General features: G+C 47.2%; 4 protein-coding genes and 1 long non-coding RNA gene across 14 annotated transcripts; 3 read left to right on the top strand and 2 right to left on the bottom strand.

The window, feature by feature from the left end:
• The first annotated feature begins 10,315 nt into the window (after positions 1 to 10,315).
• On the top strand, positions 10,316 to 44,314 carry rbpjb (recombination signal binding protein for immunoglobulin kappa J region b). The gene is made up of 11 exons (XM_029168293.3): positions 10,316 to 10,497; positions 29,132 to 29,170; positions 33,946 to 34,041; positions 37,085 to 37,250; positions 37,824 to 37,998; positions 38,653 to 38,790; positions 39,050 to 39,162; positions 39,248 to 39,388; positions 39,508 to 39,663; positions 39,855 to 39,958; positions 40,060 to 44,314. Exons 1-11 carry the CDS (start codon positions 10,478 to 10,480, stop codon positions 40,382 to 40,384), a joined length of 1,473 nt encoding a protein of 490 aa, XP_029024126.1. The 5' UTR covers positions 10,316 to 10,477; the 3' UTR covers positions 40,385 to 44,314.
• Positions 44,315 to 45,354: 1,040 nt separating this feature from the next.
• Positions 45,355 to 58,898, bottom strand: cckar (cholecystokinin A receptor). 6 transcript variants are annotated; one of them, XM_029168325.3, is made up of 5 exons: positions 49,946 to 50,521; positions 49,135 to 49,386; positions 46,574 to 46,835; positions 46,376 to 46,509; positions 45,355 to 46,281 (listed from the first exon to the last, which is right to left on the bottom strand). In XM_029168325.3, exons 1-5 carry the CDS (start codon positions 50,070 to 50,072, stop codon positions 45,695 to 45,697), a joined length of 1,362 nt encoding a protein of 453 aa, XP_029024158.1. In that variant the 5' UTR covers positions 50,073 to 50,521; the 3' UTR covers positions 45,355 to 45,694. The 6 variants fall into 6 exon arrangements, with proteins under 6 accessions (XP_029024158.1, XP_029024168.1, XP_029024148.1 ...); XM_029168335.3 differs by having other exon boundaries at positions 46,382 to 46,509; positions 49,946 to 50,508; XM_029168315.3 differs by lacking the exon at positions 49,946 to 50,521 and adding an exon at positions 58,784 to 58,898 and having other exon boundaries at positions 45,355 to 46,509.
• Positions 51,400 to 63,593, top strand: tbc1d19 (TBC1 domain family, member 19). Of its 4 annotated transcripts, none has more exons than XR_008696680.1 (22): positions 51,400 to 51,664; positions 51,772 to 51,844; positions 51,919 to 51,964; positions 53,474 to 53,549; positions 53,692 to 53,766; positions 54,109 to 54,172; positions 54,954 to 55,000; positions 55,074 to 55,184; positions 55,422 to 55,494; positions 55,923 to 55,961; positions 57,324 to 57,436; positions 58,504 to 58,578; positions 58,688 to 58,750; positions 59,628 to 59,712; positions 59,853 to 59,897; positions 60,062 to 60,094; positions 60,177 to 60,286; positions 60,364 to 60,455; positions 61,286 to 61,401; positions 61,609 to 61,679; positions 62,683 to 62,985; positions 63,103 to 63,593. XR_008696680.1 is itself a non-coding variant. In XM_029168270.3 (21 exons), exons 1-21 carry the CDS (start codon positions 51,569 to 51,571, stop codon positions 62,755 to 62,757), a joined length of 1,578 nt encoding a protein of 525 aa, XP_029024103.1. In that variant the 5' UTR covers positions 51,400 to 51,568; the 3' UTR covers positions 62,758 to 63,593. The 4 variants fall into 4 exon arrangements, 2 of the variants coding, with proteins under 2 accessions (XP_029024103.1, XP_055370644.1); XR_008696681.1 differs by having other exon boundaries at positions 62,683 to 62,881; XM_029168270.3 differs by having other exon boundaries at positions 62,683 to 63,593.
• Positions 63,594 to 65,642: 2,049 nt separating this feature from the next.
• stim2b (stromal interaction molecule 2b) lies at positions 65,643 to 89,438 on the top strand. 2 transcript variants are annotated; one of them, XM_029132647.3, is made up of 12 exons: positions 65,643 to 67,202; positions 78,588 to 78,718; positions 83,148 to 83,259; positions 83,734 to 83,845; positions 84,661 to 84,776; positions 84,861 to 85,038; positions 85,128 to 85,305; positions 85,396 to 85,557; positions 85,692 to 85,792; positions 86,409 to 86,647; positions 86,727 to 86,970; positions 87,311 to 89,438. In XM_029132647.3, the coding sequence occupies exons 1-12, from the start codon at positions 67,070 to 67,072 to the stop codon at positions 87,927 to 87,929; spliced, it is 2,325 nt and encodes a 774-aa protein (XP_028988480.1). In that variant the 5' UTR covers positions 65,643 to 67,069; the 3' UTR covers positions 87,930 to 89,438. The 2 variants fall into 2 exon arrangements, with proteins under 2 accessions (XP_028988480.1, XP_028988489.1); XM_029132656.3 differs by having other exon boundaries at positions 65,644 to 67,202; positions 86,727 to 86,916.
• Positions 89,439 to 115,295: 25,857 nt separating this feature from the next.
• On the bottom strand, positions 115,296 to 129,890 carry LOC129603539 (uncharacterized). The gene is made up of 3 exons (XR_008693482.1): positions 129,797 to 129,890; positions 129,562 to 129,625; positions 115,296 to 115,413 (listed from the first exon to the last, which is right to left on the bottom strand). It is a non-coding gene; the product is annotated as an uncharacterized LOC129603539 (long non-coding RNA).
• Positions 129,891 to 142,426: the final 12,536 nt, after the last annotated feature.

Genomic DNA, 142,426 nt, shown 5'->3' on the forward strand with positions numbered 1-142,426 from the left:
TGGATCGACTACAAGAAAGCCTATGACTCAATGCCACACACGTGGATCACTGAATGCTTGGAGCTGTACAACATCAACAGAACTCTAAGGGCCTTCATTGCAAACTCGATGAGGTTGTGGAGAACCACCCTTGAAGCCAATGGGAAGCCACTTGCCCAAGTATCCATCAAATGTGGCATATACCAAGGAGATGCACTGTCCCCACTGCTGTTCTGCATAGGTCTGAACCCCCTCAGCCAAATAATAAACAAGACTGGCTATGGATACCGACTCCGGAACGGGGCCACCATAAGTCACCTCCTCTACATGGATGACATCAAGCTGTACGCCAAGAGTGAGCGAGACATCGACTCGCTGATCCACACCACCAGGATCTACAGCTCAGACATCGGGATGTCATTCGGGCTCGAGAAATGTGGGAGGATGGTGACAAAGAGAGGCAAGGTAATCCACACAGAAGGGGTCTCACTCCCAGAAGGAACAATAGCAGACATTGAGGACAGTTACAAGTACCTTGGAATACCACAGGCGAACAGCAACCTTGAACAGGCAACAAGGAATGCGGCAACAGCCAAATACCTCCAACGAGTAAGGCAAGTCCTAAGAAGCCAGCTCAATGGCAAGAACAAATCCCGGGCAATAAACAGCTACGCTCTGCCAGTGATCAGATACCCTGCGGGAATAATAAGGTGGCCAAAGGAAGAGATACAGACCACTGATGTTAAGACACGAAAGCTCCTCACCATGCATGGAGGGTTCCACCCCAAATCCAGCACCCTGAGACTATACGCTAGCCGCAAGGAAGGAGGCCGAGGACTAGTGAGCGTGAGAGCCACTATCCAGGATGAAACATCCAAGATCCATAAGTACATCAAGGATAAGGCCCCGACAGATGACGTGCTGAGTGAATGTCTCAGGCAGTGGAGAACAGAGGATGAGATGCTGGAAGAGGGACCATCATGGGAGGACAAGCCCTTGCACGGGATGTACCACCGGAACATAACTGAAGTGGCTGATCTCAACAAATCCTACCAATGGCTTGAAAGGGCTGGGCTGAAGGACAGCACAGAGGCACTCATCCTGGCTGCACAGGAGCAGGCCCTGAGCACCAGAGCCATAGAGGCCCAGATCTACCACACCAGACAAGACCCAAGACACAGACAAGGTGTAGACTGTGCAAAGAGGCCCCAGAGACGGTCCAGCACATAACTGCAGGGTGTAAGATGCTGGCAGGCAAAGCATACATGGAACGCCATAACCAAGTGGCTGGCATAGTATACAGGAACATCTGCGCGGAGTATGGAATGGAAACCCCAAGGTCAAAGTGGGAAACACCTCCCAAGGTGGTAGAGAACGAGCGAGCCAAGATCCTGTGGGACCTCCAGATCCAGACAGAAAGAAAGGTAATGGCGAACCAACCAGACATTGTGGTGGTGGATAAAGAGCAGAGGAAAGCCGTAGTGGTGGATGTGGCAATACCAAGCGATGGCAACATCAGGAAAAAGGAACATGAGAAACTAGAGAAATACCAAGGGCTCAGAGAAGAACTGGAGAAGGCTTGGAAGGTGAAGGCCACAGTGGTGCCTGTGGTGATCGGAGCACTAGGGGCTGTGACCCCCAAACTGGAGGAGTGGCTAGGACAGATCCCTGGAAAAACATCCGAAATCTCAGTCCAGAAAAGTGCAGTCCTAGGAACAGCAAGGATACTGCGCAGAACCCTCAAGCTCCCTGGCCTCTGGTAGAGGACCCGAGCTTGGAAAGTGGATGAGACCACCCGTGGAGGGTGAGAATAGAGTGTGTATATATATATATTCCTTCCATGCCCCCAATATATGATATATTCGTTCCTATTTCTATTTCCGATAAATCATAAAACAAGGACCACAAGACGTCTGTCCATCACTGTTTTCTTGGCTTCTTTTAATGATGAGCACCTCCAGCTACACCAGCCGACCACACGCTCTTGTGTGCATGTAATTTTGTTGGGGAATAAGGGGAATGAGGTTTGGGCTTTGGGGGGGAGTGGCGGCGGCGGTGGGGGGGGATACAGCACTGCACACAAACGAACGCCGAACGCCAAGCTCAAATTCAATCGCAGTCCGTGGAGGCAGCGCCGCGGCCTACTGTGGTGTGGCTCTTTTGTAATGTATATCAAGTTCACCAAGAGCCTTTTCATCTGACTATTGTCTGGCTATTGTTGGGGGGGGGGGGCTAGCCGGCGTTGCTCTCCTCTCTTAACCCCACCCGCCCGACACGGGAGCAGGTTGGCTCGCGATTGTTTTATGGAAATGCACGCGGGCCTGGCCGGGTGTCTGCCAGGCGAGGACCAGTGTGTGTGTATGTGTATGCGGGAGGGGGGGAGGTTATGGTTGAGAGCGAAGGGGTGGGGAGGTGTGGGGGGGACGTGACGCCGACCCCAGCGAACGCCCCTGACCCTGAGCAGATGGCGAGGCAGGGTCTCTCCGCTGAGCCAGAATTAATAACGTGTGCCATGTCACATTGTCTGAGACCGGCCTGCCTCACCCCCTCCCTCCCCACTTCTGTCCTGATTTTTGCACCCCCCCACCCATCCTTCCTCCTTCTAATGCTCCTTCTCTCCTTCTTCCTCTTTCATGGTGCCCCCCCCTCCCTCTTATTCTGGGCCTTTATACTTCACATGCATCACATCAGTCTTCCTACTCCCCTCAGTAAACCCACACAGTCCCCCGGCCTCCCCGCAGAGGGCTTACTCTTCCAGGCACTCGTTTGCTCATTCATTCACTCGTTCACCCGTTCATTCATTCACGTGCGCCTCATTCATCCCTCTTTTTAATAGACACTCATTCACAGGTTTGCCCACTTGCCGAGGCTTTATTGGAGGACAATTAAGGCACCTGCATTTCTAAAGCCCCCCCGCGGCTGAATGCCTGCCGCCCCGTTTCCTCACCCGTCTGTTCACACCACCACTACTGTTCACTCACTCACTCGTCCTGATGTACAGATATGCTGGCTCAGCCCGATTCCAACGTCGCAGATAAATCCGAACTGTCCTTTTGTTCCTCGGTTCCCATTAACCAGACACTTTCACCACCGAAAAACTGAGCTGCTTCAGAAATGCTGCACGAAGCAGACGGATGAGCAAAGCCCCCGACGCTCGCTGCAGCGCCAATGGGGAGTTTTTTGTAATTGGTGATTTATGATTGTCATGTGATCGAGAGCCTTGTCTTTCTGGAGCACACGCTTGCGAAGCATTTCCTGAAAACTGATGAAAAGTCACTTGGCAGAAATGCTGAAAAAGTGCAGGTGCGGACTCAAGAGAGCAGCATGTGGTCAGAGATGGGAGTCACGGTTTTGATGTGAGCTGCAATCACTGACAGCAATAAGAACAAATGGCTACTTGGATGAAAAAACAATCAGGGACATTAACTTTAACTGCACTCCTAGTTTTAAGCTACGTTTATATGTGAATTGTTCATTGCTGACTGTCAAACCTGACTGAACGCTGAGGCATCAGCATCCCACCTTAACCCTTTAATTCCTTTTGTATCAAATGCACCAAATATCTCACACATACTCCATATTTGAAATGTTTGTGACCTTAATAACATATGCTAACATTAGCAGCATAATGTGATGAACACTGAGGCTGATGGGACGTCAGACATCAAATGTGTATCAACACGCTGTCTCTGCGTCTGTGTTGGCTCAGGACTACAGACTCTATATATACTCCCGCTTCGTCTGCCCAAGGCCGACCCTGGTGCTACACGACCGTCTGATGCTCGCTTCCACATCTGGGCCGATTCTGGCTCTCACGCACGCAGCGTTGTTGGCTGCGAGCCAACGCTGGAGGACAGCATCCAGGCGAGAGCAGCTATCGGTGCAAGTTACAGACATAAACCAAGGTGTGAGGGGACTGTTCTAAAGTTATTACGTCAAAGCCCCACGGGGAAGATGAAGGGCTGCCTCGCGTTCGATAGGGCTGCCTTTAACCCGACCAGTGGAGCTTCTGACCAACCTTTCTGCCTCGGAGCCGTGCTGCCGGCGAGACTCTAGCAGCTCGTGTGTTTGCTGCCTCGCTCCTATCTAGTCGAGCTGCAGGACGGCTGCCAGGAATGGGACAGAGGGTCAGGGGTAGACGCTCCCCCCTTCGTGTCCCCCATCCTAATCACCAGTCCTCTTCCTGCTCCTACGTCCCTCGCTGACCCCTGCCTCCTCTGCCTCTATCAGCCCCCAGACAGACGACCTGGGAGGCGGAGGAGGAAGCAGCGGAGGAGGGCACGGGGGTCACGGCGCTGGCGGTGCAGCCATTTGGCCAGAGAGCATGTGTGTGTGTGTGTGTGTGTGTGTGTGTGTGTGTGTGTGTGTGTGTGTGTGTGTGCGCGTGTGTGTGTGTGTGTTTGCATGCTTTGTGCTTTGGGCGCGTGTGCGTATCACCTCATGCCCTCCTGTGCGTGTTTATGTGTGCGCGTGAAGAGAGAGAGTGAGAGCGTGGGCGTTCGAGGGGCAAAGGTCAAGGTTTAGAGAGGTTCACTTGGCCGAGGCCCGTTCCCTCCAAACCTGCGCCGGCCCCATAGGCTGCAGTCAACAAAGCGAGGCTGCCTGACACTGACACCATCTCCTAAACAACTGCTTTGATTTGAGAAAATAAAAATGTAAACGTGCCCTATATCATGTGCGGGTTCACGAGAGAGAATTTACATGAATATTAGTTTAAGATTCACATAAGTGACTGCTCTCTTCCATTTTACTGAAACAATCCATTGAGGACGTCCTCAACCAACAGAAATGTAATTCTTCTGGTTTAAGCCTCACCAAAGCACTTTGTACCCACTAATTACTGTCCATCAATCTAGTCGTGATATAACGCCGCCTGACACTCGGGCTAAAAATGCGTGAGCATTCCGTGCTGCAACATTATGGGGCTGTTTCTGCGAGGAGCCTTCACCGAGCGCCGACCGGAGTCCTAACTGACGAGGGCGCCGGGCCAAGCTAAACGACTTATGCTCTTAGTTTACTGGACGTGAATTTGCCGGTGGGGCTTTCACAAAGTGCAGGGTTTTTCCTTTTGTTGGACGGTTTTGTTGTTATGACATTTCTGACCCTGTTTCTGATTAATTTCTTAGGGGTTTGAATTCTGAAGGAGGTTTTGCTCCTGATACAAAACCTCTCTCAAAACACTGGCTCCCGGCCTACGTGACCGCGATACCGAGTCTTCGGGCTCAGAAGATGATGTTTCAACCACATCCTGACAACAAACAAAATGACTTGTGTTGAGGTTGGAGGATTCTTGCAGCCTTTGCTCCTGCTCCTTATATCGTCCATAAATCCTACTTCGAACGTGTGCACGTGCCGAATGGGTCGGGAGAACACTTCACTTTGGGGCTGCACGCGTGGACTCAGAGTTTCCGAGCTGGAACGTAGATGTCGCTCAGAGGAACGTGCATCCAGTGAAACACTCCAGCAGTGAAAGTGACGTGATGAATCACAGCTGAGTCACACAGGAAAACACCGATGGAGGCATGAATACTGAGACTAATCAACTCAGATTCCGGCTTTCCTAATTTATCTCGTTAAATAATATTAATTAACATTTGATTGTTGACTCAGTGGGTGTGTGTTTGTATTGCGACGCTTCAGTTCCTACATCTGTGCTCTTCTTACTTAACTTGAGAAACGGATTTGTGCTCATCAGAGACTCACTGGTGGTTGTGGAGGGACTGGAGAGCTTTTGCTTCCTCACTTGCATCCTCCCATCTGGACTGAGAATTGGAACCAGCGAATGGTTGTTCTTGCAGGTTTCTAAAGCTCCTGTTAGATTTAACAGTGTTTTATTAAAGGGAATGACCGACTTGTTTGCTTTCTCCCAGTCATTCTCTGTGTTTTCTACAGAGCCAGTGTGCAGCTTTGCATAAAGACAGGAACCAGGAGCAGGTTTTAAAAAATAAGCACAATAAAAACTCTCTGAGCTTGAGTCAGACGGATATTCCTGGCAAACATCAGCCATTACAGTCACACGAGTCAGAAGAGGATTTGCTGTCATAGACTTCACTGAGCTGAGTGGTAACGTCATGACGGCGGTGGGCGGGCGATGACTGAGGCTTGTTTGTAGACTTAGGCCACCTTGTGATCACTGAGTCTACCATGAATGGTTTCTACACCAGAAAAGGAGGCAGATCTATGGCCATGTGTCTATAACCAAAGCTTGGTCCAGATTAGGTCACGCAACAGTAACACAATACAATGCACAAGAATGAATCTGCTTCAGAATGGCCCAGACTGCAACTCAATGGAAATGTTACAACTTGAGGAAGTAATAGGGGAATTTCAAAATGTGTCTCTGTTCTCCAGATCAGAGCTGGAGCTCTGACAGAGGAGATGAACAAAACTACAAGCTCTGTAGTAAGAGCTTCTAGATGATGATGTGAAGTAAAAACCGTCCAGACATCACCTGAAGGACCCTCTCAGATAACAGCACAGCTATTTTAGAATTGTAAACATACAGAGCTGTTTAATAATAGTTCCCAAAATAGGAAGCACGGTTAAAATCAACATAGTAGTTCCCTGCATCATGTGGTACAGTAGTACTAGTAAAGTACGGGTGAGTTAAATACACATTACTACACCATGATAGTGCTGTAGTAACATAATGACTACATGTATAATGGCAAACAGCAGAATCTTAATAGGTACAATGCGAAGAAATGAGTTACTACAAACCAGAACCCAAGAGAAGCGCTGTCTTTTAGAGGATGTGCTTCAAATACATCCTCATTATGTAGATCTGAATCTAAAAGCATTCTATTCTTTTCCAGTTTAATCTAATTATTTATGTGCCTGAAAATCACAGTGTAATGTATTCTTGGATGCCCACAACAGCGGAATCCTGCGTCATTTCGGGCGAGTGACATATTTCATTTCCAGAAATTCCCCTCCGACCCTGGTGCACGTCTTTATGGGGCTGAGAATTCAAGCACACATAGGAATTCAGCTGCTTTTATGCTTTCCATAATATAATGCGTTTGACATATTTTCAGATTTCACAATCAACTCTGCTTTGTGAATCAACGTGCAAAACCCTGAGGCGAACGTTGATTGAAAAAGATGGTGACAAGAAAGCGGGCCAGGTCCTCGCAGACCGGCCCTCGTATAACTTTTTATGAAAAGGCTTCCCTCTGGTGAAAAAGAGATTGAAATCGTCTGCGTGCAGTCCTCAGATGGACCATTCGAAAAGGGCCGTCGCTCCTCAGCTGACGTTGCTCCTCCCGTAACAGTGGAAACGCTCTCCTTCTCTTTTCTGGTATTTATCTGCACTTATTAGTTCTGCTGATACCGTCACATAATGGATTTATGGGTCATGCTTATGAAAGTCTATAATGTAAATGTGTTACAACACAGTAAGAGGCTAAAACATACACTCTGTGGACTGATTGCTCTTCATTACTATAAGATCACCAGTTATCAGGCAAACTGAACGGATAACAAAGTATTCCATCAAAGCCATAATCCTATCGCCTCTTTTTCCACTGTCTTATACAGGATATGACACAGCTGCCAAAAAGCGAGTCTGCACAGTCCAGCCTCCATTTACGCTTGGCAGGTTGGACTCGCTGTGAACTGCACAGGTCCAAAAAAAGGCAAATGTCTCTTTCCTCATGCCTCAGATTCGTCCATATTTCAAAAGCCTCCGCTTGCAAAACCGACGCTTCAGCTCCCTTGACGGTCTGCAAACTTATCACCCTGCCCAAGCAGCCCGCCTCTGTGACGTCTTCCTGACTTAATTGTAATGTCAGTCGTGTGATAAAGGGGGGGGGGGCCCTCCGGGACTGCTTGCCCTCGTCCACCCTGGGCTTATCCCATGTGGCCTCACAGAAGGACAGATGGACCCAACGGACGGACGGACAGTGAGGCCTCTCCCTCGGCTGCGGAGCCGGACTCACGCCAGGAGGAGCTGCTTTATCTGTGGCTTTTAGTCTCGCGACGTTCACCGGCGGCTCTAATTGGTGCTCGGCCTTGAAAGCGTTGGCTTTTTCATTGCAGTGACTTGATGATGTGCCAAGCTTTGACTTCCTGCCTCCGTCTAGCACTCATCGGCCCGTCTGACTGCTCACCAGCCTAACGTGTGACCCAGTGCCTCTCGACCCACCTTTCTCTGCCCGTCGCAGCCTCTCGCTCTGACTGCGCTTCCGTGCGTTTGCTCATTTCAGGAAGTTTCGCCATCCTTTGGCTGCATCAAATGACTCCGAGTCTGAGGGAACTCAAACTGAACTTGCTTAATTGGCTCGCTTTCGCCCTTTTTCTGTTTTCACTCCTCAAATCTACAGATAAAAATAATCCCCCTCATGCCCTTTATTTTTATAATGAGTGCTTTATCTTAGCAGGGTGAGATGAATGTAGCCGCAGAACAAAACCTCTTAATTTCACAATTTTTGTCTCCGTGCTTATAAGAAAGTACTTATTAGACTTCAAGTAAGAAGTTTAAAATGGAAAATCTGCAAAACCTTTTAACAAATAAGTACCGGTGACCATCGACGAATCGTCCAATGCACACACGTATTTTTAGCTGGTTGTAAAAGGGCCAAATCTATTCAGAGATAACACAGTTGGGGTGATCTCTGTCTCCCTCTTTCATTGCTTCTCAGCCATGAGCTTAAGCAGTCAAGCCGGCGGATTTATGGGCTTGAGACTTATGGCTTAGTCACGATCGCTCTATTGCTATCAAAACAAACTGTTTTTTACTGCAAATGGGAGAATGGGACAGAGGGGACGACTTACAATTTAAAAACATAGGAAAAAATCAAACGGAATGAGCATAAAAATGACAAGAAGAGCTGGAAGTAAAAGTGTAGCCCCCCCCCCTCTTTTTCTTACTGTGTTCAGCTGTAAAACATTTGAGGAAACTTTATGCTTCCCCATTCAGCTCGGAGTGTAACTGGAGGTTTTTCGCCGACTATAAAAACGAGAGGGAAAGGAAAAATGGTTGAGGGCAGGATGAGGTCCTCGTCTCTGTGTCTTCACAGCGCGGGCCTGGGGCCAGGCACACTCACATGCAAAACCTCAGCCCTGCAACTCGTTTCTTTCCCTTATTCTGGCAGAACAGGGCAGCTCCATAAAAATGAATCATGCATCAGAGTATGAAATGTGTAGATTTCATTACAGTACACTGACGGAGTCGGCATTTGCTACTTTATATAGAAACAGTTCAGGGTATTTCTGCAGTGACATGAATATGTTGTCTTTACACATTATTTCAATTGTATTTCACGTGTATCGTCCAGTCTGGCCGATACACTCAGGAAATAAAAGTTCAGCCCTTTAAACTTGGAGGCTCCCTGCTACTATATTTTTTCTTTTCCACAGCCGATTCTTTTCAAACAAAACAGCCACAAGCGGATCACACGCACAACAAACAAATGAGTGCATTGACTTGCCATCGGTGTGGTCTCGGATTCCGCTGCTTTTCCTTTGAAGCCGGAAGAACTCCCACCAGAAGTCGCTTGTAAGGTGAACAAAGATGCCAAACAGATTTAAATGAAGGCTGTGGGAGACAACAACACACATGGAGGTTTATGGCATTCTGGCTCCTCCCAGGTAAACAAGCGTGACCTGGCACATTTGCAGTGGATATGATACAACATACACATGGTTTGGAGCTGCGCTGTGGCCTAGGGGTGGGGGTGGAAAGGCCAATAAAGGCTATGCCACATTTCCAAGCGTGATCATGCTAAATAATAGCCTCCCTTGTACTTTGGCTGAGGTTTGGGCTCTGAGTAGGGTGGTCATGGGACTCCCCAATGTGATGGCAATGCACTAATCTGCCTTGTATGGTCCATTCACATGTGTTCACTCCATTGTTTCCAGAGAAACTCCAAAGTTACCCCAGGGAATTGTACACTTAGTGTTCAGAAACCCTCTAATAATCCCTCCTCTAATTTAAAGTCAGCATCCTTTATGTTGTCTGTACACTACTGAAGCAGGGTATAAACATTCTTTTGGCTGCAAATGTTCACTGCAGAGAGGCCATGACGAGACAGAACGCATACAATCGACAAGGAAGGGACAGCTTCTTCACTACTAACGTTTTTTATGGCCGTGCTGTAATTTGTTACTCGGTAAACACGTGGGAATACTATATCAGCGCCACAAGATAAACAACTACTCCGCTGCGCGCACATCTCGCGATAGGGGACGCTCCCTCTGTGCTCGCCTATTGTGAGAGTTTTCCAAACCTCGCGCGATCTCCGAAGTTTCCCACGCCTGTTGTTGTGGCGTCTGCCCTTTTCGCTCTCTCTCTCTCTCTCTCTCCCCCCTCCCTCTCTCACTCTGTTGATGCTACCCGCCGCCTCCCCTTTTTCTCCGTCTTCCTCACCCACCCCCTTTCTCTCCGTCTCCCTCGTCCCTACACCTCCAGTCTGCTTCTGTTGTCTCGGCGGATTGTTGGGCTGTGGGAGAGAAAGGATATCGCGAGTATTGGAGTTTTGGTGAGAGTTTGTGGAAGATGGCGCCTGTTGTGACAGGGTGAGTCTGAGATTCGGGGTTGACGTTGGGGAGCGGAGTTAAACACAAGACAAGTTATAGCCGTGAAATTCCTTACATTTCGCCTATGTGCCGTGGCCTGGATACGCTGCTTATTTTGACCACTAGAGTAGCCCGAAAAAGTCGTTTCTTTGTCTGAGTGGCTTTTTCGTGTCCCTTTGCCCAGTCAACGTTACTTGCCCGAGCTGACTGTTGCTGCAGTGTTTGGTGAGCTAGCACCAGCTAGGCGAGACTTCACCCACGGTGGTCTTTTTCCCAGACAACGGCGAGCTGGTAGCTAGCAAGCTAGCCAGCGGGCTAAAACAGTCACTGGAGCGTATTCCTCAAGCTCGTTTTAATATTCCCATGGTGTCTGTTCACCCCCGGAGTGGCTTAGCCCCGCTGTACCCGTATTATTTCGTGCCCTGCGTTTGTTTCAGAAGCGTGCTCGGCAGTTAGCCGGGCACCACGCTCACGTAGTGGATTCACGACTTAATGCAGCTAGCTGTCCGATAATGGACGCCAGCTAACGCTATCTGTCTGAAACACGTTGCGGCTTTGTGGGCAAAACATCCTTTTGCCCAGTGTTTTTATAAGCGTTGACTACGTTTGATGACGCCGTAGGATAGTTTTTGCTTCATGCAGCGTGTTTACTGTAAATACTCGACTCGCAACTCCAAAACATTGCACGAATAGCGAGTAGTTAATTTAGTACAACTCATTAAGTAAGGCTGGAGGGCAGTGTTACTAAAAGGCTGTTTACTAGCGTTCAGTCGCTAGACTCTGTAAACAGATTGCTAATGAAAGTCCTGTACTAACATCGACTATCCTTAGATGTGGAGTGCATGTAAGGACAAAATCCATAACAAACATCAATGTGTGCTTAACCCTATCACCACTAAAATATTGTTCAAATCGTGTATACAGCCCGAACCATCGATTTTCCCATTTTCTGTCAGCATGTAATGACTTGGACGATTGTTGCTGTAAAGAACTTATAAAGGGATTTCCTGATGGATGATCTGAAGATCAGTGTCTGCAGGAAACATGTCATTGTCAGTTTCAATGAGTTAATTGTTCTTTGTGCACATTCAGTAATTGCCACTATATAATACGTTTGAAATAGCTCTGTAAACCAGTGCTTTTATTGAGAAAACAATAACAATTTTAAATAGAGCAGAACTGGTTGTCAGTGATATATTGTTCCCCTTAACCAGAAGTGTGCTGCATATAATTGTGTTAATATTTTTAAACCTATTATTACCTATAACAAGAGCTATGTTCAAGTCAGCTAAAAGGCTTTTCTGCTTTGGTCAATCTGTTAAACAAAACCGTTATTTAAATTATTTGCCTGCACACCAGCTAGATGCAAACCTGTTTTTTTTTTTTTTTTTGCACGGTAAAGGCAGTAATCCCCACAGACAGCCCAGTGGGTGACAGACATTTGCTGTGCTTTTGGGATGTGTGTGCTTGTGGTGGAGAAGGATGAGGGGGGGGGTCTTTGCTGTGCATGTTCATTTGGGGCTTTCCAGCAGACCTGAACTGATTTCAGTTGAGGGGTGATGTAGGGGCGGAGGTGGGTAGGGAGGGAGCAAGCGAGAGGGCAGGCAGGTCAGGTCTGGGTGGCTGGCCACCTGTCCAGATGATATCTCCACATTCATGCGTGCTTGTTTGTATGTTATTTCTGTGTGCAGGGGGTCAGTGAGCGTGAGGAGGATGGGGTGGGTGTGCGTTTCTGGGCGACGGAGGTTTAACAAAAAATTAAAGTGCCATAAGGAGTGTCCTTTATCTGATAGGAGGCCATGTTCACAGTAACGGCTGGAGAGGCTGACCACAGCCCCATGTGCCCATGTACTGTTTAAATGGTTCTGGCTTTACACAGGGAGGGGTTCCACAACCACAGGCTTGTTAATGGTATAATGACTCTCTTATAATAGTATTACTGCAAGACTGTAGTTCAGTATTCTGTCTTCAAATTAAAACCTTGTACTGACTTCACTGAACAGACTTTAAAGTTGTGGGTTGATGTTGAGGGTTTGTCACTGCCCTTATTTTTGTGTATTGTATTGTGTTTCTGAAATAATTGACATGATATCAACATTATTCTCACCACTTACCAGGAATCTATGTGGAGGTTATTAATCAGAATGACAAGTAAGACTCTGTTTAGACCCCAGCATTTTTCCATCCTTAAAAAGGCTTCTCACCATAATATCTGGATGGCATTGCAGTAACTATTTTGGTGAGGTGAGACTTTAAAATTTGTCAGCAAATCGTCTTGTGCCTGTAAATCGTTCGCTGTCTGCGTTTTCCGATTGTGGGAGAGCAGCAGCCAGAATGAAACATGAATGAGCCAAAGTGAGAAGTCATATCCCTCTTCTTTGTGCCTGTAAACTATTTGCTCTTTCTGGCATTTCAGTTATTATTGAGGTAAATTTCTATGCTACATGAACAAACCAACTTCTTGGAGTATTTGCATTAAAAACACATTAAATCTATCAGAAACGATGCAGAATAATTTGCTGACAGTGATCTCATTAATTTAGTCATTTGACACCATTTAGTGTTTTTGGCTGCTGTCTCTGCATGTGCAGGTGAATCCCCTTGTTATTTGCCCCAGCACAAAAATGTCCCTCCCCCAGTAGCGTGTAGCTGTAATAAGAACATTGCAGGATTGTTGATACAAAAACACAATTTGGCAGCAACATCCAGATCACAGTCCTTTGCGTACATGATGGGGACAAAACAGTGTTGTTTTCATTATTTTCCCTCCCCTCTGCCAGAGACACTGAGTGTGATAGCTGAAAGAGAAGCACTGTTCACCTGGGATGATAAAAGCATGAATCACTTATTTCAACACGGGTCTGCCTTTGCAGCGCCCCTGGGGGACGAGCTTCCATTTACTTACCCCCCCCCCCACCCCCCCCCCCCCCCCCCCCCCCCCCCCCCCCCCCCCACTCTGCCCCAAAAAAAGGGAAGGAATGATGGAGTCTTTCAGGCCAAAAGCCAAGCCTCTATGTGCTGGTGTAATGATACTACTGAGCCCCTCTTTGAGACACAACCCTTGTGTTCCTCTGTTTGTTAGCATGTGCGTGTGGCTTGAGCTCTGCGGCTGTATTGATGCCGATCGAGTGAGCGTGCACGGAGAAGCCCGGGAGTGTACCGCTGCATAAAAGTTTATGTGTGTGTTTATGTGTGTGCTCGTGCATTTGTTCCCCAGGGTTTTCTCCTCTTCCCTGCTTCCCTTTTATGAAAGGAGAAGTTCAGAGAGAGCAGCAGATGTCGAAGCACTGACCTTTATAGTGGCAAAGGCTCAAGCTAGAGTTAAAAGAAATGCCGAGCTGCCGCTCTCCCCCGCCCCTCAAAGCGGCCACTCCATGTCCTCCCACACACGCACACACTTTGTTACCTCCGTTGCAGCACTGATGGATAGCTTAACAATCGCGATGATACAGGTTACCTGATAGGTGTGTCACCCCGGGATCCGGCGGTCTCCAAAGCTGCCCCGCGTCCACGCTGGGTTGTGAAAGTCTTCAAAGTGTTTGGTATGTGGGGGTACAAGCCAGGGGGGAGCTATACAGAAGTCACAGGCAAAGCACCAAACCAAATGTCCCTCTGCCAGACATGTTTAAGGGGATTTACTGTCATGGGTACAGTAGCCTATTGTTTTGGAAGTTCATGCATATCCATTACTTCACATGATTGAAATATCCCCCGAAGCCTGTAGTTTCAATCCGGGTTCAGATTTTGCTTGTTTGGTGGAGTGATGGACTTTTAAAGCACCACACGCCCCTGTGTCTTCACACTCCTGTTCCTCTATTCAGCCTGTTTGTGTTTGTCTCAGGGGAACAAGCACAGGAGACACCCAAGGGTATAGAAATGCACATTTTTGCATAATTTGTCTTGGATTGCTGCCATCTTGGCACTACTTGCTCAACCACGTGCTGAAGTGCGCATAAACCAGATAAACCAATATGGTACTTCAACTTCCCCTATGCATTGTTCATAGAAAGTGGTTCTTTATACCCATCATGAATTTAAGTGGGGCTTTCATGTAGGTGTGAGACATGCAAATGAGGTGGACTTTTTAAATTGCCTCTGATAGGGTTTAAATTTGGCGTCCAAAAGCCACAACAGTGGGCACCCGTTCACTTGTGCAATGCTTGGAAAGCATTGGTGTGAGCTAATATATTTTTAAATGTCTAGCTCTTTTGGAACTATTGATGCTGTTTTCCTCAAAGAAGATGGGACAGAACATTCTAAAGCCATTGCGGTTTTCAAAACAGCCCTGGCGTCATGTTTGATAGAGGCCCAAGTGCTCTTGGTGTTGTTGTTGGCGTCCGATTGCTGCTTAGCTAAGACATGAGCAGACAAGGATAGACCGTAAGCTAACGCTAGACAGAGGAGACCGGCGCATGTCCACCACTGGCTCTTGTTTTTGAGGATCTCACCGCCTCTCTCACCTTCACACGCCTCCTCCATCCGTATTTCCTCAGACCCAACATTGACCTTTCCCCGCTCTTGTTCCTTTGCTGCTTGTAGTGATTACAGCTCTGCCAAGGGAACGGTGGTTTCTACTGTGTCAGCAGTTTTTGCCTCCGCCGTCCCTCTGCAGTCAGGATGTTTCATTCAGAAAACACGAACCGATTCCCCCTGTCTGACTCCTGTTTGCACACTGAAGTTGAATGAAGCAGAGCCTTGTCTACTTCCTATTATGGAGCAGCTAAAATTGTAAAAACTGAGCATTGTTGACACTCGTGCGTTTTCCACTCCCCCCGTTGCCCCCTTCTTTTATGTATCAAAGGAATCGGTCATGTTTTATTACTCCGCATGACAGTGAGAGAGTTTTGAAGTTGTCTTTTAAAGTGAGTCTCACGCTGGGCCTCTGATAGCCGACATAAATCTTAAAGCTGCAGCTCTGAGCTTCCAGTAAAATTCACCCGAACCCACATACAATCGCTTCGTTTATTGTCAGTCCTGGTGGCGAGGGCGCAGAAGCACCGTTCGAGGTGGCATGTTCCCGGCTCTCCCGCGATCGTGCTTGGCCGGTTCAACCATTTAGAGGAAGGTTCCAAATGTACACATATGTCTCCAGTGTTGGGAAAGCCCCTACTGATGCCACCTCCCACAGCTGTAGGCAGCTGCCACTATTACAGCCTTAGATAAGGAGTGGCAGGCAGTCAGCTCGTCTGTGGTAAGCCTTCCTAAAAGAAACCTTGCGGTAGCCTTCGAACACTTAGTTGCATAATATAAAGGGCTAAGTTTTTGTTATTGGTGTGTCAGTTATTTATTTATCCAATTGCCGTATTTTCTATCTCGGTTTGATCTTTGGATGATGCTGCACAGTCCGTGAACTTTAGCACGCATCTCGTGTAAAAGCCCAAATCCCCTCTATCGCCTCACGATTCCTGCGAGCCAGGAATCCAGGGACACTGCGCTGCCCTGGGTCCAGGCGAGCGACGGCGGCCCGCCTCCCCCCTCCGAGAGAGAGAGCCAGAAGGAAGCGAGCAGGAGTTATCAAGTGTCATGAAAATATTCAAGCAAAATAACATAGGCAGAGACGTGGTGGTATTCCAGGAAAGGCAAGCTGTTATCTCCAAATGTTTTCTTGCATCGTCTGGTTGTTTAACTAAAGCTGCTGGAGAGTTTGAGTGAAGAATCCGCCTGGTGGCATTCCTGCGGCTGTTGATGTTAGGAGATTTTGGCCTCTGCTTGGAATCACAATGAAGTAATAGACGTGTCTTTTTGTGGAGCAGGCTATTGATTGTGGTTAAGCAAACAATGCTTTTTTTTTTTCTTAGCGAGAGGGTTGTTCATGTTGTGGTCAATCATTTTGCACTTGTGGTTGCAGTGTGATGTTCTTCTCTGCTGCCATCATTCTGGAAGTGCTGCTGAGGAATGTACATGAGGTTTCCCATGAGCTCATGGAAGGAAACTAACTTGTTTTTTTATGTTCTAAACAGTCACCAGTGAAGTTTCCCTATTTATCACTGTACTAGGTTTATTAGGATCGGACCTCAAGTATTCTAACCTCAACCCCAACTCGCCTAAATGTCTGGTAGACAAATGAAGCAGGCTTTACTGCATTATATTCTGAAACATTCTACTTTCAGTGCCTTTCAACACAGATCAGCGTGTGTGCGGTTGACATGAAATAATGTCTTGTCTCGCATCTTGGCACGAACATAGGGGATGTTCTGAAGAGGCTCAAGCATCAGGAACAACAACCTGATTCTCCATCACAACAACCGCTCTGAAACCAGACAGCAGCCTCGAGCTGACGAAGTCATCTCTGAACTGTACACGCACGCACACACACCGTGGTCTCTGCGTTTGCTTTGCTGAGGAATCGTCTCGCAGCATGTGGGCTAAAGGTCACGTCTCTCTGTTAATGCAAAGAATTCTGTTGTTCTTGCTCTTGTTACAGTGCTGTCGGCCCTTTGGGTGGTTTTTGAGGCAAGCGCAGGGGAGACAGTGGTTAGACCTGATAGATATCCAAACTGTGTAACAATTAATCAGTGCAGCCCTTTAAGTAAGTGATTAGTTAATATAATCAAAGCTAATCATTTTAATATGGTGATTTTCCAAACAGTTGATATGCTTCTTGAAGATAGGGTTTCACTCATCTTGTTCATCAACGTTGTTAGTTTGTTTTATTGGTGATGCAATAATTGATATGGAGGTGTAGTAAAATCTTGTGGTTTCCTAAATACATGATTGTTGAACTGTTCAAGCCTGTGAACTTTCATTTCGTTGGTTTTAGGGACAAATTCTTACGTTGTTCTCTAAATTAGGCTGCTAGTGGGTTAGGAGGAATGTCAAGTAAGCTCATCCGATGTTTGATCTTTGCCCCGGTGAAGATAAAGAAGAATGAAACTCTATGTGATGGCGGCAGCATAGTGTAGCTGGTAATGGGGTTTTCCCCACTTTCCTTGGCTGGCCTGCCTTCATGGTGCCATGTCAAGTTCATGCTGACTTCCTCTCTGTAGCTCTGTAGAATAGAGACAGTGCTCTGTGTGTTGGTTTGTTTTGCTTGTACCAGCTTTAGGTCCAACCTCAACCTCAGCCATATCTTTATCAAATTAAACAAACTGACCTTTACTGTCGTGGTTGTTTCACACAAAGAGCTACCTGACAATTTATACATGCGTGATGATTGTATGAATTATCCTTTCAATTGCCGTGTATGTAAAATCGGAACCCACTGCATGTTTCCTCGGGCTGTATGTTCAGTGCGGTCCTTCTAAATGGGCTGTGGCCTGAATGGGCACAATCAGTCTCCCTCATTTGACCTGTGGCCAGTGTCTCACGTCTATCGCAGTATCACACACATACAAAATGAAGTGTCACACCAACCAGTGTGGTTTGACCAGAGCCGCTATCTGCTACCCCACTGACGACCGCCTCAGTGGTGCTACTGCAGTCGATCTGCGCTCCTCACGATCCTTTACCCCTGGCTTCCCTCTCAATCCAGCAGTGAGTCATCAGCTCAGCAGAGTGAGAAGGGGGAGCGGGAAAGGCTGGTTCATTCAGGGTTCAAGGCTACCTCTCCTCGTCCCCCTCTCCTCTATTTCTTGACAGTTTCCCCTGAGCACATGACCTGCCTCAACCCCTGCTGTTCCGTGTGGCTCTTTGGCTACAGTCACACTTGTCACTTCACTGCAGCTTTTCGATAAGGAATGTCTGATTTTATAAGCTCGCGTTGGTTCTTGTCTTTGCACTTGGCTGCAAAATGTTTGTACTGGGGCTGTATTTACCGGACTTTGGCCTTTCCTTCTGCCTTTTTGCATTGTTAATGTGAGTGTGGGGACATTATTTGAACAGCTCTGAAGAGAACGTCTGTTTGTTTGAGTTGCCCTAAAGCTAAGGTTTGTTGTGGTTAGACAGTGATTCAATCCATCTCCATCTGTACATATTGCAGAAAGGCTTGAAGTCAGGGCCATTTAGGTGACATAAATGTAAAATAAGCTGCACTCATATGAAGAACTGGGCTTGAACAGAAAGATGATCTGATTTGTTTTCAGTTAATTGAGATGGATGTGTCATCAGCGAGGATGCTATTTCACAGACACATGATTCAGACGTTTGAGTTGTTTTGCCTATATTTGGTATGTGAGCGTTTGAGAGGAGGATTTGTTGCTGTGTCTCTAACCTGCCCGAGGTGAGACGGTGCAGTGCTGTGCAGCTTCTGTTTCCTCTATCATCTGTCTGCCTGAACAAAGAACCACACAACAAGCCCACTCATGAATTTCAGCCTCATAACGCACCTCTTGCTCTTTCTTTGCTACACTCGTTTCATTCATGAGCCAGCGCTTTAGCTCTTTTCTGGTTCGTGCAGGTAACTTAACCCACTTCGTCCTATGCTACATTTTTTGTAATTGAAGCTGGCTGGTTTAGATCCACTACGACTGGTCGCAAGCGTCTCACGGGGGGGGACACCTGAGGAGTAAATGGGGCCAGGTGGCAAGCAGAGTCGGTGCTCTGGGAATCACAAAGGAAACTTCATTAAAGATGGAACAAGCATCACAAGAGTCCACGCTCACCAAGCACACACTGGAAATTTCATTGCTTTGTGTCCAGGACATATTGTGTGTGTAAGTAATGGAGTATGTTCTTGCTCGGTATATTCCAGCCTCGGAGCCAAATTACACTCGTTAATGTGTACAGTGGGCGAGCAAGCGAGGATGTCTAGATGTCCTATTGATTTTGTGCCAGGCCGAGGCGAGTTTTAAAAAGTCTGTCTGGAGAGCTCCATATGGAGCGCTGATGGTTGGAGAGTGCGGTCGAGAGAGATGGAGGATAGGAAAGAAGGGAGGGAAGCACGGAGAGGGACACGGAGCGAGGAGGCCTTTTCTTTGGCTTTTCTGCCTCTGTCATTAAGCTCTCCCATGTCAAAGACAGATGGAGCTGGTGCCCTGTGTGTCTGTGTGTGTCTGTGTGTGTGTGTGCGCGCAGGCACTTGCAAGTGCAGCCGACGTGACCCACCCAGCTCTACACACACGCATTATTGAGCCCTGCCCTTGATTCCGCCCCCAGCGGGGCATCTCAGGGCAGTTACCAGACCCCTGCCATCTGTAGCCCGCTGGCCCCGAGGGATGGACAGCTCATCGGCAGCCAGTTAACTTGGTCGGCTGACGTCCCTCTGGTTCTTCTTAGATCTCCTAATACGGGAAAAATGTAATCTCTTTTTCTCAAACCAAAATTCCCCCCCCTCGTTTAACGCTTCTTAGCTCTCATTTGTTTTATTTGAATGTGTGGTGAAACTATAATTTGACACCTTTCGGTGCAGCAGCGTAAGCATGAATGTTTAGGAGTATTCAGTTTCCAAAAGCCAGTTTTTACAGCGAGGTTGCGAACCCAGCAGTAATAATAATACGGTATTGCTTTGCTTTAATCCTACTTGAGAATCCAATCAATAATACTAAATGCAGGTTTCAAGGCCAGCGCTGGATAACTAGTGCATCATGAATGTCCTAATTAGGGTTGGACTCAGTGTTTGTGGGCCGTGCTGTGCTTATCTAGCTGGTCCGGCTGCTGCTGCTGCTGCTGTTGGCATGCACGGTGGCACATGCCGGGCCAGCGGTACCAAGCACAGCGATACTCCGGCTTCACCAGTGCCTCTCTGTTGTCTCGGTTGTTCTCTAAGAGACTTTCTGTCGGCTCATCTTCCCCTATTTGTGTCTCTTGCTGTCCTTCTCGCTTCCGCTACCTCTTTGAAACACTTGACTTAAGTTACGAGCTTCGTGCCCGGCGTTGGTCAGCGTCGCCGTGGGACTATTTTTTTTTTTTTCCTCTCGGTGGTTAAATAGGTGCTTGAAAGATGTGTGGCACTGGAGATGCGGGGCCACACACAGCATGGCACAGTGCTGCTGTGGAAGTGTGTCAGGAAAAGGCTTGTGTGTGTGTACGTGTGTGTACGTGTGTGTGTACCGCATCGCAGGGTGTGACATCAGCATGCAGGTATTTTTCGATTGGCTGCCAGGGTTGATGTAGCCAGCGGGCTCAAATTTCCAAATTTCTCTCACTTTGCCTGAAGTCCTGTCCACAAAACACATTCACTTACTTGGTGAGACATGTTATTTCCACTGATTTTTTTTTTTCTTTTCTGTCCAGTCTTGAAGGTTTTAAAACATGTCAAACCCAGACAGCTAGTATAAGGAGTGCAGTGTGTTCGTCTCCTGCCTGTTCTTACATATCGTACTGATTTTTGGCAGGGATCCACTTGGCTTGGCCTTCGTCTTTTATAATCCTTTAAATGGGTTAGCCTGGCAACAACAGCTCATATTTCTGCCTTATTTATTGTGTCTGGGAAATATCAATAAGCTTGCTGACAGGTCCCTGTCCCTATAGATGTGTCTTGCACCTGACTGAAGAATTCACCACTTGCTAGGCCCCTCAGTCTTTGTTTGTGAAAATCTGGGCTGTAACTAATGATAATTTACAATAATGTGCCAATTATTTTGTGATTAATGAGTTCATTGTTCGGTGTTCAGAATAAAAAAGGTTTCCAGGCTCCAAGACCGATCCAGTTTTCCCCGTCCAGCATTCCAAAGCTCAGAGATATTTCATTTACTGTAGCCTAAACCAGAGAAAAGCAGACAAGTCTCACATGTGGCAGTGAACCCTTAGTTCGTTCTAAGCAATTTTCCTGCAGTTAACTCATCATCTACTAATCACTGTATGAGAGAATGTGTCCCATGCAGCTGCAGACTGACCATTCAGGTTTACATTTTAACAAACTAATTACTTACTTTAATTAATTTCTGATCAACATGTCAGCCATAATCTGTGCTGATACACAATACCAGGATGAAATCTGAAAAGTGAACTGTATTCCATGAGTTCATGGTATTTATGTGCAGAAGTATCTAGGAGTGAAATGAGTCAAAACAGAATTGAAAAGTGAAGCCACAGAGCAGATATTTATAAACTGTTATTGATTCTGTTCTACTTCTCTTTTTTGTGTCAGTTTTTCCACTGCAGACGAGGGGGTGGGGGTTAAATAATCATGTGCCATGTTTCTTACTAAATCCCTTGACTCACAGCCTGTGCTTATATTGTATTTAGAACAGTTTATGGTGCATTAGCAGTTTTAAAGTGACGCTGTATGGATGCGTCATTTACAGCTGTGCTTAGACCAGGGACTACAGGGTTAGTAATGAGGTGTGCAGTCACTCTGAGGAGTTGTAATGTCTGCTATGTGTGTAAATGTAAATCCACATGCATGGTCAAATATGGGGTCTTCTACTGTTAGTACTGCTGTTAATTAGGTGCTGGAGGTTATGATGAGGAAATATTTAGTAAATTTGATTTGTGCTTTATATATTTAGGTCACCAACATAGGATTTAGGGGATCAACACGGTTAACCTCATTTTAAGTATCTGAACAACAATTGTTTTTACGCCAGAGTCATCTTCATTTTTAGACCAGAGGCACATGAACGCTTGTAGATGAACACACTGCCTGCCCGTTGACGCCTGAGGTCACCTCCTGACCCTTGACCTTAAGCGCATGAATGAAGGCGTCTGGTGTCTGAGTGTTGTTTCAGTTCCCTGGGAATCACCGCTTCCACAAAAGAGAGATGTGTTTGTATGCCCATGTATGGCTGTCTATCTAGGATCCAGACAAAACATGAAAGTGCTCAGCTAAAGCTGATATATATTGTTCAGCATTGGAGCTGAAGTTTGAATTGTGTTGCCAAATCCTTTTGTAAGGATGCAATATTTATATAGCACTTTACACTGAAACCGAATCACAAAGTGCCTTACAGAGAGAGCTTGAGGAGTAACAGTTTTTGAATTCACATCGATCACAAGCAGTTTTTCATAATCTTCATCTGTCTCTGACAAGCATTCTTTTGATTGCTTACATATTGTTTGAGGAGCAGAGCCGTAATTCATAGACAGGACCCAGAAGAGAAACGCTCAGTTGCTGTGCATTATTATAGAAAGGGTCAATCAACATTTTCATTTATTTCTAATATTCATAAAACGTAGTGCACATCAACACATTGGTGATGGTGGAGAGGCTTCAGTGGGGTTTTGTCAGCTCTGGCTCTATAATTGGCAACATGGGATGAAGTTTCTATGCTCACATTGTCAGTGATGTTACTGGCCCTGAATTCCTTTGAGGGGAGAATCGCTTCCTGCCGTGCGCCTCTTGGTTCCCGTGGAAAGGAGGGGTTTCTGTAATGTGTTCTGTAGCGTCTATGGGGAAATGAGTGGAGGGGTTCATACTCTGATCCGGCTGCTTTACTACTGATGTTATGACTTTGCCTTTTTCTATTTTTATTTTATGTAAATAAGACAGTAGAGTTGAGTTACAATATACTAGGGAATCGCTGCAATTTACTTACTTTACTTTTTTTTTTTTTTTAGCAAAGGACTATTCTAATTTAATTTAAATGCATGGCTGTAAAATGTTAAGCAGCTTCAATTAGCGGTGCAGAACCTTGCCAGTCTCCAGCGGCAGTGATGTTTCTTAACATGGCTGTTGAACTGCCCAGTGATCAAACATACCTGCTGGATTCCAAAGGTCTATATTGTTATATTGTCTGTAATATGAACCAATAGTAAGTGTGGGAGAAACGGAAACAACGCAGCCTCACTTCTGTTCGATCTGTTGTGGACGTGTCTGAGCTGTGAAGGGCGTATGCATGTGTGGTGCGTGCTGCAGACGACCTGTCACGGTGTTTTGACCTCCTCTGAGCCGTCTGCTGGCGATGCGTGTTTTTTTTTTTCTCCACACTGTTGCGACTGTCAGTCACAGCTGTCAAAGCCGTCATCATGGGAACAGCAGGCCAGGTTGAGGCTCTCCCAGTCGAGCCCCCGTTTTGCTTTGCATGTGTTGATGTGTCCTACATGGATTTGTATGTTAGCATGTAATGGCGGGTGGTCGGTGCCCTATTCATAGCGTGCGCCATCGCAGCCTGTCAACAATACCTCATATTTCATTTCACCTTGCAAAGAACGATGAGAGAGCCCTTTATTCTCAATAAAAATATATTTGACTGGAAGTGAAGACTCCAGCATATAAAATGTTTGCTGGGTTAGATAAATGGAAATAAAAATGGAAACTTGAGTGACAGCCATCTACGTTATAACCCTACTGACACAGACATCGTCTAAAAAAATATAAACAAAGGCCAGAACTGTGTAGAAACAATCTTGAAAAATAGAATTCTCTTTAATCTAGAGAAACCTAAGCTTAGATTCTCTTCCCCATCACACTACAAGGGACCTTTAGTGATTTCTGGATGACTAGATATCTGCACCGTGCTGTCAGCCAGATGTGGTCCAGATTTGACTTTTCTTTACAAAGTGGTGCTCGCTGTTACTCCAGAGTTTGCGGTCTGTGTGTGTATTCTTTGAAATGGGCCTGGGGGAGGTGAGGTGTGGAGTTTCACTCTGCGTCTTTGTGTTGTATCCGTCATTGGTTAGAGGTGCTAGGTTTTAATAAGCTACTACAGGAGTATGGTCTGTCACCCTCTGGCTGAGTGTGTGTATGTTCAGCCTCTGAGAAATTAAAGTGTCAGTCATGTTAGTGGACGATTGTGTTTACTCTAAAGAAGACAAAATGAAAGTTGTTATTACAACGGCCAAATTTATGAGCTGAATAAATATTGAAAACATCGATCATATGTTTGCAGTTTAAGACCATATCTGCATGTGTGAAGTCAAATTTTAATGCTCTCAGATGCCTAATAACATTTACATGTTGGCAGAAGGGTGAAGCCTCTTTATCAATTTTCCCCAGAGCTCCTTGGCTTTAGTTATGAGCATTGAGAACAAAACTGTTGTAATCCCCACCGTCAAAGGGAAGCTGACAACATGGGCTTACAAGGTTGCATCAGACGGGGAACCTCAGCCTGTATACTGTGCACTTTGCTGTCTCACACCAAAGTTGACGTTCAGGTGAACAAACATGAGCATGCACTACTTCTACATGTAACCAGAGCACAGTCCTATCATCTGAACCTGCAGTCAGTGGAGAAAATGTTGTTTTTTCTTATTATTAGGAATGCAAACTGCTTTATTTGTACGTCTTGATGGTAATAATGAAATTAAATATTGGCTTTGGAGACGTGCGCATTTGTTTAAATTGAGGCATTGATACCTTCTTTAATGCAGCTGTAAAATTCACACCAGTGCGTGCAGGTTTTTTTTTGTCTCTCGTCACTCATGCACTCGGAGCCGTGACCCTTGTACCTTGTGTGCATATGCAAGCGTGCCGCCGTCTAACACCCAGTTTCTCACAAGCAGCAGCTGCTTCTGCTTAAACCCTGGCGTTGGTGTGACCCTCCCTTAGGTTTAACTGCTCAAACTAGTCAACTGCGAGAAACGCGTTTCCGCTCTGATTATCCACGCGGGCCGGCTGTGAGCGGGGAGCTTGGTTTCATGTCAGTGACGTGTGTCTGTGTAAACCTTGGTTATTCAACAAACGTCTAGCACATTAAATATGAAGAGGCTACTTGCTACCAGGTACTGCGACAGAATACAGCTACACTCCATCCCTATTTTCATGAGTTCATGTAAACGTGAGCCAGGCATTTTGATCGTCACAAATTCAGTGATTATATTATCTGTAATTAATTGTTGCAGATTTTGTTAAAACTATGACTGTGTCTAAGTAATCTAGCGTTTTATTGGTAATGTCAATGCCTCAGCTTCCTCCGTTTAATCTGATTTGCATTTTGTAAAGTGTCCTCATGATGGATTGCCTTGTCAAATTAAAGCCCAAGTAAGCGAACTGTATTTTACAATAACCGACAGAAACGACCCTAATGGCAGCGCCTGTGCCAACGGTGACATCATGCTCATGTCTCAGTGGAAGCACACGGACCAGGACCATCCTCTTCTCCCATGTAAATGGAATGGCTGTTTATTCCATCCCATATCAGTTCACTGCCCTTTGCACCTCTACCCATTAGTCACTGTGCCAGGGTAAGCCAACAGGTTGGCTCAGAGGTTTAACAGGCCTATCAGGTTCCTGAGAGGACAAGAAATCTGGGGTTGTAAACAGACCTGGAAGCCATGAGATCAATAAGGAAAAATATGTTCATAGCACTGGACGGCGTCTTGGAGTAGTAAATAACAAGACAATTGTTTGTTTTCATGTCCTCCCTAACTGAGAATTACAGTTAAACTGACGAATGATGATGTTTACATCTGCTTAAATGCTTTGCCCTTATGCTTTTTGGAGACAGTCATGCTGCCATAGAAATATTCTCTGCTAAAACTGCATTCCACAACCTTTAGGGATATATGATTGGACGGAAGTGTCTCAGTGGCTTGAACTCTCACTACCGTCTGGATGCAGACACTCACGTGCACTGTGTCCAGCAGAATCGGTGAAGAGGAGGAGGAGGAGGAGGAAGGAAGCAGGGAAGGGAGAGTAGTCATAGCGGAAAGAGAGCGAGTCAGACAACAGTCCATTTCCTCTATTGACCCCTGGCCCAGCACAGAGCCTGTCTGTGTCACCTACTGCCGCACGCATCGCGCTCCGTCGTCTGCAGAGAAAAAAAATATGAGATCAGTGTTTTTGTGGCCACGTACCGATAATAACTGCTAGTTCTGCAGAGGCAGAGCCCTCACTGTTTTATGCAAAGTGATATAAGATAAAAAAGGTGCCTGGTGGAGTAGTACTAAATATGAAAAGCATAAACCCACATCTGTTAATGAAGAGTTTCTTTTTGCAGCCCAACATGTGGACTCTGTTTTTTTAACAGTTTTTGCTGGTCTGGCAAAACTCTGAACTTGAACTTTCGTGAACTTCGCCACGATCATCGAGCCAACCTAAAAAAAAGTGCAGATGCAACCATCAGCTTGCCTTTCTTTTGCCTTTGCAACTCTACCTTTTGTGGTTTCCTGTGTTTGGTCCTGTTTTTGTGTTTGTGTTTGTGTGTTGAGTGACTGCGTTAAAATGAGCTTATGGACGGTGGTTTTTCGCAGAACTTGCAGATCCATCTCCGACACTAACCGCCTACATCTCTCTCTACACATGCTGCCTCACAGCAGAGCTGGTCTCACTGGCCACAGCATTTTTATGTAACCTTTTTTTTAAGAGCACGTGAAGATGGTGACGAGATTAGGGACAGAGATTTTAGCGTGTGCATGCTATAACTAGTACCCAAAGGAGCCCTGCCCTGCTCCACCTTCTTTTTATTTCCCTATAATTCCCTCTCTAACGTTGCCCTTCGTTTCAGATCTTATTCTCCATCTTTACTCACTCTTTGCTACCTCTCGTCTTCCTTTTATTCTTAATTTGCACTTTTCTACAGTATCCTGTCCTCCATCTTTTGCTGTTCACCGTGGAGGAGGCGAACAGAGCTGCCTGGAATCCATTAGGCAGCGGAGGCATCAGTGTTTCACTGTGGGAACCGTATTGATTGCCCTCCTTTATAATTATTCCACTTCCACTCCCTCCTTCTGGATCTTGAACCAATCACGCTTGCAGTTTTCTCGTGTTCTCCTGCGCTTTGGCTCTTTTCTCTCTCGCTTGCTTCTATTTTCATCCCTCGGTTGGTAAACTGCAGTAGTCTGCACTTACATGGCGCTCTTCACACAGCGACGGCAGTCAAGTGGAGCCAGTAATCAAAGCACCGATCCTACGATCGGTGTGACTGCTCTGCCTCCTGAGCAGCCGCTGCCCGTTCGCTGTTTTTTTTTCTTTTTTACCCACCAATGTTCCAAAAGCCCCTCACCAACTGGGTCAAACACCACCTGTGTTAATTGATGACATGAAATGTATTGACACATTTATCAGCATGCAAGGATACCACATCCTATGCAAAAAAAAAATCATTTGACTCACACTTTGTCTCTGTTGTAGCCACAAGTGCACGCAACTGTCCTTTAGTGATGCTTCCATGTGCCGAAAAACAGCATAATCTGCTGTAATTAAATAATCACAGTGTCTGCTGAAGAAACGAAACGGTGCTTGGGAGTGTGTCCTAAATCCATATGTCCAATAATCTTTGACAGTTCAGAACATCCCCAGATGTAGCGAACCCCAGTTGCCCCAGATGAAGTTTGCAGAAGTTAAAGGGAGATTTGTTATCCTACACACATTTAAAAGCTTTATGGAGCTATAGTTTATTTGAAAATGCAGATTAAAGGAACCTTGTGTTCCTATTTGCAGTATTGATCCTAAAAAGCATCCAGTTGTTCATCTCCCACATTCAGCCCCAGTGCTTTCTCTTTTGCAGTCCATTTCTGGAGATGAAGTTTCTCTCTTACCTCTGAGGGGAATGACGTGACGTACACATCAGTGAGCGCGGCCTTCTCTGTACAGGGATGTCTTTGCAATGAAAGTGTATGACTAAGATTTCTCAGGTGTGACTCAGCGTTTGGTTCAGCGGGGTTTCTCATTTGCACTGCACCGCCTTTCCGTCCGTCCGTCCGTCCGTGTGTGTGTGTGTGTGTGAGTGTGAGTGTGTGAGTGTGAGAGAGAGAGAGAGAGAGAGAGCGAGAGAGAGAGAGAGAGAGAGAGAGAGAGAGAGAGAGAGAGAGAGAGAGAGAGAGAGAGAGAGAGAGAGAGAGAGAGCGAGAGAGAGAGAGAGCGAGAGAGAGAGAGAGAGAGAGAGAGAGAGAGAGAGAGAGAGAGAGAGAGAGAGAAGTTGTCCGAGCAGCAGAGTCGGCGCGAGGCTAAAATGGCAGCGACCTTGAAAACGAGCGAACGAAACATCTTGAACGCATCGTAACGCTGGAAAAGTAACACGAGCGTGTGTCATCCTCCCGGCGCGGCCTCTGTAAATCACCCACAGCCTTTCCTGGGCTCCCGAAGCGAGTGGGGCCTCGGAGCAGCTTCGCAGCCCGCTGCACAGCAGACACCGTGACTGTCAAGCAGGGTGATTTAAATACTTGGCAGATGCTTGAACTGCATTTCCTGTGTGTCCAGCATGGTATGGGCCCGGTGGACATGGCGTTAGCTCATTGACAGAGCAGCTGCGCTCCTACTAACGCCTCGTTAATCACCTGTTACATGTATTGATCCGTTACACCGCCGCTCGTCTGTCATCTCTTTAAATATCTTTTTAAAGATAACGCGTCGCTGTAACATCCCTGCTGCTGCAGGTTTTACCCTCCACTGTTACGCACCATGAGGGAAATTCTACGACAAGTTATGACGCTTGAAGCCTGACGTTTCATATTGTTGTGCACGTACGAGTGTAGTGCTGTGTAGTCACACAATGTGGTCTGTGTCACCGTCAGCTTGCAGCGCGTTAGAGCTGTGGCTTGTAAAGACCTGACACTGTTGGGTCACCTCACTGTTGGGTTTTGGTTCATGTGTTTGATGTCTGAGCTGCAGGTTATTCTTCTGTGTTACAGCAGAGTGACTGCTGGATGGAAGGGAGGACTTCCTGCTTTCCCTCTGCGCTGTACAACTTGTTTTGACACGCCGCCGACGGCAATTACAAAACGCCCGCTCCTGCTTTAACATGTCGGCTCCCGTGAAAACTGTCACCTGCCGCAGTCTGAGCGCGGCGTCGCCACACACAGCCAAGGCCACGCGCGCTGTATGTGTGTGTGCGCGCGTGCGGGCGCAGCATTGTGTAACGCAGTGTTTGCTCTTGTGTGTATTTGTGTTTGATAAACCGTCCCACTCATGTTTTTTTCTCACTCTGTGTCTCTGCAGGAAGTTCGGGGAGCGCCCTCAGCCACAGCGCCTGACGAGGTGAGTGTGTGCAAACACAAGTGCAGGCGACACACTTTTCACCTTGAGTGCATTTATTGTCATAGTTGTGTGTGAGAAGTAAACATCTTTTAAGCTTTTAAAGTTTAAAACCACAAATGTTCATATCTCTTCATGTCTCCATGAAGCTAATCAGATATTCATTGTGAATCAGGATGCTTAAAAATGCATATCGCTAATTGATTGTCCGTTTTGTGGTATCAACAACAACTCAGCATCAAAACAATATCACGGGTAATTTCACAATATAACCCTGGCCTGGTTCTCCATTGGACAGCTGTTATCTGTTGACACAGGGGATGTTGCATCATACCTGATCTGCTATTAATTGTTTATTAGTTATTAGATCTCCTTAGCGGTTGACTCCCGGGTCCTGGGAGGCTTGCTTTAATACGTTTGTGTTGAAATGAGCCCTGCTTATGGGGAAACGGAGCAGAAAGGCAGCGATCCACCCTGGCTCAGGCTACTCCATTTGATTACTGTCTTCCTCTAATGTGTCTTCCAAGTCATTTGGAGCATTTGGGTGAACACAGTGTTGATAGATGTCACAGCCTGTGTGTGTTAGTGAAATGGTTATTGGGTTTTCTGTTGTGTGCGTGCGTGTGTATGTGTGTGTGCGCCCTCGTCCTCTGCGCGTGGCGCACAGCGGGAGAAATGAGGGGTTGCATATTGCCTGGAACAGCCGAGCATGGTTTTGGGAAACGGGGCCCCAGCACCTTTTGATGTGTCCCCCTCTTTATTCATGTGCTGCCAGTCCGCTGACTTGTTCTGGCCTCTCCATTTGTCTGATGGTTTCATGGCCTGAAATATGACGGACAGACTCTTTACCCAGCAGCTCAATGGCCCGACTCCTTCAGTGTGTCTGTCTTTGTGCTCGTGTGTGTCGTGGTGTTTGAGTTTTTTTGTGCTAGCATTTATAAATCTGCCTCAGTGTCCTCGTGTGTGCGTTTTCACTCACACCCACTTGTCCCCCTTTCCTGGACCACCACTGGCCCCATGATTCTCAACACAGGCAGCTAAAATAGTGCAGTGTCCTGCAGGGGCTTTTTAGGGCAGCCAGAGCTCCAGGTCCTTCAGGGTCCGCCCTGTCAGAAAGGCTACTCAACTGGAAATACAATACATGACACGCACGCACACACACACGCACACACACACAGACGTATACACTCAAGGATAAGCTGCTGCCCCTCTGAGGGTTTATTCTGTGAAACAACAGAGGGGAGGCCTGCTCTGCAGAATGTGTCCCCTCAGATGGAAACTGCCTTTTGGTTGTTTGGCTCTCAGATTGAGGCTAAAATAAAAGCATCATTCTGACTGGCTTTAGCCTAAATTTGCATCCAAGATTGTCTGCGATAAGTGTTTGGTTGTTTTGATGGTTTCATCCCACATAAAATCTGCATAATGAGCAATTGCGTATCCAAAACCTACACAATTAGGATTCTTCTGTCATTGGCTGGGTTGTACCACAATAGCATGTACAGATTAGTTCAGCCAGCTCCCTGCCAGCGTTTCAAAGGCTCCCAAGGACCTTGTGGAGGTCATACATCAAGCCAGGAGGTGTAGGTCACCTTAAAAATGGATGATGTGTTGTTTTTGAAGGAGGCTGAGGAAGCTCGAGTCGAGTGCGAATGCCTTAACCTGAGCCTGGCACCGTAGATGTGTGTAATGTAGCCTTTGTGGTGCACTAGGGCGCACGCTAATTGCAGTCTGATCATGTTAATTGAGCTACTTCACAGTGCACGTGTGTGCTAGTGCCCCCCCCCCCCCCACCACTCCGCTCTGTGTGTGTTCACGGGGGGTCTCGTGGCAGCCCCACTCTGCTGTAGACGTTGTGGCAGATGTACGGGACAGATGCCTGTCTGCTCTGCGGCATCTGTAGCCTGGCTCAACCCCCCACCCATCACCACCTCCACCCGCTCCCGCTACTTCTATCTCTGTCTATCATGGACGCACACGCATGCTGGCAAACAGGCTCTGCAGGGGTCCGTGTAGTAACCGTTATTGAATTCCCGTGTTCTCATTCATTTACTGTTTTATTTCTTACTCTCTTCTCTCTGTTGGTTCTGGTGCCTGTTTAATTTTAACGCTTAATGTTTCTCGAGCCAAAGTTCGGCTGTCTTGTCTGTCCCTTGTCAAATGAGCACAGCAGACGGGTGAGCAGCCACCGCCTGCGTGTGAAGCTGCGTGCGTTGCAGTGTCTGCGAGCTTTGCAGATGGCGTTTTTTTTGTAGCGCACACACGTTGCTTCTCGTTGTGCCGCTCGCTGTGTGTGTGTGTGTGTGGTTCAGTTGAGAATAAAATGCCCCTCACCCTGACTTCCTGTCGCTGATGAAATGTTACCAGATAGAGCACTGCTTTGTTTTCAGTTTCTCTCTTCTCCTCCAGATATATTTACTGTTGATTTGACCACTTTTAATTTTTCTGTGCTTGTCTGAGATCAGCCTGACACGCATTCATAGGAAGTTGAGCCGTGCACTGGTCACCGTCTCTCTCACTTCTCCTTCCTGTCTTCAGCTCTCACTGGAGACCTAGTCTCCAGTGAGCGCGTTGGCCTATGTTTCGGTTCGTGTAGGAGACGGCCGATTACTCAGACCCACTGCTGTGCCCTTCAGTTTCACCGGTCTCCCTGCGGTTCCCCTCAAATTTATGGGTGTGTCATCGCAATTAATTCCTGTTTAGTAATTGTTTCCCCCTCTTTTGCATACTCCTTTAATCCTTTTCAAGTGCTGCCTTCAGCCTGAACCTCCCCACTGCCTCTTAAAACTAAAAAAAAAAATCCCCACTGTCACATAGCTCATCTAGGATTTTATTGTGGTTGCAGATATTGAAACCTAAAATGCCACGTGTCTTTGACTGCAACATTACATCAGATGGAATTTTTTTTATCCTTTGTGATTAATTCTGGTCATTCATGTTTCTTAGATGTTGGGATGGTATGATATGAGTATGTTCTTACATCATGGAAGCCTCGCCAGAATTTCATGTTTTGTGGGTTTGAACAGTGTTTGAGTTTGTAAAGCTGCAACCACGAGTGGCTTTGTGTTTATATGCAGGTTATACAGTAGAATTAGATTGTTGCCACATGTGGGGCATTTTATCTTCTCAGAGGTTGAAACAGGGCGAAGCCAGAATGTGTGAGGGAAACGTCTGGGGTACTGTCTCTCCGGCTCAGCTCGTCTGGAATGGTCTGCTGAGCAGCGAGACTGATAACCACAAGCCAAGGTTGTCGCACGTAATCTCCCCGACACCAGTGTGAGGCTGTGGCGTTGAAGTGGGTTTGAAGAAAAAGTGGCCATGTTTTGAGAGCGTTTCCATGCATATTTCTAATCTGTAGGATTATGTCACGTCAGCTTCTGTGGTGTGAGACACTGGATAACGTCACTCAAACTGTGAACAAAATGAACAGTAGGAAAAAAGGGTTTTAGACCATTTCTATTCAATATTGGGGTCTATCCAACAACAGGAATGCTGAAGATCTCTTTTTAGTGAAGGAAGGCAAAGGTCTGTGTTGTTGTGTCCAACAAAACAAGGATCACAGTCAATTTACTGTCCTGTAAGTAGACGAAAAGCAGCAAGAATCTGCAACTGCGTGCAGTGTCTGGTAGAAAACTGTCTGAGGGAGCCTGTTGGTTAAGATGTGCTCCATGCCACCAGTGTCCTCAGCCTGGTGACCCAGGACGTGTGGTACCTCACATCCTCTTGTGTGACCAGCACTCATGTACTAACGTAAACAGTCAGTTAAGAACATCCTCGTTAGAGGTCAAAGATGTTTTAATCGGAACAGAACCAACGTGGCTGAGGTTGTTTTTGAGCTGGCCTCTTTCCTGGCCTTAATATAATTTGATCCATGTGGTACTTAAATGGTATCAGATTGCATTGGATCATTTAAATGTCCTCAAAAGTTTGGAATTCTAGGATCGCACCTCCGTCTGTTTCAGCTGTAATTTGCTGGCAATTTAGAAAAACACTGAATCAATAGCACAGTATAATTTTAAGCTGCAGTGAGACTCAACATTTCAGAAAGGCAATCATCTCATCGCACAGTCCAGCGAGAAATAAAAGCTTCCCCCCCGTGCGTCATGAAATGGATGAACCACGCTCGCTGTCAGCCGCCTGCTTCTCTGCGCCCCCTCCCACTCCCACTGTGAGGGGCCCCTGGCTTTTAATAACAAAGGCTGTGTCTAAGGCGAGCGTGCGGCCCAGCATTGCGTGGCTGAGTGGGAAGCCCTCTGAGCACCCTGCCGTGTCAGGTGTCACTGACATCTGTGCATGTGTGCGGCCGGGCCGGGGCGGGGCGGGGCGAGGCGGGGCGAGGCGGGGCGGCGCACAGCTCCCTGCATCGGATGCATGTTAAGTGCGCATCGAAGCCTGAACTTTGACCCTCGCGCTTCAGCGGAACCTCTACTGGTCTCCCTAATAATAAAATAACTTTTGGTCAGATTGTGTAAAACACTGACTCAGATTCTTTTCCCCTGCCTCTTCGTTCCCATTGGGGTCATTATTAATGTTTCAGCCCACTCCTTCCTCAAACGGACCCAGCTGGAGGACACCATTGCTTCCTGTCAAGCAGACAGCACAGGTCGAGGGTTTCCAAAGGTCACTGTAAGCAACTTTGGAACTCCTCACCCCCCCCAGGCTGTGCTTCAGCTTTAGCAGCGTTAAGCTCACCCAGTATCACTTCCCTAATCTGCCACATCATAAATGACCTGCCACTGAACCTTGTCTTCTGTCTTCCTCTCCCCCGTTTTATCTTGCAGAGAAGCGATGAGGAATTACCTGAAAGAGAGAGGTGACCAGACCGTCATGATCCTACACGCAAAAGTTGCACAGAAATCCTACGGCAATGAAAAAAGGTGAGGTGGACATAAGCAGTTGCTCCTTCGCTGTAACCCTCAGGCCTATAAAAAAGCCTAAAAATGAAGTTCTACTGTTTATTTTCCAGCACATTTGCTGTCTTTAGGATATGTGTTTGATAGATTAACATTTTTTCCATTCACTTACCACAGTGTCAAATGAGTGTTTTTAACTGTTGACTATAAATTGAGCCTCCAGTCTTGCCGAGCTAGGCTAATGGGTTGCCGAGTGTAGCCTCGTACACAGGGTCTTTTGTTGGCGGTTGTTTCACTGCTTTGTACATATTTTATTACCTTCCCGTGTACAGCCAATACATTGGCTTGAAGCTAAGTCTCGAGGTGGGTTGATTTGGAATGGATTGGAATCATTATTTAAGTGACTACAACCTGAGTGAAGCTGATCCATGTTTGGTTCGGTCCTCACTGAACGGTTTAGTTCATCTCAACTCACTGGTTTGCAGCAGTGATGCTCTCCCTCACAGCAGGTAAATAATGGAAGGAAAATGTGAATGTCTATCCTTTATATCCAGTGCAACAGCTACAATTCTCTGGTTAAAATTAGTAAAATCCTGGGAGATTGCTTAACACGTTCATGCACCATCGTCTGTCTGAAAGACTTAATCAGTTAGCATTCATTGTGATGCTTGTCTACCTTTTTAAGAAGTGGAAGCTTTCAGTGCATGGATTTATGGACAGGTCACCAGGATAAGCCCAGGATAAGTACTGAAGGAAAAATACACATTCTTGTTTCCCTCTGTGCAACGTAGGCATCTTGACCCCTCTGGCTTTCTGTATCAACCGAGGTCAGAGCAGGAAATAAGTGGCAGCCTCCAGTCTGAGGCCGCGTTCAGACGAGTGCTGCAGAGAGGCCGAGGGAAAGCGCGTGGGGAGCGATGGTGAAAGGCTCCGAGGGAAAGGTCCCAGCATTTACATACAACGTGCAGCTCTCTGGAGTTCACAGGTTACCCTGACATGCTGCTCACCTGCTTTGAACTGCACCACGTGTTGCCCTCGAGCTGCAGATGTGTCGCCCACCTCGTATTTAGCATATGTCGGTGTTGGTTAACAGATCGTGCAGGGTGATAGCTCTCTGTCAAAACTACTACCACTACGTTTCAATCTCACTTCTGTTCACTTGAACCCTTTTTCCCCTCAAAGCCTTCCTGTAGCTCAGCTCTCACCTTTCTACCTCTCGCTCTTTTTATAGCCTCTTCCTCCCCCTCCCACCAGCGCCGCTTGTTCATTTTGCAACTCCCTGTCCTCTGTTAGTTTTCTTGGCCCGAGCTGCAGCGCTGCTTGCGATCTCATCGGGCCACATCTCTTGGTAAATCGGCTGTCGCGAGCCAACTCAGGACACCTCAGAGAGTTGCAGCACAGCAGGAGAGAGGGATGGAAGCAGAGAGGTTGAGGCCCGGATGAATTCCACTCATAATTTTTCAGCCGTCTTGTCCAGTTAGTGACACAGAGGGAAATTGCAGGCAGAGGAGTCACTCAGACACTCCTCTTGTACAGGATCAGCTACTGTACCAGTGTGGCTAGTTTTTCTTCGTTGCTCAATGACATGCCAGTGCTGGGCTCGCATTCGAGCATTCACGTATAAAGCCACAATATCTGTAACCAATATATCTTCCAGCTGCACCACAAGTGTCAGAACGAGACTTCTAAGCAAGTCCTGGAGGGAGTTTTGCTGCGTTGTAGTCACACTTGCCAGTCAGGTTTCCACCAGTGTGCATCTGCGTGTTTTGACATCAGTGACCTGCGAAATCCTGCGGCGTTCGCGTCGAGAGTGTGCTGCGCCTCTAAAACTCCCTCTGTATCATAACGAGGGAGCCCAAGAAAGTGGGCGCATGGAGAATGCAAATGCGCTGTCTCCCCTTTTCAAGCTGCCTGAGCTTTTTTTAGGAGGTGAAAGTAGACAAACACCCACAGAGACAGACACTGGTGTTGCGAAATAGGTCGCCTCACAGTTCCACACTGACGCACATGGATTTATGTGAAGCGTTGCTGCTTCTCCGATAAGCCTGTTTCATTTTTTCAGCAAATCTAAAGTAGCTTTTTTGTCTTTTTTTTTGTTTTTCTCAAAGGTGTACAAGGATAAAACATGTCATTATGAAACAGGTTGCTTTTTTCCTGTTTAAATTGCTTGTTTCTTGTCAGTTTCTTACTGGACTCATCATTCTGTTTTTTGCTAAATTGGACTGAACAGCAGCAGGGAAGCGTTGTGTTCTGTATATAAGTGCATCCAGCAGTGAGTTCCTCCTTGCTTTGTCGGGCCTGGTACAGGTCTGACATCTGCTGGCCACAGGAGCTTATTGTCCAGTGTTTACTAGTTCCAGCAGCTGTGGCCAAATATAAATTCTTTTAATTGCTGCCATGCTTTCCTCATGTTCCCTTTCGCCGTTGTGGTCCCTCCCGCTGAAGACGCAGAGTGGAAATAGATTTTTGGAGACATGAAACAATGGTTCTTTTGAAATACAAAGTTTGGTCCCTGAGATCTACAGATCCATGGTTGATGATGCAGAACGTGAACAAGACCGATCTCTTACGATTCGCTGCAGCATCAAACCGCTCCAACCACCAAGAGGTTTCCACATATGTACAAAGAGCACCTCAAAGCACCGCTGCTTATTTCTCGTCAAGCGTCGCTCCTCAGGGCGAAATAAAGACTATGGGGTGTCCTTCAAGACAGAAAAGTGATTCAGCTTCCAAAGAAATCAAGGATTGGGGGAATTATCAGAGAAGGGAAGTGGGATTCCTGCTGAGCCTGTGAACTAAACCTAAACACAAGCTTAGGATTGATTATTTTACGAGCATCTTTTATGTGGCTATATTGTTTGTGATACTGTGTTACTTAATACAGTAAATGGCCAAAATAATAGTTGCAGGAGCAAAACTAATACAGTTGATGGATGATTCTACATGGTTCACGTCTCCTTTACGCAACCATCTGCTAACGTTCAACTGCAAGAAAAGAACAAGGTGCCCTTCAAAGTCTCCGTGCCGCTTGAACCCACGGAAACCTAATGTTTGCCCCTGTGTGCAGGTTCTTCTGTCCTCCCCCCTGTGTTTACCTGATGGGCAGTGGCTGGAAGAAAAAAAAGGAGCAGATGGAGCGAGACGGCTGCTCCGAGCAGGAGTCGCAGCCTTGTGCCTTCATCGGCATCGGCAACAGCGACCAAGAGATGCAGCAGCTCAACTTAGAGGGAAAGGTAGCGCACGCGCACACACACACACACACACACACACACACACACACACACACACACACACACACACAGAGTTCTCCTGTTGACGGGGTAGACAAACATCATTCCTACACATGTTAGAAGTCCTCAGTTAGGCCAGAAATCTAAGCTGTGTTTATGTAAATACAGCAGGCGTTTATTTTTCGACTCCCGACTGCAGGGCTGTAAAACACAATCACCATTCACTTCACTTAGGCCTGATTCACTAATTAGTTTCTTGAGCAGTATGCTTTTCTCTGTTTGTCATAAATTTGCACCGATTGCCATCAAGCTACAAAGGAAAAACAAACAATAGGATCGTTGCTGAAATGGTGCTTGGTGCCAAACCTGAACTTGAACTTTTGGTCTGCTCTTCATTAAAACACTTCAAACAAGTGATTTATGACGTGCGCCTGTGAATGAGCAGAGTCGCTTCTGCTGAGAAATGTCGATCACTCATTGAAGTTGGAAGTCAGTATCTGCGTCTCCTCACGCTGAAAGGTCATTCAAAGTAAACTTTAATGAAACACTCATTGTCGTATTCAACTCTCTCCCCAGAATTATTGCACAGCCAAAACATTGTACATATCGGACTCCGACAAGAGAAAGCACTTCATGCTGTCTGTCAAAATGTTCTACGGCAACAGCGCAGACATCGGCGTCTTCCTCAGCAAGAGGATCAAAGTCATCTCCAAGCCATCCAAAAAGAAGCAGTCCCTCAAAAATGCAGACCGTGAGTGCTCATGTGCCTTCGTGATTGTTTTGCTTTTCAGTATTTTTGTGACTAATCCACATATGTTATTGTATCTCAGGTATGGTTTTAGTCTTACCATACCCCACAGCTAATTCAGATCCAGACTAGTACAGTCTGGCAGCAGTGCAGACACATTCCCGTCTAAATGTTTAAAGCAGGGCTGGGCCTTCTAACCAGTCACAGACTTTCTTTCTGCATGGATGATCAGTGTTTTGTTTGTTTTTTAACAACTTAACGTTGAAATTCTGGGCAGAATGTGGTGGCGCAAGTCTTATTTCACTGCTAGTAAAAGCTATAGAGACTCTAAAAATGGCTTCACCAACCATCGTTGATGAAACGAACTAGTTTTATAGAAAATACTTGATACGTTTGAGTCAATAAATGTCTTATTTGTTTTACAGTACTAATTATTTCATTATTATTTATAAGTTATTTCATTATTGGCTCTTTTGTGTATTTATTGTTACTCTTGTTTGCCTTGTTTTCTAATGATTCTGAGCCACTAGATGGCAGTCTACTTTCATGTGTTCGTTAACCCAGTTGTGGCCCACCCGTGTGAAGGCTGACCTGAGAGCAGCAGGTGTGTGCCGGCTCGCTGCATAACCTGCCATCGTCTGCCTGTGTTGTTCACAGTATGCATTGCGTCGGGGACCAAGGTGGCACTGTTCAACCGGCTGCGCTCCCAAACCGTCAGCACGCGCTATTTGCATGTGGAAGGCGGCAACTTTCACGCCAGCTCCCAGCAGTGGGGCGCGTTTTACATCCACCTGTGTAAGTCTCATTCAGCCGTAGCCGTCACCATAACAACACTAGAACGCTTCGGAGCACGAGTGCAGTGGGGACGTGTTGTCGTTCGGCAGCCTGTCACTTTGTCTCTGCTGCCAACCACATTGTGTATTATAGTAATTACACAGATGATGCATCACAGACAAAGGAAGTGAGTGATGGTTTGAATGTGTGTTTGGATGTATGGAAATCAGCTGTACATCATTATTGCTAACTTCTCCTGTCCCGCGCCGCTTGTTTGCAGTGGATGATGAGGAGTCTGAAGGCGAAGAGTTCACTGTGAGAGACGGTTACATCCACTACGGCCAAACTGTCAAGCTGGTGTGCTCCGTCACTGGCATGGCCCTGCCCCGGCTGGTAATGAAACACAGAATAAGGTTAAACACAGAAAATGTCTCTCCTCCTAGGTACTGGTGACTAATCTGTCCGTGTCTGTCCTCAGATCATCCGAAAGGTGGACAAACAAACAGCGCTGCTGGACGCCGACGACCCCGTCTCCCAGCTCCACAAGTGTGCCTTCTACCTGAAGGACACAGAACGCATGTACCTGTGCCTTTCCCAAGAAAGGATCATCCAGTTTCAAGTCAGTGCCTTATGCTTGTTAAGTCTCTGAGTGACGTCAGATTGATTTCACTGTAGAGAGGTCACCTTTGGAGGAAGTTGGTGGTGCTCTCATCTCTCCCCATCTTCGTCCTATGCTAGGCCACTCCATGCCCAAAGGAACCAAACAAGGAGATGATCAATGACGGCGCCTCCTGGACAATCATCAGCACAGACAAGGCCGAATACACATTCTACGAGGGCATGGGCCCTGTCCACTCGCCTGTCACCCCCGTGCCTGTGGTAGAGAGCTTACAGGTACTCAGACAGAACCCAGTTTGTTTCCTGCCATCCCTGAGAGTTATTGTAAAATTATTAAGAATCAAATTGTGAAATATCTGATTTCCACACATATTCAGACCTTCATACCTTCAAACTCAGCACTGTGTAAAAGCCCCTTTCACAGTAATAACAACTGCAGGTCTCAACGGTTCCCTCTCTGTCTGCAGCTGAACGGTGGCGGGGACGTCGCCATGTTGGAGCTGACGGGACAGAACTTCACTCCCAATCTGCGGGTGTGGTTCGGTGATGTGGAGGCTGAGACCATGTACAGGTGTGTCTGTGATCTCATTTTGATGGAGGGTGTCTAAGAACCAGGTTCGTTATTGATGATGATTGTGACCATTATTATTCTCTGTACTAATCACACTCCAGGTGTGCGGAAAGCATGCTGTGCGTGGTGCCCGACATCTCTGCCTTTCGCGAAGGCTGGCGCTGGGTGCGGCAGCCCGTCCAGGTGCCAGTCACGCTGGTGAGGAACGATGGCATCATCTACTCCACCACACTGACCTTCACCTACACGCCGGAGCCCGGGCCGCGGCCACACTGCAGCGCCGCCGGCGCCATTCTGCGGTCCGGGAACTCCAGCCTGCTGAGCAACAACAGCCAGGAGCCGGGCCCCGGAGTCTACGGACCCAACAGCACCTCCAACGCCGGAGTCACATCCTCATCCTCCACCGCTGCAGCTGTGGTCTCCTAACGCACACAGGGGGCCACTCAATACAATATGCCTTGAGAGCAAATATACCAGAAGGTATATAAAGACAATGGGAAATGATAAACAAGACCTGACTCACTCTGAAGTGCTGCGTATTAATTTTGGATACAAAGAAGCTGAAACTGAAAAAATGAAAATCTGATGGGGGGGAAAAAAGGAGCGAACGCAGGGGGAATCTGAAGGAGTCGCTTCACAAGCGAAAGCGCTCCTCCACCCCCCCACCCCACCCCCCCAACCCTCCTGTGCTTACTGGACCTGCCGATCCAGTTCTGGTGTTCGGGATGAATGAACTTCCTGCAGGCTCAGAGCACCAGCCATGAAAACGGAAACCACAACAACAGTACATCCGTGTACAAAAAGTAATTTGTACAAAAAAAATCTATTTTTGCGCTGGCCCTCTCCACTTTAACCCCGCCACCACTTGTTTTATAATTATTCTTTTTGTTTTTATGTTGTTTTGCATTAATTTGTGTTTTCCTAAAGGGGGGGATGGATGTATTGTTGTTGGAGGAAGTGCGTGGAAGCCGAGGGACACGCATAAAACGTGACGATAACATAGTTTTTATGGACCAAGGATCTTGTATAAGCTTTAGTAAAGGTACATTTTTCTCCATACCTTTTTGTATTAAACATATAGTCCACTTTTGTTACCAAATAGTTTCTATTCTTCCTCTGAGCTTGGGCTTTGTTTCCCCCCTTTGAGGTCCAAAATCCAGCCTGTATGTTATTGCAACCTTACTGCAAACTCCTGGTTTTCAGCCTTTTGTTGTGATACTGTTGGGGAAAAATCTGAAGTCTGGGTTTTTTATTTACACGAGAGAAGGTTGCTTTTTTATTACTATTAATTGGGGAATAACCTCAGAGGGTCTATTTTTTATCATTGGTTTTTATGAAGTCTTTAAAAGGAAAAGCTTTAAGCAATGCCTCTGCCTTGCCTGCAATACTCTATGTGCGCTATGTCTCCTTTGGAAAGTATACACATCAGTACATCTCATACGGAGCCATAGCAACAATTGCAGAATACATCAAAAACTCGACTTCCATGGTTACGAAAAAGAGTCGTTTGTCATCTTCAAACTAATGTGATACACATATTCATGGACTTAAACAGCCTTAGAACTGTATGTTCTATCTATGACGTGTACCTGTCGCTCTATCGGTCACTGCTAACGTATCAGATAACGTAGTGAAGCTCGTCTCAAACTGCACCTAGCTAGGTGTCTTCCAGTGTGTGTGTGTGTGTGTGTGTGTGTGTGTGTGTGTGTGTGTGTGTGTGTGTGTGTGTGTGTGTGTGTGTGTGTGTGTGTGTGTGTGTGTGTGTGTGTGTGTGTGTGTGTGTGTGTGTGTGTGTGCGTGTGTGTGTCTGCGCCTGCATCGCTCTGGTGGCATTTAACTCCAGTGAAACATGGACACTTTTCAATTTAATGTGGCCTTACTGATAACTTAAATTATGAGGGAAACAAACCAGTTCTCCATTCTCTTATCTGCTGTTTACTCACCTGTGCATAGCACAGAAACAAGCGGACGCCCGGCTCCAAGGTGGAGCCGCTCTGCCTTGTCATGCAGAGCAGAGCAGCCTTGTGAAGGATCTGTCAGCCTTCAGTACAATAATCCCCTGTTGTTCCTTATTATTGTCATTGGGTGCCTGGCACCTTTTCGCTTTTTGGTACAATGCCTCACAAGCGCTGTAAACTCATTTCATCTCTCACACAAAAGCAAACTAATTACCTGTGGTCCCTTCTGTTTTCAGAAACGAGTATGTGCACATTGTAAACTCACTGTTCAAGTATTCAAGTAGTTGCACTCGTCTGTGTTCATGGCAACCGCGTAAAGGCCTTCTACATACGTGTTATTGAAGATGTGCATTTCCAAACATAACAGCAATATTGTACAGGTCATTGTTGTTAGCCTGAGCACTAGTTCACCAGCCAGCAAGTAACTGTGTGTGCGTGTGTGTGTGTGTGTGTGCGTGCGTGCGTGAAATGTTGTCGTCGCCATTGGGATAAATGAGTTGGAGTCTCTCCGTTTCAAATCTGCTCTCAAAAACTAAAACAACTTCAAATCAATGGGGTTTTTTGTCTTCCACCTGAATCCAAAATGTCTGATGATTGTGGGTGAACATTCAAACGCAATACGCTTCCTAGAAAAGAGAACAACTGCTACTTTACCTTGAATGTCTGCTTTATAAAGCATTTTGAAATTTTCTTACCAACCAAACACCGGAACAGGAACAAACAAGGATTTGACCACAGCCCATTAACTTATGCTCCTGTCTTGCCACCGTGCCCACCTGTCCGTCATTAATGTTAAATGTTTTATATTGTAATATTGATATTTTTTAAATTATTGGCACAAAGTCTCCCCTTGTCTTATGTCAAAAAGAAAGAAAAGTGCATTATGTCCCGTGCTGCCTAGGTCGGCCTGGGAGTGTTTTGTTTGTTCTTAGTTTTTCTAGAGGCCACTTTCTGTCTGGAGTCGTTGATTAGTCGGTGCTGCAGCAGTTAGTGTAGCATCCAAAGCGAGTATCTGCGCTTCTTCACACTTAAACGCCCATCTGAACCCTTTACTGCGCAGGATGGAGGTCACAGCATCTTAACTGTAGATTTTGAACTCGAGTGTTTTTCTATGTGTACTAGCTCTAAATTCAGTGATTTGTTCTTTTTGTTTTTTTTGAACATAGCCTCTGCATTAGCATCACACCCCCTTCCCCTCCGCCCTCCTCCCACCCCTCCCGCCTTGAGCTTGGATATTTTTGGGTTTGTGTTTACATGTTGAGTTGCCTCTCTTTAGGCGAAACACCCCTGGCCCCCGCTTCATCTCCTCAGAGCAGCTTTGTCACATTTACTCAAACTAATAAAGGGGGTGATGCATGTTTGTGAAAAAACTAAAAAATTAATGTGTCGCCTTGACAATCCGAGCTGGGTTACACTTTATTTTTCCCTTTGAGGAGACTGGACGGATGCGGGGTAACCCGGTAACGCTCGCAGAGGGGATGAAGGGTCAAAAGGGGTGAAAAGAAAATGTTACATGCCTTCTTACGCTCTTAACCCGGCGACAACGCTGTCAGAGAGGAAAAAAACAACAGAGCAGTCTCATTAGCATCTGCAACGGTTTTACAAGATATCGTAACCGCTTGGTCTCTCTCCTGTCTGGTTGCATTCGTTTTACTCTTCCAAAAGCAGCTGTTCTTGTGTTTGTTTTTATATACGGAGCTCTGAACAATGTATGTATCCTCTAATATGCCAAATGTCTTTTATAATGTAGGTTTCAAGCACTGCTAAACGAAACAGGGCAGAGTGAGAGGCAGCTTTAAACAGATCTATAACGGAGTGTGGAGCCCTTCCTCTGTCGCACTCAGCCTTACTTCTACAGACTCTTTGGCTGTTTGCACTACAGAGTGCTAACCTTTGTTTTTCTCTCACACATTTCATCCTCACTCATGTTTATATATGTACATTTGGAGTCTTCTCACCTCTCCCCTCTTGTTTTGTTTTAACAACCTTACGCTTAGCTTTGCTACAATCCGATCACCCTTCTCTCTCTCGCTCTCTCTTTCTCTCTCTCTCTCTCTCTCTCTCCCAACTCCTCCTCTTGTCCGTGTCCTTTCCTATCTTTCACTCTCTGTATCTGTGTTTTATTCTAGTCAGTGGTAAGCAGAGGTGTCATTGTGGTAGTAAACTCAGTGCTCAAAGGGTTGCTGATGGTAGAAACCTGTGCCGTTTGTAACATTTAGCAATAACGTCAAAACAAAGGGGACGGTTTTTTGATAACATGCGTTAGTTTGTTTTTGTACATATTGCAGCTCCAGATCATGCTCAAAATCTGTATGTCGTTTAAAAGAAGGAAAAAAACAGAAAAAAAACTTGCAATATTGGCATAAAAATGACAAATAAAAAAGTGATATAAAATCTTGCTTTGTGTAAGTTTTTACTCATCATCAGAACAATTTGACTCCTATTCTTTTCATTCTGGTTATAGCAGAAAAGGTACAAATGAATAACAGAGTTGCCATAAACATTTTTGTTAAATATTTCCCCCCCCTCACTTTGTCTACTGACGGTTAAACATCTTGTGGGGCATCGGGCATTTATGAAGCCCAGCTCCAGTTCTTAAGCCCAGGACAGCGTCCCACCATGTGTCTGGGCCCAAACTCCCTCTGCCCTTAAGAGCCCCTTTTATTAAATACGGAAAAAGCTCCACGTTGCTGTGCTGAACTCTTTACCTACGCTGCTGCCGCTGGCTCTTTTTATGTCTAACCAGATGTTTGAGGACACGGGGCCGCTGTCGGACAAGCAAAACAACACATTAAAGTCAATAGATGATGTTTTTACATTCAGTTACGTGCCGTCAGGTTAAAGAGGCTACATAAAGATAAAATCAAACGCCTGGAAATCCAAATGTCAGACCAGTACTGAAGCCATGCAACTAAACCTGCAACCTAGTCATTGAAGGACACAACACAGGCGGGTGATTCCAGGAATATGTGGTGACAGGTGTTTAAATTCCCACAAAATGATAAAATCTCTTCAGTTTCCATAGTACATGCTGTGGGTCAAGGACGAGTGCAGAACTATGTGTACTGGAAGATTGTTTTGAAGCCGTAAGACCACTATAAAACTGTCTCACAGTCACTGATAACAGGCCTGTGTGGAGACCAGTTCTGTCCTCTTACTCTTTAAAACAGCAAATAATGCAACGTGTGACATGATGAGAACATTAGAGGAATAGGATCCGTGTTCATCGTTTAAAAGGGTTGAATTAGGAGGCAAAGCGCTGAGAGGCTGTTACATGTAACAGGGTTGAGAAGCCTCAGAAAGCAGAAGCTGATGACTCACCGTTACCTTAAGGTCCATTTAGTGGCTATTTAATCGCTTTTATTCCCAACACGTGGACTATGAGAGACTACTTTCGCCTAATTGCACCAGTTGGATGAGGTTTATTGAGTCAGACCGTGGTGGGATTTCTTTTTATTAAAGATCATTTCAAAATAAAAGCATACTGGCGTTTAAAGCGAATATATAGAAAGGAAAACTACATTAATGAGGGTTTGCTCCATGAAGCTGTGTGTGGTTTCATACGATCAGGCATCCGTCAACCACCCTGGGCACTGCAAGCTTCAGGGAAACATCTGCTTGTGTTGAGCACTTCATTGCGTACTGTACCCGTGTTACATCACATGCCAAGCTAAAGCAACGTGGCTGCTGGAGAGGCTCCTATAATCACTGCGGGGGCTTTACATTAAAACACACACATTCTCTCACGCACAGCTGCATCAGTCCAGGACAGGTCAGGTCAGGTCAGCTCGCTCCAGGCCGACGCGCGGATGCCGGTGTAGCGGGTGATGGATCCACCGGGTGCAGCGTGACCATTCTGCTCGTTGGTCGCGGGCCCCGACCTCGACTTGCCCGCTTCCCCTTTGGTGGCTCCACTTCCGGACGACCTCCGCAGCGCGCCGCCCGCTGCCTCGCTCCTCCCGAAGCACCTGCAGCAGGTGAAGGTGGCCAGCATGCCCTGGCGGAAGCGCTTGTTCATGAAGCAGTAGATAATGGGGTTGACGCAGGCGGAGGTGTAGGACAGCAGGTGGATGAAGGAGATGGGGGCGCCCGTCAGGCGGTAGGCGGAGCGGCGGTCGAAGGCCTGCCACGCGTTGACCACGAAGACGGGGGTCCAGCACAGGAAGAAGAGGAAGACGATGACCAGGAGCATGCGGATCACGCGCTTCTTGGCCATCAGGTTGGCCGTGGAGTTGCTGCTGCACACGCGGCCCAGCATCGGCTTGCTGCCCGAGTGGCTCGCTGTGATGCTCTTCTTTTTGGACGGCTGCAGGTAGCAGCCGTCGCTGTCGCCTGGCTTGATGCTGCCCGTGCTGGACTGTCTGTCTGTTACGCGAGAGCACAGGAGAGCCAAACACAGCAGCATAATAGGTAGCAAATAGAACGGCGAACAAACAAATGTAGGTTTGTTTTATTGTACCTGTACCTCTGCCAGATTTCCTGTTGTTCAGCTCACACTTGATGCCCCGGTACAGCTCCAGGGAGATGAGTCCGTAGGCCGTCATCATGACGATCCCCGGGATCAGGAAGAGCAGCAGCAGCAGGGACACGTACCTGCCAGAGATGCGGGTCAGCCTGAGTCTGCGCTGCGCTCCACGCCCACTAATGTTCAGCTCACCAGGACTGCTGGATGGTGTCGTTGGGCCACACCAGGCGGCACATGTGCCCGGTGCTGTTGTTGAGGCGCGTGAAGGGCTTGAGGGCGCTGGAGATGGGGTACGGCAGCATCAGGATGAAGGACGCTGCCCACGTGGCCGTGATGACCTTGGCGGCGTGAGACTTGGTCTGCCACGTCCTGGAGGTCAGCGGGTTGCAGATGGCGCTGTAGCGCTCCAGGGAGATGGCCACCAGGTTGAAGGTGGACACGCTCACCGAGACTCCTGCACGGGTTGGAAAAGCCCGGACGGAGGTGTCAGAGGTGAGTTCTGATAGCATCCTCCACTTTAATATGGGCAGAAGGAGAATGAATGTTTACGTTTATGTTTCAGCTGAGCTAAAAAGCAGCAAGCTTCATAGTTAGCGCTACACAAAATTAGCTAATGTTTATTAAAGTGATCATATTTCAAAAGAATGACTTTGTCTGCCCTCCATGGCTAAAGGTGGATAAGAGAACGAGCCCGCTGTCATAGAACTGATTAATATCAAGCTAGCATGGCTAGCTAGCTTAGCTAAACCAGCAATTTACATCCACAACATGCCATTTTTATAGCTGGGTTTTTGCACATATCGTATTCCAACAAAAGGTGTATATGTAAAGTAACTAACATGTATCAGTTATACCTTAAAACAACTAGTTGTTGACAGCAGTCTTTATGCTAAGCTAAGCTAACAGCCTCTTGGCTATACCTTCGTATTTGATGGGAAGACAAACTCTTAAAGTCTAAGCAAAACATCAAAATAATATTTAAATGTCTGAAGTGCTCCTTTAATGAGCCACCGCTGCCCTTTATCTTGGGGTTTCTTCCTGTGCCAGGGGCCTTTTAACACCCAGCGCAATTGTCGCGCTCACAAAATGCCGCCGCGTTCGCTGAAATGTTTGTGATGCAATGAGACACTGTTTTGTCCCATTAAATTGAACCGCTGAGCTGAGACAGTGCATCCTGCTCTGCTGCCACATCACCGTTAACACACTTACAAACAAGACGCCCCAGAAATACATCCACATTACTGCTGTGTACAGTCTGAGCCGAGCGACACACAAACAGATAAACACGGATGACAAATGGGCGACTGTGAACTCATCCAACAGCTAAACAGAGCAACAGGAAGTAAGGAGAGTCTTGAAAATAACATTTCCAAGCGGACTTTTAATTAGACGATGATAAAATATTAGCAAAGGTGCACGATTTTTAACAAGTGTACCGAGACGCCCCTCAGCAGAAATCTAGACAAAGAAGAATGAAGCCGGGTGAGTCACACCCCTGACGCAATGATTCGTCTCCTTTGAGGCTGTCAGGCTACGGGAGATTTAGTCTGTACTAAAAAATTAAATAAGAATAATAAACCTAGAATCATTTCTCTTCATCTTCATAGCTCCTTATGCTCCCAGCAGAACGCTTCGTTCTCAGAGCGCTGGGCTGCTACTACAGGTATCACTGGACTCAGAGCTGTGTCTGTGATGGGCAGCTGCAGATCCAACCATCCTGTCTGTGTCCAGTCTCTGGTCCAACCACCCTGCCCGTGTCCAGTCCCTGGTCCCTGGTCCACCATCCTGTGTCTAGTCTCTGGTCCAACCATCCTGCCTGTGCTCTGTTGTTGCTTGTTGTTGCTGTGCTTTTCTCTCTCTCCCCTCACCCCAACCGGTCGAGGCAGATGGCCGCCCACGTCCAGCCTGGTTCTGCTGGAGCTTTGTTCCTTGTTAGAGAGGGAGTTTTTACTCTCCACTATTGCTGTCAAATTGTAATTGAAGGCTTGCTACATGTACTGTATATGTGGGCTCTGTTGGGTTTAGTTGTAGTCTTAAACCTTACCTTGTAAAGTGCCTTGAGATAACTTTGTTGTGAATTGGCGCTATATAAATAAAATAAAATTGAATTGAATTGAATTGATTAGATCATAAAGCCTTTGTTTATGTCCTCTGCATTTCACAGGTTGGGAAACAAGTCAAAATAATTCAATGCCAGCCTATAATATATACAGCCCCAAATCTTGTCAGCTTGTTAAACTTTTACAGTTTATCGTACCTCACCCTCACTTCAGCCACTGCGGTGAAGGTTGTTGTATAAACTTAAAGGAGAGGTTTTGGCTTGTCGCAGGTAAATACAACATGATGACCACAGAACCGGAATGACCTCATTGCGTGTCACCGATCATTTGGGGCTCTGTGGATCTGTACAATCAGTGAGATATATACATATTTTGAATGACGTCCAGCGTCCAACACTGCACAAACATCCTGCAAAGTCACATTTATGCAGTTCAAATAAAGTTATTACTACTTTGATTCCAATGGTGAGGACAGTATTTCTTTTTTCAGTCTCTCCCGAACAGAATCAAAACAATCATAAAGATTTTAATCTTATTACAGTGCATATGGCAGACATATTAGAAGTTTAAAGAAATCCATATTGGATTTGCAGAAATTTGATAAATTGCAGTACTAAACTCTTCTTGGGTGAAAGAATTCTGACTCAGTGCCACATTAAGATGTGAAAAACATTTGACCATTTCTGCACTCACCCATGAAGTACATGACCAGTTTGCATATCCCAGTGCCGAAGATGAAATCCCTCATGAGGTTGGGAATGAGGGTGAAGGGGATGCACACCAGGGACACCATCAGGTCGCTGACGGCCAGAGACAATAGAAAGAGGTTGGTGACGGTCCTCATGCGCCGGTTCCTCACCAGGACCGCGATGATGAGGCTGTTGCCCAGGACACTGAGGAGGAAGATGAGGCTGTAAAGAACAATCCGCACCGTCTGGTCGATGTCTGAGACGAGACACACAAACAAACTCATGTCAGTTCTAATATGTGTTATGAATATTATCTGACTCATTCTCTCCCACACATCATGTTCAGGTCTGCCTAGAAGCAAATGTCTCCAATATTTAGGTTGGTTGTTCCCATATATCTGCACACACATAGGCGACATCCATTAGTCAGTGTGTGCATATCACAAACATAAGGGAAAAAAGCTATTTGACACTTTTGCATAGACTCTTAATATTTGTATTGAGGGAAATGCACAGACTTTGAGCCACTGGTGTCTTTGTGAGGCTGTGAAATGCTGGATGCCGGTTCTGTTCACTTGAGACTGTCTGAACTACTGTACAGTGACAACAGATGTGTCACACTAACACAGAGCAGAATACATTAGCTTCACGGAGGACTTGAGCCATATGCGTAATGCGCACGGACGCGAGCGCCTCGAGCAGTTGCTCAAATAGCCGCCTTTAATTTATAGGAAACAGCAGAACTCTCTGTTAAATGGGTCTGGGCGTAAATGTGGATAACGTTTGTTACAATATAACACGTGAAGTGACGGTACCTTTAGGTTCGGGTGAGGTGTCCTGCTCGCTCTCGCATTCTGAAATATTCCTGATCCCAAAACTGCACAAAATCTTGTTGAGGTCAGTAGAATTCAGGAGCATGTCGTGGATCGTGAACGTCTCCATTTCGCCTTGTTTTCTATGGCTCTGTGAGGTGCGTAAAAGACGCACACTTCGTCATGGTTTTGCAAGCGAAAATGTCCCAGACGACATGACTGGCGAAATCCTACACAACCGCCGGGTCAAGTAAGAAAGCGGATAACGCGTCGCCGTGGCTCCAAGTTTCCGTGCGCGCTCGCTGTGCTGCGCCGCGCTCCACTAACGCTCAGCGGTTCCAGCCACTGACGACATGTGGACAGATTCTTGAGGGGCTCAGCCCTCCTTCGGGCTCCGTGCGAGTCAGCGCCTGCCTTTCTTTCTGTTTTTTTTGATGAAGCATCCAGTCATCAATCACGGTGGCACAGGAGATGCTGCGCCTTTTGAACCCTGCGGTGTGATTCGTGTAATTCCCGGTGCCAAGTCTGATGTCCACGTGTCATCGTCTGTCGTTCCCTGCTGTGGCATTTCATGTACAGTACACGCCAGCAACGATATGGGAAACCACTGAGCCAGGCTGTAATTGTTCTGATGGATGGAAAGAGAGATGTGACTGAACAACACTCTATGTAACGAAGCAGCGGGTGACTTTAAAACTGTTGTAAAGTCTTAGTAATGTACAGTGCACACCACACAACTGGCCTAATGTAACATTATGAATAATAGACAAATTAGGCCAACTGCATATGTCTTTACAACTAAGAAATAAGTTTGTTTCAGCGAGGGTGATAATATTTAAATAAAAGGATTATGAAGCTACAACAAATTACAAACATAGGCCTGCATCAGTGACGTTAGTCTAATGTCCTGGTATATTTATGTAGAGCAGAAACCAGGCCTTTATACAGATGCAGTCGCACAAACCAGTCATAGTTGAGTCAGTAATATCTCATTCACAGCTTCTGTAGAATGTGAATGGTCTGACTTTATTATAGTAAAATGTGCTTATTTCAGTAAAGGTTTATTACTACACTGTCTTTTCAAAAAGTACATTAAGGTACATCTACATTAAGTGCTTTTAAATTATACAACAACCCCATGTAAGAGAAAAATTACATTTTAGATTATTTTGTAAAGGTGTAAAGTTCCAGAACTATCAGGGTACGTTGGTATGGTTCAGTAGTTAAAGCTGAGTATCCTCCCAGTAAGGTTAGCATGTGATTTCAAGGGGACTTGTACCGTGTTCAGTCTGTTAAATCACAATAAAGTCGCATATGCATATTTGTAAGCCTCGCGTTCATTATCTTGGATTTAAATAATAACAATGAATATACATTTAATTAACTAAAAGGTCTGAATTCTGTATTTTTTCAGGGCGGAACCAAAGTCCAGCGTTCTTGTTTCCGGCGCGCGTGAGCCGATGCTCCTCAGTTGCTAGGTAACCTCCGCAGGGGGCGGCGAGCGCTGCTGCGTTGCCGGTGCGCGGTGCATCAGCAGGTCGCTGGCTGCCCGTGTTACCGTCCACTCGGCTGCTGCAGCGTGTGCTCGCGGGCGTCCGTCGAAGCTAACGCGCTGTGAGACGGAGCATGGACGAAGGCGCGGAGCTGTCACTGACCATCGCTCACGTCGTCCAGCGGCTGAGGGGGAGCCATCTACACTCCCAGATAGAGAGGCAAGCCAAGGTGAGCGGCTAGCTTAGCATGTGGCTAACGGTGCGCCTGCCAGCGTCCTTAGCGGCGTGTACTTAACATTCACCCGTGTTTTCCGTCGTGTTCTAACCGCTTTGAAGGAGTGTTTACACCAACCTGAGATTAAACTGGAGTCTCTTAAAGAGGACGTGCGCTGTTTCCTCAAAACATCAGGTGAGTCGTTAATACTGATGTGAGAGCATTTATCTGTACGTGAGGTGATATTAACCCATCGTATGGTCTTACAGGCTGGGAGAAGAAGCTACAGAATGCTGTGTACAGAGAACTGCACGTGTAAGTGACATTTGATACGTGACAGGTCAAGCTGGAGATGTGACCCATGTGACATATACAATATTTCTGATTGCATTCTGTGTTGCTGCTTTAATTGCCCTCCACCCATTATCCTGATTGCTGTTCCTGTTAAGGGTTGCAGAGGTGCTGCAGCCAAACCTAGCTGTCACTGGGTGAGAGGTGTGGTACGACCTGGACTCTCACCAACACACGGGCACAGGCAGCCATTCACATTTACATTCAGACCCATGTGCTACAAAGGTTCACCGGTTACTTGCATGTCTTTGTACAGTGGAGGAAGCAGGACTATCTAGAAAACCCACACAAATGCAAACCCCACTCCCAACCTTCCAACCTTGTCTCTCCATGGACTCCAACCCCTGCAGCTCTCCTTGGGAGATGCCAAGATGTTCCCAGAGCAGCCAGGAGACATTTCCCTTTAAGCGTGTCCTGCGTCTTCTTGGGGGCTTGTCTGTTCAAACCCAGGCACTTCTACAAGTGCATTATAGGCTTTTAACATGGTATAGACTTATATATTATCTAACTAAATCATAAACATGTGCTCTAGTGGTAATTTTGAATAGATACTTCTGATATTCAACATGTGGACAATCGTTCCAATCCAGTTGTCATCTGAGCTGGCTTTGCTGTTAGGCAACAGTCCCAGTTGTCACTGGATGCGAGCCCTGTTCAAGGACAGCTCACCTGTCACAGGGCTCCTTTTAATAGACAGCATTCATTCATCCATTATCTTAACAGCTTTTCCTATTAGGCTCATGGGGGTGCTGGAGCCAGTCTAACATACAGTATTTAGGCCAACATTTTTCCATAAAGGTATAACAAAAAAAGACATGTGCTGCTGTGATTTCACAGATTTCTCAGTGTACAGTACATTAGAAATAGCTTCAAAACCAATTTGTATCTGAGGGCAAATACACTATTACATTAAGTACTTTTAAGTAAAATGTATATGTAAACTCCTTTTTTATCAATACCATATTTACAATATAACAGCGTAGGTGAAAACCAAAACAGATTTGACTTTGGGAGTAACATCACTTCTCTCTTGAGGCTGAGCGCCAGTAGCTTTGCTTTAAAAGGTCAACTTAAAACACTGACTAATACCACTTTTCTGATCATTACTCAGACCTCTATGCTCTCATAGGTGTTTACATTAGGTTGAGCCCAGTTTAATGAACTGAGACGTTGACTCATTCCGTATGCCCAGAGCATAGCTACTGTTCAAATGATATGTAATAATGTGTCGTGACTCTTAAGTTTCCGAATGCAGGGAGCTAATGGTGAGAGTCTTGGGAGCAATCTTAACATTTTATTTTTCCTTTTGTTTGACAGCATACTTCTTTTAAGCACTTTCTAATATGACATGTTCGTGTCCTTTTTGGCTTCAGTTTGTCAAAGCTGCTTTCAGTAAATGAACAGTGGCATAATTATAGATTTGCTAATCAGCGTTAAACCCTGGATCCCTGCTCTTCTGTTTGCTTATTCCAGGCAGCTGCCCCCGAGCCATCCCTCGGCCCCTCCAGAGCATCTCAAAGAGCCGCTGGCCTACATGCGGAAGGCACAAGTCAGTCTGTCTTCTTTTAGCTCCTCACTCCTCTTTTTCTGACTCTGTGTTTTTTTTTCGTTTTTTTTTTTTGGCGATCAAATCATGAATTTGTAAAGCCGTATCTGAAGCCAAATGCGGGTGTGTGTGCTCTTCTACACAGGCCAACTGGGAGAAACGCGTCCTCAAAAGCCTGAACAGCATGAGCACTGAACTGGAAGTGCCCCTGGCTCGTAAAGTAAGTAAAACATTGTCTGTCATCGTGCTTCTAAGCTCTTGATTAGATTTTTACATTCTAGATAAATGAACCAGTCTAAAGAAATGAAACTACATTTACAGCAGTCAAGCTATTTAAGCCCTGCTCAGAGAGGCTAAACATGGATTCTGTACCTTTCCACTGATTAGAAGCAGGCAGCGCTGTTTGAAATCTATTCATCGCTAGCGTTGTTTGGCTGTGTGCGCACGCGATTGTTTTCATGACCAAAGAAGTACATCTCCATTGTGACAGGCTCACGATTGGTTCTGGTCCGGCTGCATGGCATTTGTTTGTTGATACCCTCTATTTCCGTCCACTCCGCAGAGGCCTGCAGTGGAGCAGAAGGAGCTCACCAATAAATGGAACGAGATGGGCACAGATGAATCAGGTCTGCAGACACTACCCAGGGGTTTGGCCCAGAGAGCAATCTGCCTTTTGTGAAAGATTAGTGTTGATGTGCCTGTGCACTGGTGCATCAGTCATCATAAGTTATTAGCTGCTGTGTACTTGTACTTGTACATCAGTGTAACCATCTCTGAACCACATCTACTTCCATGTTTGTATTTACTGTACGTCTCGACCTGCGGCATGTCTTAGTTATCGTCTCTGCTTTATGGTGAAGGGGAAAATATGCAGTACAACCATATTTTTCTCGGTGAATCAAACTTTTTCTGGTCGAGATAGTAGTACATGTACAGAGCCCACGGTACCTTAGTGTCCTAACAATGCTATCACAACTTAACAGTGTATAATAACATTTAAGACTCGGTCCTGTCCCTGGCTATAAACACTTCAGACTGTGAATATAGAAGCTGTCCAGACTCCTTGGATGGCGCTACACCCCTCCTTCCGCCCAGAACCTTAATGTTCCCTCGTTTTGGGATGACACCGGTCATAATTTACTGCTGCGCTGCTCAGACATTAGATGGAAGTTCCTCTTCATGTTGGCTGAGCGTGCCTGAGCCGTCCTGTACTGATCCTTCGGCTTCTGTGAAAGCCGCCAGCCACTACCGTGCAGAATGAAGTCAACATGGTTCAAGTTGATGATATGAATGTCATGACTGGACATATTTGTGTAGTCTAGCTTTTACCAAAACATGCTCTGAAGCTACATATGTAACATGTACATTTGACCTCCTCTCTACTCATGTATGTTTATGTCTCTGCAGATTTAAGTCGCTTCAGGCCTGTTTACGCCCCCAAAGACTTTTTGGAGGTAAGAAAGTTTGTTGTTGCTAAGACAGAAAATGCACTAATTTGTACTACATTAATGCTTTTTTTTCAAATAGGTGTTAATCAGTTTGCGGAATCCCAATCATGATAATAGCGAGGACGTCGGGCCCAGGAGCCACTGGGGTCTCATACAAGTTCCACTCAACGTCAGAGACATCCCACAGTTGGTAGGGACACACCATTTGTGTATTTTCATTACTATGATGTTTAAAAGGTAACAGAAATGACGCTTGTTCTAGTCACACATCAAAAAATTCTTAAAATGCTTAAATACAGTAAAGACTGTACAGTAAAACAAAATTTTAGAGTTTTTTCTTTTAACCACTTTGTGAGTTCTCTACGCTAATTCGCTGATTTTGAAGTGCACAGTGGAGACTAAACCTGTTCTTCTTTTACCCTCTCAGCGACGAGCGTACTCAGAGCTGAACCTGACAACTGGGCAGTTGGGGATTGATGACCACGCACACATTCACCCAGGTATTCAGAAAAAAGGGCTGCTTCAATTAGATAGTGTGGCATTTTATGAGATTTGCCAATGGCATGTTGATAAGACAATTGGCATGATGATAGTAATGAAGAAACAAGTCCCTGCGTACACTAAATCGCTACGGTAATGTTGTTTTCTAAATGAGTTTAGCGAATGAACGCCACGTTAGAAAGATGAAGTGTATCAACCATACTGCTCTCATATCAGCCTGTGTTCTTTCCTGTGCTGCATGGAAGTCTGGAATTTCTCAGACAATATCTCTTAAGTCCTGATATTGACATTGTTACAATCTAGTGTTTAGGTCTGGAAATAGAAACGTATCTCCTGTCTCTGTATTTGTAAATCAAAGCGATAAAATTAGATTCATAGTGTTGTCCGCTCCACATTGACTCATTTCATTTTGTTCCTGTCTTTGTAGACTTGTTTGAAAATGAATATGTTCAAATCGGGAAAAAAGGTTAGTGCTCTTTCTCTTTGTTTATACTCACTGTGAGCAAGAATTTAAAATAACTACTATTAACTAGTAAATTATTATCAGTAACTTGGAGGTCAGACACTGACCACCAGGTGTGAACAGAAAAGTGCATGAATCCTTCTCTTCCCCCTCCCAGGTGCTGCTCTCAGTAACCTTAGGTCATTGCTGTGCTATGGCCACAGTGTAAACACCATAAACACTAAACATTTTATGGACACCAATCAGACATCAGTCAACCCCAGCCTTGAAAACGCAGGCTGTACTTTATACACACAGCCACGAGGACCCCGTCCTCTTCCAGTCGGTGTTGACTGCATCGGCTCCCGGCTGCCAGCTGGGTTCAAGGCCAAGAGTTAAGTGCACTCAAATAGGAAATTTAAGAGACAAGGAGTGTGTTGGTTTATGTTATGACTGGCCTGCACCTTAAGTCAAGTGCTGTGTGTTTTGGGCTACTGTCACAGCAGAGATTTAGGGTAGAATGAGAGGTTGTTTCCAACATTTGAGAATTCTTTTGGGAAGTTAGTGTATGTAATAATTATTTTTAAGGGAAATGTTAGGATTTTGGTGTTAGTACAGTATTAGAGGGCTGGAATGAAAGTGTTAACCTGTGAAATCCACACACAGGGAAGGTATCTGACGTGTGTTAGACTGACATTAATGCCAGATAACTGATGATCAGGTTTACTGATGTGATGGTTACTGTAAACTGAAAATCTGTAGTGGCCGCGTTTTTGGTGCTTGTAGAATCAAATCTACACCAATATGCTGTTTGTACATAGTGTTTCATTTCACTGGCGTGTCATAAAACCTTCTGTTTATTCCTGCTGGTTGGACACATTCATAAATGGGTTTCCTAAGTTTGCTTTAGCTTTGTCACAGATTTAAATTAGATTAGTTAGTGTAACTTTTACTTGACATTAATCAGAAGTGACTGTTACCTACATGCGTTCATTAGTTTTTTTTTAGATACTAATATGAATTATTTAATTACTTATTATTACTAATTATTTATTTGCCTTGGCTAAAGTGCTGTAACATTGCCTTACCACAACATCCCACTTCAAGTTCAGTGCCCTGTTTTACCCAAAAGCCCAAAATCCTATTGTCCTTGTGAGCTTCACCAGGCAACCAACGGAGACTCCAGGAAGTCTCCAAAGAATTCGTCTGGCAGGCTCTCAGACAGGCAAGGTGTGAGCCTCTGCTCCGAGTCATTACTTCCGTGCGAGGATAGCCCAAGTATCTCCAGCTACTGCCCATTAAATTGAGGGGAAACATGGATTTCCTTTCGGTTCCATGTTCACGCCTGTGTCTTGCGTGTCTCATTTGTTTTGTCCTCCTGTCTAGTGATTGTGGAGCAGGACAGTGCAGCGGCGCAGCAGTACAGCAGGCAGGGCTGCCCCACTGGTCTCCGGGCAGACCTGTGGGCCCTCATCCTTAACTCCACTAACCAGCCACAGGTACCACACACACACACAACAACATGCTGGTGGCAGCTGTCAGCTGTCGGCGCTTTTTTAGAAGACAGCTGTAGTGATTCCCAAACTGTGTTTACTGAAGCTGCTGCTCTCAGCTGCAGCGAAGTGCAGTTAATTGTCCCTTTTCCACATATTTCCAGAGAATCCTGACATTCACGTTGTATCTGGGGATTTACACAGCCCAGCGAAAACCAACATGTGAAATACCAGCTGACCTACAAGTGCTGTAATCTGTGTTAGCCCCTGCGCTGTTTATCTTAGCTGGCCGTGGCTTGTCCCATGTGTACAAATGCTAAGATAATCAAATGCCAGCGATTTAGCGCAGTTATCCCAAACAGAGCAGCTGTCTGCCTGTGTGGCAGAGTGCTGTGTAAACGCTGGAGTCCAGAGTCTCCCACTGAGGCCAAGTCGATAAAACAATGCCTGTGATGGGAAGATTGAATTCTGAGGGAGCGTTAAGGGACAGACGGAGCTCTGGAGAGCGTCAGCGGGGATCTGGATGGCACGAGGGCAAACACATTAAGCAGTCAGACTCGGTGAATGTCAAAATGTTAATTCTCTCACTTGAGCTGTGCAGAATTACTACAATTGCTTCATGCGTAGAAGAAACACCCCCCGTTGAGCTCATATAAACACTGAATTACTCTGCCGTACTACATCACGGGAACCCTAATATTTACGTATCAATTAATAAACCTTTTTCTTTCAGATTTATTTTATTATCCAGTTATATATTTAAAGTGCTCAGTCACACTTTGACTTCTGCTAAAGCTGTGTTAGAAACACATATTTCAGCCTCCTTTGACTGATTCTGCCCGTGCTGACTGCCATGATTTCAGTCTCCCACCTCAGCTGTCAAATGACCACCTCCGTCTTCTCCTCACATCCGCAGCACCGGTCGTTGCCAAGGTGCTTCACAGCTGCTGCAGCACATTTCTGTCTCTGTGTGTCCTGTTCTTCTCTTCACTTATGATCACCTGTCTCGAACCGGGGACGTTTGTCAAAACGCAGTGCCTGGTTTAAAACATGCCGGCCCTTTGCTCTTTCAGGATGTGATGCATTATGAACAGCTGAAGGCTGGCGTTATACAACACGACTTGCTGATAGACAACCTCATCTATAAAGTAGGTTCCTACATGCATTCATGAAGGCCCTTGTTGCTGTAAAAGCTGTTAGTTAATGCTGTGATTTCCTGGGTTATTGAATCAAGTTTGATTTCATTTCATCCATCAGGATGTGAAGCTTACTGCCAGTAACGATGACTACTACTTTGTCTTTGAAGATTTCCTCTATCAGGTAATCTTCTTTGTTCACCATCATCTCACATACCTTTCACTGCCATGGTCACATCAGCCACATGAGGACAGTTACTGGACAACATGACGAGCATTCTTCTCTGTGTAGTTAATAATAGTACAACCTGCTGCTAATTGGTCCTGTGGTTGCCTCTGCTCTCAGCTGATAAAGACATATACTGCATGTCCTTGGCAGCTGGTTTATTCAGCCGCTAATAACATGCCGTGCTCCCTGGCGGCCAGCCGAGTACACAGGTGTTACAACAGTACTGTTGTCAATATTGACCAATGGCAAATTCACTAGGCAGTGAAAGAATCCATTTACCGCCTAGTGAGGATCTGCTATGTTCTCATGAAACGGGGGAGACTTAGTTTAAGTCAAACATTCAGTGTCAGAGGAATGTTTGAAACGATTTTTATGGTAAAGCAGAGGACATCCTGAACGCATGCGACAGTCATCCGCAGTCATTTTAGGCTTTATAAATTGCTGCCTGGTTCACTTTTGTCTGGACAGATGATTTCCTGCCTCCACGTAACCTATTGTAAGTGGTTGATGGAAATGAAATCCGTTCTGAAAAAGACAGAAATGGAACTGTAATGGAAAAAGCAGCCACTTACGGAGTAATTTCATGAAAGAGCAGCCACTTGAGGCAAGGTTATTGTCTGCATGGTACATCCTGAGACGTTGACTCAAGGTGTACCGCTCTAATAGCATTTTTACCCAGGAGCAGCCAAGTTTTACCTCCTGCTGCAGCTGTGCGTTACGTAAGGCCAGGATATGATATGATGCGCTGTACATTCAATCCAGGTCGCATGAGCATGCGTTTGATCCACTATTTGCCTGATGTAAATGAATGTGCGTGTGGGTTCTTCCTCAGGTGTTGCTGTGCTTCTCCCGGGACACCGCCGTCCTGGAGCACTTCAAATACAACAGCGCCACCCCTCCCAAATCCTACATTCAGGGTGAGGCATCCCATGACCTCACAGGAAGGGCCGTTCACTCAGATGACCCCTCACAAAGTTAATTCTAGATACAAGGGATGAGTAATTGGGAAAGCCAGGCATGGTCCATGCTTATTGATGTCCTTGTGTTTGTCTCACAGGAAAAGTAGGAAATGAGGAGTGTGCTGTTGTTTATCCTCCCAACGGTGAGCCTGCATCCTGACATCAGCATCGTATAATTTTATATGTACTGATGATGTATGATTTGCTTGAATGGTGCTGTTCGCAAAGCTTGCAAGGTCAAATTATTCATCACATCTCTGTTATTAGCTGTTTAAGGAGCACTGACCTAAACATGTGATTCAAACAGGTGTAATCCCTTTCCATGGATTTTCAATGTATGGTGAGTATAGGTGCACCTGTTAATGCGCAGCCTTCGCTCATCGTCAGCAGCACATTACAGATGCTGTGTCTTCATCCCACAGTGGCACCTTTGTGTTTCTTGTACAACGAACCATCAAAGCTCTACAGCGTGTTCAGAGAACTGTACATCCGGCATTTCTTCCGACTCCACTCCATCTCCTCTTCTCCCTCGGTAAGCTCTTTGCTTGCGTGACTGTTAAATGTTGACAGTGTGCCTTTCGCTTAGCGTGACATGCGTTTCTCCTGCAGGGTATAGTGTCTTTGTGCTTGCAGTTTGAGCAGCTCCTCCAAACCCACCTGCCTCAACTCTTCTACCACCTCCGACAGATCGGTGCACAGCCGTGAGTGTCCTTTGTGAATCATGTTGATTGACACATATGTACTTATACTGTATAGAAATACACACATGTATAATAATGCCTCACTCCACTGTGTGGGCACCTACTGCATTCAGTCTTGGGTCCTGTTCCTTGTTGTTCCTAGCATGATCTTGGATGTTGTGCCTGGAATCTGCTGGCCAGCTTAGGGTCTCAGTGTTCCAGTTCCCAAAGGGGCCACAGCTGCCTTCAATTTCTGCATCTTTCCTAGCTCTTCCTCAGCCCTTAGCATTTCTCAGCATGTAATTGCTGGAATTTTTACATCTGTCACGATGTCCTTTTTCTTCCACGACTCTGCAGTTTGTCACTCTGGGGACTCAGGGAGTGTGTGTTGGTCATGCAGGGTTTTCACTGGTTTTCATTCAGCCCAGATATTCTAGTACACTAAGCAGCAGGTTATGGTTCTTCTGTGCTGCCTTTGAATCTACATTTGTTCAAACACTTCTTTAATCTGCTGGTGGTACATACTGTGCAAGGCTTTGTCTTTCCATGACAGTTATCTGTTTGTCTGTGCTCAGCTGTTTTAATGGTGCAGGAGTCATGTAGTCAGCAGTTATTCTGTTTGGGCTACTGCCATCTTGTGGTAAATTAAAGCAATCACAATTCCCTCATAAATCAGAGCACATTAATTGAGCACATTTCCCGAGCCCCGTTTCACAAATCAATACAAAGCATGTTGTATTTTTTTTTGTATTGTATTATAGCTTTCAGCTTATGCAATGTTTTCATATAGGTGTCTAGCTCTGAAATTGCCCTGTACAAGGTGCAAATGCATGTGATGAATGTGTCACCAGGTTGCGTATTGCCTTTAAGTGGATGGTCCGAGCTTTCTCTGGCTACCTGTCTACTGACCAGCTGCTTCTTCTCTGGGACAGAATCCTTGGATATGATTCACTAGAGGTGGTTGCAGGTATCACACTTCACCCTCAGCTACATACTGTACTGTACGGACATCTGTACAGACAATCCACATACTGTCCAGAATCCCCCTATCTTCTAAGTTGCTTGTCTGCTACCTCTCCTTTTTCTCTTATGTCTAATTTAATTTTCTTTCACCATCTACCTCTCTTGTCCTTTGTGTTTCCTCTTTCCTTTCTTTTTGAATATCTCTGTTCAGTCCTAGCAGCTGCCGTGTTCGCCTTCCGAGCCGAGAACCTGATGGAAGTAACGTCACTGGCTTCAGCTGAGGTACAGCCATTTCATACTTCACCTCTCTGTGTGTGTGAGTGTATTTGAAACTCTGGTTCCAGTCCTCTCCCTGTCCCCCCCACATACCCCTGGAAAGCTCTAAATAGCAGTTGATGACCAGCCAGTACCAGTAACACAGTCTTCAGCATGCACATGTCTGAAGAAACGGCCACTTAAGAACCCTTAGCCTCTGTCCCTGTGTGCCAGCCTACCAGCACGCCCCATTTCTCGTCTTTCAACGTGTCCCAGCACCTCTAAACCAACACGAGTGCATCCTCTGGTAGCTTCTGCACTTTCACTGTTGTTGCATTATTACAGTAGCAGGTAATGTAATTCTTATGTGCGCCTACACGGTTTACTGCACCTGCTGCCGTCGTGGGGTCCAACTATGTGTCAGAAACCAAGACTCACCCTCCTCTTCGTCTAAAGTTGAGTGAGTTAAACTACATTGTGACTCACAGGGGTGGGCGACAGGTTGAGCTGCTAGTCTAAGATGCTGGCTCATTTAGCACCTGCCCCAGCAGGCAGAAGAGATCATAACATACTGCTCCTTATCTTATATTTAGAACGTCAGACCCAGTGCTGAAACATTAAACCCTCTTGCTTAACATGAGATGGTCCCTAAATTTAATCTCTCACCTATCCCAAAAGGACAGGGGCGGGGAGCAGTGTACTCTTAAACATGGCTTGTCACTTGTTTCACAGTGATCCGCCATCATCATCATTATCATCATCATCATCATCATAATATTATTATTATTATTATTATTATTATTATTATTATTATTATTATTATTATTATTATTATTATTATTATTATTATTATTATTATTATTATTATCATTATGCATGTGATTCTGTGTGTCTCTAAAACCTTTAAAAATGTCACTTATGGAAGGGTGGCGATGTTTTTTTACTGCCCCCTCACAGAACTGAGATTTTAGGCACCGTGTGCACTTAGATGGCAGTTCTTACTTGTGTTTTCTTTGCATGCACACGGCAGGCTGTCCTCGCTGACCTTTCAACTCTGAAGGTCATGCCACTCATCCAGGTCTTTCTGTTCGCCACCGCCATCTGACGAGTGTGATACTGCAGCACGGGTGGTGGAGCCTACTGAACACGGCACTCACAAGATGTCGAGACAACACAAATGCCAGGCATAAACACATCGGTGTCACTGGTCATCTGTCAAGAAACATCAGGTCAAAGTGTGGGATGTCACAGACTAATGAAGGAAAACCTAGACAGCAATTACACACTACTTCTTGCATTGGCTGAAGCCAAAGGCCAAACCCGTCCTTAGCATGTATGCACCATAAATAGTGACTATGTTGTACTGTGTTAACAGACATTGGACAATGTGTAAGAGCAGCTCACAGGGCAGTGAGGTTAAACTAACTGCCTTCAGCCATATGTTTTACAGGAAAGATGATCCATGCAGCAGATATGCTCATCAGAGAGGAGTTGCATGAAGCAGTCATTGTATTACGATGGCGGCGTGTGGGAGAAGACAACGGTAGCATCTCCAAGCTTGGCTAATGAAGTGTTAATTAGGTCATGCAATTTATTCTGCTCTGCGGCCCCTGCTTGTTTTAACACTGTTAGATACTGCTGTTACTGATGAATGAGGAGATTAGAGGCACCATTGTGTTGGGAGAAACAGGAGCAGCAAACTGAATCAAACTGTAATTTATTTATTAAGGAACTGCACTAATGGAGACATTAGGCACCTGTAGTGCTATTTATTTTATTTAAATCAGAACATTTAATGGCTTTTTGTCCATTTTAAATATGCCTATAATTACTGAATGGATTCCTTGTATAATAATAATAATAATGTATAATGTTTAATGTATTGTTCAAACTGCTGTCCTTCATCTAAAGCATTTTACATTAAAACATCATTTTGCTGAATCACTTCTTTCAGCTAAGTTTATGAAACCCTAAGGAGCCACATAGCGACAGTTCTGCAGTCTGATCAGTGCTTAATGAAATGTCTCTCCTGGTTTGTGTGACAGGGCACATGCTGCGCTCTGGAAGCTCTCGGTCGCCGTTCGCTAGGTGACAGGTAGCAGCACCGACGGACCTCGCAGCCTCCTACGTGCAGCATCTGCTCCATTTCTCCGTTGTAGTTGGCTGCCTTCCTCGCTGCTGCCCCCTCTGTGGGCTCAGATCAAATTATGCTGCTCCTCTCTTTCGTCTCGCTCGCTCGCTCGCCTGGTGCCTGCTGCATCTGCCACCTGTTTACTGGGGCTCTTTCACCAGTCATGCTCCTCCTTTGATCCTCCAGATACCACGTTTACCTGCTGTGTAGTTTGCTCATACAGTGAATCCTCCTGGTGGCTGATGCGTTGCACCGCAGGGCGAAGTGGGTTTCTTACTTGGAGACATTACCATCACATACAATAGAAAGTATAACATTTCCCATTTTGGAGTTAATGATAGATACTGAATAAAAAGTAAAACTTCATAACATATACCAATATACTTTTTAAACACTAAAGCTGAAATGTGACTGAAATGTTTTCTGATGTTCACTGAAATATCTTTTTGATGTTCAGAGCCCTGTTCCATACCAGCAGTCATCGCTCCAAAGCGAGTCATTCAGTGTGCAGTATCATGCTAACAGGGACCTGCTCTAGTGTAGGTTTCCTGACAGCATTATATGAAGGGATCCCAGACCAGGACAGCTGAGCACGCAGCTGACATACTGTATATGTGTCACATACAGCTGGAAACTGGAGCAAACGTTTTACTGCCAGCCAATTTAGGCCGGTTTAAAATGGAAGAGATTTTCATATTTCACACAGATACATGACGAGAGAACGTGTCCAAGACAGTATTTGATTATTTTTGAAGAATTTACACTTCACCAAATTATTGTTACTAGTTGTGTGTAGTTGTTTGGAGAAGGGCGTTATCATGCTCAGTCAGCAACTTGCCAGGTCTGAACCCCACGGAGCTGGTGTGAGAGAAGCTGAACATCACCCAACCAGCACAGCAGACGTTAAAGGGTTAATGAAGTGCCGCACAAGACCTGAGAGAAGCTGATCAGGACGAAGCCACAGATCCGTCACATACTGTAGGTATTACTGCCAGAGTAAAAGGGATTATTTTTAGTTTAAATATGCTTAAAAATAAATGTTTTGTGATCCATATACAACCATTTGATTGAATTAGGCCAGTTTCCTTCACAGATTTTTGTGAAAAAATCAGTAACAATTTACAGTATACTAAATTTAACAATGCTAATGTTTATCCTACAAACATCCTGGCGTCTGTGGATGAATGTGGCAGTACTTGACGTGAAAACATAAAAGGAAAGAAGAAGAAATCCTTTATTCGTCATAGGTCACACGTACAATGACAATAAACCCGTCCCCTGGGGGAGCAGTGGGCGCTAAGGGAGCTGGTGCAAAGTGTCTTGCTCAAGGACACACCCGATGCCGAGGCAGGGATCGAACCGCGGACCTTTGACTTCCAACTCAGCCTCCAGGCAACTGAAGCACACAGCCAGATATTAAAATCAACATAAACATCATTTGCATGGGACAATCCTGACAGTCCCCATTCAACATGGGAAACCCTGTCTGTAAACAAAACCTGCTCGGCGTCTGAGTAGATAGACGGGAAAAGAAAGATTTTGCTTATTGTACGTGAGTTTGTAAAATACAAATCATCAACTAATTATAGCCAAGTCGGTAAAATAATATTGTTGATAAAAAACCATTTGTGACGTTATTATTATTATTATGACTACTTTTAATTATCATCAATTTAAATGAAAAGCTGATTGTACTGAAGCTGATTTAAAAAAACACCGGCATTGTCCTTTAAATATCATTTATTTCCCGCGCTAATCATCTTCAACGAGACGTGGCCGATGCCTGGCTCGACCAATCAGACTCTGCCATGTTGGGACGGAGCAGCCAATCAGAGCGCTCCGCCAGGAGGAAAACTTGCATGACCCAGAGTGGGACCGTGGAGAACAATGAGGCGGCTTTTCTCCTGACGCGTCCCCGGGGGCGGAATAAGACTGGAAGTTTCTGGGGAAGACGCCTCCGCTCGGGCCTCGGCTCGCGGACGCACCGTAGCCGCAGTGTGGTGGAAAGACGCCGGCGCTGCGCGGGCCTCCGGCGGCGGCGGCGGCAGCTGTGCTGGGGGGGGAAGTGATGCTTCGCTGACTTTGTGTGAAAACAAAAACAAATGAGTCCGGTGGCGTCCTGCGCGCGGCGGCAGCGGCGGCGGCGGCGGGGGCCACCGTGAAGTCCCGTCCCCCTTTTTCCTCCCGATGCCAAAAGCGTTTTGCGTAGTGACTTCCGCCCCGCTCGGCTTCCCTTCCCCACTGGTCCGCATCAGCCGGCGAGCAGCTGGCGTGACAGGAGGATACGGTATCACGGCGAGCCGCCGAGGGCTGACTTAAAAAGTTCATTTAGAACGTGGCTCCGCGTCGAGAGCGCCTGACGCGGGTCGAAGAAGGATTAGGAGACTCGGACGAAGACCGCTGCTCACGCGCTGGGATTTGCTACTTTCTTGTGAAGAGGCGGATCTAATGAGACACGGCGACTTCAGCATGTTGAAGCTGTCTGCGGACTGTACGTGGAAGTACACGGAGTGTTTTCCTCCAACTCGCAGGCCTGCGTGACGGTCCGGGACATTTGATATTATCCGCGGCTCCCGCACATCACGTCCACGCAACCATTTTTTGCGGGTGTTTTTGTTTTGGACAGGCGGGGAGGGGGGATTCCTCCTCACGGGCTGCACGGGCTTTGCTCCCCAGGCGTCTGTCCCCACTACGCGGTCGTTTTCTTATATTTTAGTGGGTAGTTTACATTTTTAAATGTGTAACATTAGCCATGGGGGGCTGCGTGGCCGTGGCGCGCGCCGCTCACCCCTCTCCAACAGGCAGTAAAGCCATTAGAGCCTATTTGGGTTTTCTGGAAAGGGGTCTTCTTTCCACATAGTTGGTCGTGTCGCTGAGCCACCATGGTGTATTATTATTCCGTGGGCATTTTTCACGCTCCTGTGAGGTTCCGTGACAGCTTCTGTTTTAGCCGTTAGCCGGCGGGTTTGCAAACAGCAAACAAGTCTACTGCGGCTTTTCTTTTGCTGAACTTGGTGCATTTTCCAGGTGTCTCCTTTACGCGTGACGTGTCCGTCACGGCTCCCGAAGAAGACTGATCATATTGTATTGATCCTAAATTAATTTGGCTGCTGTTTTGGCCGAGTGTTGCCGTGTTTTCCAGGCTGACGCTGACATATTGCCTGTCGGGGTTGCCCTGTGCTTTTAAATCTCCATCTTCACCCCCGGTGCTACGGAGCAGCTCGTTTTTTTTTTTTTTAAATTTATTTATTATTATTTCTTTTGAATCCCCGACCTCATTTCCACCATGAGTAACATCCACAAGGTGGTGAATGTGTTGCTACGTGGACTCGTCATCTATGCGGTACTGGGCTTGGAGTGCACTTACCAGAATGATCTACCCAGCCACTCGTCTGAGGCTGCGAGCGTGGCCACCGCAGGTAAGCACGCGCCATGTCTGCGAGCGTTACAAGTGTCCGCTATTATTTACGCATGTACCGTGATCCCCAGCTCCCCGCTTCCCTCCTTCCCGCGGTCCCCCGTGGCTTTCTCGGGGAAAGCCGAGGAATGCCCGCTGCTGGCGGCTTCGCGGACAGTGATGCATTTTAATGTCACCTTTGTTTACCGCCCCCTCTCTCGCCCTGTGCGCGTTGCCGGGGAATGCGTGACATGACGGGAATGCGGGATGCGTCCGCGCCGACGGTGAGAGGACCCGCCGTGGCGCTGTCACTGGCGCAAAGATGCACACGCCGTGCTTTAGCGCATTTGCGGGCCTGCGCGCGGACACACACACACACACACACACACACACACACACACACACACACACACACACACACACACACACACACACACACACACAGTGCGCATCCGGCGTTGTACGTGAACGTCACACGTAGGAGAGTGGCCCACCTTGGCGCTTTGAGTCATGCTCATGGCTCCAGCTGGAGAGGAGGATTTCCATCTATTTGCATCTGTTGCTAACCAGCCTGTGTTGCTGCGTTGGGACCGGGTTGGAGGAGTTTGTTAAAGGCCCACACATGAGGAGGCAGTTGTGTAATAACGGCGTCACGTCTTAGTCCATCACTGTTTTGGGGCCTGCGCTCCTACTCCTCTTCGAGGGAGTGTTCCTGTGCACACGTCGTCCTTCTAGTCCAGTGGGTCCTTTTCTGGTGCACTATTGTTTTAGGCAAGGACTGGGTTTGTGTATTTCTACTTAATGCGCAGTAATAGTACACACACACACAGACCATGTGACCAGTGGATCCATTCAAAACCTCTTTGTGTTCATCTCTTTGTTATGGTCTGAGCCTTGTGTTTAGAGTGAGGCCACTTTAACTATATTAACTGTATTAGACATAATCACAGGTCACTTAAAGACTTCCTCCTCACATTTTCTATCAGGACGTTAATATAAACAATGTCATTAGTAAAAAAAGTCTATATATCCGTCTGTCAACGTGTCAACATTTTATACTCTAATGTATTGATAACAGATGGTTTCCATGGCAACTGTGCAAGCTTAATGGATGCCACAAGACGTGGCTGAAAGCTCCATGAAATCTCCGGATTTGAAATGAAACAGGATTTCGGGCTCTAACTGCAGACTTGTATTTCCTTAAACTCGCGCGTCACTCACCTTAACAGGCAGATAATGACGGGCGACGCTGATGAAAACCAATACCCTCACCTGGCGCCGCACCGGACGCGTAATGCTCCGGGTTCCACGCTGCTGTTGCGCGTCCGCCGCACCGTTTACAACCTTTAAGCAGCCCCTGAAAATGAACCGCGCTTCGATTAATACGGCAAACGCACACGTGCCCTTTTCCACAGCGGCAACGCGACAGATTAAAACAGGCCAGTGGGGTGCGTGCGCCCCTGAGCAACGACCTGCCACGCATGCAGTGATAAACGCCGCCGCACCGTTACCTGCGTGTCGCTGCAAAGGCCGCCTCCTCCTGCCTCACAGAGGACGGCGTGCGTGTGAGGCAGCGCTCAGTCGTATGAAAGGCTGCGTGCGGCTAATGACGGCTAGCTTCGTGAAGTGAAGAGTGGCAGCTGTGCCGCCCGTGGTTGATAAGGTGGAGGCATAATTAATTACTTGTATGACTAGCAACACCCGCTGAGGAATCTGGTCTCATCAGCCGTCCATGCCTGATGCAGGCGCACAACAACACTCTGAGTAATAGTGGAGGAATTCTGAGCCCTGGCAATCGAGATTAGCGTCGAGGCCGCCTTTGTTGAAACCGTTTAGGCTTCAAAGCTGCCATTTAGCACGCTGAGAGCGGTTAGGGGTGTTAGCGGAGGGGGTTAGCGTTAGCATCCGGCCGGTCAGGTGCTTTACGGCCTTCAAAGGCGAGGTCGGAGCGCGAGAGAAGGTGGAATTTAGCTTTGGGTCGAGATGGTAATCGGGTAAGATGTGTGGGCATTTTGCAGCTTGGACAAAAGTTGTGTAACGGATTTGAAAGGTTTCGTGTGAGATGTTAAGCAGGGCGGGAGATTTTCTTGAGCCCTACATGTGCTTAGTTTATCCTGGGTTGTATTGGATTGATCTGACAGAAATTGTGAAACTGTCATCGCCGTGATTTCACGGTGCTCACTGATGTGTAGAGAAATGATCCTAAAATAGAAAATGACTGATCAACTGGCTGCTTCGCGTCTTCTGGGATCTTCCTTTATCTGTGAAGAACGACAAAGATGAATCGGGCGCTGAAGCCGTCGTCGCTGCGCATGATTTGAACAGAAGGTCACGACGGTGACTTGTTTTTGTGCCGCGTGACACGTCTCAGTTGTCTCTCCTTCCTGAGCCGTCTTCGGCTTCTTTGGGGTTTCGGCAACCAAAGCCGGGAACGTATGAAGTTCAGAGACACTTTTCTGATGATGGTTGCTTGATTTGGTGATTATCAGAGAGTCACTGCATTTCCTGACGGCACACAAGAAGAACCAACCCCAGAACCTTATGCCACATCAACAGAATAAGTGAAAGCAGAGGATTTCAGAGTCATGCAAGCTAATTAAATGGGCGAACTGGAGCAGACCCCGCTCCTCCTGGTCAGTGCAGCATGGAGTAGGTCCATGTACGGCAGCAGTTGCACATCTGGACGCTGCCGTTTTCCCACAGCGTGTTGTCGGTCTGCGTGGACGTTGTGAGTAAACAGTTCTTTTCGTGTCCTTCTACGGAGCTTCATGGATGGAGGCCTGGGCTCATACGCGACCTTTAACATTGTTGTTTGAAGCTTGAGGTTATTGTGTGGCTGTATCAGGTTTTCCTCCAGGAGTTTCCTGTGCCTGATTTTACCCTTGACCTTCACAAACCACCAAGTGGCCTCTCATTAAAGTTGCTTTCTATTCCTAATACCTTCAGACCACTGGATTAGTGGACAGATGTTTTAATGGGGGGGTGTTAATGGTTTCCATTCTTAACATGACAGAAGCTGCACTTATTTTCCTTCATCTGAATGAAGATTAAGCCGTTTGTCCTGAAAGCTGACGTTTTGGTTTCGGGACCTTTAGCTCGTGAAAGGCCTCTTCACTGGTTTTCAACTTTCTTCTGATGGTTGTACTTTGAGGAGACGCATGAATGCTGTTAAAGTTCCTTTTACTTCCTCCAGATGATGCTTTGTTGTGGATTGGGATATCAACCAAGACCAATACTTATCTAGTAGTGACATCATCTTTGTGTGCAACTAGCAGCTAGTTAGCAGTTAGCAGGTGAAGTTCAACAGTGACACTGTAATAAGATAAAATAACATAAAATGGCAAACAGGACTTCCTGTTTTTGAAGCCATAAATATAATTTCAGATTATATATAAATTTCTCAGTGGCTAAAAATGTTCTGATGTTGCTTTAATGGAGAATCCATCTGTGAAAACATCATCATCATCATCATCATCACGGTCGGCCTCAGATGAAATGCCGTTGTTGCTGCTCTGACGCCGCTCAGCTGCTCAGACGTGAACAGCTGCCGCTCATCTCCATCAGGGGCTTTAGGCCCGCGGGCCAACTTAATGAGGCCCCTCATCAAACGGGCCGAGCCCTCTCCTGTGTATTTATAAAGCCACTGGTGAAATTTTCCATGTGCACTTTCTGTCATTGGCGATTACGCTTGACGCGGCGCTGAGAGCACCGGGCGCTTTGACTTTCAGCTGGGCTCAATCACTGACATAATGGGGCCTTATCTAATGGTTTACTCCATCGTGGCCACAGTCACCGGTGACGGCAGAGTGCAGACACTAACCAACGCTCAGACTGTAAGTGTATTGTTGAGCTGCTAATGGCCACTGAGGAGCCATTGTGGCCTGTTTCTATTTCATTGTGTCTATTTCATTAAGAGTAATGTGTCATCATCTTTATTTTTTAACACAAATTTACATTTTCTAGATTGAAACAGGAAGGTCAATGGTTCCTTCCTCAAACCGTGTGTCCTGGTGAGGTGAGAGGCCAGTGCATGCGGGTCCAACCACAGTCAGGGAAGCTGACTGGCTCCTGCACAAAACGCCTCCACGAGGGATGTAGGTCAGCGTGCTCGGCTGTGCAGCCTTTCCTGCAGCGCGTGGCCTACAGTGCTGAACTGTCTGCCCTCGCCCAGGCCGGGGGGGAGGCGGGGGGTGGGGGGGGGGCTATTGTTGTCCCGCCACGCCACTCTTTAAAGGTGTTGATCCCGCAGCTGGCAGCGCACGGGCTCCGTGGAAATAGGGCCCGCGCTAATGGGCCCAAAGCGACAGGAGACGAGCGCTGGTGGTGGAGACAACCCGACGTTTCACCTGCAGACGTAGGAACATGTGTCTTTTTACACTAGTTTTTAGGTGCAGACGCCACCTGTAGTTTATTCCTGAAGACAGGAGGAAAGCCATTGTTTCAGCTCTACACTACTCCATAAATACACTGTGGTCAGGTCACAGCTCGGCCGTAGTACAAGACTGTGATAATACTTGCCACCTTAACACAGGAAGAAGCCTGTGTGTGTCCCTTCAAAGGAGCATGATGTGGCTACTGTGGCTTTGTGACTGTGAATGTCACCTCCTGACTCATTATCAGCATTGACTCGTGCATTCGTGTCTCCAGTCACTCGAGCCAAATGATACGTGCCCTAAATTGAGGAGATTAGTGGAGTTTGTTTGGAGGTTGTGGCGGCCGGTGCCTTCCTGGGTGCAGATGTTTGTCTTTATTCTAACATATAAATGTATATTTGAGTGAAATGGAAGCTGAGCGTTGGGACGTGACGAGCGGCCCCCTCTGGTTTCAGGGACTTTCCCGTGACAGGGCACGTGATGCCACGGCCTGGGCAAGAGTTTGCGAAGAGCGGTGTAGATTTCCTTGGCATGTTGTCCCGTCTCCAGTCGTCCGCCCCAACCTGCGCTCAAAACAAATCCATTTACAAGCAGACTGGGACGTGGATGCAGGAAAGTTTAATGATACGCGTCAGTGTTTTGTAGTATAAATAGACATTTAACCTCAACTCTGTGCTGTGACTTTGTCCTTTAGCTCATTGTTTTGGTTTTCCTGCCACAAACTATGGTTTTGTTTCTTGAAGTGTCAGATTAAGTGGTGGAAACCAAAATGACGAGTGGAATGAACAGCTTAATACTAATAATGAAAGTAAAACAAGGACCTTGAGGATGACAGGATTTATTGCCCCCCCCACATTTTTCTCAGGAATTGTGTGCACTAGTGTTTCTGCATAGTACAGTTGTGTCACGTGTACACGAACACAGTATGGTGATGATGATAGGAACTTTTATTGGCTGGTACTGAGTTCGTCCCGTTGCGTCACGGATCCTGTTGCTGGGCTGGTGTTGTTGGTTCCGGTCCTGACGGTGCACACCGGACCGGGTCGACGCCAACAGGTGGCTCCCCGAGGCCCTGGTTCCACTTTGCCTTTCACATCAGAGTCCTCGCTGCTTCTCCTGCCTGTCCAGTAGAACCTGAGTGTTTCCTCACGCCTCGCATCGCTAAGCACGTTAACGCGTTCCTGCCACCGCTGCAGGTTCCTCGTGTCAAACCCGTGGGCATTTTTTCACATTGGCAGTTGCCTTTCATGACTTTGCTGCCGTTGTCACCTATTCTTAGCCGCCGTACTTCCGTCCATATTTAGAAGAGACAAATAAACAACGAACCTATAATCCTGTCAAGCAGGAAGGAAGCCAGGAGGAGTCCACAGGAAGCTGGCAGAGGGCCAGACGAGTGCAGATGGAGGGAGGTGAAGGAGGTGCACGGGACCTGCACTCGTACGTGGAGCAGTGACGGTTTGCATCGTCTGTCCTTCACATAAAACCTCCCCTTGATTAAATAACCATACACTCTAAACTCTTAACCCTCCACGTCAGCAATGAGGAACCTCCAGCATGTGAGTGTGTTTGGCTTCTAATCACTAATCACACCGACTCGAGCTTCCGGTTTGACGACGCTGACGCTCATTGAGTGTCAAAGCCAGCCGTGCTCCGGCTCCGTCCCTCTGTCTCGCTCTGCAGGCGGACGGGCCCTTGACCTCCTCTCCAGAGGAGCATGTCGGACGCGGAGCCGGCTAATTAAACGGGCCCTCTTGGTTCTGCCGTCTCCCCCCGCTTCTCCCCCTCCGGCCGGCCGCATACATCACACGCCTCGTGTTCCCGGCTGTTATTGAAACATTCCAGCGACGCTCTGGCTCAAGGAGCGTCTCCTTTTCTGGAAGTTTTCACTTCAGGCTCCTTGAGCCTCCACATGTTTCTCCTCCTTTTTATTTTTCTCAGTTTTTGTAAATCCATGGATTGCTATTGTCCGCGGTTACATTTGAAGCGACGTGGTTCAATAGGACAAAAGCAAAGAACCTTCCTTCTGGCAAGTCAAAGCAGGGAAATCGAAGACATGGGACTGAACTTCCTTCCTAGAAGCTAAAATGTGAACCATCAGCTTTTCAGTGCTCTACAAACACACAGTGAAAACACCTGCCGGGTTCCTTCCTGAGCAGATCCTGCTCCACCTCCACCTGCACGGCGTTACATAACCTTTTGTTCCTGTTACCTATTCATTCACTTACTGGAAAGGTGATCCAGTTAGCAGATATGTTGCTCGGCTGGAAATGTCACTGTCTGTGACGGCGGCTTTGAGATGGGGATCATGATCATGGATGTAGGAGGGTAGAGAGGCACTGGGTTCTATGGTACCTACAGTAGGAACCGGGCATTCTGCATCTGTAACTGAGAAACAGCTGCTCAGCTGGACCGGAACCAGGGACATGCTGTAATCCTTGCGCTTGCACATTCCTCACGTCTCTGTTATGTCACTGCCTTTTTTCTGAATTATTGGCCTGCGATTGTTGAGTCTCATCCATTTTAAGAGCTTGTGCAAACTGAGTAAATATACAAACACTTTGTGGATCTTGTTTCCTTCTGTCTGTCGCTGGGACTCTTGGCATTTGTAGCTAACGATATTTGTGTCTTATTAATGGCTGCTGATGAGCTGAAATGGTAGACTCTGCAGTAGCTTTATTTACTTGCCTTTAATACTGAGCCGTCAGCTTGACTTATGACACTGCCATATGTCCAGTGGTTACAGGGGGCAGGTCTGGTGCACTGTGACACTTCCACATGGTTTGGAGCATCTGATCCGTGTGTTGAATGCTGTGCAATTAAGATTTTATTTGCACTTCCCACGCTTCAAGCATGTGAGCCCCCCCCTCCTCCTCCCTGGACCAGAGGTGGTCTTCAGGCACGTCTGGCTCCTCGCAGCATCAATAAAGTGCTGGTATTTAAAGGGGATCGCTTACGTCTCGCTGTCTTCCATAAGGCGAGTGCATGTATGTGTGTGTGAAAGGTGAGAGGCGCTGGACGTGGGGTGGGAGGATCCCGTGACCCGCCGGTACGACCGGCGTCCCGCGGCACCTGGCCGTTCGGGGGCGGTTGTGGATCGGAGCCACCTTCAAGCAGAACTTGGTCTGCAGCCACTTGTGCTGCAGCAGGTTCAAGTAGGAAATAGTCTTTGGGCGCTTTGAGGCCAGTTGAGTGTGTGCAAGGCCAGACTCTGGCCATGAGGCAGGGACAGTCATAACTATCAGAGGGAGATAACGTGGCGTTAGCGTACTTCCTGCAGTTGTGTAAGCATGAAATTGATTGTTCAAGGCCAATCCCAGAGGATCCAATCTGGGCGCTGTCTCGTGAAGCTGCTTTTCATAGCGTGGTATGTCATGTTCCCTAATCCCAGCCTCCTCCTCGTACCTGCTGTGACCTGCACGGTCGGCCACTGTACGTACAGTAGCAGACGAGGCGCGGCTCCATGTTTGTGTCGGCGGCGTTTGCTGTGTGTGTGTGTGTGTGTGTGTGTGTGTGTGTGTGTGTGTGTGTGTGTGTGTGTGTGTGTGTGCGCGTGTGCGCGCGCGCAGGACATGACGTAAGACACAGTTTGGGGGTATCGGGACGCGTCACCCCTCTTGGCTCCTCAGAGTCGCATGTCAGGCCCATCATCTCCCGCTGTCTTAATTCCTCCCGCTCCTCTCCTGAGGCCTGGATACAGTTACACTGAATCCAGAGCCTCATCCAGGAGGTTGGGTTTGCAGTGAGATGGGGTGGACAAGCTTCAGCTTCCTTTACAAAGCTCCTTGTCCTGCAACCAGGAGAGGAAGCGTTGTCTCAGTCTAAATAATTTAGTTTGTGTCTTTTGTAGAATAGGTTTAACTGTGTCCTCCAGAGATGTGATTTGCATTTTCTAGTTATGTCCATTGATCATCTCGATCAGTTCCTCAAAGTTTCAGTACTTTTCTGTTGTAGATGCACTTTTTCAAGGTGTTTTTTTCATCCCCCCCTGAGATCGTGTACGCTAAAAACACAGAACATCACCAACCTTGGAGGATTATTCTGTGGAGATTTGTGCCGCCACTCGCTGATGAGCGAGTTAAAGGCAAATAAGAGGATCAGAACCTAGAATTGCTAATTTCCTCGCCGCCGTTGGATTAGCACATCAAACCTTTGCGATGGAAAGAAGGAAAACATTCGCGTGACACTTGGTGCCATTTTCAAACAGATCGTGATGCCGTTAACAGGCCGCTCTCCCATCATGCACCGGGAGCTGGCGAGCCAAGTTGTATAAACACCACTGCTGAATGTCACAAAGGATCAGATTGAAGGAAGTCCCCAAAAAAGACACCAGGCATCAGACACGCTCCCTCCTGTCTCCTTCTCCTGTCACCCACTTAACAGCTTCAGGAATAAATGAAGATAAAATCGTCTTAAGGACGCGTGTATACGGTATGAAAAACATTTCCAAGTGCCGGCCGGGATTTGCTTTCAAGGAAGCAGCTGACAGCTGAACGCTTTTGTTATCAGGCTCTTTTTGAAGCGAACCTGACGGCCTCGGTGACAGCTCGTGCGCACATTCCTGAGTTATGGCGCAGCGCGAGCGACTTTCCTGCTCGTGTTCGCGCGAGCGACGTTTGCGCGTGTGCGCGAGGGAGACCTCTGCCATTGTTGAGCGTTTACATCCTGACAACCGGGAGCCTGTAAGGTTAAAAATAGCCCAGTGCTTTCCAGTTCTGTCGCGTTCGGGGACGGCTTCGCCTGGATGTTTTGATTTGGTTCGCGTCCCCCCGGAACGCTCGAGGTCACCGGCGGCCACTTCCTGTCACACGGCTGCTCATTGTAGCTCGCGCAACTGTCCCGACACATATTCAACGTACGCAAAAAAAAAAAAAATGGGTCACCTGGGAGGAAAGGCGCGTGCTGTCACGCATCCGAATCGCGCGCCAGGTGGGCCGACCTACACGCTGTCAGAGGATGACAGTATTCCTTTCCCTTGTTTGTTTACTTGTTCGTTTCATGTCAGAATTATCTTTTTCCTGTATGACTTCAGAAGATGAGGCGGTTCATGAAGGGTTCTGAACAGAAATAGGCCACTAGTATGGAAGGAGATTACAATGAGAAAAACACGGGCTTCATGCGACGCTGTTATTAATTGTGACGTCTCTGCAAAACAGAGAATTCAAGTCAAACTGGGAGTTGTGGTGTGCATGTAAAACACTGTTTAAATAACCAAAGAGCCAGATAGATATTCATGCTATGCAAACAGACTGCTATGTAAACGGCCTTGGCGGCCTAAGCAAATGCATTATGTAATTTGTTCTCAAGCATCAGATGCTTTTTGACAGGACGCAGATGGACACTGCTGGAACGAGGCTTATCTGGAATGAGCTGCGCGATGGCGCTATCGCTTCCTGTTCGCGGGCGGCGCCAATTGAGCTTTCCTCAGCGGGACGCCGGTGTTGCATGGCGCTTAAACGGCTGGATGGACCAGAGCTCGTCAGACAAGAGCGTGTGTTTGGTGGTTTGTTGACTCCCGTTTTGACCTTTTGTTAAGAGCTTTGGTCTCATACACTAGGCAGACCGGAGGAGGTCCAACGGGCCAGGAAGTAGCCGGTGGCCACCAAAACAAACATGCTAAACACGCTGATCAGTGCCAACGTAGCATCGCGTTACCAGCGGGGGACTTTAAAGCCCCCGCGGTTCCCTCCTGTATCTGTTTACCCCAAGAACAAAAGGCCTGCCGCGGGTTCCGCATCGTTTATCGCTGCCGTTCAATAGCCATAGGACCCGGTGGAGAGCGGGCTTCTGCATCTGATACGGACATCCTCCCCAGTGTCCTCTCATCCAAACTTGGCCTGGGCACATGTCCAGTCAAATCGCCCTGTTTGCTGCTTTTGCTGATAGCCCAAAGGCGACTCTGGCAAAGGTTCCAGTCTTGTTTCAGGCAGGAGACCCGTGTGAAGTGTGGTTGCTAAACATGCTATAAGGTGCATGAATAGGACCTTCAGGCAAGTTCAGAGTAGTAAATATGGAGCTGGTTTGTCTTTTAAGGTTTGATTATGGTGGGAACACCTGGAGCCAAACAGTGGAAGTAGTTGTCTGCCTGTGTAAACTTAGAACACTATAAAAGCTGCCGTTTGTCAGGTTCACGATCAGGGAGCGTCACCTTCCTCCCGGGGCCTTGGACCCCAGCTTCCTGCGTCGCCGAGCGCCTGGTTCATGGAGGAGATTCACTGGGATGCGTTTAATCGTGGTCGTCTGTATGTGAGCAGCTGTTGGCGCTTGGTTGGGTTTCTTTAGTCGGTTTGGCACCGGTCCAGATCAGACTGTCCGTTAGCGAGCCTCATTTCCCCTGTGGGACTGGAGGGGATAGAAGCAGTGGGAGGGCGCCCGGGGGACGCTGCAGGACGGACAGCAGCACACGACGGAGCGCAGCAGGCACTCGACTGGAAGACCCCGTGTGTTCATGCACATCATTTATCAATGGGACACATGTACATGACAATATGATAAAAAGCTGTGCTTGCTTACACCCTGCACCTGATCGCTCGGCGCTGCTTAGTTGGTTTAATGGGACCTATCGACTATCACTGACCAAGGCCCACGTGACAGATGTGACCCAACCGTCAAGGTGCCTCAGCTGACGACCCTGCAGACAACATGTCTACGAGCCACTGGCTCATAATTAGTTTGAACCAGCTGATTTTCTCCCAGTAATTGAACCAGCACCTCTGGAGATGGCATCAAATGAAGTCTTTGTGCCTCAGTCAGGGGTGATTGTGCTCAGAGCTGCTAATGTGTAATAATAAATGAGAGGAAGGCAAGTGTGGCCATGCTGTAGACAGACAGCCATGTTATCATTAATTGCTTTTAAGGGTACAGGGACTTGTCTGTTTTCATGTCCCTGGTTCAAGCAGAAGTTTGCTTGAACCAGGATTTGAACACATTCACAACAATAATAAGTGTTTATTTGTGAGTCCACGTCTGCTTCCTCCAGCTGCTGCTTGACGTTCTCCGGCTCTTTGACGTGACCTGCGTGGTCTTGTCCCCCGTAGATGCCTGCCTGATAGTGATGCCCCCGTGCGTGGGCGAAGGAGACCGCTTCAGCCTGGAGGCGCTGCGGCACATCCACAAGCAGCTGGACGACGACAACGACGGGGGGATCGAGGTGAACGAGAGCGTGGAGGTGAGTTCTGTGCACGCGAGCGCTGTGAAGGTGCCACAGTCTGATCTGTTGTCTGGACGCGTAGACGACACATAAGCAACATGTCAAGTAGCAAATGTTCCCAATCAGGACCTCGATGTTCTGATCTGATGTCTTTCTGTTTGTCTGTTTACGTCTTGGTGCTTTTACTTTTTCAAGCCTCCAGCAGGAATTAAAATGACAATTATTGAGAGACACCTGTGATCAGGTTTAACCAGGTTACTCTCTGTATAATAACTGTTAAATGGGAAAACGTATCTACTGTTACTTCAAGCAGGACTTTGTGACCTTCAGTTAGATTTCTCTGGGAGAACTCAGATTTTCCTGCTTAATAAACATGTAACATGCACGTGACTCACCTGCTGCACGCTGTTCTCCTTTATTGTGAACTGCAGGGACAAACGTCCCTTCAGGCCTCTTTGCTTTTTTCGAACCTGAGAAAATATTAGAAAGCTTTGCTCTCTTCAGACAAGGTGTGAACGGGAGCGGGTTCCCTCCCTCCCCTTGTTGAATAAAAGCGACTCGCAGTCATGTTTATTGCTCATCTATAATGAGACCAAATTGCTTGACGCAGGAATGCGTGTCACCAAAAACAATTAAATATTTAGTGTCAGAATGAGCCGCTCCTCATGGCAGCGGTTCAGGTGTGCGGAAGCCAACCAACTTTTATTATGAGCTAAGTTATTGTTGGCATTCCTGACATAGAGGCACATTCTTTTTTCTGTATTGTGTGTGTGAACCATGGAATCAAAAGCAAACTTTAAACCTTTTGCTGTGTCTACACAAGTACACGCTTCATTTCCTTTGACCAAATATGTTTGTTTTACCTTTTGTTGACTAAAATTGATATTTCAACATGATCAGGAAACCTTAGATGTTGGAGGGCATGAGTAGCAGCGCTGATAGTAGGTCTGCGTGAACAAGGGCGGAGGTTCTGGACCGAGAGGGGACCGGGCTCCGTGCGCCACCAGAGGCATCTGACATCTGAGAGCTCTGACCTGCCGTGGCCTGTGCGTCTCATGGTGATCAACCGCCACTGGGTGTGAGGCGTGAAGGAGTCATGTTCGACTGTCAGAAGCTGTTACACCCGGTGGCCCCAGTGAAGAGCTGCACACAGCTCCGTCTGTGGTCCATTATCACACGCGCCTTTTATTGTATCTGCCCATGAGTCGCAACTGTTGCTTTCCAGCAGGAGGCTTGGGTTGAGCTTTGGCCGCTGGAAGAGTGATTTAGACGAGAAGCTGGAAGTGTTTATGACGGTGCTGTTTTTAGAAAGATTTTAGTTGCTTATCGTTATGTTTGGCTTTTGCGTGATGAACGGCTGCAACTGAACCTCATCGTCCTCCGGCGCTGACTGGATCTGGTGTTGTGATGTTTCATGACACCCACCGCGGTTCTTCTGTCTTTCTACTGTCTCCCGTTTTGACTGGAGCAGGAAAGCAATCGACAACATCATTCAGACTTGAGCAGAGTCGCGGAGCGGCATGCTAACGACAGCGGTGATGTTCACATTCTTATCAGACATTATTAGTGGTTACATTTCATCCCTCGCTGTGAAAAGGCCACAGGGGCTGTGTTTTGCTGGCTTTTTAGAGTTTCATGTAAATGTCAAAGGTCCGTCTGAGACGGCCTTTCGCTTCCTGCTAACGGCTTCGCGCACACACTTTTTTTTTTTTGCTTTTGTGCCCAAACGCACTGACAGCCAACCAGGAAGTGACGTGAGCAGTTATCAGTAATCGGGCTCCGGCCCCTCTGCTGTGGAAGGTGATCGGAGCGGAGAGTCACGGCGGAACGCGAACGGATAAATCTGTCAGAACCTGTCAGCACAATGACAGGATCGTGCAGCGTGTACAGGCTGTACTCGCTAAAAGTGAATCACCGTCTTCTGCACTCATCTGTAACTCCATCGCTGTGGATGAATTTTATTAGAAACCAAATCCGCTCATAATCTTGTCAAACATAATCCCGTCTCTGGTTGCTCTGCGTTGAGGGAGGGTCAGGGTGTTGCTGAGCAGTCACTGGGGACGGCAGGTGCACATCCTCGCCTCCGGGTTCTGGGTCGCTCGGCTGGAACGTATCACATCGCCTCGGCCCCAAGACGTCACAACAGGCACGTGGGCAAAGGCGCCGCTTGCACTGTCTGACAGGACAGGTAACGTCAATATGAGTAACACGTCAATCATGCAGTCTCCAGGGTGTTTAGCCTGGTATGAATAGAGGAAACGTGATACTGGAGCAACGGCTCAGACGTGTTTGTTGACTTGGAATATTCTAGAGGGAAACGGAAAGAAGGAAATCGACTTACCTCCTACACTGTAAGGGGAGATGCCATGTTAGGTTAACCAAAGCAGACGACGGGGTGTAGACATGGTTAATGAATACTGTAATAGATCAGAATCATGACGTGGGTGCACTCGGGATGAAAAGAAAGGACTTTTGTTATTGCAGCAGCTACAGTAGCTGATTTAATGGACAGATGTCAGAGCTCAGGTGATCTGGGCGGCCTCTCATCCGTCCGTCCAGCGTTTCCCAGGTGTCACTGGGAGCGAGGCGGGGGTCACATACAGGCACAACCACGCACACACACCCATGGGTGATGAAGCAGGCGGCTTTGCTTCGTCTCCAGTGAAGCCGCCTGCATGTGTTTGGACCGTGGGAGGAAGTCGCAGTGAGGCCTTTAGGACGATTTATCATACCAGTGAGTTTGAGAAACCCCTGCTGTCACGTGACATGTATCATTGCTACTACAGGAACTTCATATACCACATAGAAGGACCACATACTTTTTCCTTTACTTTTATGACATACTAATAACAGTTAATGAAACTAATTAAACTGCAGACAGGAGTATAATTAATGTGGGGGAAAAAACTTGATTCAGCTTTTGATGACAGATAAGTGATGGACGTAATAACCTTTAGCACATTAGATGGTTATATGATGACAGAGTTACCAGCGGTGGAGAGTAGAGCAGAGGCTGATGGAAACGCTCAGCTACACAATGCTGGAATCTGAAGTGTACAAACATGCCTTTATCTACTGTATCTGACTGGTTAGGAGCTGGTTCGTCCTGTACTTTATCGAATTTTTGTTTCGGGCAGCGTTTACTTTGTCGACTTGATTTGTTTCTCATGTGATTTCTTTCTTCTCCAGTTGTAATTAACCACAAAAGCCACAAGGCAACCACACACAAACCTATCACCACTTATTTGATATGACTCTATAAAGCCCCATAAACCCATATTTGACCACATGCAAAGCAGTTTGGACAGACATGTTGTGACACTGCAATCAGTCCATTGCTCATCCTCACATTATCTGTAATACCCACTAATACCAGGCTCCCAGAATTCATTCATCAGGTTTCTTCAGTTCTTAATATTCAGAAGCCCTTGAGGCGTGTGTCCTGGCCAGAAGGACTTCCTGTCTTGTGAAGTACAGAGGGCATTAAGGGCTTTGCAGGACATTTGTTTGGACTGGTGGCACAAACAGTGGTGACTCAGCAGACTGTTGCTTCTATTAGTCGTTCTCTGGCTCTACGTCAGAGACACAGTCATTTGCATTGTTAAAGATGGCGAAGCAAAGAAAACACTAAGCAAAGCCTCGGGCCTCTCTTAAGCCCAGATGGAAAAACTAAGAAGTAGCTAAAATAGCTAAATAATTTTTTCAGGTTTAAAATGAATCTTGCATACTTTTTACAGTGTTTGTTACTGCTGTGTCTTGATGCCACTAACCCCAATTAATCTAATGTTCTCCCTGACAACTTAAGTATCATCTCCTGCAATCTGCTAAATGTGGGCCGAAGGGTCCCCACATTCAGCTCATGCTGACTATAGAGATGTTTTAAAATCTGAGCACACCTTCCACTATAAGTTATGTTTCGTCAAGTCTGATGCCAACAGCTCACCTGTGCTGCTACACCAGTGCTTTGCCCGACCGCCGTCGTGTCTGAGGCTAATTAATGATCAATAGCAGGTAGGATGAATCAGACAGGGGAGATTTAGTTGATGCCGAGGCCACACACATAAACGCGGTGCTGCAGGATGAAGGCTGTGAGGTGCTTGCTAGTCTGCTACAGTCCTTGTTGATGCTGCCGCTGTTCTGCTGCTTTTGTTTGCTCTGCCTTTCCCTGCAGGGGCATTTTTGTTCTGCGTTACCAAAGGAGGACAGGCGGAAATGTGAACGCACACACATGCACACACAGGTGGAAGTGGTGCCTCCACCACGGGTCTCTTTTCTCTTTTCAAAGTCCCTAAAAGGAAAAAGGGAGCATGAAAAGAAAGATCCTAAGCCAGACTTGTAGGCAAAGCCAGCTCTCTAAGGCCACACATGGACATACACAGGGCAGCACTGGAAAACCCTTTTTAACACACTGTAGTGCAGCATGTAAATGATTCCTCTCTCTTCCTAGTTCATAATAGAAGACATGAAGCAGCAGCAAACCAATAAACACAGCAACCTGCACCGTGAGGATCAGCACATCACTGTGGAGGAACTGTGGAAGGCCTGGAAGATCTCTGAAGGTAAAGCGAAGCAGGGCCGTGCCGCGTGTTGTAGACGGAGGGCATGAAAAGGCAAACATCAAGTCACTCAACGTAGGTGTGGTTAAAGATGCAGCAGGTGAACCACCGTGATGTGTCCTCACTCACCTTCCCACTGGAGGAATGTCTGAACCACAAGAGACTCTGTCAGTCATCATTTCATCAATTGACAGTGAAGTCTGTCCATTTACTGCAGCTGTTACAGCATTTATTCCACCACACAGACTGATGCTTGCAGAAAACAAATGTCCAAGCTTTTGCTTAGTGTATCATGACATGGCTATAAATACATATGCTTTCTAATCAGGGTTGTTTCTCTAACTTTTAATTGCTTCCCTGCTTTTTGGACTGAGACTAATGGCGGTTGAACAAAAAGTGTTGCATCATAAAAGCAGCAGCTAATTGCTTATAAAGTACTGAGGCCTCTCTCACTCGTTTGCTCTGTCCCGTCGTCAGTCCACAACTGGACAGTGGAGGACACGGTGCGGTGGCTCAAGGAGTCGGTGGAGCTGCCGCAGTACGAGAGGAACTTCCGGGACTTCGGGGTGACGGGGAACACCTTACCTCGGTGAGTGCCCCGCCGCTCGGCCACAGTCACACTTAACGGCGAATGCTACACGCGCTAAATGTTATTTATTGGCCCCTAATTAAGTAGCTGTTGTTCTTCTGCGCCCAGTGAAGTGTGTTTATGAGCATTAGCACTGTTATGTGTGTTACAATACCCAAAGGCACCTCTGGGTTTCATTACGCTGTTAAATGCTGCCCACTGCTGGTCATAAAACATAACACATGGAGAAGAACCAATGCATTATTTGCTTCAGTGCCTGTTAAATGTTATTTTTTTAAATGCTGCATAATTCCATAATATCAGAACGTAGCACCGTGAAGACCAACGTGCACGTAAAACCTGAGCACTGACATTAGAGGTTGGTGGGACCCATGTGGAATATGACTCTCTGCATACTGCATGTTCGGCATGAGTAAACTGGAGAGCCGGGGGGGGGGGCTTATTCAGGGGGCTTATCTTACGCCGTGGGGCCGATGGTTGCTGACTCATAATGTGATGTCACGGGGAGGAGAGGTAGAGTTTCCACCGGCTGCCATGTTGTCTGAGCATTTTAAGATGGTGGTGGGTCGTGAATGTGGATGCTGGCGTGACCAGGCCAGTGTAGGCAGAGGATGCAGTGCTGGAGGGAACTCATTTACGATCACATGCCCAAACTGCCTAGCTTTAGCTCTATAATATCCATTATGCACTATTAAAGCAAAGAACTGGTAATTAATAGAGACACACGCTGAGCACCATCATATAGTCTGAGTATGAGGGTAATGTTCACTAAATGAAGTCGACGTTCATAATTGTTGATTCTCATCATGTTCCAGATTAGCGGCAAATGAACCGTCCTTTATGTCGATGCAGCTGAAGATATTAGACCAGCGGCATAAACAAAAGCTGAACCTCAAGGCGCTCGACGCCGTGCTGTTTGGCCCTCCGCTCCGTAAGTAGCAGCGAGCGTCAAAGTCAAACGCTCCCGAGCACCAGCTCACTCCATCCTGATGAGGCGCCGTTGCTCTCTCCGCAGGTCCACAGCATAACTGGATGAAAGACTTCGTCCTGATGGTCTCCATAGTGATTGGCGTGGGGGGCTGCTGGTTTGCTTATGTGCAAAACAAGTCCAGCAAGGTGCACATCTCTCAGATGATGAAGGATCTGGAGAGCCTGCAACACGCTGAGCAAAGCCTCCTGGACCTGCAGAGTCGGTACGAGGCGGTCGGAGCTACAGGAGTCAGTGTGATGCGAATGTAATCATTTACAGCCTCAACACGTCTGGGTTCTATCAACACTGCAGGCTGGAAAAAGCCCAGGAGGAGAACCGGACCGTGGCGGTGGAGAAACAAAACCTGGAGCAGAAGATGCGGGACGAGATCACCGGGGCTAAAAAGGAGGCTCACAGGCTGCGGGAGCTGCGAGAGGGCGCCGAGTGTGAGCTGAGCCGGCTGAAATACGCCGAGGAGGAGCTCGTACAGGTAGAACCTACAGAACACAGCTCGTGCACAGCAAAATGCAAACGTTCTCCCATCTGACCCAACGGAATGCGGCTCCGCGCGGGTTCTCAGGTGCGGAAGGCTCTGAAGCGGGCGGAGAAGGAGATGGCGTCGGAGCGCTCGGTGCCCGACGCGCTCCAGAAGTGGCTCCAGCTCACGCACGAGGTGGAGGTCCAGTACTACAACATCAAGAAGCAGAACGCCGAGTTCCAGCTGTGCGTCGCCAAAGACGAGGTAGCTGCACCTGAAGCCCGTGCTGCTGGTGTGAAGGGATCTCACTCCCAGTAAAGCACTGGTCTGGATGGGTTCTGCTTGAAGGCAGGTTCTCCACACGCCTGTCATTATTGAGAATCTCCTTTTCGTTACAGGCAGAGAAAATAAAGAAGAAGCGAGGTTCTGTGTTTGGGACTCTTCACGTCGCCCACAGTTCGTCCCTGGACGAGGTGGACCACAAGATACTAGAGGCAAAGTAAGCGATTTTACCTTCTTGTTTTCATTAGCCGGAGCTACCGCTGCGAAGTCCTGCACCGGTCCGGAACATTTGTGTTCCTGTGACTGTGTCTTAATGTAATTTGGACCCAACTTTTTTTTGTATGCTGAAAGCCCCACAATCCATCAGTAGGAAGCACACAGTCAGAAGCGTCCACGCTGCAGTTACACAGAGCCTCTGCAGGTTTTTACTGGTGATGATAAATCGAGGGCTGAGAGGTTTGTGTCACATGTATTAGTTATTATGCTGCATTTAGAAGAGCCAGGCTTTTATTTTTATTGAGCATTTGTTTTGTTTTCAGGTCTAACTTTGTACCTGTGACACAAACTGTGACGTATCTGACTGTAAATACTAAGTACTGATTTGCGGTTACTCAGGTGGAACATTCCACCCAACAAAACTAAGAACTGTGTTTAAAAGTCAATATGTGGCAAAAAGAAACATGAAGGAGAACAAAGCAAAACCTTCTGTGACCATTTTCCATCCACCATTCAGCCCGCGTGACTTTGAATCGCTGTCAGAAGCACAATCGCCCCAGCGTTTGCCAAGTGCACTCATTTAACACCAGCGCCTGTGGTTAACGTGTGTTTGCCAGGAAAGCCCTGTCCGAGGTGACGGCGTGCCTCAGGGAGCGGCTGCACCGCTGGCAGCAGATCGAGAAGCTGTGCGGCTTCCCGGTGGTCAACAACTCGGGGCTGCCCAGCCTGACGGCCAGCCTCTACTCCGACCACAGCTGGGTGGTGATGCCGCGCGTGTCGGTGCCCCCCTACCCCATCGCGGGGGGCGTGGACGACCTGGACGAGGACACGCCTCCCATCATCTCACAGTTCTCCAGTACGTCGCCCGCCAGCGGGTGCTGACCTGTGCTGTGCGTCGTAGCCGTGTAGTAACTCTGCCCTCCCTCCCCCCACAGCGACCACCATGATCCGGCCCACGCTGACGCGCAACAGCAGCATGTGCCGTTCCCGCCGCAGCCTCCTGAGCTCCCCGCAGTCCTCGCTGATCTCCGCCGACCCGGACCTGCTGTCTATGGCCAGCTCACCCCCCTCCTATCGCCCCGAGGCAGATGACGAACATATCATGTTCAGCTCGGATAGGAGGGGGTACGTAGCTGTGGCCGGAACGCCGCGGAATGGTTTTACAGTTTGGACTCACAGGTGTTTTATCCAGACACTCTCGCTAATGCTTTGAGCTTGGCATTAAATAGAGACATTCCTCACTGGCTGTCATCTAGTCTGGGGAGGATGCATGAAGTACCTCTGCTGGAAGCTGCACATGATGCACAATAATTAGTTAACGTCTGATGTAATTAATTGGCTGGAATAAACACTAAACCACAGGAAAACTGTGAAAGTGGTCACATAAATGTAGAATGCACGATGCGATCAACTAAAGTTATAGGTTTTAGTAATGAAGCACCTGACAAGAGCGTTTTCAAAATTCAGGTTAAATAAAAAAAGGCAGCAAATTAATGTGTGAATTTCTCTCCTCTCTCAGAGAACCAGCTCAGGAGGGCAGCTCCGACACCGACTCCCTCAACTCCTCCCTGGGCCGCAAGCAGCTGCACAACCCCTGCACGCCGGGCTCGGAGACCCCGTACCGCCGGATCTCCCGGGAGGAGCTGCTGCTGTTCAGCCAGGACCTCCCCGAGTCCATCTCCACCACCTCCATCGCTCACACCAGCAGCAGCAGCAGCAGCAGTCTCAGGGACTCCACGCCTCCTCCTCAGACCTCCACCCCGTCCGGACCCCCCTCCACGTCCCCCTCCCCGGCCTTGGAGCACCACCCATTTGCACAGAGTGGCTCGCCGGACCTCACCTGCACCGTACCCGAGTCTCAGAGCGCAACGTTCTCGCGGGGGAACGCCGCCTCCCCCACGGGAAAGGGCGTGTACAACGGCATCCTGGAGAAGTCCTACAGCTTCAGCCAGCTGCCTGCAGGCATGCTGCCCAACGTGGGGCGCCACCCGTCCATTACCTCCCTGGACTCAGAGGGCCGCAGTGTGGGAAGGGATTACAAGCTCCAGAGCACCTCCTCCCAGGACTCCAGCGACAATGGAGAGAAAATCAAGCGCTCCTCCTCTAAAATTAAAAACCTATTTAAAAAGAAAAAATAAAACCTTCAAGATGAGATAGTGATACAAACATAGAGTTGTTTTACCCCTAATGCTAAAAAACTGACATCTCTGCAAGCTGAACACTCCTGTTTTCATTTTTGTCATCTAACATGGAATGTAGCTGGTCTGGACGCAGTAAATGCCCCAGGCTCATAGCCTTATATCTCAAAAATGCCTTTCGTTTTTTAGTTCACTCATAGCATCACAGGAAAAGCTGGATAAGTCTGTGAAGGGTCAAAGGTCATCCAGACAGCCAAGACGCACGACCTGCTCACTGTCTTTAGCCAAACGAAGTTCAAGAGCGTGAAGGTGCATCATACATTTATTTACAAGCACATGAGGTTTAGTGTTTCACCGCGGTCGTCGTTCAGAACAACGTTCTACGGAAGTATTTAGTACACAGCACTTGAATATCATCCAGAACTTGTACTTTGTTTTATTTCCTTTTGAGAAAAAAAATCCTGCTAAAAGTTTGTTGCACTAATGCTTTCCTGGTTTTCTGGGAAGGAGCCGCTGATGAGAGGACGACGTGGGCAGCGGCAGTGAAGACGCAGCGCCAGCTTCCGGAGCCGGTACCTGCTAATCTGACGTCTTCGGTGCCGCCGCTCCCGCATCGTTAGTTCTTAGAGATGTTTTTACATAGATTTTTATTGGTGGGGGGGTCCAAAGAAATGATCCTAGCGAAGGAGGTTTCGTGAATATGCAGAATTAACCCGCACCAGTCATTTCCCCTGTAATCTAGCTCTGCCGTATTACTTGATCAACTGCGTTCTGTAGCCATGCCAACATAATATGTCCAGTTTTCGTCTTAAATCCTTCTGCCTCCCTTTGAAAAGCTGGTGTGATTCTCAGATAATTCTTTGGTGGGAGTGGTGCCGTACCCACGTGGTATTTAAGGATACTTGATGGAGAGCAGGAGGAGAGAAGAGTTTCTCTAATTGACTGCTGACTCCACCGTCTCTACTGTACTGTGCTCGAACACTGAGGATTAACTGTTTAATCCAGATCTGAGTGATAACACAGAGACCTGCCCCCCCCCCCCCCCCCCCCCCCCCCCCCCAGCCCCACACACTAAGCTCGAAGCCGACCCATGCAATACAACCGTGCTCCCCACCTCTGGGCCTGCACCGAGCGCACTGATGTCAAGAGCTCCTGCTTCACACTGTGATTTCTGCCTTCTTCCCCCTCTTCATCCCGGACCCGGCTGCGACTCGGCGCCGCGGGCCCGCCCGCGCGGCCACGTAGGCTGAGGCTCGATGGCGCGACCCCCCTCGCGAGGTCTGTCTGGGCGACGGAACGGCGACGTGACACGAGGATCCAGTGGCATCTGTTTCTAAAGAAGAAATATATATTTGGAAAGTTGCGAACGATACAGCACATAATGAAGGAAATATACCTGAGAGACATGGATTCAATGAATGTTTACAAGACTATAGGGTTTTTTGAGAACATTTTGTGTGTGAATATTTGTATACTGTAGAGGAATTAATAAAAAATGGAGGCATCGGGGACGTTTGCGTCGTGTTTACGGCCTTGCTTCACACTCATTCTGGGTCGATTGTGCATATTTGGAGTTATTATTTATTATCTAACGGTGTCTGAGCTCATTATTCAGCAAGTGGATTAATGGGCAGTTAAATTCAAACGTGTCACCTTCAAAGGGAAACCCGTTTTAGTTGGCTTGTGATGAGGAGGCGACGGCTCTGCAGCGACAGAATGCAGAAGTGACGTCACCGATTTTTAACCGAACACACCTTTTATTAAGTGGCATCGAAGAAGAGTGAGAGTGGGTGATTCGGGGTCAGCGCCACAGTAAGGATTAAAAGTCGGAACGTGGCAGCCGCAGGCGCTGCGGGGAAGCGTGCACGATGGCTTTATCAATACAAAGTGAACGTGATGAAGCTGGGCTCGGCCGGCGGTGATGAATGCGCTGTTCAGGCTGCGCTCGCTGCAGCCGCCGCCGGCGCCACATGGTGTCAGCAGAGCACCGGGGAAGGAGCGGCGGCGGCGGCCACTCCCTGGCTGAGAACCACAGCAGGCTGGATCCACGGGACGACGCGCGTCTCAGCATCACGTCCCCGCACGCTTTAAACCTCAGGACGTGAGGAGGTTTCTCTCAGTTCTTTACATAGAGAACACAAGTTCAGGCTGTTACATATAAGCTTTAAACTGCACTAATACCTGACGACATAAGGAGCATAAGGAGATTGGATGTGGTGACGTCCGTGTCCTCATTTGTGCAGTGAAGCTGATTTTTGTGCTCACGCATCAAAGCGAAGCTGTTGCAGCAGCAGATGAATGGCTGACGCTTCTGCCTGTACAGGACGTGACATTTGAACATGTCGTACGTTTGAACGATGGCATTCTGAAATCTGGTGTCCCATTCCCTCCTTCAGGTTCTGTCAGGCCCGGTGATGCCCCGCTGCCGACTCTGGCCACGCCCCCCTCATACCCTCGTACCCGTTAATCTCATTTCTCACCTATTGCAACAACTCCCCACTCTCCGACAAACGCTGTACATTTCAACCTGCATTCAGCGGCTCTGTCCCACATTCGTTTCCTGCCTCCCCGTCCGCTTCCTCGCTTTTCCTCTCGCAGGAGCTTTTGCAGGATGGGGACACGTTGTGGATATTTATGGCCCCGAACGGTACTGCAGTGCTTGTAATTGGCCCCACAACGACGCTAATGCTCAGAAAGAGGAGCCGTGTAGGAGCGGAAAGTGATGCAACGCCCTGGCAGAAGATGGCAGTTTCTTCCCTAATGAATGCTGGTAAAAAAGGTGATGAATAGACAGAAGGCTTAAAGGCACACGTATCAGGGAGGCTTTTACCCAACCTGCTTTCGCTTGGATCCCATTCCTCTGCAGTGGAATGGGTTTATTAGTGTGGTTAATGCACTGTGACCTACTGGGGCCTGCCGTCTACCTTATTCATGCGCCAGAAAAAAAGAAAGGAGCCCACACACGCAAGAGGATGAACGTTCTTAAGAGGGAAGCAGTGCAGGAACGAGGATGGAAAAAGTACAACCCTTTCAGAAGTTGAATTAGAAAAGATTTCCTTTGCCAAAAGTGGCAAGAGGGAAAGAGAAGTTGCAGATGTGTCCGTTCGCAGCCGTTCTAATGAACAGCAGCAGTTGTCCTGAACTATCCGGGTCAGGCCCTGGTGATAGTTGCCATGTTTACCCACACTGGGAAGGACAGAGTCAGCTTTGGCACCAGCCGAGCTCAGTGCAAATGATTGTTTCTGCCCCAAAACTCTGCCAGGGAGACCTGCAGCCAGTTAGAGAAATAATGAAGCCATTTCAGCCGGGACTGTCGTGTTCCTGCCTCTGCGAGAGCTGAGCCAACACTGAACCACGCCGAGGCTTCACCTGAGAGAGCGCTCGGCTTAAACAGTTAACGAGTTCCCGTCTAATGGCTGCCTGCGTGTTTGGAGCCAGGGAACATTAGTTTAATTTGAGCTCAAATAGGTCAAATAAGGTCTGAACAAATGATAAAAATGTTTGTCAGGACCGACTGATTTGTAATCAAACAAGCCTCCTGCTCCTCCTCGCTCCTGCTTCCGAGGTGGTAAAAGGTCAGAGAGTTTTATCCACACACAGAGTCCTCTGCTTATCGAAGTATACGAGACTGGTTAGATGCTGGGAAATCCCACACTAATTAGCAGAGAGCAGTGAATCCCCCAGTGCATCTGCAACAAGATAAAACATGCCTCAAATAAATCACTGCATTTGGATTAAAACACAATTTTAATGTTTTAAGTTTAATTGAATGAATGGGTTGAGCAAATTATTTAAATATTATTATAAATCTTCACTTCAATTAGGTCTTTTCAAACAGAATTACTTGAAAGTTAATTTATCTCAGATCCAGTAATTGGGATATTTGTTGACTGAAAGTCGATCAAGAAGACATTTTCCTTTAACATGGTGCAACTTCTCCTTCCTATTGTTAATGTAGCAGCAAATCAGGTAGAAATTGAGAAGTGAAGTGTTTTAAATTGGTTCTGAATCCACTTTGTCTCGTAAGAATTAGAAGAATATTCAACAGTTTAAAATCTTAAAACAGTCCTTGTGGTTTATGGAGGATGAATATTCTCGCCTGTCAAGGACATGAGGATGTCCTCGTTCATTTTACGGTTCCAAAATGTGACTAAACCATCATCAACCACAATAAGCTGCACAATAATCATTCCATTAATCGTTTCACAATAAAAATTGTCTCTGAATATGTAGATGTACTGCCTTTTTGATTTTCTGTCTGATTTCAGGCTTCAGCTATTTTTCTGCTATTGTAATACGACTAGAAATATAAAAATATAAAAAATGTTCAGACAAGCAGACTTTGGGAATTTCGCCTGTGATGTTCATGTGGAGCTGCAGCTCAGCTCTGCATCTTCCTCCTCGCAGTGCGAAGCGCAGGAGACGTGCACTCGACACCGGAGACGCAGGAGTCGGCTTTAAAACGCGCCGGTGCCGCGGCTGCAGTGGCCTGGATCCCATCACGCGAGTCTGGGGGTTTAGTTTAATTTGCGTTAGTTGATGAAACACAGTGAAACACGGCAGAAGATAAAATGGGAACAAAAGAATGTGCAAGAAAATAAAAAGAAAACTTGAGCGGATGAGATAAAAGCCCAAATGCGCTTAACACAAACTCACGCCTCATCATTCCACGTTCCTACGGGGCTCGGCTCAGGTTTATTGAGCACTTATCGCGAGGCCAGACCTTTCTGTCAATTACGCCGTTGTCCAATCTGAGAGTAAAACAAATCCTACATTTTTTCACAAATCACACATCTGACCTTGGCGCGCGGCTGCTCAGAAACTATTTGAATTTCTTTGACAGTGGGAGATCAGAGCGGGAGAGAGGATGGATGGAAGAAGCGAATCTGAAAGGAGAGCGGCATGAGAGAGAAACACACAGGATGAAAGAATCCCAACAAAACAAGTGAATCAGCAGGGGGCCAAGGTCACCCCAATGTGAGACACAGCGCTAGAGATGATTGTGTGAAGCGCTGAAAGCCAAAACAGAGAAGAACAAAAGGCACCCTGCGCGATTTGGGCTAATGGAAGTTTTTCTTTGAAAGTACACATTTGTAGAACAGAAGACAAACATGTTCAGCTATTAAGCTAATTATTGTCCCATTTAAAACGAATCTCTTCTCATTAGACTCCTCAAAAGCATCACCCTGTCCTGCCCCGCGCTCACAACTTTTCTCGCTCACCCCCTCTCTCTTTTTTCAAATATATATGTATAAGTTTAAGAAATCCAATCATTTCTATACGTGTCAAACCTCAAGCTTGATCTTTCAAACAAAGGCGGGCGAATTTGATTTGAGTGAATTCAGGAGCTTTGTGCCGATGAATAAAACATGGCTTCTCCTTGATGTTACCCGGACTTATCAAGTCACAGATTCCCCCTTTGAGCTTGGTGGTGACACAGTGCAGTAACCTCTGTGCGGGATGAAACAGAAAAGATGAAGTTTCTACTGTATACCTTCAGCTGAGGCTGCGACGAGAGATAACCGCACAGGCGCCAGACTATACAGGTAGGAGCAACACGCGAAGGCGGTGAAGGAGACCGACTTTTGATCAGTGTTTGGATGAATAATGCATCGTGACACCGAAGAGAAAGAAAAACAGAAAGACAAAGAAAGTTGATCTTCAGCTTCATCTACAACTCCCTTTAAGTGTGCAGAAATCAAACATGTTAGGATTAAGACGACTGCGTGATGATATACAAGACGCACATTCTCCTTTAACCCACAGTTTAACTCCCAGGTTCAGGTCAGTTTGTGTCTGCGTGTCCTGGAAGCTGCTCTGGGGTCAGATTAAAGACTTTCTGTAAATTATACGTAAGCAACTTGGTTTCAAAAGAGTTTTTCATACGTAGCACGTTGTAGTAGATGTAAACAAGTGAGGAAAAGTCACAGTGAAGAACATTCTCCCCTCCAAACTTTGTTTTACCCGCCTCGCTCTGCCAGAAGCTGACGTGCATTCATGCAGAGCATTTCATGAGTTTGTGTTTATGACCTATCACAAAACACACTGTCACATCTGACTAGATGCACTTTATGTTCATAACTAATCTGCAAATGTCAGTGCTGCAGGAAATAAAATGGGGAACCATGAGTTTGTTAGCATGTTAAAATGATTGTAATCACCTTGTGCTTTGGGAGGAGTGATGGATTCCAAACACAGATGATTGACATGTTTTAAACAGCAGACCTCCGATCTCGGGCCTTGTGTCACCCCAACCTGTCGTTCATTAGTCTCCTGCATTTGAAACGTCCTCTGCTCTTGTTGGGAGAGGTCTTTACTGTATGTTGACTTCACCACCAAGTAACCTTGAGTCTATATATAATTCTTGGGGTGAGCTGTCAGTGAGCAGCTGTGTGTGAGGTGAGGCGTTCAGGGTTAGTACAGATTGTACGTCATTGCTGTTTCTGACCCCACAAGTGACTGGAACGACTTTCTGTATATTATAGACCAAACACTATGACTGATACAATGCTTCTGATAAATAAGTATTGACAATGACACCTTTCTGACACTCACCAGTTGTTAAACTACAGCTACTGTACCATATGTGTGTCACTTAGCAAAGCTAAACATGCGACTGTTTCCCCAAAAACAGTAGAAATGGATGAACATAGTCAGAAGAACGAATTTAGCCCATATCAATTTAATAAAAAAGTTGTGTAACACAAAGCAAAAAAGCAGTAACTACAGTACATGACGATGCTCTTTACCTGCTGGGAGGTGTCACATAGTTTTCCTCTGTTTTTCTCACAGTAGGTGGCACAGTCGTCCTCTGCAGGCTTTTGGGCTCAAATGACGCTGAATCTGCTCTGACCACCGATGTGTGTGTGGTATCGAAGGCGGAGGATGGAGCCACGCGCTCTGTCCCGGTCCGTGCTATTTATTTTGACATGTGGTTCACCTGGGAACAGAGCACAACTTAAAAGCAACTCCGGTCGGACACGAATCCTGCATTCACAACGTGAACATCAGGCTCTCCCCACGTTGGCCTCCTGAAACTATCCAGAAAGAAGCTTGACCTGGTAGAAAGTTCACATTGGATCAGATCGTCAGCTGATCAATGGTCAGACGTCTTAAACATATGTGGGTTGACTGATGTATAGCTGCAATAAAGGCCCAAGCTTCTACTGGCTCACTGTAACTTGCATCGAGCTGTAATTCGAAAAAATACAAACTTGCTATGCAATAAAAGTCGCTGGATGTCAACACATCGCCGTTGAATTTGATATTGAAAGCTTTTACTGAAAGTGGCCTCGTGTTCTTTCATCATTTGGTTTCAGTCTCTCGACGTTAAACAAAAAGTTCAGCAGTTAGAAGTGAACTGGGAAGCGGTCGGTGCCGTCTCTCAGCTCCACACGCTGCCTCCTCGCTCTCTGTTCGCTCCAGAGTCAACAGCAACAAACACTGCTCCTCCTCCTCTGTTCGGCTCGCTGCATTCGGAGCGAGGCCGTGTTAAGCGGGGCAGCATTTCCCTTGTTTTGCCTCCAAGTTCTTTGCAATTTACATTTTCCCACAGTTTCTTGTGGACTTATTAGCATCTGATACCTCTAACTTTTCATCGTATAACCTCGTATATTGTGCAGCGAGCGGGTTTCACCCTCCAACTGTGACTTATGCACGGCCGTTCACGGACAAAACAAATGGAAAATCCGATTCCCAAAACAAATGCTCCCAGATCCCAGCTGTACCAGACCCGATGCTACGCTGTGATTATGTATTATACCTCCAGGTCCACGCCGGGTGCAGGGCTGCATTTGGCCATTATACAGTACAGCCGGCTGTGTGTTAGCGTGCGCCCATACGTACGCGCCTGCATCTGTCATGGCGCACGCCGCCGAATTATCGACGCTCACACAAATCAGAACTTCTGAAAACGGGCCACTCTTGACCACTCGCTGTGTTTAGCATTTCCTTTGACTCCACTGTGATTGGGTGCTGGCTGCACCAAAGAAGTGCAGCACACTTGAAAAATGGAAAATGTGTGAAAAATGGGGAAAGTGCTCTACTTTTTATGAACTCGAGGAATTCATGTTAGCATTGGGCCCCGTGCTGCAGAATATTTTTGAATAATCCCATGCTAGAAAGCCTTCTGTATGGCCCAGTTGTTAAAGCGTGACTGTGACACTTGCAGGGTTAGTGGTTCGGTCTCCTCTGTGGCCAAGCGTGATAAAACCGCTCGCACACATGCACCAAACAGTGATAAAAAACAGCCTCCAAATGGTTTGTGTAGTGAATGCTAATTTCCACTGAAGCAGCAGTACTATGACTTTCCCAGCTCGGCGCGAGGCGGCCGCTGCCCTTCTTCAAGGTAAAATATCAGCTTGATTAGCGCCGTCAAAAACACAGCTGCCACGCGATCCATTCACGCACACTTCAGTGACGACAGAGAATGAGAGGAGAACAGAAAACCCACAAAGGAGGGGAGCGGTTTGATGGACATAAAAGAAAAGTGGTGGAGGTGAAAAAAGAAAGGGCGGATGCGGTTGAGGAGCAGTAAAGCTAATGTGTAAAAGAAGAAAAGAGAAAAAGTCTTGACAATGATTTTATGGTATGAAAGTGAAGACGGGAAGAAGGTGTGAATGAATGATGAGAAACAAGATGAAGAATGGTCTGCTGGAAAAGAAAGGCATTAATGAAAACCATTGTACACGTCAAATTGCCTTTTTTGAGTTAAAAAGCCCATTTGGAAATTTGAGCTGAAGGAGCGTGAATTATAGAAGGTGAATAGCGCGGGAGAGGAAGTCTGAAATCACAGTGTATTAACTTCAGGTTAACGGCAGAACATGTAGGAGGAAGGACACAGGAACAAAGAGGTCAAAGGAATAAAGCGGACCTGTTGTCGCCCGACCTCTCTCCAATAAGTTCATATTCTTCTCAGCCAAGCGGTCACTGAGCTGCGGCCGGTTGAAGTTAGCAACAACGGCGGCGCAGTGGAAACAATCAGCAATTGAGAAACCAGACATCTGTCTCATGACTGGTGGAGACCAAACCCGAGGTAAAAACAGTCCAACTGCTGAAGGAGGACGGATTGTGATGACGATGCAGTGGTTGCAACCTGCCACCAGCTGTTAGGACTGTGACATCACACGTGATGTGACCTGGTGATGACTGAACCACCACGTTTCCTCTTGGGGGCAGTAGAACACACCGAAGGTTGGTAAAAGCGCCCCGCTGTTTAAACGAGGTGAAAACGCTGGACCGGTGCCGGCACACGCCAGCACAGAGGCCGAGCGTGTCTCTGATATCACATGGAAATGGTATAAACTCAGGGGGGACGTCCACAAAGGATTTTGAGCTTCTCGGTGGGGGACGTGATACAATACTGGGAACCTTGGATATTGTAGGGAAGGTGTAAAAACCGAGAAGCTGGAGAATGGGAGCACAGAGGGAGGCCTGAGAAAAAGACCCAACGGGAGGTAAAACCTGCTGAAACGGCTCCTCTGCCCTCGAGTGACTGAAACACTGACAGGGCTGTATTGCGTTACAGCGATGCCGTTCGCGTGGCGCGGAGCTGTTGCTTTGTGAAGCCTAATGGACTCACTTAGGCCCGTTTCACACCCGACTCGGCTCGCTGTAAAACCCCGACACGCTCGGGGGTCCGTGTGACCAGGACGGGAACCGCCGGAGGCCGCGCCGCCATCGCAGGTCACCGAGCAACGAGAGCCAGAGCGAATATAAACGGTACGTGTCCAGGCGCCACAGTCGAGGGGTCGCTCTCATTTCCACCTGATGCCGTACAGTTCCACATGCCGCCCCTGCTTTCTGCGCGTTATCCTGAAACGCTCGCAGGCTCCGTCTTCTTCGGTTCACACTGGTTCACGCAGTAACGGCTGAAGTTTGGACTGTGATAAAATGAAGAAGAGAAATGCTGTCGCTCATTAAATATTCACGAGTGGCCTTCAGCTCGGCAGCCGGCCGGGCAGCTTTTTGGAAATAAGCAGAATGAAGTGGGCGGGTTTTCTGCGCGCCAGCTGTTTTTTAGAGGGCGTCTCGTAAACAGCTGTGCTCGAAGTGAGTGGACGGCCGCTGCAGAGCCACCCAACGACCGGAGCCGCACTGCTAATGTAATGCTAATACTGAAATACACCCAATAACGACATGTTCTCTTCCCCGTTTCTCTGTCCTTAATTTGGACTCAGAGGAATAAACAAACTGAGCATCGTGCAGTTTGACTTTGGCTTCGTCTCAAAACACAAAGTGATCACAGTAGTGTTTATCCTTGAAGATGTCATTTTGACACAGACGCCAGCCAACCTGTATTTGTTTAAAGGGTAATTATGCGCTGTTACTTTATCCGTTATGTGGATCGTCACAACATAATCAGACAGCGACATCCTCCACACAGGACAACACAAACAAGTCCCGGGTCTCAGCAGGGGGCGGTGCTCGTCTAATACGAAGGCAGGTCAAAACCAACGACTCTACAGAGGACACAACATGATCTATTGCGTCCTTGAACTGTACGTTTTGAAAAGTGCCCTTGAAAAATGTCTGCGACAACACATGCTGGAGAGCGGCTTCCTGTTTTAGATTAGGGCTCATCAGCGTCACCAATACTCAGAGCAGCCAGAGGCTAAAGTGGGCCAGTACCTGCGACAGTGATGGAATCAGGTTGGAGCTCTGGCGATGGTTAGAGCAGAAAGAAGTTAAAAACAGGGCCTGTGATGCGTTTGTGGATTCATTATTCATTATTAGTTTGTTTTCCATGTCAAAGCTCAGATTGAGCCAGTGTTAAACACGGTTGTTATATAGAATAATAGAAACTCTGGTGGAAACAAGCACAGACTGCAAAAACACAGAGACACCGACATGAAAGCAGCTAAGTGGAAGAACCAAACAGCATGAGGAAAAGATGGACTCTGCAGCAGATGGAGAGCAACGGAAAAGATAAAGAACAATGACAAGAAACAGAGATAAGACGCGGCTGAGAGGGAGCCTGGCGACAGAGAGGGATGGCGGCAGCGGTGGGGGAGCAAAGTTTGTCCAGGAGGGGGAAGAAAAGGAAGATGTGACAATGTGGGCGAGAACAGAAAAAGCCGCCGTACATCATCGTGAGACGACGAGGACCAAACGCAAAGAGAGACACGCGCCGTTTAAACTGCCACTTACAGCGAGGAGGCGTTGGCATTCATCAGGCCGGAGACCGAGCGCAGGCCTGAGCATTAGCGACTGATCAATGTGTGTTTCGCTACGCGGGCCCTGGAAGGACACGTGCTCCCGCGTTCATCACGCCGATGGCACCGGCTGCAGCAGTCAGCGCAACGCAGGCGCTTTTAGCTGACACAGTCAAACAGTTACGGCCTCTTTGTCATTGTCGCTTTGTCCCTTGACCACTGAATGGATGATGAGGCGGAACACCTCGGCCGACCTGACATTTCCTCTTGCATCATCCTCACCCCATCGTCCTCAGTATAGAATGACGACGGCCTCATTCATTTAAAGTCCAGAATGAGAAGTCATCAGGTAAATAAGAAGGAACAAGAGGGATAAACACTGAATAAATTAAATAATAAGAGGTCAAACTGCAGTTTGAAGCCTGGTAAAGGTTCAGGCCTACGCAACTTACAGTGTCACATAAAGGCCATCTGTTTTTTATAGAATCTTCAAACAATGATTGCATAAAGCTACTGTATACGCTCCTATAGCTGCACATCCCGGACTTGGCTTCTCTGTTTTATCATTATCATGTTTTACAATAGAACAATTCAATCAGCGATTTTTACACAGTGTAATTAGAGCCGCGTTCCCTCGGAGAGAAGAGGAGTCAAGCACGCGACCTTCCAGTTATGGGATGGCCTCTGGTGGTCAGACAATGCTCTTATTAAATGTTGAGGCATAATATGAGTGGAAAATGCTGAGTTTTTCCTTTGTTCTCCGGTGCCGGTGCTCATCCCATACACATGCCCACGGGGATCTCATTTAGGCAGCACCGGTGCTTCCGCTGAGTTAACGCTGTGACCTCAGAGACTTTGGCCCAAGCTCTCGCAGCCAAATTTGTTCAATCTCTGCCTGCTATTAGCATATGACCATAAGGTTGTAATTTCACTGGGCATGGAGGCGGCCTGTCGCCTTATTAAAGCCCATTTTTGTCCCGCTCGCTTGCACAGTTTCAGGTTGATTTACTCATTAACTGTCGAGTCAGAGGAAAACAACGCTGCTCAGGGCTAAAAGTCGTTTCACTACTGGTTTGTGGGTAAAAACATTTTGCTAAAATGCTTCAATTCAGGCAGCAAATCTGTTGCAACCATGCTATTATCTGTTGTGAAGTATGACGCTCTCTGCTAACTTCGGTTATTGGATTTAAATGTTTAATTTCTATTTTTTCTGTTGTTTACAGCCATTGTTATTCAAAGCGAGACGAATTTCATCCCATTTTGTTTCGGCTTTTACATTTTAACTTTTGTGAAAAGTATATTACAGCGCAACAACATTACCACATCGTCAAACTGCAATAAAACTGAGTAAGTTCGTAAAAGAAATTCTACTCTTCAGGCACTAAAAGAAACTTCTACGGATGTAAAAATTGTTCAGAATTTAAGTAAAAAAAATACTAAAAGCATCCTTATAAATACTAACGTTAGCATAAAAGCTTTGCACTATAACAAGATTTAATGTTGTGACTCAATTTCGTGTTGCAAGAAAGTTTTCTTAAACAAACTGTGTCACTGGAGATGAAATAATCAAAGTCTAACAGCCCTGAAGACTAACTGACATTTACAAAGTATCATCAGGGCCTAATACACATTTCATATACTGATTGCCTTAAAGGAAAAATCCACCCAGTGACCTTTGTCACGCTTCCTTCTCCTCCTCGTCTCTTGCTTATCTTTATCCATCATCTGTGAGCTCTGCAGCAATAATCTTCTTTAAAGAAGCGCAAAGCAGGGACTGTGATGAGTCAGGATGCGTGTAGGCGTGACTGACAGGATGGGAGGCGAGAAGTTTGTTGGTCTGACAGACTTTCTTCTGGACTAGGACATAAAGTAATGTGATTATCGTCATAGTAACCCACTAGCAACATGGTCACAATGTGCTACGATTAATAGAAAACCTTGCCTGGTGTAATTCTAGGGATCCTGCTGATTTTATTCCGCTGTTGGCTTCTTCATCAATAATTAACATTAAATTAATATTCATTCCCATCATTAAAATGCTCAGAAACCTAATGAAGGTTGCCAATTAGCCCACATGATTCTGCTCTAATACAGGATTTCAGGTCCCTTTCATTCGGCTGACACAGCGCCTCTGACCTATTTTTAAAGAACAGGTGGAAGCGCTGCAAATTGGTTTCAAATCTGATTTTGTGATCTTTGCACCTGAGGAGATTGAAAATCTTTTAGCGAGCAGACGCATTCGCACGGCGTCAGATCAGCGTTGCCCCACCGACACAGGCACCAGAGGCTTCCTGCACAGTTCACAGTGAGCTGGAGGTTTAAGCACAGCTCCGTTTCGCTCACCCCCCCTTCGTTTGCAGCTGCCATTAGGCAAAAGCATTCTGAAACTCACTCCGAACACGCAATTTAACACAAGCTCCGGACTCTTCAGGGCAATGCCCCTAACGTACAGCAGAATCACGGCTAACGCATAAGCAGCCGAAGTGAGTTCATTCCGCAAATTCTCCTTCAGCGAGGCCCAATTTTCCCAGCGATAAGTAGACAAGCAGAAGGAGCACGTGGGCCGGCCTCGCTGGGCCCTAATGGCTTTAAGTCCCCTTGTGCCCGAGCGCGGCGTCTCATTGTTTGATAGCGCTGTTATCCACACTCACTTACCCTTTCTCTCAGGCGCCGTGGGGCCGCGGGGACTCGGCCCGCGCCGCGTGTTTACCAATTCCCACAACCTCGCCGGACTCTCGGGGCGGCTCTTGGAAATTACATTCCGCAAGGTCCCCAAAACTATTTAGCCGGCTGGGTGGCGGAATAATTGCAGGGCGTGAAAAAAAAAATCCGAGCTGGCAACTTTTCAAACACACTAGTCTACTGTACGTGGTGCAAACAGCTCCTGTATACTGCAGGAACACCCGGTTTTACAGGACGCTGTGTTCAGAAGCAAAATTAAACTCAAAATAATACAGTGAGGTTTTTCAACCTACCAATGTATTTATTTATTTAATATGTGGAGGCACTTTGTTTTAAAGTGTTTTACTTTCCCACAACTACAGAAATACGTGATTAGCTGCTAGCTACTGTAGCTTCCTAACAAGCTAGCTTCTTAACACTGGCTTAATCACAAGCTAGCTTCTTTACAAGCGAGCTGCTAACTTTTTTCTCTGTTTTTACAAGACTCACATGCAGAAATTTAAAGATAAACATATACTTAATTTTAGCTCTGTAACTGACCTGAATAATCACAAACTAATTCTAATTTGCTTACAGTAAGTCCCATTTCTTGCTAATGCGTATGAAAACTATGCTAAATGTAATTGCAACGCTAAACCACAGGTAAATACTTAAAGTCGGACTACAGAATAACTGCAGAAAAACTACAGTAGCAGCTTTAATTTGAAAATTTAAGATTAGACATATTATAGCCCCAGCACTTACAGACTTACAGTATCAAAGCGCTAACTTAACAATGCCCTCGTGAGGCTGAATGTGCGTGTCCTCCCAGCTATGGGCAGCTGAATGGCCAACTTAATCTTCGGACGGCACTGCATTTCTTCACACGAAATGTCAAAAGTCTGTCTATTTGACCTATCTCCCAGCTTTGAAGAATACAATGAAGCACTGACTCGTGGAGCCAAAGGTAAAGAAAGTGTCAGCGGAGGGGGAGAAGAGGCTGATAGAGCGAAAGGCCATTATTAGACCCATTCTGCATTTTAGGTGTGGAGCGAGGCTGGAAATTGGAATTGTGCGACCTGCCAGCGACCGATAGGAGCCCTCTCACAGAAATAAATAAGCCAAAAATAAATAGATAAGCATTTTTAAATTAAAACAATCAATCAAAGGGAAAAGGGGGGAAGCAGTGGGGCTGTCGCGTGCACACCTGTGGAAGGGCAAAGCTCAGGCGTGGGCAACGCCGGCTCACCGGACGCGCAGCGAGCCACTATCTGGCAGCGGCACTCGCGCCGCACTGCCTTGTTTATTCTTTTAGTCTTCAGGCCGTAAATGTTTCCATTAAGCGTGACATGCCGCGCTGAACACATCCATCACGCTGCGTTCAGGAGCTCCATGCAGTCTACGGCTCGTTTTTATTGTTCACCTAACTTAATTTACGAGGCCCTTTGTCATATTTACTCACTTACTGTACACGCGGCCATTTTCCAATAAGCGGCACGGCATTGATGCCGGAATTGACGCGGGCCTCTAAATAATGTTTACAAGAACACCTTTAAGATCCCCTCTGTGGGAAACGTGTAATACGGACAGGCTGACGGTGCCGGCATCGATTTCAGCAGCCGAAGCCGCATCTCCGCTGCTGTAATACAGTCCCATGTGCGACCTTATCGCCCTGTCACACGTTGGCCATAACTAGGCGCTTGATGTTATTGTAAACAAGCGATATTGTTAGTCCTCTCCATTCAGCGCAGGCCTAATTAAGGCTGGATTTAGATGGTGGCATTTGGATTCGTGTGGGCTGAACGATGCTTCCTGGTAAATGACCACATCACCGTGATGATGCCTCTCGCTCTCTCTCTCTCTGTCGTTCCAGCCTCCTCCTCTTCCTCTGGCTCCACTACTGCTGTGATTCAGCCAGTGATCCATGCAGATGCGAGGCGGCCCCTCGCTGCGGCCTGTCTAATTGTTATCATATTTTGTCATCGGCGGCCTGTTATTTTAGTCTGCGGTTAGGGACGCATATAAATACCCGCAGACGTTTATTGAATGTCAAAGGCCACTGGGCGGCTGATTGATTTTGACCTCTTTGCGGTGATGTCAGAATGTGATTTGTTGCCACATCACGGCAATCTTAAAAAGCTATTTTCCCCACCAGTGGAAATACTAACTACCACTGCAAGAGGGAAGCGGGGGTTCAGATAACTCTGGAATTAATATTAATGGGCATTTTAGGAAGTCTGCCAGAAACTATGAAGATATTTTTTGATACATTTAAAACAGAACAGAGAATGTCACAAGTGACAGTAATTAATAGGTTTTCGGTGAAACTTTGGGGAAAGGGCACGGCCTGTGTACTTTCAAAGGTGCGTGTTCATGCATGTAATAATGGAGAGATGGTGAAGTAGGAGGATGAAGGAACTGTGCTGTGGGATAATATCCACATTGTTTATATACCCGTATATTCTAAAAGGTTCTATAATCTAAATGTGAATACAGTGTGAGGTTATTGTATATCCTTATAATAAAGGTCGGTCTACGGTAAAAACCTAGGTTACATAACATTTCCCTTCCTTCTTCAAACTGTTGATGAACTATGGATAAAAATCTAAAACAGACTCCAGCATTAATTTGTCAATTAACACTAGACTTTAGTGTCCAGATCATGTTATCGTTCACAAACCAACCTAACCACTGCTTGGTGAGGGTGTGGGTGGAGGCAGAGATCACTTTAGAGTCTGCAGAACGGCCATCTGACCCTCTTTTCTTTGTCTCCTTTCTGCTTCTTGGCTTTGAAAACATCATTAAGGCTGATCAATGCAGAACAGACGCTAGTTTCAGAGGCCGCCTGACAAAATAAAAAAACAAACCCAAGACCATATGTTGCTCCTAAGCAACTATACGGTCACTCCCAAAGGGCTGCACTCTGTGTCTTTGCTGCTCATGTCATGTTTCTCTAACATCATATAAACAATGATGCAAAGCGTGATCCATGTCTTATAGACTGGGTAAAATAATTAGAGAAAGTCACCACAAACACCATGGGTGCTGTCAGCACAAACAGCATTTTTACGTGGCTAAAAATAGTTTGTCAATAATTTTCCCCCCTAAACCTGAAATGACCTCACTGTGTGTAAATTAGAGGCCAGTCCTGTTCTAGTCGCTGCAGCTTCCAGCTTCCAGCTTCACTGTGGGTACATCCAGCAGCGCCCTCATGGGAAGCAGGAGCCCAGCTCTGCATGGGAATCCGCTCCCTCCTCCAGCCGTAATAAGACAGAAACTCTGTAAAAAAGGATGAAAATAGACACATGCTAGACAGGAGCATTTTAATCTTTTCCTCACTCCTCCTGCCGCTGTCACACAGCTGAACAATGTCTCGGGGTGGAGGAGTATGGGATTTGAAAACCTATATCGGCTCCGCGAGACAGAACCAGATCCCAGGCTTCCTTTGTGTTTCGCTGCAGTCATAAATTTTGCATGGGGAAGTGCGGGGCGCGCTGCTTACTGAGCGAGCCTCGGCAGGCGGGCGGCGTGCGGCGCCGCCGGAGGACGGCCGGGGCTGCGATTAGACAGCGCCGCAGTCATTCCGGGCTGCTCGGGGGGAAGAAGGCGTTTTCTGTTGTGCGGCCGGCAGAGTGGCCGCGTGCGGTCGGCCCAGCGGCGCTGGAGGTGCAGCCGAGCCCTGTTTGGCATTCAAAGCAGCGGGCGCTAATGCATTGATCCGTGAAGGGACGGGCTACAGACACACAGCGGCGCGCGCCACTATAAATCCACAGCCGGCGAGCTATTAGGCGGCGATGACGCTGACCGGAGAGGCACATACGTGTGCGCGCTTGTGTTCTCAACCCTGCACGCGAGCGCGACCTGCTCCAGTGAACACGCGCGCTTTCGTCTTCTGACTTCTCACACCCACACAGTGAAGAGCCAGGGGAGAAGCGTGTCCTTTGTTTTGATGATGCGGGCTCTCGTTTGTGCTGCTGTAAAATTAAATGTTTTGTTGTGTGAGTGTGTGTGTGTGTGTGTGTGTGTGTGTGTGTGCGCACTGCTTTCTCAGCTGCTTCCAACTGACATCCCTCCCACACAGTCTCTCTCAGCCACTATCTCTCACACGCTGCCCATAATCAAAGCTCCTCTTGGAGTGTCTCGCTCGCACATGTGCTCACAAACACGTGCGTTCGCTCGCCGAGCGACAGTCAGAAAGCTGGAGAACGGAGCCGACGGAGGCCGAGGTGAGAGAGGAGGGTCGCGGGGAAATAAGCAATAGCTTCCACATGATGGAGGGCGGTGTCAGACCCTTGGCTGCTGAGGGGAGCGTTGGGCGCTCTGTGGATCAGCATGCCAGACCGGGTGTCCTGGTTTATGAGCGCTGTGGAAAAATGCCCCATTTTTTGGCCACAAATTCCCCCCCCCCCCCACGCCCACGCCAGGCCGGCTGGATTCATCGCACCCAGGGAGCGCCTGACACAGCGGATTTACTCAGGAGGGCCGGGTTTCTGGTCTGGCTGAAAAAAAATCAAAGGCGTCGCAGGCTGTGCGTCAAGGCACGCGCGTACAGGTTGGAGGAAGCCACTTACAACGCAGCTCCTCTCACCTCCTGTCTAGAAAAAAACAAACAATTGCTGCTCGCGCGATCGAACACTTCATCCCACTTCTCATAGCAGACTATCATCCTACACCAAATGAGTGTTAATTACCAGTACAGAGCTTTACTGTACATACAAAACAGCACATCTAGGTCAGATTTCTCTGCAAACTTTGCCGGAATAGCTAACGATGCTTGTTGCTATGGACACCACTCAACATATTAATTACAAACCTCCTTTAGTGGCTCAGGTTGGTTGTAGACTCTAAATCATGTATGATTAGAGCCTATAGACAAACACACAAAAGTAATGAGGCAAATCAAGAATAAGTCCAAATCCTATAACTTATGGATAAATGATACATTTCCCAAAGAGCTGAACATCTTGTGCCCATAGCGGCGACTGGATGAGCTTGAAGAAGACAAATAGCGTGAAGGGAGGTGATGATCTGGCAGATGTTGGCGCCGTCTCCTCGGTTGTCGGCAGACGGGCTCTGCTCCGCTGCGCTTTGTGGCGCGTGCCGACCCTCTGTGTTTCCCCATAAGCCCTGCTCTCAGGTCTGCTCCTCTGGACGCGGCAGACGGCTCCAGCGCTCTGCTTTCCCGTCACACGCGCCGAACATCTGCCTCGCGCCAAAGTCGCCTCTTTGTTCAAAAGGCAGTTTCAGAAGTTGGACTCACGTGCGCACGTTAAATGCACCGGCTTCGCACAAAGCGCAGGGAGCTTATGCTGTTATGGCACATGTGTCATTTGTATTGGGGCGTATTTAATTCTAGACGAGGCGTTCATCCTCGCTCAGGTACGGGAGACGCTGAGAAATGGATAAAAGGACTAATGGAAACTGAGAAAAAAAGTGAGCTGTACTTTCTCCATCGCTGCAGTGTGTTTATTAAAACTCTTATTTCACACTAGGAACGCACTGGGAGCAGAGACGTGTGTGACATCGCTGCAGCTGTCTCTTTCTTTCAGCCCCCCGAAACTATGCTACCTTCAATCAAACGGCACAAAAGCAGACTGTAAAAAAAAAAAAAAGATAAAGTCAGAGATGGAAATCCATTCTCCATTCTCTATGCGACGCCTGTAGACAGGGGAGGTGCTTGACTTCAGTTCAAGGATCCTCTGCAGACGGGCCCGTGTGTAGTTGCTCCATTTTTCCATCCATAATCCTCATCTTTCTATTAGGAGCCTAACAATGTATTAAGATTAGATGAAACTTTAATGATCCCTGTCGGGAAAATGGGTCGTCGCACTAGCAAAAAATAGAGCGACTACAGAACACGCCAAATATTATGGAAGAAAGGCAGCGCATTTGGAAATAATCAAACAAATATAAGATTCGACTTAAGGAACAATGTCTGGGCTGCAGCTCCATAACGTACAGCGCCTGACGGCACCGACAGTGGGTGTGATTCCTGAGAATATGCCATGCTAAATTAAAAACAGGCACTTTTACACAATTTACCTGCTTAAAATTCACAGAAAGAAATAAAGTAAAGGGAAGATGTCACCGGATACTGTAGACCTAAAACCTTGCGTGTTTGCCCTTCCTCCTTTCCTTTCGTTTTTCCTTACTTTGTTCTCTACCTCCTTACTTTCTTTTTTTTATTCATTCATTCATTTGCTCGCTCCTTCCTTCCTTCCTTCCTTCCTTCCTTCCTTCCTTCCTTCCTTCCTTCCTTCCTTCCTTCTCCCTCCCTCTCAACCTCCCTCCCTCCATCCTTTCGTTCGTTCGTTCCTTCTTTTTTCTTTCGTTCCTTCCTCGCTACCTACTTCCTTCCTTCCTTCCTTCCTTCCTTCCTTCCTTCCTTCCTTCCTTCCTTCCTTCCTTCCTTCCTTCCTTCCTTCCTTCCGCCTGTTCCTCCACCTGTCCGTCCGTCCGTCCGTCCGTCCGTCCATCCATCCATCCATCCATCCATCCATCCATCCATCCATCCATCCATCCATCCATCCATCCATCCATCCACAGTATCTGTGCCACCACCCTGTCAACCTTGCCTTCCCAACGTCCTCAGCCCCGGCTCGTCCCTATTACATGGTTCCATCAAGCGTCTGCCACGGCTCCAGTGGAAAGCCACGCAACCATCCAAGTGAACATAATCAATTCCTCCTTCAATGGAGCACAATGCGACCATTACAGCCCCTCACTCCTCCATCCATCGCGCTGCCGCAGCAGCCGGCTGCGCCGCGCAGATGGGCCTCTGCTCTGCCATGAAATGAGATCGGGCCGTGCACGTGCGCGTGCACGCCGTGCGCGTATGTTGCAGCAGGTGAGGGCGATGGCAGCGCGTGAGACACTGCTGGGTCACGTGTGACAGCCGGGCGTGAGCCAAACTGGCGAGGCTGCAGGTTCCAGTGTGTCAGGCTGAAGGTCGCAGCGCCGCCTGGCCGCGTCCATCACTCACAGCGCCGCTAAAGGAGAACAGCGATGACGCTGAGGCGTTTGCGTGTTGTCGGGGTTTCCTGCTTATCTTCATGCAGTCGGCGGAGTTGGAGGAATCAGGGCTTGTTTTCTTCTCCTCCGAAGAAACCGTTTGATGCTGTTTCACGCTGCTACTCCTGCAGCTTTTAAATGTTCGGAGCAGGAGAAGCTATCATAACAATTTTGCATTCGTTCCTTTTATACTTTTATTTTCCTGTTTTTTCACATCACAGACTACACAGCGGAGCACATGTTATCCTAGACGGGAGAGGAGCTGAGTGGGCCTCTGCCAACACGTCCAGGTGGAGCCCGTGCCCGAACCTGGTGCTGACCCGTCGAGCAACCCCTCAGACGACCCCCTTCCTCCCCCGTCCTCCCCAGCAGACAGCAGCACCCGCTCCTCAGTCGTCTCCGCCACGCGACGGAGGCAGCGCCACTGACTGCTGACGAGTGCCGCGTTCTTAGTTCGCTGCCCAGAAAGCGATACATATAATTACGGCAGATAAACACAGGGTGGCTGACACGCCGATGTTCGCGGCGAACAGCTGCTGTCAAAGAGCAGGGAAACAAGGCGTGGTGCGAATGGGCACGGAGGAAATTAGCGGCTGGAAAGCACTTTTTGGGGACGCGAGGAGGGAAAAGTGATTGTTCCAACACAAGAGGCACAGGCACATAAACATCAGAGGCCGATGCAAATGTGGGCTTAAAACAGGACTTCTCCACATCCTAAACAGCCCTGCAGTCACTTTTGCATAACAAACTGGGCCATATTGTTTCATTACGCTCATATTTGTTGTTCTACTTGTACATCTTCCACAGGATAAGCGTTTGTCAGAGCAGAACGCGGTGACGGCGGCACGCGCTCCGGAGCCGAGCTTCTCCTGTCGTCTGGAAGCGTTCAGCTACAAATCAGACGAAAATCAAACATCTGCGCTTCAGCAAACTGTCTCTGAAACCTTGGTGTCAACGCGGCAGATGTTGAACATCCGACCGTACGTAAATGCCTTCGATATGCGGAGGGGCTAGAGTGGAGCCCACTGTGAGACACGTCTGCGGTCCAAACGGCCAGGAGGGATTCGCCACTTCTCACCCACTCAGAGGCCGGCCCCCTGCTGTGCGGGGCTCCTGTGTCAAAATAAGGAACTCAAACTCCATAATGTGTGAATGTCACGGGCGGAGCGTGCGACGCCGCCATGAAACCTGAGCCCGTTGTTCCCGGCGAGGCCTCGCGACGGGGAGCGGCGGGCGGCCGAGTTCCCCTCTGGAATCCACTGTTTCCCAGTGTGATTAGAGGAGTAAATTCTGTGGAAGCCCTGAATTCCAGACTCACAATTGATGTATTTTCACTTCCTGGCAGGGGAGTCTTTCAGCGGCTTCTTCTACCGCGGCTCACACGGCGCTGCTGTGCGAAGCTACAGCTGGGAGCTCCGCACTCAACGCCTGGCGTCTGTGAGTGTGTTTGTGTTTATGGTTATTAATATTATTTATTTACTTCTGTGTTTAGGCTCTGACGCGACTGGATCGACCGTGGATACAGACGCTGTTTGGCTTCTTTTTGTGTTGATGCATCTCTGTGTTTCGTAACCTCTCCCCAGCTGCAGACCTGCTGTAGGTGTCACTGAGAGGCATCTGGAAATAAAGCATGTGTGAAAACTGCCTGTTTTCAGTTTATGTATCGACATCTGGATCTCGGCACAAACTTGGCTCAACATTAAGATGTGGACGTCACTCTGACTAAATGTTAAAACTGATTTTTTTTTTTGTTGCTTGGATTCATTCCCACACAAGCACCAGTTTTAGACATGACTAGACCTTTATTAGTCCCAGAGGTGAACTGATTAGCTGCTCCCTATAAAACATCTTTATAATGATATTTGAAGGTAAATGTGATTTGATGGTACAAAGGTAGAGGAGGAGGTGTAACTCTGGGCCCGAGCATCACGTGGCCCTGACTCTGATCAGTGTGAGGCTCCTGCGCTCAGGTAGCATGTTGACTTCACCATGTACCAACCAGCGCATCCTGTTGCCAGAAATAGCGGCGCGTCTGACTCAGTAGCTCCTGGTGGAGCACATATACGTGGATGCGGCGCCGACCCAGCAACGACTTATTACCTCGCTTTCCACGGCCTTGGCTGAAACGTCCACGGAATCACGCTAATCATGCTTTTAGGAGCTGAGAAGCAAATATTGCGGGGAAGTAAAATAAAATATGCTATTAGTTAACACTAATGTGCATTTGGAGACTGTGCGGACGCGCGCGGTGAAAAGTTTTTTCATTACGCTGATAAAAACCTCCAGGTGTCATTAGGCTCCGCTCACAACGCACTTGCGGGCGGCGCATCAACATAATTTGTTGTTTTGCCACTTAGCAGAATCAAAACAAAAGGAGCCATTAAGGCTTCACTTCCACTCGGAGTCGGGTCCATTTCATCGGCGGCAGGCGACTGCTCGCGCACCGCCAAGCGCAAGAAACGCCGTTGCCACGGTTACCGGCAGCTTCACATACTCGCGCCGATTGAACAGTAGTTTAGGTGCTGTGCAACTTTATGATATATTGTTATGTTCAATGGCCCCTGGCCGACCAATCTGGAGCGAGTGTTCTCCTCATCCACGGTGGCTCCGTCTGCCTGAACGCAGACGCACCTGAGCGTTTACGTTGCCTGGTGCGCGCCGGCGCCATGATCAGCGGCGGCCTCGGCGCGGCCACGTGGCCCTGACGGTGTCACCGGGAGGAAATGATTTCTCCTGGAGACTGCTTTTCATTTCTCCCAGCCCTCGTGCACTAAAGGTAAGTATTAAAGATAAGTGGCTTATCCTGATTAGCGCTTAATAACTAAGAGGTGTCATAATTAAATTCCTATCAATCACGGCACTCCGCCTCTAACAAATGTCTGACTCATCATGCAAATTAATAAGTAATATTCTCAGACGAAATTGGGCTATTAACCAGTGGTACACGCTCTATCTTGCTCAGCTCGGTGCTGCTTAATTGTGAGCGCGTGGTCTGCGCGAGTGTGCCTGGTGCAATTACGGCGTGCACGTGTTGCTTCTTCTTCGGTGGTCTTCAGAAACACGGTCGTCCTCCCGCTTGTCAAACGCGAGGAACGCCAGGAAAGACGAACAACGCGGTTCTCAGCAACCCCTTCATTGTGTAAAAAAAAAAAAAAACAGTGAGCAAACACCTACAGTCATTACGGCTGGAAAGTTAGAACACACTTATTAGAGTGAATAAAAGTGAAAGCGCTGCCGACTGAGGGCTCGGGAGCAGGAAGGAAGAGCGGCGAGAGAAAATAGGACACGAAAATATCAATATGAGATATGAACGATGGTGGGTGCGCCCTCCCTTTAAAATGCTGGTGGCAGGAGCCACTCAATATTCATCGATTAGAGACGCTGCGTCGGCGGGAGAGAGAGCCGAGCGCTCCCCATCGAGCTCCTCGTGTTTTTCTAACCCTGCAAATTAGTTCTTTTGTCTACAAGGCAATTTATTTGGGAGATAAAACAGCCCGTGGTTAATCCAGAACCCGGCGGCGCCTTTTGCCCCTGTTTCTGTTTGGATTCCGTCTGCGAGCGTAAACGCAGGTGGACCCGCGGCCGGGCCCGACCCGGATCCGTTGCGCTCTTCAGCCGCTCAAAGAGGGGCCTTTAAAAGACGGACGCGACGCGGACGCGCGGGTGAAGGTGCGGCCACGTCTCAGGTGCGTCGGCCGTCATTGACTGTTCCCTCGCTCTATTATCCGCTTCAAGGGCCTCTTTAGCCCACTCACAGCATAATATAGAGCAGCTATACCTATTCGCAACCACTTCCACATGTAGAATCTACATACTGTAGGTCCCAGGGGGGGGGGCTCTGCCCACCAGGCTGCTTCTGCAGAGGACGCATTTAGCTTCATCTCCCTTTGATTCTGGCTGCATGTTCGCTCCATCGGCGGCCGCCAGCTACAGTAAGCTCATCAGCCGCCCCCCCCCACACACACACACACAGCAATCTGCCGCGCCGCGCCGCAACACACATGAAAGCCTACGAGCGTCTATAGAGGACGCGGAGCCGCGCGCGCCGAACAGCGCCACTTTTCTCTCTGACTTATCAGTTGCTGCGGTTCAAAGCCGCCGATCGGCGCTTTCACATGAAAGGAGGAACCTTCACACCTTCCACCTGCTCGGCTGCCGTCTCCCGTTCGCTCGCTCGCTCGCTCCCTCGCGTTATCTCTCCCGATCGCACGCGTGCCATCTGCTAGATTAATTGATCAAAAAGGCTCCGAATGTTCCTCGACGCCGGCGTGATTGAATCGGGGACAGCCGGAGCCTCCGTGTTCCTCACCCCCAGCTTCCTGCGCCACCTTCGCGCGCTCGTCTGCCTCCTCACCGGGCGCGTTCCGCCTCTCTCATTGTGGCTCCTGTCTTTTATACCCCTCTCCATTTTAACACCTACATGCTGGGTAATATCCCAGATAGTATATCACACAGGAGGGAAAAACACATTTATGCAGCGAGGGAGGAAAAAATACCCATCTGTATAAAAAAAAAAAAAGAAAAAAGTTGAATCAAGTGTTGGGAAAGTTGAAAATCCTAAACTTGAGGCTTCAAAGATAAAACACTATTTGTTTTATTTTTTACAGTATCCATAGTGTTGTGCATCATTACAGGCTGCTTGTTCTTTTCTAGAGGAGCCACAGAGACCCCTGTGGCAAATCAAAATGTCAATAAAAGACCTTGGATCGCGCAGAACTGGGACAGCCCTGTGTTGTGTATTGGCATGTGCACCGGGGCATGCGCCTCCCTCTCTGCAGCCGGGCTTTACAGACGCGCCGGCAACAGTCAGACTTGGTTAAACTATTGTTTTCCTGCCAGATCCCCCCCGCTGTGAGCATCCATGTAGCACGGGGCTCCGCTATCAACTGGACCTGAGTGAGGGAGGGAGCGAGCGGGCGAGCGAGCGCCACGCTGGGCCGGCGCTGAGCGGCGCAGCAGCAGAGTCCGACGTGCACGGATCATTTACATCACACACGTCAGGCGCTCGGCTCTGGTCCGGCCTTCCAGCCTCCAGCGCCGCCCTGCTGCTGCTCGGCACCAGACCTCGGTCCACGTTGTGTCAGGAATTGGATTTGTGAGAACGACGCGCTCGGGTGTGGGGTTCACTCAACTTCAACCAGGTTTGTTGAAGTTGAAGCTGTCAGAATAGACTGTATGTGTATTATTGAGGTCACAGTGGGAGCACCTCCTAATGGAGTGTTGTATTTATGATGGTATATGTTACATTAGACTTCACAGGTGGACCTAATAAACTGGCTGGTGATATAAATATCATAATTTTTTTGGAATATATAGAATATGTCATATAATAATGTCATCACAACAGGTTAAAAACTCTTCCATTTTACTGAATGTTTGATACATTTTGAACTAAAACCCTGCTGAAAGAGGACAAAGAGTCTGGGAGTTAAATCCTGTGGATGACAACTCGTCTCCTTACTTCCCCAACTTTCTGGGAAACGTGCTTGTTCCCACATCCTACATGGGGCTGTCTAATATCATGGGAATAACGTATGCAAATTTCCGCTTGGTTTGTTGTTTCCTTTCAAGTCGTGCCAGTGAAAGTGCCACGTTCCTGACAGAACAAAAGCAAAATATGGGGCGTATCAAAGGCAGCGGAAACGTATGTAGTCAGGGCATCAATTTGCGAGTGACACGCGACGCGTGGTCACCAGAACTCATCCGACGTGACTGCGAAGACATTCTCCATCAAGCGGCTTTGACGCCGCGGCTGAGGGAGGGAGAAATCCGGCCTTATCTATGGGAACGTGCCAACGCAGCTCCGCTGTGATCAGGAGAAACAAAGACAATTGGAGACGTGAAAGAGAAGTGGAAATAAGCCTGCAGGTTTGCCGCTGATATTGATACAGCTGCTGCAGAGGAGCAGGGTCGCGCTAAACAAAAAAGAGGAGAGGCTAACGCCCAGAGATCAATGAGGAGCGTGTGTTTGTGTATGACTATGCACATGAAAAGGAGAGAGAGGGAGAGAGAGAGAGAGAGAGAGAGAGAGAGAAATGCAATCAGTGTGTGTCTGAGGTTCCTCCAGAGCGAGGATTTAGGTCATTTGAAAGAATACAGCTGAATCAGCAACACTGCCACCACCGCTGAACTTAATCTACTGAAAAGTCCTGCAGGCGGAGGCTGAGCGAGAAAGAGAGGAAAGGAGGAAGTGAACAAAGGAGCGAGGATGTCGCACATGGGAGGAGATGGAGAGGGAGAGAAGAGAAAAGGAGAGGAGAACAGCGAGCCGAACGAGGGGGGAGAGGGAGGGAGGGGGGAGGGGGGGAGATAAGGCGATAGATACGGCCGGGCTGGGGGGGAGAAGATGAAGAGAGATGGGGAGAGACAGAGGAGGCGAAAGGCAGTGGGTGAGAGATTTATCAGAGGAGACGGCAGGAGCGGGAGGGGAGATGGAAAGAGAAGAAAGTCCCAGAAGGAGATAGAGGGAGGTAGAGGGGGAGGAGGGGAAGATATATGGGCGCCAAACAAGAGGGAGATAGAGAGAGCTCACCCACTGTCTGCCGCCGCCGCCGCCGCCGCCGCCGCCCGCGCGTGGACTCGCCTCCCCATCAGATTCAAGACGTCCGGATGCCTCCCTCCGTGCGGCTCCAAGGGCCGCGCTGCCTGCACTGCTTCTCCTTCATTTAACAAACGCACAAACATTAATTGTGGTGAGTGGACTCGGAGGGGAGGGGCTGCAGCTCCTCCTGGTTAACAAGCCGGGAGTCTGTGGAGAAGCTGCAGCTGCACGGCGGCCGGTGGGTCGCGAGCGAGGACGAGCCGCGCGTCAGATTCACCAGCGAACGTTCAGCCGCTGAGTGAAATCCATCCCTCGTTTCAGTATTTAGAGCTGCGACTCCGCCGCCCGCTCGTGAATCTTGTTTCATTACGGTGAAATCAGTTTTCCATTATGTAATGTTTCTGCCCATCCCAGTCACAGCCTCCATTAGAAATGGGAATTTTACAAAAGCTCACACGTCTTATCATCCAACAGAAGCTGCTGATGCCGACTCACTGAACACACTGTATTACCGTCTAAAGGCTTCTGAGCTCGACTTGCTTTTCTAACCACTCACAGAAGGCCAATTATTTCTGTGTAACGAGGAAGGTTTTTTTTTTTTTTTTTTTAGTATTCTTACTTATGGTAATTCTGTAATGACTAATACATGAAGGGTTGGGTGCAGTGAGCAGAGCACAGGCTGGATGCATTTAAAGTCTCATGCCGTACACAGCTGTACTGTAGCCTTTTTGAGCATTTGACGCTACAAACTAAAAGCCGTGTAACAGAACAGGCACGGAGAGGCTTCCTGTCGTACCACTGGACCCGGTTCTCCTCCTAAGGGTCGGCGCTGGACCCTAGCGCAGCTGGGTTGCAGCAGGTCGCCCTCAGGAGCCACACGGACACAGGAGGGACATCTAGGTGTGGATCCAGAGATACGACGATGACCTTTGTTGTTTACATGCATGTTCCAGCTACAACCCTTCTATATGTAGCTTTGACTTCCTCTTCAGGAATCCAAACAGGAAATGCATCAACTTCACTGATAAAGTAAGTCAGCGTAACATGTAATAATTTGCAGTTTGTGGCTCACGAACCGCACTTTGTGAATTAAATTTCAGTGAAGTATTTGCGCGGCGGTGATATCTGCTGCTGCACCTACTACACCTGCGTGCAGGGAAAGCACATTTTAAAAGTAGTGCTGACTGGATTATTGGATTTGTAATCTGTTGGAGAAAGTCTCCAAAGCAGGTAATAAGCAAAAGCAGGATGCACTGCTAGATGCCTGAATAGTGGCAGACGTGACGGCGGCGCGGATCAGAGCCGGCTCATGTCTGCTCACCTGGAAAAGAAGCAGCCTGTGTTTTATATTGCTTGCATTCAATTAAACTGAGATCTGCCGTCTTCCGCCCGCGTCCCGGTTCCAGTCGGGCGCCACTAGATGGCAGGCACGGCCTGCGCCGCGGCCGGCGCCGGGCGCCGCCGTCCCCCGGCTGAGCCTAATGGCATGTGGCGGCTGGTGCCTGTGAGTAATGCCGCAGGAAAATGCATTCTATAACCTATTGTTCTTATTGGAAAAGAGGCGGAAGAGAGGAGAGGGACGCAAACAAAACAAACAAGAAAGAGGAGAGATGGAGGGAGGGAGGGGAGGACGAGTGACACCAGGCAAATGGTGTTGGTGAAGCTCGCCTGGCCCAGTCTTGTGACAGGAGGGTGGGGAGGGTTACGGAGAGACGCAGAGGCAGAAAATTGTCCTCTGATGTCGTTAGCTGTATTTAACACTGGTGCACACGGCGACAGAAACGAGCGGAGCCTCGCGCTGAGCGGATGCTGCAGATGCTGCAGAACGTGCGGCCCGTTCAGGCGCTCGCCGCTTTAACGAGCGCGATAATACGGCTGATTGACTTCCCCGTCGCTCCGGCGAACGGCTCCGGCAGAACCACCTCCTCCCTCTGAACTCACCTTCAGATGCTGAGCAGCACACTTTTACACCACCTCCCCCCTTGAACTCTCCAAAATACAAGGAAAGTCTCTGGTGAAGCTAATGGGCTGCAATTAACCGGAGCTAATGACAGAGAGACCTGGACCAGTTTAACAAATATTACGGACCTTAAAAACTACAAATGAGCATGTTGCGTTGGGTGCAGAAGTAAATAAAGCAGCGTTTGCAGTAATTAGCCTCGCGCTGATGAGTTCTTTCCATCACACTGCACTGGACCGAGGCCTGCGCAGAGCCAGCGGATCAATGGGCCTGAAGGCTGCGCCTGCTGTAAAAGGCTCCGACTGCAGACTGGAGCGCAGTTTATAACCATGTCTGTGTCTGAAGCAACATTCAGCATATCTGTTACTATCTCTAACACATAGAATATATTCATTTGATTCACTTTTAGATGAAATGATCCATGGATGTATAGCGCGATAAGGTAAGTTTTGATCTCACTCACATTTACAACTCAAACATACGCAGCCATCACCCTGACACCCGCCCACACGCGTGCTCTGTAACATGTCAGCTCCGCAGGAGAACAGAAAAAGAAGACTACTTATTTGTCTTTCTCCAAATCTACCTAATGCCCCCTCTGTGCCGCTCTTACACAACCTCCTCACTCGCTTTATTCCCTAATGTTGGAAGAGATGAAAAGCAAAACACTTTTGTTGCTGCTAAAAAAAAAAGAAAGAGGAGAGGAAGCAAAAGGAGGGCGGGGGTTCAGCTGGTGGTATTACTCATGTGTGAGGCTTGATTTTCAGATCGTTATATCCTTCCCAGAAGCTCCTGAATGCAGCCTGTGCAGCACGGGCGAAGGCAGGAAGCCGATTTGCCGGCGCTCGCTCCTCCGCGTCTCCCCACTGCTGCCCGAATGGGGGTTCGCCATTGAAGTGCTCGTGACCTTTGCGGGAGAGGGGCAGGGGTTTGGCCGGGCTGTTCGGTCAAATTGGGCACACAACGGGCCCGGGCCCAGCGACGGCCCATTTATTGAGCGGCCCCTGCGTGTGAGGCAGAGCTGCGGAGCCCACGCTGCTGCCGGAGCACTATGAGTAGTCAGCTATTTATATTCACACTTTGCTTTTTTGGGCCGATATTGTCTTATACATAATAGATGCTCAGCATTATATATCCTTTCAGGTATTCAAGAGGCAGAGAAACTGCATCTCTGGTCGGCTTTATTGTTTCAACCTAAGGTTTTCTGCGCAGTAAAACCATCAGGGACGAAAACCTTCACCAAATTGTGAGATCAAATTGAATGCGATACACGACATTTATTCCTTTTAGACACGATGACCGTTCAGTGCTTTAAACCATGTGGAGCGACTGTATGAGAGTTGTTTCAAAGGTGCAGCGATCACATTGTGACCTCCAGAAGTAGCAGACAAAGGTCCAACGCACGTCGTTCACGCGCTGTCGCCTTTCGAACGTGCAGCGGTTGATGGAACGAGCTGCACTGTCATTGGTCGTTTCACAGACAAATCAGCTGCAGTAAAACGGCCCATTGATAAGTTATTGGTCCTATCATTTTTATTGGTCTAATTATTATTATTGACATGTGTTGGGATGGTTGCCTCCGGTTGGGTCAAGCCTGAGTCCACAGATGGATTCCACACTCGCAGACACACAAAAATGCAGGTATTACATCAAATGCACAGTTTATTCTTTGCTTCTCCCTCTGAGGATTTCAGATTTTGCAAATGGTTTCTCAAGGTACGTATATGTGCATAATCCCTTTGTCAAACTCCTTTTCTCAATTTGTCCTATATTCATGAGACCTGTCATCCTGAAATCCACTCAGAGTAGTTGCTTGTTAAAGATAATCAGACAAACCTGACAAATGAAGAAGTAATCAACCCTCTGTGCATCTGTCTGCCCTCTCTTCTTTTTACTACCGCAGTCTCTGTTTGTTGCAGGTCTGTGTGTCACCCGTGTTTGATGTGATGATGTTTGTGTAGATAAAAACGCGTGTTTATATGTCAAAGCTGCAGCCGTGTTTGCCTTGACTTTCCAGGTCATTTCGTGACGTGAGCGCTATGATTTAAAGAAGCTGTGTCTTATTCCTCGGTAAGAATCAAGCAAACATAATGGATCCTTTATCGGCAGCAGCAGCAGCAAAGGTCACGAGGGCATGAGAAGAAATTAGAATAAGTATAAGTAAAGTGTTGACAAGAAGAAGCAGAACGCTAAGGAGGAGAGTTTACAGCAAAGTGGAAAGAGCACGTCTCAGTGCCGTCAGTGCAGCCTGACACACGGAAATTCCTTAGGTCAACTTTTGCTTTGATTTCCACATTTGCAGTGACATAGTTTTGATGGTCATGTACAGTATTTTCACCCTGTGCTGCAGTCATTTCTTTTCCAATGTTGAAAAAATACTCATATCTATGATGTGATTAAAAAAAAGATGTTCTGATCTGTGAAGAAAAAGGAAGAAATTTGGAAATCACTTTGTTGTTGCTGTACCTTCCTCTCTTTGTATCCAGTCAATTTATGCCCCTGCCATGTGACACTTCGTAACATTAAATGTGCGAAGAACCAAGACACAACAACTGACAAAGACTTGCAATCCTCAAGGCTGCGAGGGACAACACGAAAACTCTGAACTCTGAATCCATCATAAATCCATATAAATGGGCTCAGTAGGACGTGAAGGGGAAGCTAACGAGCTCGCTGGAGAGGTTATTGCAGAAGCAGGAGGAAATGATATAGTATGAATGGTTTGAATGGTTCTCATGACAATGCCAGCGTTCTTCGTGCTACTGGGTAAAGTGGTGCGTTTCATGACCACATTCGTTGGCACTTATGCACGAAGGTCCAGCGGATTGAACGCGTGCCCCCGTCTTCTTTCTGCATCGCGACTCTGACTAACTGACTAGTGATGAAGGCGATGATCCAGCTTTCACCTGGTGAGTGTAACGTTCGGAGGTGAACCGCGCCGTTTCTTCTATGGTGATGGCGTGTTATTAATGGTACTGGCGTTTCTAATCACCACATTAGCTACTGTGGCACCGTAACCGTTGAATAAATGAAGCATCATGCCTGGTTCTAATGAACGCACGCACACACGGAGGAGCATGTGTTATGCGAAGTGACAGTGACTTTAACAGCCTCTTTAAATGTCTTTATTATTTTAAAGCCCTTTATGAGTTGCCCGTGGCGCGGCCGACTCTGAGATCCTGCCTGAATCACGGCAACACAAGCTGCTGCTTGGTTTATGTCCCCCTCCCCCCAGTCCTTCGCCACTGTCAGGTTGCAGTGTGAATATGGATGAAGAGTTAAAGGATAATTTCATTTTATTACAACGTCGATGGCTTCTCCAGAGATTCCATAAAGTTGGAAGCCTGCAATGGACTAATAAAATAATAATCACAGACAAAGTAGCAGTGGAAGATATATATATCCTGACATTTATTCCACTGAGGGCCATAGTCGTGATGGCTTGTCCAGGTTGGACTGTGTTTCATTAGCTTCAATAACTTAAAGCAATCTAGCATTGAAAAACAGGACGCCCCGGTTTGGTTATCTTGAAAGAAACCAGCAGGTTGTTGTCATCCTAACGCGTCCATCTTCAGCCTGTTTCAACCGCCGCTGTGCACTATGTCTACTCATCTCTGCCCTTCAGTTATTACAGACATGTCTCACTGTGACCCCCGACACTCTCCTGGACTCAGCTCCTCGGCTGAGCCACGACCTTTCAACCTATCAACGTCTGGCGCTTATGAGAGATGGAGTTCATTACGGGCCAATAAAACTGTAATTATATAGGCTCCTCTCTCTTCTCTACCTGTGGCTCATACGCAGGCCCTTATGCATGCATCACGCATGTTGTCCTGGTACTGTAAATGCGTGTATGATTTTCTTATGATTCTATAAGAAAAGAAGTGATGCACGTGTTCATTGTCTAAATGCACATTAGCAGTACAACACAGGTTCGACCTATAGGAAACCACAAAGTTCATGCACACGCACGCCATCGCCATCATCAACACCTACACGACTGCAACAGGCCTGAGGCACATTTCCACCACTGCATTATCCCACAGCTCACTGGGGTTGTGGGAAAACGTGCTTTAAAGACCTTTAAGTCATCAGTCACAGGGACTCGCAGCCAATCAATAGCCATCCACCACGGAAAAGATCGAAGAAAGCAGAGGGGGAGAGAAAATATGGAGGCTCTGCATTAGTAAACACAGGTAGTTTAACCTTTGTTTGACCTTCCTATCAATGTCTTTGTCCATGTTTACTCTCATGCCCCTGGTTATTTTTTGAATTCTGCTCGAAAACACGCACTAACATTATAGCGGTAATAGGTCTTATTATAATAATGATAGGCCACTCAATAAAAGATGCTGAGTTCACGCTGGAAAATGCATGAAATACATTCGGTTACAATAATAGTACTGGCATGAACTGATCCTAGAAGAACAAACCTTTTCTCCTGTTGCGGTAAAACATGTAAAGGTCAGTAAAACGCGAGGACATTCCTTATCCTGTTAGACTTTCCATTAGAAAACTCCTAAATGGCACGATAAATTCACGTCTGAAGACACAGAAGAAGATTACCTCCATCGTGTCACTAGCAAGTGGAGAGAAATCTCCCAGACACATCCATGCACTTATCAGCTTTAAAATGACACAATGCTGGTACCAGGGGGACTTAAATATTAATTCCCAGCCTGATGAATATAAAAATAAATCCTTCTGCTAATCGTGCCGGGAGATGCTCGCAGGCGGTAAAAAGGTTTTGTGTAAATTACTAAAAGATTAGTTCCTTCACTGGTTTATCTACAGGTCCAAACCACAGAGGTGCATTCCTCCAGCACCTAGAATTCCTCCCCAACTTCCAGTTAGAAATTCACGGATTTACCGCGCGTGCTCGTACTGTACGTGTCCCGGCGGCTCCTTTGAAATCCTGCGATTGTCTCTGGCGAAACAAGATAGTGGTGGCGCTTTGAAGGTGTAAAGCTGTGACAGGATGGTATTACCTGTGCGAGAGGAAGTTTTGGCCAGTTGGACGTTTGTCACGTGTGACGACAAAGACGTGGCACCGTCACGGGATTAGAGCGAATTAGCTCCGAGGTGGGTGCCAGTCAAAACACAGCAAGTCGCATTTACTGATGTATTTTAGGCAATAAACATTTAAAGCGCTGTCACACGGCTGCAACCCGTAAACACCGATTATTGGCCTATTTAGTGGATATTTAGCTTTGAACAGGATGATAAAAAAAGGCATTTTCATGTATCACACATACACAGCGAAAACGCTAAAGCACCTTAGCAGATTAGTGCTTAAGGCCTCCCTTGGATATGATAATATACTCAGGGAACATTGAACAATGTGCTTAATAATGAAATAGCCTATTTGCCTAGATGAGAGAGTTATAATATCCTAATAAAGCACAGAATTCCTATCGTCCTCCACCGCTGATCAGCATCGACACCGTTACGGCTAAAAGACGCAAAATCCTCCCCTTTTAAGTGAAGATTCGCTCCATGTCGCACGTTAAAGTTTATGAATACTCTAGCATTTTTACGTTCACGTTTGTGTACAACACAGCCGTCCTTGTGGTTTGAGACAAAAGAAAGGTAGAACATTTATTGCTGCTTTCGTGCATCACTCACGGACGATCAATTAAAAAGCTTATTGATCTGTTAGGGAGGCGGAGGAGTCAAAGCAGCAGAGACGGGAGAGATGCTTCACCATAAAAAACAAACAAAAAAATCCCTTCCCAATCCCACCTCATCCACATTAAACACACACTTGGAATTAATAGAAGATCCACTTGCATCAACGAGGAGCCATTACAGCCATGCAAATGCTTAATGGTGTGTGTTGCTGCGCTGGTGTATGACACTCGAGCGCAGAGGACGGTGATGTGGTCAGCCACCAGAGGAAATAAGGTCCCTTTAACGGCCTCTTCGTCTTTTTCCTCCATAAAATCGAGCAAGTGCTGTATATCCTCACACATGCAGAGTCTTGCCCATTGTCGTATATATAATATAGTGATTTGTGCACACGCATGGATGGCTTCCACGTCCTGTACGCATAGATGCTTTCAGATACACATAAGGAGCTTAGGCCTACACACCTTTCCACCTCTCGATGCTTCCATTTCCTCTTTTGTCGTCTTTCCAACCCTCTCAAGCAGAAACAGAAACTAACACAGTTATACACACTCGCACACACCCCTGGAGCTTAATTTGCAATAGAAGACTGCTTCATTTGAATGTCTTTGATGTAGTGTGGCTTTGCTCAAATGAAGTATCTGATCCCAATCCCCTGGAAAGGCCCGCGTGGGCATGCCTGCGCAACCAACCACTGCCAGCATCCTCTCATCCTGTACCACCAGCCCCTTTCCTTTGTGTGCCTCACCTACACTTCACACGCCGCCCTTCTCCATACACATCACCCGTCCGCTTGTTTTCACTTTTAATCACGCTTACGTGCCTCATTATGTGGGTAATTTATGGAGATGGGGTCTTGGGCTCAGTCCCCCGATGGCCTCCCGGCCTTGACATATTGCTGCTCCACAGTGTGTGGGCTTCAGGAGGATAACAAAAGAAGGTTGACATTGTTGAGAAGCAGCGCAAAAAAGAGCAGTGGGACCGTGTCATTAGTGAACCAGCCTGGAAGTGACAGGTTTAAAGTTGGACACCAGCTGAGTGCCAGATTTGTGTCCAGTTGTCCTTAAGGCATCAGGCACATTGTTTAAAGGACAGGTAGAAGAATGTGTTTAGTTCATCTCTTCATACAGTAGGTTGTTGCTCACCTTGTTTTGGACACTGTAATGTTGTATTTCACAAAAGTACAGTCTCAAATTGGGCACGTGGCTCGACTGCGAGGTGATCAGCTCACAAGTTTGTTTATCTGATGTGTTTTCCACCTTCACTAGGCACAATGCGTTTCCTGGTATTTAGTAGGAGCTTTAAGGGGGCACGCATTGCTAAAGTGGTACCAAATGTGAACAAACGCACACACTTATCGAGTCTCTGATCATCTCGCGTCGTATTGGGGCTAATCCTATAAGCACAGGGCGACCCGGTGGACTCCACCACGCAGAACCTCGCTGAAGCGCTTGAGTCAGAGCACAATGTTTTGAACGTGTGCAAACAAGTTGGCAGTCTATGACCCCAGAAGTACTAATTATGATGATGAGGCGTATTAAAAGGCATGTGTTGCCCAGAGTTAGGGCTCTGGCTGTGAAATCATCTGTCACCCTGGTGGAAATGAATTAGTGCAAGCTAACTTACCTTGGCAGGGTTGTGATGACCAAAAACACAAATTACAAACAAATAAAGTCAAAACCCTCCCCAAACTTTATGCTAATGTTAGCTTAGCGTGCAATCAGTTCAATCATCTATTATCACAAGTCGTGACATTTTGTTGTACTGTATACTGTACATGTATGGTGCCATTGCTTTAATAAAATACCATAAAGGTAGCATATATTTGAAGAAGGCACGAACCGGCCACGCTATCTGAAAAAAGAGACACTCGGACTCCTTCCATCTGGAGCCGTAATCAAAGCTAGAAATCGCAGTCTCCCTGTGTGATTCCCGCCTCAACTGTCATCTGTAAATGAGAAAATCTCACCTCAGCTTTGCACTCGCCGCACAAACCCTCCTGACCTTCAAGGGCGAACGCGAGGCGCCAGCTCTGAAGTGATCATTCGGTGGGTTTACATTTGAAGTGCGAATGTCTAAAAGGGGGGAAACGAGGGTCTGCGTCTAGTGAGCCTGAAAGGATGCAAAGTGTCTTATCATAAACAGTCCTTCTGTGCCGTTATTATTCCTTAGAGCCACTGATATTGGAGCTGACTTTTGACTGGAAATCTAACATGAGCTACAGTAACATGGATCTAACATATCTCTTCTCCTTAGAGTGTAGAACGTGTTAAATCTCTGTGTAGGATGCCAGATCTATTTTAAACCACTGACTGCAAACAGTCCTGTCACCATAGCAGCCGGTTTGATCCACTGCAGTTGGTTTCTGTGTCTATTTGCATACTTGATGGAGAAGACCATCTTGTGGCCCTTGTTCGTCAGAGGCTGAGACTTCCAGAGTTTAGTTTTGATGTTGTCTAGGCTTAGTTTGCTTGTTTACTTCTGAGGACAGACGGGAGGCTGATAAAGTGGCAGCGGAGTCGTGGCCGCTGGCCCTCTTTGATGAGGGGAGAGGTGCGTTTGACTAATTAGCCCGTTGGTCAGACTGCTTGTTTTTCCAGCGCCACATTTCTTACGTCTCCTCTCTCACTCTGGTTATTCTTCTGCCCGGTTTCTGGGTGCACGCGCTCAGCCATGACATGTGGGGCTGATATTTGCATTTGAATTAGCACTCTGAATCGCTATGTATTGATTACCTGCAATTACCTTTTTTTTTCCTTTCTAGTTTTACCATTTGTAAAAAGGGTACGTTTTACTCCCTTCAAGGTCTCATTTCTCATTCTTACCATTTTCTCCGTCTCTGCTTAGTTAGCCTTCTTGCACTTGTGGAGATTCTGTGCCTTTTTAACTGAAGTTCACCTTGACCACTGAGCTAGGAGGAAGGTGAGAAATGCACAAAAGATAGTCTGACATGAAATCCATAATCTGCAAAGTGGCTCAAGTAACTTATATGTGCATCAATCACTTGGTGGCAGTTGCATTAGTCTGTAGCACTAAAAGAGAATCTAAAAACATTTATTTAAGAGTAGTGCAATCACTGTACGTACATTTATGTTTAAACTATTACAGGAGTATTGTGATTCGATATTTAAGCCACTTACTCGACATATAAAGTAGCTAAAATACCTGATAGCCGTCGATCCAACCGGAGCCAAAGTGGAGTAAAACTAGTCAGACCTTCACAGACAAAAACACATCAACTTGGTGTCTAAACCTCATTGATGTTTCTTTGATGACTTTTAATGTATTAGCACAACTGTTCTTTATATTCTTTTACAGGTGTGAAATGAAAGTTGCTTTAGCACTAGTTGATAGTACAGGTAGATGAGTTGCGGCTTGTGCTTGTACAGGGTTCTATACGTGGTAGTTTGACATTGAGCCCCCCTCGCCGTTTCCTACATGTCTATTATTATTCTCCTGATTGAAATGGCTGCTGTGTTCTCTGGGCATACAAACCCATCCTGGCTATTTTCAGTAGTTGGGCTCCATCTAGTCTCTTGATGAAGAGCTTTGTGTGGACCACCTGCGCTCCAGGGTCTGGACGACCACAACTCTGATTGCAAGGTAGATGAAGCACGCTCACAGCCAGGGAAGCGGCACCCTGCTGGGGCTAAGTGGCACTTTAACACGCTACACATCCCGTGGATCTGGCTGCCCACCCAGACTGTGGGCACAGCCATGATTCAAAAGATTGGCTCCTTGAAGGATTCAGAGAAGCAAACAAACCAGAGAGACGAAAGCACAGGGTGGTTAACAGGAAAGTGATTAAATGTTTCTAATGGGGAAGAATCCAGACAGATTTTTCTTCTCTGTCTTTTGAAGTGTTGGGCTTTGAAACGCTGTGATTAGGCCTAATTTCTGACCAAAGCGATGCAGGGGACGCTTGTCATGTGTGTTTACGTGTGTTGGGACAGATGGTGTCTGTGGGGGTGGTGAGTGATAAAGCGTGGAGCAACCCAGTAATGATAGTATTAGCTGGGAGAGCTGCAGGTGGCTCATCATGATGTTTGCCCGCTAAACTGCTGACTTATGGCCCCGGGTTAAAAGAAACAATAGTTATCTACTGGTGAGTGGGCGGAACTATTGTCATCTCTGTCTCTCTCTCCCTCTCTCTGTACCTCACCGTCTCTCCACTTCTTTTCTTTCGCTCTATTTTGAAACTCCAAAGAACCAAAAGTGCAGCTCTGCTCATTTGTTTTGGTGACATGTTGCTCCACTGCGTATTGATTTTACATAAAAAGTGGACTTTCCATTGACCCGAGGGCGAGTAAATGATGACAGAAAAGTTAAAATAGCCGGCTTAATAGAATGAAAAAGCAGCTTATTGGAATGCTCGCATTTGTACAGTACGTCCATCCTTGGACTAAATCTGTAATTGTGGTTGAGCCAAATGTGAAAATTAAACAACAGACAAAAACTGGATAAAAAGCTCAAACAGCATTCATTAGTGAGTGATGCTTTATGAGCATGAATATAATTGGACCCGGCAGTAATGTATGCATGCCAGGTGAACGCATGATTGATAATGTCTAGGTGAAAATGTCCAGTTTGGCCCTCTCCGAACTGCTTCTCACCTCAGCGGTGAGACTGATCTGCAGTCTGAAGTCAGCACCTTCTCTGAGTTCATGGCTTCAGTCAGGAGCAATTTGCTGGAGTTTAAGTATCCCAGGGTCTTGTTCACAAATGAAGGTCAAATGAAGCGAGGAACTGGCAGATTCAGGTAGTGGCAGCGCTAATGTGGGCTTTACTGGAGCGTGCTGAAGAGGAGGGAGTTGGTCTATTTGTCCCAACTCTTACTCACGAGTTCACTGGGTAGTGGCTAAAAATGGAAGTAAAATATTTTTCTTGCATAAGGTGGATGAACATGACTTCCTGCTTAGAGGAAAAAATCTGTGAATCCAGAGGGAACTGCGGCGCGACCATCCAGGCCTGTTGATTTGCTAGTAGACCCGCAACCTCAGTATCTGACATGAGAAACACACACATTTTACAGGGGAATGATGTCTGTCTTTTCAGGAAGTTAACCGATACAGCAAGTTGAGGAAGTAATCAGAGCGGTACAGAACCGTATGACTGCCCGCTGCTCCTGTTAATAGGTTGTGGGTCTCTGACCTGACCGATAAAGATCATTCTGTATGAATTTCAACAACGACCATGGCAAGGCCAGCACAGGACCTTATCGTCAGTGTGGGAGGCATAGGAAGCAAATCAAAGGTTCAGGAAATTCTGATTCTACTATAGAAGATAGTAAGAAACCTTCAGGTGGCAAATATTACTTTACAGAATAAGCAAATTACATTGCAGCTCATGTGTTTGTTTGCTTTATAGGATAAGGAAGCCATCTGGTCTAAACTTCATATGAAAAGACCTGTTATTTAGAAGTTCATGATCTTAGGCCTTGGCATTTATTCTAGTCCTTGAATCGTGTGCTGAAAGAAGTCAAAAGTCATCTGAGCGTTGCACAGCGGTTGCAGAAGAATCCTCAAAGTTCAACTCTGTTTCTTGCCAACACTGTGAACTTGTGTCAGCTTTAAGACATTCGGGCAGCGGCGCATCTGTAGTACACGCGGGCTTGTTAGCGTCAAGGCGGGATCAAAAGCGTACGAGAGTCATGCGGTAAGCAAAGCCAACACATCAATAATCTCTCTCTATCTACATTCCCGCGTTTTCACTCCTCATTTGCTCGTCGTTGTTTGAGGAATCCTCCGCCTGTCATTTCACAAACCGGCGTCGGGTTTCCTCAAAAGACAGCGCTCTCCGAATGCAATGTGACGGCGGCTCACAGGATGATAATTACCGTCGCTGACCGCGGCCGCGCCGACACGCCTGTTGGCCTCGCAGGTGTGCGCATTCATCGCGTTCACCGCTGAATGGAAACGAAGCTGCCCCGAAGCCTTCACACTGCAGCCGACGGCGCCGGGTGTAGCGTGCAAATGATCTGGTTTGTGTCGGCAATTTGCCGGAGAGTATATGAGTGGGAGTGGATTAAAGAAACGTCCAGCCAGTATTACGAGGCAGCGAGACGGGAGACAGACCGGATGGGCCTGTGCATGAAAACACATGCCGGAGACTGTAGATGCCGCTTGATACATTTACATAACCTAGGCCGATAAAAGATACAGCAGTGAGGTAGAATGGGGGCAAATGGGAGACGAGCCGGAAGATTAAGTAATTATCCTTTCAAGCCTAATTTGAGGTGCTGTTTGAAATTAACCTATGCAAATGAAGTGGCTAAATCACATAGAGGACCACAGTGACTCACTCTGTACGGGAGCAAGATTGGTTTTTACAGCCTGTCGCAATAATATGGAACGCGGAGGCTGAGCTCTGGCGGACGCGCGTGTCATTTGTTGAGGTGAAGATGAAAATGCGGTGACAGCGATTTTGCTGTTTCCCTCCTCACCATATGAAGATGGTAGTAAAACCCAGAGAGCAAATTAACAAGCATTTAAAATGAAAATGTTACGACCAACCCCCGACTGACCCCCTCACTGTATCTGCAGGAACTATATTAGTAACTTTAAGCTGGGTTTGTTTACACCCTGCTCCTAAAGCAGACATTCAATGAGTATCCCGTGTGCATCAAATGCTAACAGAAGAAAGAGGCTGATATATTTGAATAACAACTATCGTACTGACCTGCAACACCTGGGGTTTCAATAATCTTTAGGTTGCATTTTTCAATGGTTTTCCATTTTTGTAACTGAAATAAGCAGAATGAAAATGAAATTTATAAATAAGCTACACATTTCTCGCTACACTTAATAGTTAGCTTAAAACTGCTAATCCAGATAACACGCACACATTACTGTATTTCATAATTAGGTAACAGTTCTAATATTCTTCTAACGCTCACAAACATGTTCGTACTTACACAGACTAACATTCTCCAAGTCACAAACGTTTAGGGCACTGAATACGGACTACTTTACTTCTTTCCAGTACGAAAGCTAGCTAGGTTCACAAACACAGAAAATACGTCAAAGATTTACTATTAGACAGAGCGGCGTGAGCGCACACTCGAACTACTTTCCCGAAGATCGAAAACCAGAGCTCTCACTCCGACAGGGTTTCAGAAGCAACACCTTCAGCTCAATCACTCAGTATCGTAAATTCTGCTTAATGCAGTGGAAATTGGCATTCACGTCAGATCCATAAGTGTAAAGTCAGTTCCTGCGCTTGACTAGCCCTATTCACAGAGGTTGTACAATAGTCACGCAAAGGCAAAGAACCGTGTGGTATCATCACGCAGCAGCCACACAAACACCTCAGACCGCCTTCAGCTGCATCCCAGCACGATCCTGACGCTGGCACGGGCCCATGGCTGTGACCTTCCGTAACCAGCGAACAGCGCCGGGTCCCCACAGGCGCCGCGCGAGCACAAGAAAAGAGGAAGTGAGGCGCACGTGTCTAACTGCCGGAGATGAAATTAAAGGCGGTGATTTCCCCGTCGACTGCTCGCTCTAAGCAGCTGCTTGCTTCTCTTTATCGTGAACATGTCCTTATTTATTCTATGAAATAGTTTTTTCCTTTTTAACCACGCGTGCAGCCACCTATCAGCTCTTCCCCATGCTTCCAGAATTTCTGTGCGCCGCTTTGTCGATCAAAACCACATTACTGTAAGTTTACTCATCAAGAGCGACACAAAGAACACTGGAAACAGTTTTGACATTTACACTGGGACTTATTTTATCACCTGATATCCAGTTGTAATAGACAGCACAAATCAATCGACATTTAAAGCCTTATTACTGTATCAGTCAGTGCTCTCGTCTAAGTAGGTGGACATTATGAAGAGCTTGCTTGGAATCATCTTGTGATCTAAATGCAAATTTATGAAGGGTGTGAAAGCACTGAGGAAGTTATTACCTACATGGCTGGCTTTGATGAACAGCTCACGGTGTTCGAGGCAAATACCAAAGTGGAGGATCGCATCCATGTGATTAAGGTGATTAATTACTCCATTTTTTTTTTTACACCTCCTTCAGCTTCAAGTAATCACTGGAGGTGTGTGCGAAGAGCGTGCGGCGACTTATTTGACAGTGTTGTGCGTTCGGGTCTGATGGCTGGCGCCGGCACCGGGGGCCCACGTGTAATCAGTACAAATGTAGTGAAGTCAAAGCGGTGCGATGAGGTGAAGCAGGGGCTGCGTGCGTCACGCCAGTCTCCAGTTTGCAGGATCAGGCCACCTGAACGCAGGTGAAAAAACCTCATCAAAAGGGAGCGTTTGAAGCCGCGACATCTCAGGAACATCAGCGATGATCAGGAAATGTGTGGCCGCGCCGCTTTATTGATGCCTCGCCAAAAATGTTTGAACCCATCCTCGTTTGTGTAAAAACCCTCCCATTGGTGGCAGCGCTCTGCAATGACTCCCAAGGACATTTCCAGAGACGGCCCAAAACATATGCCGATGTGACATCACTCGGTGACAAACCCACTTAAAGATAAACTCTTAAAAACACGCTTTGAGAAATAAAAGTCACCTTTAGAGAGGGGGAAATACTGAGCGACTAAAATGAAAGCAATTTTTCTCCTTTTGAAATGTAAATGTGCAGCGATTTGCTGAATACCTTTGAAGGAATCATATTATTAAGAATCAGATGTCGCTATGCAGCCACCATTGATATGAAGTTCATAACCTTAAATGAAATATATTTCTTCTTCTTGCAATTTCTTCACCCTTTTCACTCCTGCCTGAGTGGAGAGCGGGCTTTGTGCGGGAAAGGTCATGTGGCTTTCACGGCGCTCGCACTCACCTGCTGACTGACGAATGTCATCACTTTGCTTTAAGCCGCGCTTCTTAAACTAATGGTTCTCTTACACGTCCGGGCGCCGCATGCAAGCATGCAAAGCGATACGCCGTGACACTGAATGCTCCACATTCACTCGTCGTTTCGCAGAAGTCGATGATACGATGGAGGTTTTGGAGCTCGGTGCAGCGCTGTGGGCTTTTAGCTGGGAGTTTTCACAGCTTCCCAGATTCAGAGTCACACCAGCCTTTGTTCTCCCTGTTTCATGTTCACATACAGTATACTGTATATAAATATATTTTTGTTGCATATTGTAAAAACTAATTTTAATTCCACTTCGCAGTCGTGATAAAATTCCCTCAGCGAAGTTGCGTTTGTCTTAAAAACTAAGACCGATTCCATTGAGATGAAACTGAAGCAGATTAGATGACTTATTCCGCTTGTTCTCGGCACAAAAGGGTTTGAAAAGGTAGTAATCTGAGGCTCAGGGGTGCTCCAGAGTCACCTTCCTCTGGTCTGATGAACGATATCACAGCGGGTGTTTGTTCTTGGCGGTTCCTCCACAGAAGCAGCTGCGAGCTCGCGTCATGAAAGGCAGATGTGACTGCGCTTTGTGGCTCATCGGCCTTGGGATTCGCGTTTCAGGCGACTCGTTGAAGTTGGCGTCAGGCGCGAGGCGGCTGCGGATGTGTCATGTTTACGTCGGAGGCCATGACTTGGCCTGAACTGGAACCAGTTCCATCCTGGCATCACGAGTCCAGGTTCTGAGTTCAGCACTAACACTTGATCCGGTCACGGTTCACACTGTTTTTTTGCTGCTCTGAGTCGTTAAAAGACAATTACTACAGTATTTGAGTTTCTGAAATATGAATCATACATTATGAAATAGCTTGCAATAGTCCTTGCAGATAATGATTCACTACTTTTACATTTAGTGGAGGTCTTAATGTCCTGACTTACAGGTCTTCTTATTTATAAAACATCCAGTTCTCATCTCCACCAGCTCCGTTCAGAGCCTATGAATAGTAAATCACGGCTCCTTACAGTAAATCCCAGTTTAACTTCCACGAGTATAGATCCTGTCCTTGGAGTCATGTGACACCCGTCTACAGCGCCGCTCCCAGCGCTCGCTGGCGCTCGCTGCCTTCAGTCCGTTCCGTTTTGCTCATCTGCAGTAGAGGTGTGAACGGCAGCGTGAGCCGCGGCCCGCTGAGCGCTGGCAGTCGATGATCCACCGCCTCCTGCCGCCTCCGACGGCTGTTCCTCCTCCTCCACTCTCTCCAACTTTTCATCACTCGCGCCCTCGCCTACAAAACTGTAAACAATCAAGTGGAAGGCGAATGGGCACGGCTACTTACTGGAGGAGTCGCTTTCTTGCTAACGTCAGACGTAGGAGCTTAACTTGTGAGAGGCACCTCGCTCGTCTGAGGTATTAGGAACATTCATGAAGTTTGTTCTCGCGGCCGCCCCAGTGCCAGGCGATGAAATAAAAGCATTTCAACTCGTAAAAATAAAACACGGGCTTTATACCTGCAATTGAACATCAAGCTGAAAGGTATAAGGGAGCGTCTGCTCGCCTTTATCACTAATGGGCCCCAAACTGCAGCGCTTAGACTGAATATGAATGCACCTCGGGTGAATTATTAATGTTGTGGTGCGCTTCGTATTCTGCCTGGCACTTCCAGGGGTGATCCACCTCCCACGCGGATTGGAAGCTGTCACCTGTAATTGGAGAAATCACGACAGCACGGAGTTAAGTGCTCCACAGTCCCCGGGTGAAGAATCTGACGCTGCTCACTGCAGCACCAAGAGGTGGGAACATTTTCCTTTATGGCTTTTTTATGCAGCTTTTTTTTTCTCACCATATCTTTTCTAATATTTTTTCTCTTTCGCTACATCCACCTCCGGTATTTACCACTTTTAAAGTTTGTTTTACTCGGCCTGCTTTAAATGTCACACGCGGTACACAATAATAAAATTATATCGAGCTGCTGCTCCAGAAATACTAATAAAGGCGGTTCTTTGAAGACGTGGCTCGGTCCGTGCTCACGGATGGAGATAAGCTGAAGCGACTGTCACCGGGACCTTTGACCCCGGCAGCAACTCATGCGCGCCATCGAGCACGCTTTACAAACCGTAGGAGTTGAACCGCGTTTGATGAATACAATGGTCATATGGTGCAAAGTATCATTCACAAGCAGTCTGCGGTTCATTTTTCTGACAGAGTGACATCTCTGTGCATCCGAGGTCCCCCGGAGGCCCCAGAGGCCACAGACTGACAGCTCACGGCGCGCCGCTCCCCGTATCCCGGCGACGGAGGCGAGGCTGTTGGCACGGCGACGAGTCGCGGCGGCGCCATCGCCCAGGAACAAAGGGAAGCGCTACTTTGCGTGACAGGAGCCAGATTGCATCGTCTCATCCGGCACCAACCCCGGCATCCGCGCGCGTCCCGCCCCGCTTTGGACGCCCGTCTGTCAGAGCGAGCGTCTGTGATGGGGACGGATGAGGCGCGCGGCGACAGCGCGGGCCAGAGCGGGTCGCCGGCGCGCTAGCGACAAGGTTAAAAGATGAAATCCATCGGCGTGCGACTGCAGAGGGAGGAGCGAGCGCCGAGGGTTGTCTGATTTTGACAGGAATCCAAAAGTGGGGCACAGATTTTGTGCTCTGCCTCACAGGAGTACACACTTTTGTCAGGAGAAATCCTGTGCAGGCTGTTTTTAGCTCCACAATTGGAACTTAATCACTATAATCCATTCATTGGATTAGGATGCTACAGCTTGGTGATAAACCATCTGTGGGAGAAGGTGTCTCTGTGTTAAATATGAAGTTCACCTTCCACTAATTGTAGATCACTTTATTTGTAGCAGTGGCTCATATTCCACACATTTATTACTTTCTTGTAGTTTTCCAGTTTTACCATACGGTTGCTGTGGCTGGATTTGCTTCTAATACGTTCTGACACTTTTCCTAATGACAACAGAACAGCTACACTGTACAAACCAGTTATTTATGTCCCGGTGCGGCTGCACGGAGGCTAAAAGCAAACCCAGCGTTTAATTTCCTCTGTAGGGTGAAAGGGAAAAGATGTAATACTGGAGCAGACGTCGGAGATAAGACGGCGCGCTCTCGCTGAAATGCAAATTTGATCGACACAGAAAAGGAAATGGGAAAAAATGGAGCGTGCAAACAGAAAAACAATATGAATATATACCAGTATAAGTACATATAAAAGGAATCTGGCCCTGTTGCTCCAGGATGTCAATGCTCCCTGCAGGTTTGTTGGTAAGTCACAGATTCATGACGACCATTATTTTGAAAAATTAGACAGGCGTTCAGTGCATGGGTAAAAGTTCCCATGAGCCTCGGACAAAGTGTAGGTCTCCCCGTGTCTCCTCCTCTAATAGATTCAAATGAATTCAGCCTTGCCCAGAGCAACTGACGGAGTTAAGTTATTTGTGCTGGGCCGACACCCCTGTTCCACTCATCTCTATACAAATTCAATTTGGATTTGAAAAGCGGCCTCGCTGTTATTGCGCATTTGTCAAAACATCAGCATTAGTCTGAATAGTCCAGTGGGGGAGGTTCTGGCATGAGGCTTATCGCGCTTGTTCTCCTGAAGAGCAATCGTATCGCTATTGTTGACGTCTCCCACACACACCTTGGGTTTAGAGCCGAGTATTAATTCTTTCAAACTGTAGTGACAACGAAGGACGGAGCCACAATGGCCCGAGTCTATATTTATGCTGCATTGTTCTTCCGCTGTACTGTAGGTGTGGATCATGTTTTTTTTGGAGACAACTGACAACAGACTCTCCATTGTAAACATATGTGAATAACACGAGACCTTGTGCGTTTCTTCATTTGTTGTGGCACGGAACAAAAGTGAGAACTTTTCAAGAGCGGCGAGCGGCGGCTACAGCGGTGAGCCGGGTGTAGGAGGACAAGGGGAAGGCTCGTTGGAAATAGAAAGTTTGGAGATGAGACTAAAGACTAAAGTAAAGTGAGGGAGGAGGTGGCGCCGAGGTCCCGGGCCGCGCCGCTCCTCGGCTCGCGGTCGCTCACCCGCGGAGAAGCGCGTGGGAGAGACAAAGTGTTTAAGCGGGGGCGTCGTGCCGCTGGAGGTTGCAGAGTTTCATTCTCCTGGATGCGGCGCAAATAAAGAGGCTGGAATCGCCCAGACAACTGTTTGTCAGCGTTTTTCCGGATTTCTGGCGGTGTCAGATGAAGAAAGGCGCGATGGAAAAAGAAGAAGGTGAATAGATGAAAGACAGAGAGTGAAGAGTGAAACATCAGCAGCGGTTTTGATTCACCTATTGATCTTGGCAGACTGACACTCCCTCTCATCCTTGACAGTCTCTTCTACTCTCCCCACTGAAATCCACATTTTGCTAATGTCAGCAATAGGAGAGGAAACATTGCTTTGGGTTGATGGTGAGTCAACTCATCCCTCTGTCCCACGATGCACTTTGTTGGTATAAAGTTGAAGGAAGTATTTAGTAAGTTACGATTAGTTTCCTGTAAAGGAAGAGAAGGACGTTTGGGGGAAAGGTGCTAATCTGCTGCCTCAGCGTTGGATTTCTTTTCATATTAAGTACATAACATTAACTGGATCAACCTCCGTTTCCACTTTAGACGCTCCAGGTCTTCAGTGGATCCGTCCAGAGGTCAAAGGGTCAACCTCGACCCGACGCTCGCTTCACTCTGACTGTGTTTGTGACACGTCAGCGCAGGTGCCGCTTTAAGCGGTGCTATTTTTGCCGTGTTGTGAAGCGTCAGCCCATTTGCAGAACGTCAGCGGGGATTCGCTCTCGTCCCACTTGGCCTCCGACGCACGCGGCTGGATTTGATCCAGTGACTATTAAGTGTAAAAACACTCGTGGAACACTTAGGGGAGCCAGTAATACGCTTTAAACGTCCCCGGATGCCGATGCACCTCAGGTTTAAGTCTGACTCACGTCCATTGTTCCGTTACATTTTTGAAATCGTATTCCTCCTTTTTCTCCATCAGGCTTTTCGACACGTTGGTTGATACAGTAACTTAAAAGTAATTGTCACAATAACAGCCTGCAGGCTGATCGTTCGTCCCGCTTGGCTTTCTGATATACTCGACATCACTTTCGAAATGACAAATAAAAACTAAAATGCTGAAAGAGAGGAAGTGCTAAATTGTGAAAAAGGTGCTTTCAGTAAAAGGGGATCTAAACAAAATTGGGCTATTTGAGTTTTTTTGAACCTCAACACTTTAATTAGTTATATTAGATGAAATATTTTTTCTGTAAGTCACGATGAACCAATAAAAAAACATCAAAGGCAAAGACTTTTTTTATTGCTAATCATTAAATTGGTGCGTGAAGAGCCCTCAAAGTGCGTCATGGAACAAAAGCGACGTAGCTGAGCTGATGTAACTGAAGTGGTGCTTCATCAGTTATCGTCCTGCACAAACAGCACAGACCAGAACCCACTCTGGACATATACCGCTCAGTTGTGATCCTCCGGCTCAGGTGCTCCCACGGTCGGTAAAAAGCTCAGCTCAGTCCAGCGATACATCGTTTGTAGAGGATGGAATTTGTGGTTTGGGTACGAGGTGGCATCAGCTGCGCCGTGAAGCTGATTGACTACGGCCGTGCTCTTGTTTCTGTGCTTTGTGTGCTACTTTTACTTTACATTAATTCGGGCCGACCCCCCGCGGGTAAGCTGAACCATCGACCAGGGTCCCTCCGCTGGCGCTGACGCCCCGCCAGTCTCCGAAGACCCCGGCCTTTCTGTCCACATCCACGCTCCAAACAGGGAGAAGCGGTTGGAAGCCGGACGCCCCGTGCGCCTGTTAGTCACGAGCGCTCGATATTTACTTCCCTCTCTGGTCACCGCTCCCCTCCTGTCGTCCACGCAGCGCAGTGTCTGAGGCCGTAATGGCTAACTGGGGAGATTATTAGGACTTGGTGGAGGTCTGAGCTCTGCTGAGTGCTTGTTTGTTTGGCTATTAGTTGGAAGGCGGTTTTGACAGTTGCTTCACTTTTAAAGAACTGCTAAATCCCGATTCTTCCTGTTCAGTAAAACATCAATTTGTTTTTTTTATCTCGTATTGATTTAGAGAAGGCCAGAAGCTTGTTTGGAACCTTTATTCCCACCTCTGTGCTTTCCAGACAGTACAGATTTAAACTAGGTTCATTTTTTAACCTTTTTCATATTCAGCATGTGCAACATGTGACTCTGGATTGGTGGCTCCGTCCACCGCTGAATTATGTGATTAACCTTTGGTTGGATGATGAAGGCTGGCATAATATACCTGACGACACTCTGATCTTTCCTCCCAGGACACCGGTGGGTACCGGCCGCTTTAACCCTTAACCTGCGGCGTTAAGCTCCACACTCTGCTGGAATTGGATTCAGATCAGGTGATTGTGGAGGCCAGCGCATCTGCTGCAGCCATCCATCACTCGCTTAGCGCTCGTAGCCCAGAGCTGCTGCTGTTTGGGGTCGCTCTCCTGTTGGTGCTGTTTAGAACCAGGCCAGGTGACTTCATCTGAGCAGAGGCTGCCAAATATAAATATACTGTAGTGAATTTGGACACAACTTAAAACAGCCTAAAATAATAAAATTAGAAAAATATTCTAGGTTATTTAACTTACTGGTATTTTTCTTAACATAATATATAAATTGGAATTATTTTCAACCACTGACATTTACTAGTGAGAAATAATCAATGAATAACATAATCGACATAATGTAAGAGATCAGTAAATCTTGTAGAACATTAGTCCTCCGTCGTCGTTGCCTGTTGGCTATGACACCTGTGCAACTGCTGCACCTTTTACTCTTGGGGAAAATAGAAATAATCATTTTAGAGGAGAAATTGTTATTAGCTCCTCAGGTCGGAAGCCGATCATCAAATCTGATGATGCTGCCATATGTTTGGTTCCAGGGACTTATAAAGTGGTTTAATTACACTTGGGACCTGACCCCATTTCAGTTAACTAACATACACAAAAGCTGATCCCGGAACTGTGTGCGATCATGTTTTTTCTAATAGGAACATTCACTAGCAGGAAAAGAGAGCAGCGGTGTATTTAAAGCTGCACATTTTGCCCTTTATCTTTTATTATTTGTTAATTAATTATTTTGAAGAATCGGGCTTTGGAGTGACGCTTGCTTAACAATGGACGGTTCTCCACGCTTCCCCTCGGAAAAGCGCCTTAATTAAAAAACACACAAACATCAAACATGTCTTAATGTCGAAGGCTAGAAAAAAAAAGGAAACGGGTTTACGTAATTTAATTCCTGGATCAATAAGTCATTGGGAACGTTCTAAAACAGATATTTCCCCCCGGAGGTGTACATTAAGATTGTAAACTGTGATTTAGTGTTGACTGTTGGTGCTGCTGCTGTTTGCACCCACAGTTCCTCTCTCTTCACCTTTCAACATAGATTTTCCTCCCACTGTTTTTTTTTTCTTCAAATAAACTCCCTCCGTGCCTCAAAGGACCTGGATTTACTCTTTGTACTTTGCAAATGTGTGCATGCGAGTGTTTTCATGTTCCAATCAACGCGGGTCCCTGTGCATATTAGCTGTAAACAGCAGATACAGTCCTAGATAGTGCAGCGTGTTAGCATTCGCCTCAGCCAAACGCGTTTTACAAGCCGTGATCTTAATCGCTTAAAAATAGTTTTAAATATCGCACGGCGTGATACATCTGCGAGGATTTATTTAGGAGTAAAAGGCGAAAAAATCAACAGTATTTCCTTCAACAGCTGGTGTGGATTAATCTCCATCCTTGCAAGACGATGGGAAGGCATAAAGTTTCAAAATCAAAGTCTTGCAGGTGCAAAATTGAATCTTAAATGTAAATTGATTTTGAGATCAAACATTCTCCAGCCCCTCTATCATTTTAATCAGGAAAAGTCGAGACACTGGCGGAGTAGAGAGGTGCTTGAAATTCTGAATTCACCAAATGCATCTTCCAGCCTTGATTAAGGATGCGTGCGCGAGGAGGAGGATGAGGAGGAGGAGGAGGAGGAGGAGGGGGGGGGGGCTCAGCTGCTCAGGACAGGTTGGAGGGTGTGAGAGCTGCGGGCGTGTGCGTCTCCTGTCGTCACGTCGGTCGCCGGAGGCCTCGCGGAGGTCAGCGCGAGCGTCGCGGGTACCCTCTCCACTCCACGTGCGAACGTGAGCGGCGCCACCAGGCCAACGAGGGCCTAATTGTGAAATTTAACCACGAGCCACACAGTCCCGACGTAGAGATGCAAGCTGATACAACTCATCTGATATCCAGGATCAAAACTGTAACATTTGGGTTGTTCTATATACTGGGATGAAGTTCACACGGCTGATCCTGAAAGGCTGCACAGCTCCTTTGGTCTTCTGAGAATGTCTCATCTTCCACTGCAAATCTTCTTTCTGTCCTCTCGTGTTCGCTCGCCCTTTGTTCGCTCCCGCTTCTTTTACTTTCCTTCTGCCTCTGCCCGTCTTAGCGGCTCCCATATAAGCGCCTGAATAGGGGAGCGGTGTAGGAGAGTTGAAGGTGTTACCACTGGCCTCTCATCCCTGATCTGAAGAGGTAATTACCCTTTGCGGCTAGCGCCACAATTTTTCTCCCCGCGCCCATGAACAGATTAAACACTAGGGAATGACCTGCCCCAGATTTTATGCTGCGTTGAACTCTTAACAAATTAGAAAAGGGTCATCCACCGACAGCTAATTGCAAGAAGCATATGGTGCATTAAGTCATAATCAAGATGAAATCACACATCTCCGACTTACGCTGCTGTTTAGCCTCCTTCAGCTTGTTTTACTTTACCCCTTAAGTGTCTGACAAACCCAAATATTCTGCTTCTGCTTTGGATTTGCAACCAGCCTGTTTGGATTAATAGCAGCCTTGTCACTGCCTAATGACAATGAGATTGTAATTTGAAAGGGAGAACAGAAATACATCTAATAAGCCGTCATCTGACGCTCTTGTCATCTTCCATTCAACAAAACGAGCAATGAATTAATCATATGTTTTAAATCTCGCATGATTCTGCGCTTTAGCTAATCGTTTCACAAAGAAGCTCCTTTAAAGAGAATGCTGACAAAATGAATAGATGAGCAATTATGGGTTTCATGGGAATGGCAGATGGAGGGAGAATCAAAGCGACTGTAAACTGTAAGGGCTCAGCAGAATTTATGAGGAGGAGAAAAAAAAAACAATGCAAATATGTTGGAACAATAGAGAGTTTCTGTTTCAAGTCTTCAGTTGTACAGAGAACACGACTGATTCATTGTTTCAAGTCCGCACTGTTAAATGTCTCTGCACAAACAGCATCTGTTTATCTAGGAACACCAAAAAAACACACAAGAAGAAAGCACACAATTACACAAAAGACGTTATTTTATTTGACTGTGAGGAAGAAGCGGCAATAAATAAAAACCAAAATGTTCCGATTGCTTTCCGTGAGTAAACTCTGCTCTCTGGGAGCCAGACCTTATAAAGCACAAACAAGACTCCCAGCCACCAGATAACATTGATTTGCACCCTGCGTGAGGTGTATTGGTGGAGCTATCAATAGCAAAAGCAAAAGGCCCTGCTCGGCCCAGCGCCGCGCGACCCTTCGGAAACATCTGCACTTATCAGTCTCACAGTTTAGAACCTGACCTCTCTTTGCAAAACACAATTCAGACACTCAAAAGGCCTGGCTATTCACGCTGGCCTTTAAGTGGCCTTTCACGCCTTCCTTTCACCCGTTCCCCTCGGAGGACGCGCATTAATAAGCCGGGCCGTGTGGCGGCGTTTGTCTTACTCTGTGTTTGTGCTGCAGGAAGCTGCTGAGGATCCTTTGCCGGCTGCTAGCGTAGCTCACCGCTAACAGTCAGTCCGGTTACTGTTTGGCTGGTGGTGACTAAACGTGTGGGGCGTCGCCAGGAAGGCGCTTGCCGCGGCCCCCTGGGGTCAAGAGGGGTCGCGGCGCCGGTCGAACTCAACCCACGGAGGCGGCGTGACGCACAGATTAATAAGCACACGCCACCGCGGCCGCGACCCGCTTTAAAGCCGGTGATGTGTGCCTGCAGGTTATCAAACCCTCCTGACTGAGTCGACTGAAGTGGATCAGGACAGGAGAGGAGCTGGTTTGATGAATACACCTTGAAACGCAGAGCGTCAAAGACCGGATCTGACGAAGCTGCATGTTGTGATCTTCGGTTAATCAACAGATAAATAAATGTCTGAACTGAGTGACCTGGTGACTCGCTAATGTTGACTTGAAGCTGCCATCTTTTGTTGAGTCATCAGTCACTGATGACTTTCCCACCGTATTTTAAACGGGGACAAAACATTCAAAGCACACTTATCAACATACATCCTCGGTGAATAATAATGAAGCTAAATGACAGCTGCTGTGGTAGTTGTTGTTAAAGTCCCAGAACTGCACTCGGTTCTGGATCGAGAGCCAATGAGCTTGAAATGGAGCGATGCTTATTCATCCCCGTTCCTCGGCTGGCGACTGCGAGGCGACAGGTGAGCTCGGCCAGGTCTCAACCCGCGGCTCCGGCTGTGACGATATTGCTGCTCTTCCAGTCTGAGTGCTGCCTCCACCCCCTCCCTCTCTGCCTCCCTCCCTCCCTCCCTCCCTCCTCTCCCGCCCGCCTCGCGCTCCAGGCCGCTCTTCACTCCACTCCTGTGGCGGAACCGTCAGGTCCTTGTTGCTAGGCAACCACTGTCTTAAGGTTTTCCCAGTAGAGTTTTGAAGGTAATAAAACAATGCCCCAAGACAAACAGCAA

Source organism: Betta splendens, chromosome 2 (assembly GCF_900634795.4).
Source record: "Betta splendens chromosome 2, fBetSpl5.4, whole genome shotgun sequence".
In the NCBI taxonomy this organism is placed as follows: domain Eukaryota; kingdom Metazoa; phylum Chordata; class Actinopteri; order Anabantiformes; family Osphronemidae; genus Betta; species Betta splendens.

Coding starts and splice junctions, on each gene's coding strand:
- rbpjb (XM_029168293.3), top strand. CDS start 10,478: ATGGCGCCTGTTGTGACAGG. Junction 34,042..37,084: donor TCCTACGGCAATGAAAAAAG/GTGAGGTGGACA, acceptor CCCTGTGTGCAG/GTTCTTCTGTCCTCCCCCCT. Junction 39,163..39,247: donor GCATGGCCCTGCCCCGGCTG/GTAATGAAACAC, acceptor GTCTGTCCTCAG/ATCATCCGAAAGGTGGACAA.
- cckar (XM_029168306.3), bottom strand. CDS start 50,072: ATGGAGACGTTCACGATCCACGACATGCTCCTGAATTCTACTGACCTC. Junction 46,836..49,134: donor ACTGGTCATGTACTTCATGG/GTGAGTGCAGAA, acceptor CAACCCGTGCAG/GAGTCTCGGTGAGCGTGTCC. Junction 46,510..46,573: donor GACACCATCCAGCAGTCCTG/GTGAGCTGAACA, acceptor CATCTCTGGCAG/GTACGTGTCCCTGCTGCTGC.
- tbc1d19 (XM_029168270.3), top strand. CDS start 51,569: ATGGACGAAGGCGCGGAGCTGTCACTGACCATCGCTCACGTCGTCCAG. Junction 55,001..55,073: donor CCCCCAAAGACTTTTTGGAG/GTAAGAAAGTTT, acceptor TTTTTCAAATAG/GTGTTAATCAGTTTGCGGAA. Junction 57,437..58,503: donor ACTCCACTAACCAGCCACAG/GTACCACACACA, acceptor TTGCTCTTTCAG/GATGTGATGCATTATGAACA.
- stim2b (XM_029132647.3), top strand. CDS start 67,070: ATGAGTAACATCCACAAGGTGGTGAATGTGTTGCTACGTGGACTCGTC. Junction 85,306..85,395: donor CCGAGGAGGAGCTCGTACAG/GTAGAACCTACA, acceptor GCGGGTTCTCAG/GTGCGGAAGGCTCTGAAGCG. Junction 85,558..85,691: donor TGTGCGTCGCCAAAGACGAG/GTAGCTGCACCT, acceptor TTTTCGTTACAG/GCAGAGAAAATAAAGAAGAA.